This window comes from Rhipicephalus microplus, chromosome 5 (assembly GCF_043290135.1).
Source record: "Rhipicephalus microplus isolate Deutch F79 chromosome 5, USDA_Rmic, whole genome shotgun sequence".
Classification (NCBI taxonomy): domain Eukaryota; kingdom Metazoa; phylum Arthropoda; class Arachnida; order Ixodida; family Ixodidae; genus Rhipicephalus; species Rhipicephalus microplus.
Window position 1 is genome coordinate 150,581 of NC_134704.1, and position 121,896 is coordinate 272,476.

General features: G+C 46.2%; 2 protein-coding genes across 3 annotated transcripts in view; both read left to right on the plus strand.

The window, feature by feature from the left end:
* Positions 1 to 254, plus strand: part of LOC142817633 (uncharacterized) — a 2,228-nt gene extending 1,974 nt beyond the window's left edge. The window contains exon 2 of the mRNA XM_075894687.1: positions 1 to 254. This exon is cut by the window's left edge and continues 936 nt beyond it. The gene's annotated coding sequence lies outside the window, so the exon portion shown is untranslated.
* Positions 255 to 15,792: 15,538 nt separating this feature from the next.
* LOC119175128 (zinc finger protein 277) lies at positions 15,793 to 106,426 on the plus strand. 2 transcript variants are annotated; one of them, XM_075894691.1, is made up of 13 exons: positions 15,793 to 15,936; positions 18,486 to 18,666; positions 18,717 to 18,811; positions 18,882 to 18,964; positions 19,038 to 19,129; positions 19,198 to 19,262; positions 19,464 to 19,509; positions 19,596 to 19,728; positions 44,152 to 44,222; positions 58,923 to 59,019; positions 59,092 to 59,178; positions 71,706 to 71,830; positions 106,249 to 106,426. In XM_075894691.1, the coding sequence occupies exons 1-13, from the start codon at positions 15,921 to 15,923 to the stop codon at positions 106,394 to 106,396; spliced, it is 1,239 nt and encodes a 412-aa protein (XP_075750806.1). In that variant the 5' UTR covers positions 15,793 to 15,920; the 3' UTR covers positions 106,397 to 106,426. The 2 variants fall into 2 exon arrangements, with proteins under 2 accessions (XP_075750806.1, XP_075750807.1); XM_075894692.1 differs by having other exon boundaries at positions 71,783 to 71,830.
* The last annotated feature ends 15,470 nt before the right edge of the window (positions 106,427 to 121,896 follow it).

Below are 121,896 nucleotides of genomic sequence, written 5' to 3' on the forward strand. Positions count from 1 at the left end.
CGCATTTAATCAAGTGCCTAAGAAATTCACTGTTGAAGACGGGATTCAATACCCCAGCTGGCCATGTAAGTTTTAGGGGCGAAGCTCCTTATGGCGTGGCTTGGGCGTCCCTCGTATGTAACCACCAGTGGCACATACCCGAAATAGGTATAACACTTGACCTCCAAGGTGGTGCCAGTGAGAGATTGCTTCTGTGCGTTGTTTAACATTAAAAAATAGTGCTCAATGTACATGCCAATGGCTGCTAATGGGGAATGAGAGACGTGAGCATTCGGCTTTTAGTCAACGCGCACGCTGCGATCCCCATTAGCAGCCATTGGCATGTACATTGAGCACTATCGGACAAGAAAGGGATGCTACATTATACTCGCTGGGTGTAACCTCCTTAGCTTTAGAAAGGTTTAGCGAGCGTTGAGCCGCAGTGCCATGAATACAATGAACTTGTATATACCATGAATGAACTCAAGGTGGTTAAAAATGAGAAGTAGATACGAAGCGCAAGCCGTAAGAAAGTAAAAGCCGAATTCTCCTGTCTCTCATTTTTCATTAGCAGCCATTGGCATGTAAATTGAGCCCTATCTGACAGGGAAAGGTTGCTACGTTATACTCGCTGGGCGTAACCTCCTTGGTTTTCGAAAGGTTTAGCGAGCGTTTGGTCGCAGTGCCATGAATACAGTGAACTAGAATATACCATGAACTCGAGGTGGTTAAAGGTGGGAAGTGGACCCAAAGCGCAGGCCGTAAGAAAGTGTGCGTGTGCCACCTCTCGTTTAGTCCTTGGAATGTCCGCTGGATGGTGGTGGTTGGAGTGTTGAATATGGGGAATATATGATAAAAAAATTACGGCATATTGACGGGGTGAATGATGATGAATGGGCGAAGCTCCGGAGGGATTCATCGGTAAACTGTGAATCTTCCGTGTAATTCGCCCAGTCGATCATCATGTAAAGACGTGAGAAACGCTGTGTGCGTATATACACAAATCAACTTTTATTTGTTCTTAGACGATGGATGGCTTGCGATGTCCCTTCATTATGACGGCTTTATTTTATAAGATCTCGCGTCTTTCATCAACTACAAGTACCGCTTTCTAGTTTATAACATCTTGCATCTTTTCATCATCAGCTACAAGTACCACCATCTAGTAAACACTACAAGAACTAAACGAGAGGTGGCTACATACAGGAGACGGTACCGCCATCTAGTGAACACTGCAAGAACTAAACTAGAAGTGGCTACATACAGGGGACGGTACCGCCATCTAGTGAACACTGCAAGAACTAAACTAGAGGTGGCTACATACAGGCTACAGGGGACGCACAGCCCACGCCCTAAGGAGCTTCGCCCCTAAAAGATGCGAGATGGTGGGACTTGGAGTGTTGAATAGATGAACGAACGGACACACAAACAGATGCATGGATGGACGCATAAACGGACACAGGGGCGGATGCATGAAAGAACGCAGGGACGGGCGCACAAACAGACGCATGGACGGTCACACAGACGGACGCGTGGACGGACGAATGCTTCGCCCCACTCTCCATCATTCACTCCGTGGATATGCTGCCATTTTTTCTGTTGTCATTCTCAGCCGGCACACACTGATGCCACCGCTTTGTTTGGGTCCGCGGAGCCGGAGTTTTGAGCGTCAAATATGCAGGCAGGTTGGGCAAGATCGTCGGGACTGCATCAGGGGCAAGTGTCGGCGTTCCCCTAGGAATTCGGACTTGAACACCATTGATAACATGTACGTAGTCTCTCACAATGAAATGCGGTTTGAAATGTAACTCGCACACAGCACAATCGGCATCAAGTGGCTTGTCAAGCCGATGGAGGTTCCGCTCCCAAAGAAGTCGTCGTTCTTCGTCTTTCGGGGCCTTAAAAAGCGATAACTTCCGACTTTGTTGCACACGCGGATATCCAGTTGTGCAACCTGGCGCGTAACAATGGTTGAGACGCTGCTTCTTCGTCATTTCGCGACTAAAACCGAGATGCCGGCCATGCCGCCGAGCCTGCCGAGTAAACCAAGTGGGTAGATTGGGCGATGGCAGCGCCGCCGCTACTTTCGCCACAAGTTGGGGATGGAGAAAGCAAGAAGAAAGCGTTTCGGTCGCGCCACTCAAAAGTTCTAGTACACTCTAATCTAGGGACCTTACCTGCTCGAAGACTGCCGCGCCACCGAGCTGTATGTTTTCGGACCCTCCGTGCTGTGGCTACACTGCGGCTTCCTGACTTCACTTGTCGCCTGTTTCTTCCCGCCTGTCGCCTTCTCCGCTGCCCACGCCTTCCGTCTCACACCGCTCGAGGCGCCATTAGCACCTTTTTTATTTCTCTATGCCATTAGCGCTTTGCCCCGGCCCTAAAACTAGCTCAAGTCTAACATAATCGGACGAGAAATGCACCGCATAAAAATAGTAGCTGGGCATTGTGTGGATATTGTTGATGGGGCGGTGGCGCGTGACTTACATGCGTGCACTTGCGGATATATATTATTTTCTTCTTATAAGTTCGATAGATCTCTAAGTGCGGGCTTACTAATCATGTCAATTCTCCACATGTCAGTCTCCGTTTCCTTCACCTTGTTAACTGATAGCTCTTTTTGGTTTGGCCCCCTGCTGTTTTGTAAGTATTTACCCATCAATTTCCTGGTTCGCTTCCTCCATTTTGTATCGACATTCTTCATGTACAAGTAGCTGAAAACCTTCCTAGCCCAACGCTCCTCCCCCAGTTTTCTCAATTGCTTCTCAAATTTTATCTTGCTGCTAGCTTCCCTGCCCTGAAATGATGTCCATCCAATATCACCTTGTACTCCCTGATTTTGTGTATTCCCGTGAGCTCCTAAAGCAAGCCTACCTATTCCACGTTGCTTAATTTCTAATCTTGCTTGAACGTCTGACCTCATGCACAAGACCGCATTGACAAACGTCAGCCCAGGAACCATGACCTCTTATTTTTCATCACTGCCGCATTCCTGTTACCTTTAGTCGTCACGTATATTTCGTGTTCCCTTAGGTACTCGGTCCTATTGCTTATCCATACACCCAGATATTTGTATTTATCTGTTATTTCTAGCGTGACTTCCTGTATTCTAAGCTCACTACCTTCGTTATCATTAAACATCATGACTGCTGATTTTTCCTGCGCGAAAACACGTGCATGCGCCATCTGGTAGTTTCCTCCCAAAGCGTGAAGGCCGGCGCGTTCATCACACCAACGTCCCCTCTAAAAGATGCCTGCCGCATGAGAAGAAAAACGGCTGCCACACCCTTTTCCTTTTTTTATTTTAGAATGTTCTCAGTCGCTAGCGTCACCTGTGGCGAACGGTGCAACAACGCAACACTTTGCATAGCCTCCGAAATAGCAGTGTACAGTTGCAGGTCTCAAACAACTCTCGACTGACGCGCCCCTATGGGCCGCAGATGAAAAACGCTTAGCTAGTACCGCCCGCTGCCATAATAATGGATGAATGGATGAATGGATATGGCTGTACCCTTTAGATCGGGCGGTGGCTAGCGCCACCAAGCCGTAATACCTAATGAACCAAAAACTATATTTATTTTTTCCCTTAAAAAGTGAGTTTGAGGATTCGTACTTTGCAGTGAAGAGTTTAATTTTCATTCGTGCCTTGACTTTAGCCACCAATCAGATAACCTCCTTCTAGTTAAGTCTACCCGCTTAAAGTTTATTTTGCCCTCCCGGTCCCTAAACCCCAGTGCTTTGAGAAACTCTGCGCCATCATCCGGAACTATAAGGTGAAGCCCTTTACAGAACATTATCAAGTGTTCGGCAGTTTCTTCTTCCTCTCCACACGCACTGCATACTGTGTCTACCCCTTCGTATTTGGCCCGATATGTCTTGGTTCGCAGTACTCCCGTCCTGGCCTCAAACATAGAAGTGTGGCAGCTTGGGCTAGTTGGTATGGCATGACGATAGTTATAGCGCGAGAACAAAACGACGACGCAGAGACAAGAAGGACACGAAAGACACGAGCGCTAACTTCCAACTGAGTTTATTGCGCAGAGCACGAAAATATATAGAGAAGACAGTGACCATGTGATAAAAACCATATGGCACAAAGAGAAGAACATGAGTAAGAAAAACAAAAACAAAACACAAAAACATAGGCACTGAAAAACAGCAAAGAAAAAACCTAGAAGAAAACGAAACAGAAAGGTAAAGATAAAATAACTACCTGCCCGCACCGAAACCTTCGAGGAACCTGCGTTCCTTCTCGGACAAAGCCACGGAGGGCTTGCTAATACAAGGCACCTGTTCGCGTGCCATCTGCGCGGCCTCGACAATGACCAGGGTGCTTTCATCTCTGTGTTTGTACAGCGTCGCTGTGTCCTTGAAGAGGGGAACACAATTGCACTCAGTGCAGTGCTGGGCAAGAAAACCATCTTTCCCGTTTCTAACATTGTTCGCGTGCTCTCTCAGCCGATCGTTCAGACACCTTCCGGTCATTCCGACATAACAAGCACCACATGAAAGGGGGGTCCTATAGACGACTTCCCGGGAGCAGGCCGCATACCTGTTTCGATGTTGAACTCTGCATTCTGTTGATGATTTCGTTTTCAGGGGGTTGGTAGATTTGGTGAGGCTGATTAATTTGAGCGGTGCCGAGAACAGGACACGAACTCCAACACGTTTTCCGATTTTTTTGAGCCTGTGTGATATCTGGTGTATGTATGGAATCACGGCTATCCTTTCACGTTCTGTATCCGTGTTGCTCAGATTCTGTCGCTTCCTCTGCCTTATTAATAATAAGGCAGAGCAGAGGACTAATAAGGCAGAGCAGAGGAAGCGACAGAAGGAAGCGACAGAGGAGCTCGCTACCTTCGTTGTCATTGAAAATCATGACTGCTGATTTTTCCTTACTGAATCTAAAATCTAACCTATCTCCCTCATTACCGCAGATGTCCATCAATCTCTACAAATCTTCCTTGTTGTTGGCCATTAGCACTATATCATCTGCGTACATTAATGCTGGTAGTGCCTGATCAATAAGTTTTCCTTGTTTGACTAAAGAGAGGTTGAAGCCCAGTCCACTTCCCTCTAATTTTGCCTCTAATTCTTGTAGGTACATCGTGAATAATAAGGGTGACAGGGGGCACCCCTGCCTAAGCCCCCGTTTTACCTCTGCAGGCTTGGATACCTGTTTTTCCCACTTTATAACTACCTTGTTACCTTTATAGATACCCTTTAAAAGATTAGTGACTACATGTTCCACGCCTAGTGTGTCCATTATTCCCCACAATTCCTCTTGAACAACGCTATCGTACGGTCCCTTGATATCCAAAAATGCTAGCCACAGGGGCCTGTGTTCCTTTTCTGCTATTTCGATACACTGCGTCAGTGAGAACAGATTGTCTTCCAACCTCCTGTGTTTCCGAAACCCATTCTGCAGTTCCCCAAGCACCCCCTCATCCTCTATCCACGCCTGCAGTCTTTCCTTTATAATCTGCATCGCCAACCTGTAGATCACTGATGTCACTGTTATAGGACGGTAGTTGTTTATGTCAGCTTTATCCCCCTTTCCTTTATAGATCATGCTCATCCTGCTAAGTTTCCATCCATCGGGAACTTCACCATCGATTATTATTGTGCTCACTGCCTCTCTCAAAGCCTGCTTAGACTTCGGACCTAATGTCTTTATCAGCCTGATTGGAATGCCATCTGGGCCTGTTGATGTACTACTAGGAACCCTTTTCTCAGCCCTTTCCCACTCTTGTTGTGAAAATGGAGCCATTGCACCACTTGATTCGTCCTTGTCTAGTGTGGTGCATAAAGTACTTCTTTGTTGAAATTTTTCTGTCACCCTTGTTCTTATATATTCAATAGCTTCGTCCCCTTCTAGCCTAGCACCTTGGGCTGTAGTTATAAAACTCTGCTCTAGGCTCGTCTTATTTCTTAGGGAGTTTAGATGGTTCCAAAATTTCGCAGCTGCCTTTCTATCTTTTTTATGTACTTCTGCCAGCCACTGAGCTCCCTTCCTTCTAATCTTTTCATTGATCAGAAGGGATGCATCCCTTCTACAGCTTAGAAAGGTTGCCCATTTTCTTTCAACATCATCTGTCGGTTCACCCCGCTGCTTAGCATGTCTGTGTTCCCTAGAGGCTTCCTGACGTTTTGCTATGGCTCTCTTAACTTCCTCATCCCACCAACTTTTGGGTTTGTGTCTTCTGTTCCGGGGTGACTTATCATGCGTCTTAGCAAGCTCTAGCTCAAAGAGTTTTATTAGATTCGTGTATGTCCACACTGTCTTATTATCCTCCGTAATTACTTTCTCAATTTGTTTAGTGGCAATTTCAATTTGCCTTTCTGGATAAAAATTTTCCTGTAGTTGCTCATCTTGTCTCCTTCCCACTTTCACTGCTCTTCCAAACCTTAGCTTGATACGTTTGTGATCGCAACCCAGACTTCTGGAGCCACCTTCATCTAGGTGCATTCCCCTGAGCTTGTCATACATCCTATGTGACATCAGTGCATGATCTATCGTCGACTGAAGCCTTCCTACCTCCCATGTTATTTGCCCTTCACACTTCTCGGTACTGTTGCAAATGATCAAATCAAGCCTTTCACACATATCCATGATCATTTTGCCTGTCGGGTCGTTATACCCATCTATATCTCCTAGGTGCGCATTCATGTCTCCTAGTATAATTATCTCGCACTCTCTTCCTAACTCCTGAATGTCCTTTGATATACACTCTACCATTGCCTGGTTTTCCTCTCTGGCCTTTGCTCCCGTCCACAAGTACACGAAACCAAGGAGTGTCATTTGACCTGCCAATTTCCCTTTTAGCCATAAATGTTCCTTGCACTCCTGCTTGACCCTTTGTCAGTCTGTACTTTTATGAATGAATGCCCCAATACCACCCCCCTTTCTGCTGCCTTCTGTTCTATTACAATATTCCCACGCGTAGTCCGGATTGTTCGGAGGTTGTTCCATGCCCCTGAGATGTGTTTCTACAAAACCGTATACCATCGGCCTCTCTTCCCTTAGCTGTTCTTCTATCTCTTCCCACTTCAGCCTGTTCCTACCACCCTGCATGTTAATATACCCTATGTCTGAATTGGCTTGGCGCTCGTGGCTACGTCTATTTATGCCCCGGACTCTACCTATCTTAGATATTGGTGCCACTTTGGAATCGTATCTGTCCATACCACCTGTCGAAGAGTCTCCCTAATTGTTTTCCTCGTTACTAGCTATCCTGCACCCCGAAGGGCTCACTTGCTCCCCAAAAAAGCTACTGCGCGTCCTGCAAGTCGCCAACCCACCTCATGACCTAGCCGCCCATCGAAGTGAATTCTGTCTTGTTGAAAACCCCCCAACCTATGCACCTCTCTGTTTATTTCCACCACCTCAAAGCCTTTCTCTCGACTCATCCGCCATATCTCTTGGTTTGCGTTGACCACCGCTCTTTGCAGGTTGCTATCACGCACCGGTACCTCCGGTATCGTGCATATCACTACCTGTACCTTAGGAGAAGTGGCGCGCATGTCATCGACGCCTTTCGCCAGTGTGGCTGCTAGTCCTGCTGCATCTTCATTTAGGACATCGTTTAAACCACCTGAAATTATCACGAGGTTTCGTCTATCAGCTGTCGTTTTGAGCTTTGCGCTCGCTTGCCTCATGACTGCTTCCAGCTTGCGTCCTGGGAACGCCCCTACTGCAACCCTCTTGTCACCTCTTACCCTCTCTTTGATGGCTTCTGTGCATCGATTTAAATTCGAGTCCCCGGTGATTATCACATGCTGTGACTTTTCAGCTGGAGCGTTCTGCACCTGGGGACGACTTGCACCTGTGACGCCGGCTGCTTTGTTCCCTCCCTGCCCCACCACTACCTCGCTGAAGCTGGGCCTTGCGACAGTTAAACCTGTTTAAACCGGCTAAACCTGTTTTTTCCAAACTTGCTTGCTTTTCCTTCTCCACCGTTCTGGTTGCCGGTTCCCTACTGTTCTCTCGGTAGGTCGCTTCTTTGTTCAGCTTCGCTAGCGCTTCCTCGGCGGACTTCAGTCTTTCTCCTATTGCCCTCGTTTTCTCTTGCTCTGTCGCCAACGCAGTCTCGAGCTCAGCGATTCTTATCAGCAGTTCACTCTGGGCAACCACCATTTTCTCCATTTTTTCCTCGACCTCACATTGCCTACACTTCGCGTCAGCCTCTTCTCCATCCGATTCTACGCTTGGGTTCACTTTCAAACCCACTCCACATCCTGAACACTTTACAGTCTTTTTAACCATGCCTTTCTGACACCAATTGTCCCTATACTCGATAATTACTAAACTCGATCCCTGCACTACGAAATAATAATGGATGGATGGATATGGCTGTACCCTTTAGATCGGGCGGTGGCTAGCGCCACTAAGCCGTAATACCTAATGAACCAAAAACTATATTTATTTTTTTTCCTTAAAAAGTGAGTTTGAGGATTCGTACTTTGCAGTGAAAAGTTTAATTTTCACTCGTGCCTTGACTTTAGCCACCAATCAGATAACCTCCTTCTAGTTAAGTCTACCCGCTTAAAGTTTATTTTGCCCTCCCGGTCCCTAAGCCCCAGTGCTTTGAGAAACTCTGCGCCATCATCCTGAACTATAGGGTGAAGCCCTTTACAGAACATTATCAAGTGTTCGGCAGTTTCTTCTTCCTCTCCACACGCACTGCATACTGTGTCTACCCCTTCGTATTTGGCCCGATATGTCTTGGTTCGCAGTACTCATGTCCTGGCCTCAAACAGTAGAGAACTACCCCGAGTATTATCATAGATTCTTTCATTGGCAATTTCCTGCTTAAAAGTTCGATAGATCTCTAGTGCGGACTTCTTAATCATGCCCATTCTCCACATGTCAGTCTCCGTTTCCTTCACTTTCTTCTTAACCGATAGTTCTTTTTGGTTTGGCCACCTGCTGTTTTCTAAGTATTTACCAGTCAACTTCCTGGTTCGCTTCCTTCATTTTGTATCGACATTCTTCATGTACAAGTAGCTGAAAACCTTCCTAGCCCAACGCTCTTCCCCCATTTCTCTCAATCGTTTCTCAAACTTTATCTTGCTGCTAGCTTCCCTGCCCTCAAATGATGTCCATCCCATATCACCTTGTACTCCCTGATTTGGTGTATTCCCGTGAGCTCCTAAAGCAAGCCTACCTATTCCACGTTGCTTAATTTCTAATCTTGCTTGAACTTCTGATCTCATGCACAAGACCGCAATGCCGAACGTCAGCCCAGGAACCATCACCCCTTTCCATATTCCTCTCACAACATCATACCTATTGTAATTCCACAGTGCCCTATTTTTCATGACTGCTGCATTCCTGTTACCTTTAGTCGTCACGTATATTTCGTGTTCCCTCAGATACTCGGTCCCATTGCTTATCCATACGCCCAGATATTTGTATTTATCTGTTATCTCTAGCGTGAGCTCCAGTATTCTAAGCTCACTACCTTCGTTGTCATTGAAAATCAAGACTGCTGATTTTTCCTTACTGAATCTAAAATCTAACCTATCTCCCTCATTACCGCAGATGTCCATCAATCTCTGCAAATCTTCCTTGTTGTTGGCCATTAGCACTATATCATCTGCGTACATTAATGCTGGTAGTGCCTGATCAATAAGTTTTCCTTGTTTGACTAAAGAGAGGTTGAAGCCCAGTCCACTTCCCTCTAATTTTGCCTCTAATTCTTGTAGGTACATCATGAATAATAAGGGTGACAGGGGGCACCCCTGCCTAAGCCCCCGTTTTACCTCTGCAGGCTTGAATACCTGTTTTTCCCACTTTATAACTACCTTGTTACCTTTATAGATACCCTTTAAAAGATTAGTGACTACATGTTCCACGCCTAGTGTGTCCAGTATTCCCCACAATTCCTCTTGAACCACGCTATCGTACGCTCCCTTGATGTCCAAAAATGCTAGCCACAGGGGCCTGTGTTCCTTTTCTGCTATTTCGATGCACTGCGTCAGTGAGAACAGATAGTCTTCCAACCTCCTGTGTTTCCGAAACCCATTCTGCAGTTCCCCCAGCACCCCCTCATCCTCTATCCACGCCTGCAGTCTTTCCTTTATAATCTGCATCGCCAGCCTGTAGACCACTGATGTCACTGTTATAGGACGGCAGTTGTTTATGTCAGCTTTGTCCCCCTTTCCTTTATAGATCATGCTCATCCTGCTAAGTTTCCATCCTTCGGGAACTTCACCATCGATTATTATTGTGCTCACTGCACAATAATGGATGGATGGATGGATGCTATGAGCGTCCCCTTTATAACGGGGTGGTGACAAGTATGCCACCAGGCTCGACAAAAAAAAAATAAAAAAAATATAAAAAAAAGCTTTTTTCTTTATGTTGGCCTAATGCCTCTACTTCGATAAATTCTATCTTAATGGAAAAAAGGTAAATTTTCAGCTTAAGTTCTCTGCCATTTACGGCACACTGTCCATATTTTATTTTTCCAATATTTATTTTTGTCCTTTCTCTCTAATTTTCTGCCACCAATACTCTAACCGTCTCTTACTTATTTCAATCGCGGGTGTGTTCAGCTTTCCATTGTTGTCCCTAAAACCCAAGGCTTCCTGTAGGCTCGTGCCCAAACGTACACCTGGGTGGATATCTCCACATTCAATCAGAACATGCTCCGCCGTTTCCTTATCTTTCCCGCAGCATGTGCATTGTTCTTCTTCTTTACTGAATCTTGCTTTATAACTACGCGTTCTAAGGCAACCCGATCTCGCTTCAAACAGTAAAGCGCTTCCCCTTGAATTATCGTAAAATGCCTCCCTCCTTATTTCATTTTTGCCCTTTCGGTAGTTACTCAAAGCCGGTTTTTTCTCCATAGCTGCCATCCAGTAAATCCTCTCCGCCTCCCTGACTTTTCTCGGTCGCGAGCGCCACCTCGGTCGCGATGGATGGATGGATGGATGCTATGAGCGTCCCCTTTATAACGGGGTGGTGACAAGTATGCCACCAGGCTCGACAAAAAAAAAAACCTTTTTTTTCTTTTTATGTTGGCCTAATGCCTCTACTTCGATAAATTCTATCTTAATGGAAAAAAAGGTAAATTTTCAGCTTAAGTTCTCTGCCATTTACGGCACACTGTCCATATTTTATTTTTCCAATATTTATTTTTGTCCTTTCTCTCTAATTTTCTGCCACCAATACTCTAACCGTCTCTTACTTATTTCAATCGCGGGTGTGTTCAGCTTTCCATTGTTGTCCCTAAAACCCAAGGCTTCCTGTAGGCTCGTGCCCAAACGTACACCTGGGTGGATATCTCCACATTCAATCAGAACATGCTCCGCCGTTTCCTTATCTTTCCCGCAGCATGTGCATTGTTCTTCTTCTTTACTGAATCTTGCTTTATAACTACGCGTTCTAAGGCAACCCGATCTCGCTTCAAACAGTAAAGCGTTTCCCCTTGAATTATCGTAAAATGCCTCCCTCCTTATTTCATTTTTGCCCTTTCGGTAGTTACTCAAAGCCGGTTTTTTCTCCATAGCTGCCATCCAGTAAATCCTCTCCGCCTCCCTGACTTTTCCCTTAACGCTCTTTGTTGACATATGGCTTACAATACCAGCCGTATACTTACTAGTGAGTCTTCTAGTTCTTTTTCTCCACTGTGTGTCCACGCTCTTCCTATACAAATAACGGAACACCTTCTCTGCCCATCTACTCTCCTTCATATTTCTTAGCCTTTCTTCGAACCTTATTTTGCTCTGCGCTTCCCTCGCCTCAAAACCTGCCCACCCCATATCGCCCTTTACAGCCTCGTTTGTCGTCTTCCCGTGAGCACCCAACGCGAGGCGTCCCACAGTCCTTTGATTTACATCCATTCCCGCTTGCACCTCTGCCCTCATGCACACCACTGAGTTCCCAAAAGTAAGCCCTGGAACCATTACACCCTTCCACAGACCTCGAAGCACCTCATACCTATTGTATCCCCACAACGCTCTGTGCTTCATTATTGCCGCATTCCTCTTTCCTTTTGCTGCCGAGGCTTTTTCCTGTACCTCCATGTATCTATCACTCTCATTTACCCATACTCCAAGGTACTTGTATTCACTTACCCTCGGTATTTCTTGGCCTTGTATGGACACCGTCTGATCACAGGGATCATTGAATACCATCAATCCACACTTCGTTACACTGAATCCTAGTCCAAGAGCTTCACCTTCCCTTCCGCATATATTCGCCAGCTGCTGTATATCATCTCGACTGTCCGCAAATAAGACGATATCGTCCGCATAAAATAAACCTGGAAGCTTCTGCTCAATCATCATGCCGCCCTGTTTGTGTGACAGATTAAAACCAATGTTGCTACCTTCTAGCGCTTTTTCCATACTCACCATGTACAGCATGAATAACAGCGGGGACAAAGGACATCCCTGTCTCAGACCCCTGCTAACCTCAACGTTCTCTTTGCTACGCATTCCTTCCCACTCTATGCAAACTGTATTTTCTCGGTATATCTCCCTCAAAAGCTGTATACAGTCGTCGCCCATGCCCATTCCTTTCAATATATCCCACAAAATTTCCTGATTAACGTTGTCGTATGCCCCAGTGATGTCTAGAAAAGCCACGTACAAGGGCCTATTCTCTATTTTGGATATTTCTATACACTGAGTGAGAACAAACAGGTTATCGTCTAACCGCCTGTCGACTCGAAATCCGTTCTGAAGTTCTCCCAAAATATCGTTATGTTCGGCCCATGTTTCTATTTTCATTTTTACTGCTTGCATCGCCATCCTGTATAGTACCGATGTAATGGTTAGTGGTCTATACGAGCGAATCTTGTCCTTTTCTCCCTTGCCTTTATAGATTAAGTTCATTCTACTTTGTCGCCAACTGTCCGGTATTTGTCCGTCCTTTAAGCTTTTTTCTACTGCTTTTAACAATGCTTCTTTAGTGTTATGTCCTAGTTCGTTAATGAGGCTAACGGGAATCCCATCTAAACCCGCGGCAGTGCGCTTTGGAATTTTTCCTTCGGCCTTTTTCCAGTTGAAATTATCAAGTACTAGCTCTTCCTCTGTTGCTTTCTCCGCCACACTTTTACTCACCGGGGAGATCCCCTGGACGCTCTTTTGAAACGAATCGGCTGTTACCTTTTGGATGTGACCTAGCGCTTCGTACCCTTCCAATTGATTTCCTCCTTCATCTAGAATATGTTGTTGCGTTGAGACAGACTTCCTACCTAGCGCCTTTATGTGGCTCCAAAAAATCCTAGGCGCGGCCTCCTTTTTTTCGTGTATCTCTGTCATCCAGCGTTCACTTTCACCTTTAATTTTTGCCTCTACCAATTTCTGTACAAGGGATTTTTTCTCTAAATATATTTCCCATATTTTTTTGACTTCGTCCTGCGGCCGCTTCTCCTTTTTTGCCTTTCTATGCTCCCGTGAGGCTTCGCGTCGGTTCTCGATCGCCTCCCGGATTTCCTTGTTCCACCAACTTTTTGGCTTCCTTTTTCCTTTCCAGCAAACAGTTTTCTTCTCTTTCCCTATCTCCTTCGTCATTAGACGTAACAGCTCACTATACTCCCAGTCCTTGCCTGGTATTTCGCCTACTTCTTCCTCGACTCTTGCGGCTATATTTATTATTTGTTTGTCATTTAAATACGAGCTGCCAGACTTTGATTCCATGCTCATATTTTCAGTTTCGTATCCCATTTGTAATGTTATTCGTTTATGATCACTACCCAAGCTGTTAATGCCTTCCTCGTCTATCCTCATTTCTGTCAGTTTGTGGTAAATTCCTTCAGTCATGAGACAATAATCAATACTTGATTGCTTGTTTCCGACTTCCCATGTGATCTGGCCGTCACATTTAGGCCCCGTGTTAACTATCTCCAGACTATGTTGCTCGCAAAGAGCTAGTAATAACTTCCCATTGGTGTCTGAATATCCGTCAAGGTCATGTATGTGGGCATTCATGTCCCCTAGAAGGATGATTTCGGCCCCATTACCAAATTCCTTAATATCCGCACTCATGCAATCCACTATCTCCTGATTCTTTTCTCTGCAGTTATTCCCCGTCCACAAGTAGGCTACCCCTAGCCACGTTTCCTTTCCACCTACTGTGCCCCGAACCCAGAGGTGCTCTGAACACGTCTGTTTCACTCTAACCCATTTGGCTCCGCGGTGAATTAGCATTCCTACACCCCCACCTTTCCTTTCCGATATGGTCCTGTTACACCCTTCCCAAACATAATTTTTAATATGTGGTGGCTCTTCCAAGTCTCTAAGGTGTGTTTCTGTAACCGCATACACGCCTATCTGTTCTTTGTTTAACTGCTCCTCAATCTCTAACCATTTTGCCTTCTTTCTGCCACCCTGCATGTTTATGTAACTAATTGCAACACGCGCCTTTTTCCTTTTTCTTTTACCTTTTTTCTGGTTTTTCGCAATTCTACCTGTCAAAGCGTCCTCCTGGTTGCTTTCCCTGTTACGCGCTACCCCGGACTCCGAAGGGCCCGTGAGCCCCCCAAAAAAGCTACTGCGCGTCCTGCCAGTCGCCAGCCCACCTCGTGTCCAAGCCTCTTATCGAAATGAATCCTGTCTCTTTGGAATCCACCCCACCTGTGCACTTCCCTGTTTAAATCCGCTACCTCGAAACCCTTCTCTCGACTAATCCGCCATATCTCCTTGTTTGCGTCGACAACCGCTCTTCGCAGGTTGACGTTGCGCACCGGTACTTCCGGTACTGTGCATACTACAATTTGCACCTGGGGGGACACGGTGCGCATGTCATCCACCCCTCTCGCCAAGGCCGTCGCTAGTCCTGACGATTCTTTTTTCAGGACGTCATTTAACCCTCCCGCAATTACAACGAGGTTACGATTGCCAGCCTTAGCTGCGAGTTGTTCACCCGCTTGACTCATTACTGTCCCCAGCGTTTGTCCTGGGAACGTCCCTATCGCAACTCTCTTGTCGCCTTTCACCCTTTCTTTGATTGCCGCTGCGCATCGGACCAAATTTGAGTCACCGGCGATGATGACCTGTTCAGACATTCCTTCTGAAACCTGCACCTGGCTGCTGACTAGGTGACTAGCGTGAGTCACGGCTGCTGGTTTGCTCCCTCCCTCCCTCAAAACTACTTCCCGGTAGCTGGGCCCTGTGGCCAATGTATCTGCCTTTGTCACGCCTGTTTCCTTCATCTCTCCCGCACGGGGGGTCGTCGCCATAATGCTTCCGCCGTCACCTGCGTCTTCGTTCCCTTTCACAACCTTCGATAGGCCCTTCTCGGCTGCCCGGAGCCTTTCTTCCATGGCTGACGTTTTCTCTCGCTCCTTCGCCAATGCATTCTCCAGCGCTGCGATTTTCTCCATGAGCCCACTCTGGACCGCCATCATATTTTTCATTTTCTCCTCGAACTCGCACTGTCTACACTTGGCGTCATCTTCTGCTTTCTCCTCCGCACTAATTTCCACCTTCCGCCCTACCCCGCACTCGGAACACTTTACGGTCTTTTTGACCATGGCTAGCTCAGTTTACCGATGCCCACGTGTTAGAAAACTGTACTAAAATACACTGGTCTAAGCCAAAAAGAACCACAATAATAAATAAATACGCTACACTTCACAGCCCCTGCGCATGCACGTGGTCGGTCTACGCGCAGGCTTCAGCCACGTGGTGGCTGGAGAAAAAAAGACACAGTACAAAATACTAATAAAAAAAAAACCGTACACCATACTAGACCTAATCAAGCCTTACGCTAGCGCCTTACGTTCTCATAACGCTACATATAGAGCTCGGTCGCGAGCGCCACAGCGCGGCGCTTGCTCAAAGCTGAAGGCAGGCCAACTCCGCTGGGAGAGCGAGCCTTCCCAAGGCATTGTTTGGAGGAAGCGTTGATCACAATTTCCTATTGCACCACTAGCCACTGTAGCAGGTGTTCTGTGCTGTAGCTTGACGCACATGTAGGTGGTGGGATGGCTGCTTCAATTGGTGAGGAAGAAACACGTTGCTTTAAAAGAGTTGCTCAATTTGGTGTGCTCATGCCGACTTAGAGAGCCGAATACAGCTTGCCCGAAAAAGACGACAATACGCGGTACTAGTAACACTAGACATAGCTAAAGCTTATGATAGCGTTGAGCACTCAATTTTATTGAATTCTTTACACGAATGTGACTTTCCGCGATATATTGTTGATTGGGTAGCAGAGTTTCTAAAATCGAGAGAATTTTATTGTGCAAAGGATGGATGTCACTCATCTAAATTCAAACAGCAACGTGGAGTACCTCAAGGGGCGGTCCTATCTCCGCTGTTATTCAATGTGTTGATGAGCTCAATTCCCATTGAACGAGATATCACTGTCTACATTTATGCAGACGACATTGCATTTTTCGTTGCAGATAGTGACATTTATTCTTTGCATCAAAAATTGCAAAAGTACATGTATTCTCTTGAAATTTGGCTGCATTCAATTTCATTGTCTCTAAACATCAGTAAAAGTGCGCTCCTGGTGTTCCCTATAGCAGATTCTATTCAAATTTCAGTACTTTATAATCAGGAACCGATTCCACAAGTAGAGTCTATCAAATATTTGGGCATTATTTATAACGAGAAACTTAACTGGAGCCCTCACATAGACTATAACGTGGCAAAGGCACAACGAGCTTCAGGCTTATTGCGAAGGTTGAGCAACAGAAAATATGGGTTACGTAGACACACCTTATTAATGATATATAAAATGTACATGCGCCCAATACTCGAATTTGGGTGTATATTATTTTCGGGTGGCCCTACGTACAAAATTAAACCGTTAGTTCTATTAGAGCGAGAAGCGTTACGGTTGTGTTTGCGACTCCCCAGGTATGTCGCTATTAATGTACTATATCAGGAAGCTCGCATACCAACTATTCTTTGCCGATTCCGTATCTTAACAGTACAAACATACTTGAAATTTTACGGCTTATCAGCGAGACGGTCTGCATATGCCTTTATTAGTGACCCCGACGCCTTCTTCCTCGCTCACTGGCCACGCTTTCGTACTCCCCAGATTATTTTTGTACAAAAGAAACTTGAAAGCATAAAGGTGGATATCAGATCGGTAATTGGAACCAAAGCATTAAATCACAATATTACGATAGAATGTGATGTAATTTTTCCCCCACTATCTAAGTTTCAATCTTCGAGTTACTTAAATGACAGGTTAGAAGACTACATAGCTCATGCGGAAATAAAGAACATAATAGCCACAGACGCTTCTGTGAATAAAGAAAAGGCAGCAGTAGGAATCGTCTCAGATTACCTCGGTTGGTCATTCTCGGTAAGACTACCAGACTTCACTCCGGTTTTCGAAGCTGAGCTCCTGGCTATTATTTTAGCGCTACGAAAACTTCCTTCAAACGAAGAGAGTGCAATGATAATTACTGATTCTCTTTCGCTGTGTACTACTCTCACAGCTTCAGAACAATCAAGAGCTCTAGCGACATTACAAACATTAGTTCCACCTCATGTGAAGTTCCTGAAGTTAGTCTGGGTCCCGGGACACTGTGGCATACGGTTGAATGAAATAGCCGATTCACTATCTCGAGCCACACTTGATGGCCCTGTGATCTCGGTACTACCAGAATCGGAACACATAGTGTCGATCAGATATAGAAAATGGGCTATTTATACGGATATTATGAAAAATATTACTAAATATACGGACTATCAGCACCTAACATACCCCTGGAAACCTCAGTGGAGTCAATCTAAAAAGTTAGAAGTTATTTTAACCAAATTTCGATGTCGTGTCCCTCCATTAAACTTTTACTTGCACAGAGCTGGTCTGGCGATATCCCCCCTGTGTCCATTCTGTGAAGAAACGGAAACAATAGAGCATTACTTTATAACATGTAAAAACTATTCATTAATTAGGAAAAGACTTTTAATTGTTCCGTTTCAAGCAGTAGGTTTAAATTTAACTGCAGATAATGTTCTAAGTTTCGGTGCCTTTAGCTTGGGACATTGCCACAGGAGCGTATTCGATGCTGTATGCAATTTCATTCGAGAATCAAAGCGCATGTCATAATAATGCCTGCTTAAATATATTTCTGAAGACACTTGTCTAATTTTGAATGAAATTTGCATATTCATTTGATTGTGACCGGGTGAGATAAGCTCGATTGTCTGGTCTACTCAAAATTTCTGTCTTCCACTGTAGTATTACCTCACCTTTTCTCTTCTTGATTCAATCTTCAATTATTTGTTTAGTTTAATATTCCTTTTTAGTTAATTATTATTTTCTATTACATCATTAGTTTTTTCATTAAGGATAAACCTTTTAATATATCTCATATAGGATACTTCTAGATTTCATGGCCAATCCCCCATAGTGGGTATGTGCCAGTGCGAAGGGGCAACAACAACAACAATAAAAGAGTGTTACTTTGCAGTGTTATTAGTGTGTGCCTGCGATCGTTTGTTTCTTTCTGTGTCCTGTTTAGTTGCGCTACTCACGATGGTTTCTATGTCTGCAGTGGAGCTATTATTTTGTTCATTTTTAGAGCCGCTGTTCTTACCTTCGAGAAACCAGGACAAAAAGGACACGAATACGTCTGAGGTGGTTTGCGTTTTCTGCGACATCTCGTTTCTTGTCGACAAAAGCTTCCAAGGTTTGTTGTCGCACCTGCTGACAGAGCACAAGCTTGTCGTCAGCAACTTTACCGGTGTTGCTGATCCTCCAAGGTAAGTCGACTTGTCAAGTTATGCATGCGCTTATATTGGCGTATTTCTAGATATTTTGCGTACTGGAAGAAGCGATTTCGGGAGGTGTCTGATATCGCAGACGTATGCGTGACGATGAAGACCAACAGTGGTGACGATGATGTCGGTGAGCGTAGTACAGCAGCGTTAAACACTTTACAGAGGCCTTGATAGTATGTGCACTCTTGTGCCTACAGGACCAAGGGAAACATTCTTATTGCTTTCTGAAAAACTGCCTGAAGACGATGCCATTCGCTGGAAACTGCGCAAGTCCAAACTGGTACGTTAGTCTGCTTTATAGTAAAGGCCGCGCTCTTGTCTGATGAATACGGGCCAACTTTTCTCCCGTTTAGGACGATGTGCTGGCAAGTCAAGAACTTGAAAGGACTGACACATCCTTCAGAAGGACGTGCTTGTTTTGCAAGCAAGTTTTCACTGGAAACAGGTGCAATATTTTCCGCCTGGTGCACTTACATCACGATTAGTATTTCTAATCAGTATTTTCTTTTGCAGGGCCACGCTACTCAATCACATGGCTCGCGACCACAACTTTAGTGTGGGAAGACCTGATAATTTAGGTATAATGTTCATCTCTGCTTGCTGCATTGACTCATGCTACCGAGGTCATTACGAAAAAATGCATGGCCATGTAGATGTGGTGTGGGATTGGCTGGTGATTCAATGACCTGGGAATCCAAACGCACCAGCCAATACACTTATGTTACTGTATGTGCCTGTAGGTACCTTTAAATTTTAATAAATTGTACTTTCTTTTCTAGTGTATGTCGAAGAGCTTCTGGACATCTTGCAGGACAAGTTGAGCAAGTGCGTGAAACATTACAAACCCTATTCACGGTGTCATTTAGTGTGGATTTTGTGTTAACAATACTGTCATATTTTTCTTCTCAAAGCATGCAATGTTTGTACTGTGAGAAGACATTCAAAGACTGGCAGATATTGAAAGAGCACATGCGAAAAAAACAGCACAAGAAGATAAACCCCCGGAACAAAGCCTATGATAAATACTATGTCATCAATTATACCGTGAGTACTGTGTGTTTTAAGTCACTTGACTTCAGTTGAGTAACTGCTTAGAGCATATGCAGAAACAAATACCAACTGTGTTTCTGCATATGTTTCAATATCAAGAGGGTGGTTGCTTTCTTTGAAATTCAGTTGCCATTTATTTTTAAATAGTTATCATAATCATTCTCAGTGTGTCTTAGATCTAATATAGTAAGACAAAGGTCTTCAAAAATAATTACCAATTCACCCAATCTCGTGGGAGTAGACCCTGTTTTATGCCCTTAAATATTGTAACTTCAGGATGCCATTTAACTTGCTGTCTTGGCTATTTCCCATCCTTTGATAATTATTTCGTTGCTCCTAGGGACCACTGGGACTTTGCCTTATAAATCGGTGGTCAGCCAAAGTCCACTTTTTGTTGTTTAATGCCAAGGAAGCTTTTGGTTACCCTGTTTGTTCTTTAGTCTGTTTTGTTGTAACCTCAGCAGACATGGCACAACACCTAGGCTTGCACAATAACAAAAACTATTACTAACAGAAATAGCTCTTAAGACACTGAACATACGTTGGCTGTCTATTATAAGGGCAGCAGTTTCAATGACATGACATCAGTAGTTATGACAGTTAGTTATGACATCAGTAGTTATGATGTCAGTCCAGTCACACACGCATGCTGTAACCCATACTGCACCGCACTGATACACACTGACGCATGTGCACTGACACAACACTTCTTCCCCTTTATGTGTGAGTTCACAGGACTCTACATAGCAATCTGGGAGTAGACTCTCTCTATTACTGTGCCGCAACGGAGGTGGGGACTGGTCCTATGAAAGGCTGTTCTGGCTTATAGTTGTGACTGGATGGTCAAAGAATGCCCATGTTGGCCGGAGTTTCTGTCGACCATATCTGGTGCTGGCACTCATAGGAGGTCCTTAGCATCGGTGTCCACCACTTCTGGCACCCATGCAAACATCTCTAAAGGTGTTGTCTGGTTCGTCGCAAGGTTCCATAGTGCGAATGTCGGGCGTCAACTTCTTCGATAAACGTCGAGGTCGTAAGTTCTCTGCGTGAACATACTGCTCATTGCTTGTATAGACAAAATAGGTGGATATACTCACGTGCTTGAGCACGATTACTGCCAGCGATTTTTCCTCACCTGGTCTTGAACCATTGACAAAAACAGGCTGTCCTTCCACCAATTCTTGCCATTTTTCTCAGGTTTGGTTTGCCGTATCATTCCTCATGTCTAACTTTTCTTGCATTCATTGTTCAAGATTAGGGTTAGAAACAACTGGGCAGGTGTTTCCCCTGTTGTTCCAGTAGGCCTATTCCTGTACGTGAAGAGGAATTCATCAATACGATGCTGGAGTGCGTGGTTCGTAATTTTGTTTTTCCCGTAAGACTTGTTTCAAAAGGTGTCGCTGTGATTTTCGCACGCAACACTCAGCAGTGACAGATTTCATTATGTTTCAAATAGGTCTCAAAGCTGGCTGAAGTCAACTTGGCACTGTTGTTACTGGGGGAATTTGTCGAGACTTGGAGCCATCCAAGGGTCAGGGCGAAAACGAACCGAGGTGCCGGAGCTGAGAACTGCACAGTCTATCTACCGATATTTTCATTATTTAGGTAGTGTAGTACTAAGTTTAAAAAAGGAAAAACTCCCTCAAGCGTCCCTGCGTTCATGTTTTATATCCTCGGTCTTCCCAAGATTTCCTGCAAGGGAAAACAACAAAGTCCAGAACCCTCTAATGGGATCGTCGTCTACTCCACCCACGAAAAGGCAATTGCTTCCCGCTAAACCTAGGAAAGGGGGAAAGGCATGCACAGCCAACGCCTCCTATACTTTGAGATGCCTGGCACGTCGGCCGCTATCCTATTGTTCACCCGCGGCCACCGTGTTTTACCGGACTGCCGCAAGGCGGCGCCAGCTTCTGACACTACGCTCCGCCACAGAAAGTCGCTATGCTAGTCGCTCTGTGGAGCTTCGCAGTGCTCATCTTTGTGAAAATTTGGTCCTTCAAGGTTTGTAGGGCTTAGCAGAGTGAAAATAAAGTCAAGAACGAAAATAAAAAGTAAATCAAGTGGAACTACAATAGCACAATATTTATTCACTGCAGCAAAAGGCCAGCCTAAGCATTCTCTGCCAAGAGCTGGGGTGTGCTGCAGATAACGCAATATCACAGTACGGTAATAATACGAATAGATATTGCTTCAACATAAAAAAAGAAATAACATCGATGTAAAGCAAGCTCAACTGCAGGTTCATGCACATAATGGCCAGAAAATTGTAAACAAAAAAAAAAAGGGAACATGTATATATTTTATCACAGGAGTAAGTGTCACAGCTATACAAAATAGCAGCAACCTCGGCTATGAAGAAAAAAATGCAAAATATTGGTAGTCAAAGAAAGTGTAAAGCAGAAAATGACTTTGTTGTCGCAGACAATGGTAAAAAACGAGGGGCATCATCATGCATATGTAGCGAAACTAACAATTTAAAGCGAATGGGGTGGAAGAAGAGTTCCCCAATCCATGACACTGCTATTGCAGTTGATGTCTGCAGTCTAAAGAAATTACTGAAAAAAATCAAAGAACAGAACCAATATATGCCGTTTCTAAGCATCAGTACTTTGCGTGACAGCGGCTTGTTGTGATACATCTTAGCCACTGCATTTCTGTCACTTATGTCTAATGCATGGTTTGAAAATAGGGGCTTCATAAATTTTTTGCATATTACTTTAACAAAAGCCTCTCTCTGGTCATCATTGCAGCTTTTACATTTCAACACTGGCAAGCCTGTGATTGCACTGGCACTGTGCTGCAAACACTGCTCCATTGGTTTAAGGAGAGCTTTTCTGTCTGACAGCATTATGTCCACGTATTTCTTCAGTCCATAAAGAACAGTAATGAGTTCTTGTGTTGGGTAGTAGAGGCCACTGCTGTCTTGGTGGGAAAACAACCCATCCACAGCAGAGTTTCCTTTTGCTTTCCTAACTAAAGACACACAGTTCTCACACGCACTTCTTTCGCTCACTACGCGAGCTATGTAGCCCCCAACAAGTGATATGGCAAGTGCTGCGACAAGTTTGCTTGTCATCGAAGCCTTTTTTGCCGACTCCCGATATGGCTGCCATATCGGGAGTCGGCAAAAAAGGCTTCGATGACAAGCAAACTTGTCGCAGCACTTGTTGCGCCCTTTTGGCGTTCGCACAGACAGCTGCTGTGCTGCCCCTCACTTCACTTCCACTAACAGCCCGGGAAGAGCAGAAGGAAGTAGAGCTGTTGACGTTGCTTCTGTCGGATGATGCGACTATTCCTGTCTTCAAAATTTTTTCTAGTCCAGAAACAGCACTTCTCACATCCAGCATTAGCGCTCACTCCGGCATTAGCGCTCACTCCGAACAGCATTAGCGCTCACTCCGAACGGGCTACCGCAAAGACTGCGCGGGGGCTCGCCTGCCGGCAAGGCGCACGATAGTGTCAGAACACAGCGCCGCGGCGCGGCGGTGGCGTGCGTAAACGGGAGAGGGTCGCGCGGTGAGAGATTTCTTCTGTGCGTTGTTGAACAATAAAAGATAGTGCTCAATGTACATGCCAATGGTTGCTAAGGGGGAATGAGAGACGGGAGAATTCGGCTTTTAGTTAACGCGCACGCTACGAATTTTTTGTTGTTCAACAATGCACAGAAGACAAGAAAGGGTTGCTACGTTGTACTCGCTGGGCGTAAGCTCCTAGGTTTTAGAAAGGTTTAGCGAGCGTTGGGCCGCAGTGCCATGAATACAGTGAACTAGTATATAACATGAACTAGAGGTGGTTAAAGGAGGGAAGTAGACACGAAGTGCAAGCCATAAGAAAGTGTGCGTGTGCCTGCTCTCGTTCAGTCCTTGGAATTTCCGCTAGATGGCGATGCTTCTATATGAGGAATATATGATGAAAAGATGCGAGATGGTGGTACTTAGTGTTGAATAGGTAGACGAATGGACACACAGACAGATGCATGGACTGACGCACGGATGGCTGCACGGACGGATGGACGCATGGACGGAGCTGGAGCAAATGCATGGACCAAAGCAGGGACGGACGCAGAGATGAGCGTGCGGAAACACGAACAGACGCATGCACGGATGGCCGTAGGGATGCACAGGCGGCCACACAGACGCACGCATGGATGGACGGAAACAAGAACGAATGGACAAACGGATGCTTCGCCCCACTATCCATCATTTGCTCTGTGGATATGCTGCCATTTTCTTTCAGGCAACCAATAGGCAGAAAACGGACTGCACAGCTTTTCTAGTCTTTTCAGTGCTTGTTGAATTCATAGGAAAAACTTCCAGCTACTTCAAATGAGCATCCACAAACACAAGAAACTACTGTTGATGACAAAATGCAGACCCGTGATGTACTCCCTGCCACTTGTGTGCGGGCCAACCACAATCCACAGTGGACATCCACAGTGGAACTCTGGAGGCTAAATTTCAGGTAAGCTGACACGTTACACAGGCCGTCACTGTTTGTACTCAATGTCTTGAGGGAAGCTGGGCCACCATACATGGCTGCGTGATTACATTTTCATTCGTGTCATGCTTGCGTGGCCTTAATGCAGCATATACAGAGCTTTTTGTCGTAAGGACACTGGCACAACCATGGGGTTTCCCCGTGTTACACACTTCTGTTCCTCCGAAAATTCACTGCATTGCCTACAATGTGCTGTCAACGCTTCATCTGTCACATTTGATGGCCACCCGTTTGTTGTGAATAACAAGACCTTAGAGAGCACTTTGTTTCGCCGGGTTCCAGTCCTGATCTGTCTCGCGGATAGTGAAATGTCTTTTGGTTCCTACCTCTGCTCTGGAAGTGGTAATCTTGACAGTGTGTCCACATTTGCTGTATCACTTGTTTTTGTAATGTACTCACTAGTAGTTGCGTGCTGCCAGTAATAGGGCCCAATGTTGCACACATTCTGCCGATATTTCAGGAACCAGACATTTTGTCCAAATATGCCTGGCAACATTTGAGGTCTGTTTATATAGAGAAGTTCCTGCTGAACAATTTTTTGTGGAACGTTCCCTGAACATCACTGCCAGTACCTTTTTTTTTTTCAGCGTGGGTATAGGCATGTCTTGCCTTGGACAGCATTTTAGATTCAAACGCTATGGGGCTCTGTTATGAGCTTATCTTATAGAAAAGTATCGCACGAACATTGTAAGCCGATGCATCGCATACAAGACCAAGTTCCTCTTTAAGTCGTAGAAAGACAGTATGACATTCTGCGTCATACATTGCTTTCGTCATATGAAAACATTGCTTTCGTCATTTGAAAACGGCGTGCCATTCAGGAGGACATACATGCAAAGCGACGCGTCGTTTGGAGCAGATTTGAGACGGTCAATAGGTTGTCACAGGGAGGCATCACGACGTTGTTCATCACCAGTATGAAGTAACTGGGACATTGACATGACGCTGAGGCTAGGCTCGATGTCTGATTCGTCGGGCTGATCAACAGGGTAGCAGGATAAGCAATTGACATTCAAATGGAGACATCCAGACTTGTAAGCAACCGAGTAGGAATACTCCTGCAGGCGTAATGCCCAGCGGCCAAGTTGTTCAGTGGGGTCCTTCAAAGAAGAAAGCCCACACAGTGCGTGATGATCTGTGATGACTCGGAAAGGGTGGCCATACAAGTAAGGACAGAATTTCGAAACCGCCCAGACGAGGGCAAGACATTCCCGTTCTGCTGTAATTGCGTTGAGTCTTTGAAAACAGACGACTTGGATACACAATTACACGTTTGTGCTCCGCTGAATTAGCGCCCAAACTGCACCAATTTCGTGACCACTCGCGTCAGTTCGCACTTCTATAGGAGCATCGAGGCCGAAATGTGCAAGAATAGGATATGTCGTTCGAGCGGTGATTAGCTGAGAGAAGGCATCAGTTTGAAGAGGGCCCCAACAAAAGGGGCATCTTGTTTGAGAAGGTCGGTGGTTGGCCGTGCGAGTGCCGCAAAGTTTTTCACGAACCGGCGAAAGTAGGAGAAGAGGCCCACGAAACTGCGAACATCATCGACACGGCGCGGGACTGGGAAGTTTGTTACAGTGCGTACTTTCGCCGGGTCTGGTCGTACGCCTGCAGCATCAACAAGGTGACCCAACAGGGTAATATGACGAAGATCGAAGAGGCACTTGGAGGAATTGAGCTGCAGGCTGGCCCGTTGAAATATGGATAGAGTGGTCGAAAGGCGTTCAAGGTGGGTTGTGAAGGTAGGTGAGAAAATGATTGTGTCATCCAGGTAACACAAACATGTCGACCATTTAAATCCTTGTAGGAGCGTGTCCATCATTCTCTCGAAGGTCGCTGGAACGTTGCAGAGACCGAAGGGCATGACCTTGAATTGGTAAAGACCGTCGGGGGTCACGAAGGTGGTCTTTTCTTGGTCCATGTCATCTCCAGCAATTTGCCAGTAGCCAGATCGGAAGTCGAGACATGAAAAGAAGGTAGCGCTATGTAGGCAATCGAGGGCATCGTCAATGTGTGGTAGAGGGCACGCATCTTTTTTGGTAATTTTGTTGAGGTGGCGATAATCAATACAGAAACGCCATGAGCCGTCTTTCTTTTTTACTAATACCACGGGAGATGCCCAAAGGCTCGATGATGGTTCGATTATGTTTTTCGTAAGCATTTTGGCCACTTCTTTTTGAAACACTTCTCGCTCGGACGTTGACACGCGGTACGGCCGATAGTGAATGGGCGATGTTGCGACTCCGGGTCCCGGGGGTCTAAGTTTGGTAGTAGGTCCCCGTTCTAGGACCCATCGTCGAACAAGTCAGATGAGGTGCTCGTAAGAACGACAACAATTTATTTACATGGTTAGTAACTGAGAATTAGAAAGGAGCTGATCAAGTGATCAGAACTGTACAGGAGAACTGTTGAACTGTAGAACTTAAAATATACAAAAGTCTTCCGCTTATATAGTGCCACGTTGCCAACCCTGGGCGCATTGTCCGCGCTTAAGCCAGTACGGCGCCCGATGGTCTAGGTGCTCCACCCACGAAGGCGGGGAAAGACACCACACAATGCATGTGGAGAAGGCACAGTCTACACAATGCCCAAATATGGTCACAAACGCACTGCACCGACATTTCGCACACGTCATCAAGATTTCCTGCCCGTCCGATGACCTTGGATGACCTTGGTTTCCAAGAACTCTTCTGGCAGTTGGGTGAGGTTCGAAAAACTGGCAGAGGCTTAAAAGCACTTTCTGTCGATATAAAGGATTTGTATTACTATTTGCCGCATGAGAAGTTGTTACAGTGTGTTGACAATGCCATTGACTCATTTGGTGCTGTAGCCTTCCAGAATCTCACGGGTGTCCATAACAGTAACCTCTTAGAGCTTCTGTCTTTTTATATCAAGTCGACTTTTGTATCTTTTAATCATCGTAAATACATACAGAATAGTGGTGTCTGCATCGGGTCATGCCTCGCCCCGATCCTTAGTGACATATATCTTGCATATCATGACCGTTTGCTGATGAGCATGCTTGACCAAAATATTGTCACCAAAATATGTCGTTACGTAGACGACTTTTTAATTTGCATCAACTGCAGCAACGCTGCCTGCCAGCACCTAACCGACGGTATTGTAAGGACTTTTAAAGAATGTTTTAAACCGCTTTTATTGACTCATGAGATGCCAGTTGACAACAGCTTACGCTATTTAGGTTTGAATTTAATTCTTTCACCTGACCATGTGTGCTGGCTATTTGAACCTAGAACTGGAAAACCTCTTTTACCCTATGACTTCCCATTCTAAGTTAGTTAAGCGAAGCATCACAAATCTTTGTCTCATCAATCCTCTTAGGAAATCATGTCATCATGTCATGCAGCGCAGCTTTGCAGCTCAAGCTGAAAGGCTTTTGAGTGCTGGGTACCCAGCTATCCTACTGGCATCTGTAGCTGAAAAGCTATTAAAACAGATAAAGAAAGGCTGCAACTCCGAGGCTCAGCCGGAATCTAACGACCGAAAAAGACCCGTAGTTTTACCCTACGTGCATGACATTTTCCACCGGCTAAAAAAGATAGGGGAGAAATGCAGCGTCAAAGTGGTGTTTTCAGCGCCGGATAAGTTAGACCGGCTTTGCAAAGCAGTCAATCCTCTCAAATCACGTACCACTGGTTGCTCAACCAAGCACGAAATTCGGTTTGTGGCGTGTGTAGCGGGGGTTGTTTACGCGATTCCACTCTCATGTGGTAAGTGGTATTTCGGCCAAACGGGGCACTGCCTTAATGAAAGGCTAAAAGAGCACCATTATAATGTTCACAAAGCAAGCCAGGGCCACATTGGAATTCACTGCCACGATTGTGGATGTTCCCCCATGTTTGATCAATGTGAAGTGGTTAAAAAGCGCCCGTCACGATTAACTCAGGGAATTATAGAAGCGCATTGTATAGCAAGAGCTGGCGTCACGTGTATTAGCGCCCCTTCTTTGGTTTTATCTGAACATGAAGTGGCCTTCCTTAATTAGGATAACCGCCTATGAATCTGTGATATGTGATGGTGCGATGTTGTGTGTAATCTTGTCGTTGCGTTAGGGTGGTTTTGTATGCTTGCGCCGGTCTACATATTTGATGCAGTTTGACAATAAAGCTCAGTTGGAAGTTAGCGCTCTGTCCTCTTGTGTCGGTCTGCTCGGCCGTTTCTTCTTCCCCGTAATGCGCTATACCAGTTCAAATCCCACTTCTGACACCATGTAGTGACGTGCCCGGGTAGCGCGGACGCCGCTAGCTGAGCCAAAAGTGGGCGTAAAGCCGGCGAAGAATGACCCAACAACGCGTAGTTCACAAACAGCAAAAAGCCCCGTTTAATGCCCACCGATGCCTTTTATACAGAGGGGGGGCGCCACCTCCCAGTTACTAGAAGCAACAGGTGGCGTCCTCTACAAATACGATGGGCAAAATGCTAAGAAATATGTTTACATGCATATACAGGAACGCCAATCTATGCTGAGTGAGGTGGCTAATGGAAAGAGGTTACGCTAGACAAAATAGCGAAATTCATTGGACATCTGGTTTACAGAAGTAATATTCAGATCACGAGTATCCATCTATATTTGAACATCTGTAGGCTTTAATCACACACAAAAAAATAAATTTTCTAAGAAAAGTGTAAGATTCCGCTTGTTTCTCAAGAAAAACCAGGTAATGCTTCACAGCATAGCACGAGCAACCGAAGCAGCACCTCGGTTCCGATTTTCTTTGTCTCTGTGAATAGAAACATTTTGTACAACATTTATTATTTTTATCCTGTTCCTGGATTATTTGTTTTTAAAATATATATTCTGAATTTTCTTTGTTTTGAATATTTTTGTATTTATACAATTTTTATTACACTGTTTACCAGCTGGCAACTATAAATTATACACTTTTCACGTTTTTATTCTAAAATATTTTCGGTGCTCTACACGATATTGTCACAGGTAATGGGCATGAGCCATCAACTGTAGGTGGAATCCTTTGGAAGTGAAGAAAGAAGAGGGCTTTTGCGTCTTGGTCTGAGGGCAAGCAAGAGGTCGTTTCGTCGCTGTCTGTAATTACGTTCGTGGCACTGGTGGAGGTGCTGGGTAAATGGGCCTCGGCTGCAGATTTTCAGCCGACACACCGAGCTACTTGGAGACAGCTACAGCTCCCACAGCAAGAAGCAGTCGTCGCCTGTGAGGACTATCTCCCGAGTACGGTCCCCTCTCTCAAGACGAGATGGCAACTTCAACTAACAACCAGGCGAGTCAAACCAACGACGCCTATTCTTTTCTCCCGCATGTTTTTCATGCGCCGCAAACACCACGCTCATTTCATGGAGACATTTATGAAGATGTTGACGACTGGCTTGACCACTTCAATCGAGTTGTCAACATCAACGAATGGAATGAAGCTCGCAAGCTGCGGAGAGTTTACTTTGCGTTAGAAGACTCTGCCAAAACGTGGTACGAGAATCACGAGGGTTCCTTTGCGACGTGGCATGAGTTCAGCCGACAGTTTCGTGATGCGTACCGCAGCACTGAAAGGAAAGAGAGAGTAGAGCAGGCGATCTCGTCTCGGAACCAACAACCCAACGAGAGAGTTTCGATGTTTGTCGAGGACATGCTTCGACTCTTCAAGCATGCTGACCCTGCAATGTCCGAGGAAAAGAAGGTGCGGCATTTAATGCGTGGGGTAAAAGAGCAGCTCTTCGCCGGACTCGTGCGCAATCCACCGACGACTGTGGCAGAGTTCATAAATGAGGCAACCACAATGGAGCGTACTCTCCAGTATAGGTCGTCACTGTATGAACGCCAGGACGTGACCCCTGCTGGTTGCTTTATCGGGGCTGACAGCGAGAGGCATGCCCTCGCTGAGTTCATAAGAAGCGTCGTGCGGGACGAGCTGCGCCAACTCCAAGCAGTGGGACCCCAACCACCCGTAAGTGATCTCACAGACTTAATTCGAAATGAGATCCGACAGGTGGTCACCCCACTCGCGCCAACAAGGCCTGAGGCCCCTGTGCTGACTTATGCGGCGGCTCTGCGATTTCCTGCACCACATGGCCCTGATCCCGCTATGGGGAGAATGGATCAGGCTAGCCATCGATTCCAAGGCACCTCTTCGACTCCGCCACCTGCCTCAAGGTTTCCGAGAGCACCAACTTATCGTCCGTCTGGATCGCGGCAGAACGCCACAAAGGCCAGCGTGCGGCGTACGTCCGATAATCGTCCACTCTGCTACCACTGTGGCGAAGCGGGTCACGTCTACCGTAACTGCCAGTACCGCCAACTTGGTCTCTGTGGCTTTCACCCTGATGCTCGGTGCCCGCGTTACGGTGAGCGTCCTCGCGACATCGAAGCGTACCTTACGGGCCAGCAAGCTCCTTGCCTTGGTCAACGCCCCCAATCACGATCACCATCACCTCGCCGCCCCACGTCACCTAGCATTCCCTCGTCATCTTATGCTCCTTTCAGAGGCCGGTCACCGAGTCCCCACAGGGGAAACTAGAAACCGCGGCTCCTGGGGGTGAAGCCGCGTTCCAACGAACTGTCAAAGAGCCTCCTTCGACGCAAAGACCCGACGAAGACCGTTCTGACTTTCCAGTCGTTTCCGAAAGTCATAAGACTGTTTCCGCCGACATCACCGTACACATCGATAATCACGTCGTCACTGCCCTCGTCGACACCGGCGCCGATTATTCGGTTATGAGCAGCGCCCTAGCATCCCAACCGAGGAAGGTAACTACCCCTTGGCAAGGACCGCCGTTGCACACGTCAGGGGGCCACCTCGTCACGCCGACTGGAATGTGCACAGCCCGTGTTCGAGTCCGTGCTTCGGCGTTCATAGGGTCTTTCCTCGTATTACCTGTGTGCTCCCGTCCACTCATTCTGGGGCTGGACTTTCTTCCCGAACACGGCGCAATTATTGACCTACGAGACTTGCAGGTGTCGTTCGAGGACCCGTTTCATCCTGAACCGGAAAACGCCCGCTCATCGAAGGCTGTCCTACGTGTATCCTCCGAATCTGTTACTCTGCCTCCCCGCAGCATCCTTTTTATCAACGTTGAATGTGACCAAGACGTCCCCGATGCTGTAATTGCAGAAGGAAATTTGTCCCTACTTTTTGCACAACAAATCTGCGTTGCCCGAGGTATTGTTCAGCCCAGTAGAAAGCAGGCTTGCCTATTAGTCACGAATTTCAGCGAGGAGTATCGCCATCTTACCAAACACACTGCAATCGCATACCTTGAGGATATTGCCGACGTCCCTGGTCCCTTAACATTATCTGCTCTTTCGTCGTGCGACGATTCCGCCATGACATTTGCAAGCACTCTCGACGTAAACCAGGGTCTACCGTCTGCACAACGGGAATGTCTTTTGAAGCTACCCGGCTCATTTCGGGACTGCTTCGCTACGACTTCGAAAGTTAACCAAGCACCGCTTGCCAAGCATCGTATCATCACCGAGCCTACCGAGAGACCCATTCGACAGCATGCCTACAGAGTCTCACAAAAAGAACAAGACGTTATACGCCAACAGGTCCAGCAGATGCTCAAGGACGGCGTCATCCAGCCATCGACCAGTCTCTGGGCGTCCCCTGTTGTGTTAGTAAAGAAAAAAGATGGTACTCTGCGATTTTGCGTCGACTACCGAAAGTTGAATAAGATCACGAAGAAAGACGTGTATCCTTTACCACAAATAGACGACTCGCTGGACCGCATTCGCAATGCTCGTTACTTTTCTTCCATGGGTCTACGCAGCGGCTATTGGCAAATATCTGTTGATGAGCGCGACCGCGAAAAGACCGCCTTCATTACTCCTGACGGACTCTACGAGTTCAAGGTCCTTCCCTTCGGCTTATGCTCGGCACCAGCCACTTTTCAAAGAATGATGGACACGGTTCTTTCTGGGCTAAAATGGCAATCGTGTCTTGTCTACCTTCACGATGTGGTCGTCTTCTCGGACACGTTTGAGCAGCACGTCCAGCTCTTACAGGCAGTTCTTCAGGCGATTCGAACAGCTGAACTTTCTCTCAAACCTGAGAAATGCCACTTTGCATTCGAGGAACTGAAATTTCTTGGTCACGTCGTCAGCCACGCCGGTATACATCCAGACCTTGAGAAAACGAAAGCTGTTGCCGCATTTCCTGTCCCAACGAACAAGCGCGACCTCCGCCGATTTCTGGGACTCTGCGCATATTACAGACGCTTCGTCAAAGGCTTTTCTAAAATCGCTGAACCGCTAAATGAACTTACGAAAGACGGCGTACCGTTTGTTTGGGGTCATGATCAGCATCACACCTTTGACACGCTACGAAACCATCTCCAAGACCCACCTGTACTCGGTCACTTTGACGATAACGCTGCCACAGAGCTACACACGGATGCCAGCAACGTCGGACTTGGAGCTGTACTGGTTCAATGGCAAAATGGCGTAGAGCGCGTGATTGCCTATGCAAGTCAAACACTATCACCTGCAGAGAAAAACTACTCCGCAACAGAAAAGGAATGCTTAGCCGTTGTTTGGGTTATAACAAAGTTTCGCCCTTATTTATACGGTCGACCATTCAGGGTACTTAGCGACCACCATTCTTTATGCTGGCTCGCCAACCTCAAAGACCCTTCCGGTCGTCTAGCACGCTGGAGCCTTCGGCTGCAAGAATTTGACGTTACAGTCATTCACAAGTCAGGACACTGATGCTGACTGTCTCTCACGTGCACCAATTGGAAGTACGAACGCGGACGTTGAAGAGGACGATACATTCCTTTCCTCTGTGTCAGCAACCGACTTGGCTCAACAACAACGCGACGACATGGAGCTAAGCCCGCTGATTGTCTACCTCGAAGGCCGAAAATGCAGCCTTCCTCGAAACTTCGCACGTTCGCTGGCCTCGTTCTGCATCAGGGATGGAGTCCTCTATAAGAAAAATTTCGACCATACCCCAGGCTACTTACCTACTGGTTGCGCCGACCTCGCTTCGGGACGATATTTTACATGCTTGTCACGACGAACCATCATCCGGACACCTTGGCTACACGCGCACATTGGAAAGAATTCGCCGCTCATACTACTGGCCCCGCCTCGCGAAGACAGTCAAGCAGTACGTCCGCACATGCCGCGACTGTCAACGCCGTAAGACTCCACCTGTCCGACCAGCAGGACTACTACAGCCTATCGCCACGCCGAAGACACCATTCCATCAAATTGGCATTGACTTGCTCGGCTCATTTCCCAACTCTTCATCTGGAAACCGGTGGATTGTGGTTGCCACCGATTATTTAACGCGTTACAGTGAAACAAAGGCCCTGCCCAAAGCTACCGCAGCCGAAATCGCACAGTTTTTTGTCACCAGCATCGTACTTCGTCACGGAGCGCCAGCTGTAATAATTACTGATCGTGGTACAGCTTTCACCGCAGAGATGCTTCAAGAAGTGCTGAGACTAAGTGGTACAGAACATCGGAAAACCACGGGTTATCACCCCCAAACAAATGGACTCGCTGAACGGTTGAACAAGACCATTGCAGATATGCTATCAATGTATGTGGCCGTTGATCACAAGAACTGGGATGATATACTCCCTTACGTAACTTTTGCTTACAATACAGCAGTTCAAGAGAGTACAGGTTTCACCCCATTTCGCTTAGTTCATGGTCGAGAGGTCACTACAATGCTCGACGCAATGCTCCTTCCCAACAACTTGAGCATGTTCAACACGGACGCTGCATTGTTCGCTCAACGCGCCGAGGAGGCCCGTCAACTCACCCGGTGCCGTATTCAGGCTCGCCAAACTGCCAACGCACACCGCTACAACCTTACACACCGAGAGGCTACCTTCCAACCAGGCGATGAAGTTTGGGTGTGGACTCCAATCCGACAGCGTGGTCACTCTGAGAAGTTGCTTCGGTGCTACTTCGGCCCTTACAAAGTTCTGCGCCGACTCAGTGACGTTACGTATGAAGTTCTCCCTGAGGGCGCCTCAAGACGTTCTTGTCGGTTTCCACAAAGTGATGTGGTGCACGTGTCAAGACTCAAGCCATATTTCTCCCGTCATACATCGAACGTGGACTAACTTACCATGCAATGACTATTTTTTTGTCACTTTGGTTTTTTTATTGTCTTGTGTACTTACTCCTTTCTTTATTGAGTACTTCTATGACGCCAGCCCATTTTTTTCCCCTTACGACGGAGTAGTTGGGTTCCATGGTAGCATCTTTTCTTTCTAGTTTTTTTTTTAACCGCTCATTACCAGCATCGAGCCGATGCTTTTCGAGGAGAGGGAGTAATGTCACAGGTAATGGGTATGAGCCATCAACTGTAGGTGGAATCCTTTGAAAGTGAAGAAAGAAGAGGGCTTTTGCGTCCTGGTCTGAGGGCAAGCAAGACGTCGTTTCGTCGCTGTCTGTAATTACGTTCGCGGCAATATGTTCACATAGAAAGGGCAGCGCAAAAACTCAGGAAAAAAGAAGGACAGTAGAGACAGAGCGCTGTCTCTACTGTCCTTCTTTTTTCCCTAAGTTTTTGCGCTGCCCTTTTTATGTGAGCACTATGAACCAACTAGCCCAAACCAAAGTACTTCTCTACACGATATATTTTTTTGAAAGAGCATTACATTTCACTGAATTTGGTATGCTGCAATGCATCCTGGAGTAGTTTTCAAACTGGCAAAAATAATATTTTCGAGGCATACGTTAAATAGCCATTCTCGCACGGTAACGAAAGTGTTAAGGGAAGATGTGATTTGGAAAAAAAAATGGGTTAATTTGTAGCCTAGGTCAATGAAATTTTCACTATGTGTAGGCTTTTGTGCTGACTTCAAATATGTGATTAGTTTTGTTGTAAGTTGCACAGCTCTCGTTTTGCGCTATGACATTGTGTACAGCATAGCTAATCTTGTACAATTTTCATTCCACGAAACTTTTATGGTTGTGAGCAATTAATGGCTAATATGGCACCACATTAACAGTATAATGCAAATAATTATCAAGAAAGTGTTGTAAACATTTTGATTGTCAGGAAAAATTGTGATTTGAGAATTCTCAGAATACTCGGCCCATTCTAATTTCTTGCTCTGAAGGGCCAGTCAATAGGCTCAGTCAATTTTTTTACACCCCCCGTACAAGCTCTGCAGTTCGCAAAGTATACCGCAGCGATCACGTTTTCTCAACATTACAGAGCTGCGCGCCGCACAGAGCTTCCATTTCGAAAAACAATACCCGCTCCTTTCCTACGCCTGACCAATGCTCCTTCCACGTTCAGTGACGCCAACTCTGCAATCGGTGACTTGACGCAGCAGGCAGCTCATCAATTGATCTAAAACAAGCCTTAACAAACAGTAGTGAAGTCAATGACTGTTCCTGTTCCCACCCACAGCAGCCCACAGCTATGACAGATCTATTCAATCATACAAATCGCAAAACTTCCCATAGGCTCCATGTATCGCAATCCAGACACGTCATTTGCCCAGTTTTAGGGGCGATGCTCCTTAATGAGGCACCCGTTCGTCCCTCGTAGTCGTAGTAGTAGTGTGTAACCAGTCTTACATTTTGACCTCCAAGGTGGTGCCGGTGCGAGATTTCTTCTGTGCGTTGTTGAACAATAAAAAATTCGCTGCGTGCGCGTTAACTAAAAGCCGAATTCTCCTGTCTCTTATTCCCCCTTAGCAGCCATTGGCATGTACATTGAGCACTATCTGACAAGAAAGGGTTGCTACGTTATACTCGCTGGGCGTAACCTCCTTGGTTTTAGAAAGCTTTAGCGAGCGTTGGGCCGCAGTGCCATGAATACAGTGAACTAGTATATACCATGAACTCGAGGTGGTTAAAGGTGGGCAGTAGGCACAAAGCGCAAGCCGTAAGAAACTGTGCGTGTGCCTCCGCTCTTTCAGTCCTTGGAATGTCCGCTGGATGGCGGTGCTTCTATATGAGGAATATATGATGAAAAGATGCGAGATGGTGGTACATGGAGTGTTGAATAGGTGGACGAATTGACACAGACAGATGCATGGACGGACGCACGGATGGCTGCACGGACGGATGGACGCATGGACGGACGCAGGAGCGGATGCATGGACGAACGCAGGGACGGACGTACAGATGGGTGTGCTGATGCACGAACAGACGCTCGCAGGACAGGTGGATGGACGCACGAGCAGCCTCACAGACGCACGCATGGACGGACGGAAGCAAAAACGAATGGACGGTCGGATGCTCTCCATCATTCACTCCAAGGATATGCTGTCATTTTTTTTGGGAGTGAGCAGATTGTCGCGCCATCTGTTGATCACCACACCCACTATGAAACGCATTATTTGTGTTTTGTATTGCTGCACCCAGTTGGTGCGACAGTCTGCTCTATAAATATTGAACTCCTGAAAAATCGGGCCAACTTCATGTTGGCTTTTGGAACGCAGTTTAGCTGCCAATAGTTGTCAGCTGCAAATTGGACTGGGCTGCAAAGAAACATCGGCACCGTGCAAACAGTAAACAACAAGGCATCGTAGAAAGTGGAAGTGCGTTGCAACTGATCGAATTCGCCAATGACGTCCATTGTTGACCTCTTGTCGCGTTGCCAAAGTGGGCGGAGTCACGACATCGGGCTATGCCTTTCCCTCACTCTGAAGGTGAATAGTGGTGAGGCGGTGCGAAAATTTGAAACCAGCTGAAAGCTGTGTTCTAGCCCCTGTAACTTCTTTAATATAGCACGTGTTCACAAAATTCTTGTGGCAGGGTGTTCACGAAGTAAAAGAGCACTAATTTTTCTACATTGGGCTTGTTTACTGGCCCTTTAAGTGTGTAATTACTACACAGTTGATATCAAGTCCTAAAGGAGATACTTGCATCCTTCACATGGTGAAGAGTATGTGGGCATAATTTTATCCTGATATGGCTATCGGCTATGTGAAAAATATGCTTTTAATATGATTTCTTCGATCATGACAGCTTGGCAGTTTGGTTTTTCTGAGCAGGTGGCTTTAGTAAACCACTCGTACAATGACAAGCAGCCAGGTGGCAATTTTTAGGGGACTCTAGACAATGAGCACTCTAGTTTTTTCGGTAGCCATTTTGTGCTCTTTAAGAAAGATTTTAACCTAGTTAGGCTTTAATTAGGATCTTCAGTTTTGTTGGCGTGAAAGAGAGTAAATTTGCACAAGCGAATGAAGAAAATATGTAATCTTGGTAAAGAAACTTTCATTTCACGACTTGCCTCTTCTCATAATGGGTCAGTCAATAGTAGACCTATGCGCCGCCGCGTGATTTTCTCGCGCAGCTGGGTGCCGCCGCCAATGTTTTCAGAGGGGGCACGCCGTTGCCGCGCCATAATTAGTTTTTTTTTTACCACGACGCCACGGCAAATGCGCAAACCCCGCATGGTAAAGTCGCACACCGTCGTACAATTTTAAAAGCTCTGGCCACACCGGTCGTCCCCGCTTTTGCCAAACTGACCAAAGCCAGCGAGTGTTTTCATATCACAGTGTCCTCGGTGATTAGCAAGCGCAATGCTGAGGCCGATCGAGAAGGCCACAGGTTCAGCGTAAAAAATCGTACCACAATACCTAGAGTGAAACCTGGCTTGAGTGTCAACGTGAGTAGAACTAGTTGTTGGGCTAGTTGATAGATCATCGCAAAAAATCAATTTGAGTGCAAACACACAACACATTCACACACACACACACAAACACAGCTTTGTGCATGTTTGATGCCTGGTTGTGTGTGTGCGTGAACGTGTCGTGTGTTTGCGCTCAAAATTAATTTCTTGAAATGCCTACGTGGGGCAGGCGAGCTGACTGAACAGCGCTTCGGCCACCATGGCTTGGAATTGAAGAACTCAGCCTCAAAAAAACACATGGTGACCACAACCCCCAGCCTGTGTGGTTGTCTTATTTGTCTTCGATGTATGTGTTTTATGAATGCTGTGTTCCTAGATTCCAAGCTATGTACCAACAGACTAGGCACGAGACTCTCCAACCACAATGGGATTGATAGAAAGTTGAAGCTTCATATGCTTCGGGTGAATTTCGTTTTTGGCAATCGCGGTGCTCGTTCACCGAGAATAAAACAGTGACATGAACTTATTCTCAATAGAGACTTGCTTCATTCTTCCAAATATAAAGTTGATTGGAGAAACTCTGCGTGACCTCGATATTGACCCAAAACCGGGACCAATTCAACCGAACTGAGGCATTATACACTGCTAAGAATTCTTCTCGAGATGAGGCGCTAGCAAATAATGAAGAATTTTTTTAATGGTGAAATTAAATGAACATTTTGCACTCAAAATATACATCAATTTATGGAAATAAAAATATTGTATAAAACAGTAAACACATTTTTTTTACCAACAGCAGGCACGTGTGCTCATGCGCAGAAAGATCGTGAAAGCTATGGTTCGTATACAACAGACCTCTCTTTCCGCTGTAGATACCATTCAGCGTAGAGCAGAAAAGATATTTTTACCGCCGGGAGGTTCATTGAGGGGCGTTCACGTAGCTTCGTCGTCGTTTTCCAGCCACATTAAGTTTTTCATACCATCTTTTATTTGCTTTGTCACTACGGTAACCATTGCTTTGGGGTCACTGTGGCGTAAAGCAATTGGATGTGCTTAGACATGAGCCTTGTTGACATGAGCCACTTTCTTGCTGAAAGTCGGATAAATACAAGAGAAGGGACATGAGAACGTTACACTCATTTGAGTGGAGCACTTCACACGATTTTTGCGCTATTGTTCATCCATCACCGGGCATCTGTATGCGACGTTACCAGTCCTTTAGACAAAATTCGTTCGGTTATAGTGCCCAGCCTCATGTTGTGCTTCATGCCGACGCTCTTTCCCTGCACCTTATTTTTCAGTACTGACAATGTGCGTGCTAGTCATGTCAAAATGTATTCACAACTGCTCGTAACGCCGCTAGGATGATATTCACGTCATAAGAAACTGAGGCACAAACATTGGTGTGTCCAATCCGCCCCTTCCCGGTGCGGCAGCGCATGCTCGCTTTCCCAGCGGAAAGCTCGCAAGGCGCTTCTTTATATTGGATTCTTTCATCCTGGCGATTGCAGTTTTCCTAGCCTTTATCCGATTTCTGCCAAAACGGGCCAGGGGCCGCAGAGGAAAATGAAGTTAGCTTCCACCGCTATACTCTGGACCCACGGAACACCATTGCCGCGCTGTGCAGAACTGGAGAGGAATCTAGCAATACAGAGCTTTGCTCAAGGAGGCAGTCCATATTTCCATGGTAGTGGCAATTTTTTTTTCCATTTTTCTCTATTCAAATGACTCTTTGCTCTCTTCTCCTCACTCTTTAGTATAACCCCCCTTCTGCCGCCGCTGATACGATCAGCCCTGCGCCGGTCACGCGCCGCCGCCAGATGTGAAAACACCGGCGTGCCGCCGCCGGCAATTTTGGTACCGGAGGACAGGTCTTGTCAACAGGCTCAGACTTTTTTTTACCCCCTCTTCTACCCCAAAGAAGCTCAGCAATTCGTAGAGTAGACAACGGCAATCATGTTTTCTGAATAATACAGCGCTGCATGCTGCGCAGAGCCTCCATTTTTAAAAACAATTCTCTCGTTCCTTTCCCATGCTTGACCAATCCTCCTTTCATGCGTAGGGATGCAAAGTCGCTGAGTCGTGGAAATTGGGGGGTTGCTCGTCCTGTGGGGTGGCTGTTGCAAGAGAGCGTCTCTTCGCCGGCCCGCTCGTTTTCTCCAGCCTCCCGGTTTCCCTCTCCCAAACGAGGGTTTATTTCCTCGCCGAGGGAGGGTAACCCGTTTCGTGAGCTGGGAAAAAGGAATAGTGCGCGCCGGTAAAGGGCCCCCTCGAAAGAGACTTCATTGTCTCTGTCAGGAAGGGACCAACATGTCCTCACATCTAGGCTGCCATGTAAGAGAAAGGAAGCGTGGGTGTGCAGGCTTCCCCACAAAGCACAGACTTTTCAAGCAGTAAGAACATAAAGCACAGGTGTAAACTACCCTTTCAAAAGTGGCTTCGAATACACTGAATCCTGATCATCCAAGCTATGGCCTTGAGACCACCAGCTGTGTTCTTCCCTGCCTTATGGAACTTTGTTGTTATGATGTTCTATACAAGATTTGCAAGGTCATGATGCAGCGTTCTCTTGGTAGCGCCGGCCATAAAAGTAGTGAATAAAACGTCACAAGTCGAAAATGATGGCGAGAGCTTCTTTCTTTTTTTCTTGTGCATAGTTGCGTTCAATTCTTGTCAATGTCCTGGAGGCAAATACAACTAATCTCTTGCTGCTATCCGGCATTCTGTGAAAAGGTACTGCTTTGAGACCGTAGGCTGAAAAGTCAAAGCTGAGTCCCAATGGCTTACTGACGTCATGAAATGGGAGGATTTCATTGTCACAGATCATAATCTTAATGGCTTCAGATGCCTGCTTGAATTCCTTTATCCAGCACCACTTCTGTTCCTTCTTCAACAGCTCGTATAAAGGCGCAGCCGCCATGAATAAGTATGCCAAAAACTTCTCGTATAAATTGAGAAGTCCTAAATATGCCTTATATTCTGTAAGGTTCGTAAGCTGTGGGGCATCTTGTATTGCCTTGATCTTGGCTGGTGTCTGCTGAGAGACCTTGCGTCCCTAAATAAATGACCAATTTTAGAAAACATGACATAAGGCTTCTTTAAGGGTGAGGTTGAAGTGACTCAGTCGCTCTAGAACGTTGGCCGCTGTGGTGTAGCAATTATCTGTGCTGCTTTCAGCGACAATGACATCGTCTCTGTAGCAGCCCACTTGAGGGGTGCCTCCTAGCACCTTATCTATCAATGCTTGAAATATAGCCCATGCACTTGCAATTCCAAATAATAGTCGTTGGAACTCTAACAATCCAAGATGTGTGTTCAGTCAGCTGCGGTTTCACATCCTTGCTAAGTGGCACTTATTGGTAAGGAATGAGGTCTTACACACAGAACGCTTTGTCATGCGCAAGCATCAATTACGATTTTTCTGGAAAAGGATGTGGGTAGAAATCTGTTTTCAGCACTTGATTTATGGCTGCCATATAGCCTTATCCCACGTACCTGCTTAGGAACTACCACAATAGATGTGGCCCAATCGCTATGCATTACTCGCTTTGATTCCGTATTTTTCCAACCTTCGAGTTAGTGGTGACTTCTTCCTTGAAAGCAAATGGAATTGGTCGTGCTGCTTGCTTTTATGGCAATTCTCGCTTCGAAGTTCCTTACTACTATCAGCACACTATGGAATACCTCTGGGAATCTCTGTTGAAGCAAACTCATTTTTCTCTTTTCTACAACTGCATGCGCTGTTTTCTAGTCAAGCTGCAATTTTTCTATCCAATTGCAGCCAAGAAACGTTGGCAAACCATTTTAATCCTTTACGACGGAGAGTGGCATTGTTCTGATGCATCCCTTAAATTCTACCCTGACATCTGCCTTTCCTTTTATTCAATCTTAATGGTTCTCCTGTATATGTCCTCGGGAAAAGCTGTTGAATGGTTCCATTTTATATGCATGAAAACTTCCTTCAATACGCTTCCAGGCGTAAGATTAATTACTGCACCAGTGTCCAAGAGCATTGTTATTGGTTTCGATATTGGTGTTGCTTTCGAGCATTAGTATTGTCCAAAAGCAATGTTCCTTCAGTATTTACTTGTACTTCGTACTCCATTTGCCCCCCGATGCGCATAATATGACATGATTAATCTGTGACTCCTCGAACTCTTCGTCATAATCTTCAATACAGTTTACCAAGCCTTTTTTATTCGCTCGACAAATTTCTTGCAAATGCTCTGTTCTTTCGCTTGCTTGGTATTTTGCATTTTGGTACCTGCATCGAGCTGGATTTTGCCGTATTCTGCAACGTTGACAGACTCTCTTTTTTTTTGCTGAGAAATTTGTCTCATCACTAGACACATGGTATTTTCCTTTGAAACTTCGACGCGCCACATCAGCTTCCATCAGTCTCGCTTCTTCAATGCGTAGTGCCTTCATTTGGCAGTTAGCCGATTCTTTCATTAGTGTGATTTTGCGTGTGCCTTCAAATGTTAAGCATACTGTTGCTAACAAAACCCTTTGCACCTCTAGGTCTTGTAACCTTGCTACCAGGTGAATGGATTTCTCAGAGCATCAAAGAAATCTTTAGTTGCAGTTCTTGGCCACTTGCTTGAGTTCCTTCAAGAAATATGATGCCTTCACCTTCAATTTATTTTTATTGATTTCATATACCCTCAGGGTACAAGTAGTAGATTGAAGAGGGGAGGGGCAGAAGTTAATATACATTAACTACTTGGTTATAGGTACAAAATATGGATAGTAAATATCATGGTGACACTTAACAATTGTGAGTTACAAAACAAAGGCAAAAGTAGGCATAACTAATAATGCAGTAATCAAAACACTTAATATACCAGAAGTGTTATAATATGAGCTCGTTGAATATACCTACAATCAATACACAGCCAATAGGTAAAGAAACAATGGGAAAAATGGTAAAGTTGTGATAATGGTAAAGACGTAATGCACAAAAGTAATAATTTTTAAAACGAAATTTCTAGGAGCATACAAATTTCTTGATTCTTGTAGAATTCGCCTGTTAAACTTGCAGTGTTGGTATTCACTAAGTATTGTGGACTGTAGTGGTCTTTTAACAACATCCGCTTTTGGTTGAAAGTTTGTTGGTGGATTTGTTGGGAACCAAAGTTTTCTTGAATTCCTCGTACGTTTAAGCGCCCACCACATTGAGGAACAACTTCCGTTTTTTTCGCTGCTGGCACTTCGTTGATGTCAATATTCGAAATACGATTTCATATTATCTTTCTTTGGATCAAACTCTAATAAGCTCCCTAAATGACTAGAGACACGGGCCGTATCCATTATAAAGAGCAGTTCACTTATTTTTTCGGGCAACTACTCCATCCTTAGCGTCATTCCTGCCTCTGCTATAGTCCGTGTTCACACAGTCATAAGCCATGTTCAACTGGCCGTCGCGCCGAGATGCTGCTGCGGCGAACCACCCATTGTTTGTTGCCAGTTAGTCTGTGCAGCCAGGGCATGCATTCAAGCCGATATATGGTTAGAGAGCCAGCCAGATAAAGGCATCCGAGATTGATGCCAACGCAGTAAAGACAGGAGTGTCTGAACAAGTGAAAGGTGCCAGGAAGAACGAATCTTTATTCACATTTAACGTGTGCCTCTTAGCTCGGGCTAGTTATGCCAAAGTGATTCGCCCAGCACTTTATTTTGATAGAACACATTCAAAGGTTATTAGTTCCTATACACAATAAGACTACTAAATTATACATTTAGTCTAGAGAAAAATTTTATATGCTTTAAAACGTATGAATGTTCTCTCATCTTCCCAATAATTACATTACGGATGGCAATAACTTTGATAAAAATAGAAAGCTACATTGATGGTTTAGTTATAATCCTTGATTGTTCTAAAATATCTCCATATAAAGGTTTGTAGGATATTCAATGATTAAATTGCTGAACGATTGGGTAATCTGACTATTGATTATTTATTAAACATCTCAAACTACTTTAGATAAAAGAAAATAGATTGCATATCTGCTTATAGTAGGTTAAAATGTACATTGCCTGAAAATATCGTGTAAATGTGATAGTAGGTTAAAATGTACATTGCCTGAAAATATCGTGTAAATGTGATAATAAATCATTTGTTTTAGAACACCAATTTACCCTTTAAGAAAATAATGATTTTCTTTTATGGTTGGATGAACAATCAGTCTGAAGTGGTTCAGTTTAACTACAGTGTAATGTTGACCTTTGTCCTTAGATGATAACTGGTGGCACTTTTTTTATAGCCTAGTATAAAATGTATGTCCACTAGACGGAAGAGTGTGAAATAATGTCTAAGCAATTAAAGATGCTTTTATTACAGTATGCATTCATTGCATTTAAATGTAATGCGTTACAGGGACATGGAGGCCAGGAATCTTTTGAGCAGGATGAAGATGTTGAACCAGTCACTGATAAACCTGACGATATGTATGTGGGTGTTCTGAATGCATGCTTGCATGCATATGAGTCTGCATGTGCCACTGTCTATGAGTGATATTGAATTGCGACATTGGTGGTTTATTGAAAAAGAAAGGTATACGAGTTCTTTGCTGATGTCTGTCGAGAGAGCACATTTTTCAGTGATTGCAGTATTGATCTACCTATGTCTCTAAGTACAAGACACCATGAGATCAAGAGAATTACATGGCATGTGCTGTGTCGGACAGGAACATGGTTAATCCGGAGGCAGGTTTGTGAAGAGGCCGATGATGGGAGGGCGCGTAGAGTGACGCGCCCTCCCATCGTGACCTAGACCAAACTTTGGCGAGACTGACAGGAGACCAAGCACCCGCGTTTATTGCAGGTGGTTTTATGGAAGGGGAAGACAGGAAAATGGTCTGTGGGACCCAGACCACACTACTGGCATGGCCACGCTGGATTGTTGGCAGCAATCAAGCATGGAGGAGGACTAGCTCCACTGTTTTGAATCCGAACCTGCATTACTTTACAAAACTCTGGTGAAAAGGAATGTTACTACTGCACGGAGTGAAGCAGTTTTAGGAGCTTTTTCCTCGCGCTTGCGGCTTGTTCATCATCGTAGCCACTCCCTTGGTAACGATGACGCTGATGACGATGAAGAACAAGCACGTTCCAGAGCACGTATTCTCTTTCTGTCATCACGGCACAGCACATGCAGGGTACCTACATCATCTAGAAATATCAAGCCATACCGCCTGAAATGGACGACGTTTGCTTTGCAGACTTTGCTAGCAAGTACCGGTGCAGCGTCGACGGCACTTGTGAAGTGAGAGCAAAACAATGCTCTTCAAAAGTGAAAACACCGCGAAATTGTAGTGAAAAACAATGCATCAAACCGCCTGCGCCCAATCACAAAATGGTATCAAAAAAATTGGCCCGGTATCTGCATGTTTCACTACAAATGTTGTTGAAAGATGATAGTCTTGCGTCTGGAGAGAGTGAACGAAACGTTTATTTGATGTATTGCACGAGAAAATCGGTGCATTGTATTTTGGATGTGCTGCATTAGAGTACCTCGATCCATGCAGCGAAGGCAAACGAGCGTATCGAGAGAGAGAGAGAAAAACGTTTATTAGGTGGTGAAAGAGTGAATGGGAGAAAGTCTCTTATTTCAGGAACCCTCTGGGTTGAACTGCCTGCCGGCCCCACGCGACGAGTTGGCGTTGGTCGATGAGGTCCGGCTCGGAGATCGCAGCTTCCCAGGCTTCACTGAGGAAGTTTGGGTCTGCATTTACTACTTGTGCTTGAGTGGCTGGGTTGCTGCCTTTGTATTGCAGTAGCAGGTGGGCTAGGGTGTCTGCCACATTACAGTGCGGGCAGAAGTAGTCATATGACGCTAATTTGAGGTGATGCATTAGAATGCCATGCGTAAATGTATTGCTTTGAAGGCGCCCGTAGTCCGTGCTTTCATCTCGTCAATGTTTGGCATGCGGGGGATGTTAGAACCTGCGTTGTAACCGATAGTGTTGCAGCAGTTTGGGATAGACTAAAGGCAATCGCTTCGGTTTCTTCTGTTGGTGTTCTGGTGTGAGAGGTGTCGTGAATTTTGTGTGGGGAAGCCCGGTTGATGCATTTGCGGGCCGTGGCATGTGCTGCTTCATTCCCCTCGAGGCCCCTCGAAGTTGAAAAAGAGTGTCGACGCGTTTCAGAAATTTTATCGGTCTTGTGGAAATCCTTCCTTTCAGATACTAGTTGCGTGCAGCGGTTGGGGGTCAGTGAAGACCACTATGGGATCCTTGCTCGTTTGGTTGGCCAGTGCTATGGTGACCTCCTCAGCTGTATCCGAGCATTTGGCCCGGATAGTCACTGTCGCTGGTGCCGCCCCCTTGTGGTCTGTGACCCAAACCACGAAGGCGCTACATCCCGGGTACTTCACAGTGTCCACGTATCATGCCTGGGGGTCATTGCAGTAGTTGTTCCGGACATTGTTTACCCTGGCAAGTCGCCTTCCTCGATGATGTTCGGGATGCATGTTGCGAGGGATGCGCTGAACTTCCAGGCATTCGCAGATCTGCGAGGGTATCTTGTACTTCTGTTCGTCGTTGGGTTCTAAGATGGTTGTGTATCCTGTGCGTCAGAGGACTGCTCGTCCAGTGCGTTAGAGCTTGAGCCTCTCGACCTGGCTTATGAGGTGCGCTTTGGCGAGCTCTTCCCATATGTTGTGAACACCCATTTGAAGCAATCGATTTGTTGAAGCATTTGGTGGCAGTCCTAGGGCAAGCTTCGTGGCTTTCCATATTAGTAAATTCAGTTTTTGTTTCTCCGCCGTCTTTAGATTCAAGTAAGGAGTTCCGTATGTTATACGACTATATATAAGAGCTTGCACCATTCGCAAAGTGCCATGTTCTTTGAAGCCACTTGGGCAGTTGGCCACCCCTCGGATGAGGTGAGTGGGCTGTGCAACTGTGTTCTCAAGCCGAGGTAGGGTAGCAGAGCCGGACCCGTCGTTATTTATATGGAGCCCAAGCACTCGAAGCGAGTCAGCTTGTGGTATTTGGATGCCTTGGAGAAAGATTTGTGGGTCGGATGCATCGTAACATGGTGGTCTGCCTCGTGTGCATGCGTCAAGGACTTGCAGTTAGGATTTTTCCGGAGCACATTGAAGACCGCATGTCTTGAGGTATCGTTAAATGATGTTAACCGCCTCCTGAAGGCGGTCCTTCTGTTCACTCGTGCTTGCGCCTCTCGTCCACAGACTGATATGATCACTGATAAAGCATGATGTACCCTGGGATAGTATCCAAGAGGCGGGGAAGCTTGAGGAGCGCCACGTTTAAAAGGGGTGGTGAGGCCACTGAACCCTGTGGCGTACCTTTGTTAGGTAAGTGAAAAGGCTTGCTCCGAATGTTGGCTATCCCCACCGTGGCCGTACGGTTGGTGAGGAAAGCGAGCATATGGGCGTATGTTTTGGCACCGCAGCCGATGTCTTCTAAATCACAGAGGATGGCTTCATGACTCACGTTTTCAAAGGCACCCTTTAGGTCCAGAGCTAGAATTGAGGACTTACTGTGTTTGCTCAAATGGAGAAGAATTTCTTTTTCTGATTGGAATAGGGCGTCTTGTGAAGAGCATTTGACGGAAGCCGAACATGGTGTTACGAAAGTAACAACTTTCTACGAGGTGTGGGGTAAGCTACTCTAAAAGAACTTGTTGTTGGGCTAGTTGGTAGAGCATTTCGAAAAGTTAATTTGAGCGCGAAAACTTGACACGATCACTCACACACGCACACACCCATGCATCAAACCGCTGTGTGTGTTTGACACATGGGTGTGTGCGTGTGTAAGTGATCGTGTCAAGTTTTCGCGCTCGAATTAACTTTCCGGTAAGCCACTCATTGACCATGTGTTCAAACAGTTTTCCGGCACAGGCTGTAAGGGAAACGGGGTGGAGATTAGCGATGGAAATCGACTTGTTAAGCTTGGGTACCATGGTCACCTCTGAGTGCTTCCAGGCTGTTGGTAGCTCGCCTTTAATCCAGCATTCATTATAGTATTGAAGGAGTGCCGTCAATGCCAGGGGTGGAAGCTGTCTTAGGTGCTTACTGGTGACTTTGTCTTTGTCCGGGTTAGTATTGCATGTCAGCTTAGTGAGGGCCGCATGTAACTCGGCCTGCGTAAATGGTTGATCTAGCCCTTTGTTTAGTGCTCTTTGGTACTCCCCGGAGGTTGGATGGCCGTTGGAGGTAGCTTGCAGGTTATCAGAGTCACGTAACTTGGTCTCAAGTTCTTGCAGTAGCTGCTCCTCTGTGCCGTCATAGTTGAACTGTATGCCTTTGTTGGGTTTTCGTGTGGGCGTCGTCGATCAGGGCTCAAAGAATGTGTGAAGTTTTCTTTGTGCTCAGTGTCCCTTGTAGTTTATTGCAAAAGGACTGCCAGTTGTGGCTAGCTAGCTGTTCGGCGTACTCCTGTGCCTGAATTGTAAGCATGGCAATCTTACTTTAGAGCTTTCGATTGAGCCTTTGTTGTCGCCATAATTTCAGTAGTGATCGTCGAGCCTCCCATAGGTGAAGATTATCAAAGGCCGGGTTGTCATTGTCGAGCTGAATCACCTTGGTATGGCTGGCAGCAACACTAATTATCTCGTTCAGCCAGGCTTCAATGTTATTAATGGTCCAGTCGTCGTAAAGTTCTTTCCTGTACTCCTGTGCGCGTTCCAGTCCGTAAATTGTGCCTTTCCTGTGTTGGGAGAATGGTGAGCCTGTTCGACATCGAATTGAATGATGTGGTGATCGCTGCCTAAGGTGTCGGAGAGTCTTGTCCACGTTGCCCTTTGCACCTCTCGAGTGAACGTGAGATCAGGATTAGTATCCCTGGACAGGCTGTTGCCCACTCGTGTTGGTAGGAGCAAGTCATTCCACAGCGCCAAACCGTATTGCTGTGCTGCTCGTGAACCCGTGCCCCTTTGTTAGTGGTGTTGTGGTAGCCCCAGGCAGTGTGTGGGACTTTGAAGTCTTCCACTATGACCAGCCGATTGCCATTTACCTTCTTGCGAAGTTCTCGCACGAAGAGGTCATAGTGGTGGAGCTGCTCCCGTGGCGGGCTGTAGAGGTTAGCCAGGTACAGACTGTTGATTTTTTTGAGTCAGTAGTATCGCGACCATGGTGTGTTTGATATCAGAGTCCTCAATCTTGTGAATCTGAGCGATTATTGTCTTCTTCACCAGAATCACCATGCGGGGTGTGTTTTGAAGAGTACTGTAGCCAGGAATGTTTATTTTTTCTGTGTGGGTTTCCTGCAATGCGATCATGTCAGGATTGCTTGTTTTGATATATTCTTGCAGGTTTACTGACCGGGTCTATAAGATCTGCAAATCCAGTGCCATATGAGGAGGGTAGGGAGTGGTTTACGCTGTTTACTTTGAGGAGCCGCCATGATGGCAATTGGCTACTGCCTGTTGTTGGTCGTTTGGTGCTGTCTATTGAAGGTGCACTGCAGAATCCTCGCTCACGGTCTTGCGTTCTTTGCATTTGGTTTCTGATTGTTCTGCCAACTGCTCATGAGTTACAAAATTCTTGTAAGCATATGTCATGAGCGCATCGAAGCACGTGAGACACGAGGGCTATCTGGCAGTTATCTTCAAAAAGGAAGGCGTAAGCACCTGTATCGGAGGCAATTAGGTATGGAACGCAAAGCAACAGGCAGGTTCCACCACCGTGTCATCTTAGCAAAGCATTTGAAACACTTGCCTTTTTGTGCATAGCGTTGCATTGTCAGCACAGTGTGATAAACACTACTGTCCTCATAATTACTTATGCATGCCTTCTCTAGTATAAGAACACACATACAGAATATCAACGTGTTGTTATTGTGCCTCAGATATGTGCAATAATTGCTTTTAAATTGACAATTGCACAAGTATGAACGCTGAAACCTGAGCAATATTGGTGTGCGTTGCGGATGGCGTTGGATTTTGGCCGTTCGGGGTATCATTTAGGCGGACAAACAGACAGACCAAAACTTTTGCGTCGATGTACCCCAAGAAAGACCATCGTCTTTAAAAACGGGTGCAGCGCGTCGCCAGCGACAACACGCGGTTAGTGGTGGCCTGTAACTTTCCAATGTTGCTACGTGGGAGGAAAATAAGTGTCTGGCCGGAGGGGGGGGGGGGGGATATGGCCGAATGCTGCTTTATGGGGAGGCACTGACAATTGTCTCCAGACTGGTGTAATTTAGCGTGACCCCCAGAAAATACACCTTGGACAAATACACCGTCTTGCCGCAATCCGGTGTCTAAATTTCCGAGCTAATCATGTAGAAAATACACCTTGGACAAATACACCGTCTTGCCGCAATCCGGTGTCTAAATTTCGGAGCTAATCATGTTTGGCAGGCGGATAGAAGACAGCAGTGCGGAACACCTGAGAACTAGAAGGGCAGTGAACTAGCAAACCAGTTTAAAACTTCTTTGTAACTCATTATCAAAGGTCAACTCAGACTTAGCACAAATATTAAGGTGAGACACGGTTTCGTATCGTGAAAAATGGCAAAAAAAATCGATTTTCTTATTATCAATCTTTCAGTTTCTAGAACCCTTTCTCTATCTGATTCTAAAATGTCTACCCTGAAAACCGCGCAGAAGTGCTTCGGAAGATTCGTCTCACCCTCCTAGGTAGTGGAAATATTTCTGGGAATCACGAAAAAACAGCAATTTTCAAAAAATTATGGCTTCGTGATGGCGCAGCTAGGAGCCGGCTTTTAGTGCTTATCGGAGGGTATTTCTCCGTGTTCAAACTTCTCACCTCAGCTGGCTCTCCCTTTGAAAACAAGTGCACAAAAAGCAAATGTTGAAAGGTCGTTTCGAGGCTCCTGATTAGCTGTGTTGCCCCAGCTCGCCTCACTATTGACTCGATGCTTGTTTTGGGAGATTGTCATCTGCTGCTTGTGCATCACAAGGGCATGGCTACACTTCTAGTACACTCTAACATGACTGTCGGAAATCGCAACTTTGTCACGTGTTCACAGCTCAAGATCATTTTGGATATAATTACGCTTTAGTAGTTAGGAACTGTAAGCGGATGCATGATCAAATTACTACAAGCGGGCGCGCGGTGTACGAGCGCGGCGCGTCACCGTAGTGGTCTTTAAGCCTAGCTTCACTGACGGCAAAACAAACTTTGAGGGCAAGAACGACGCGCTAGCGCACTGTGAAAACGTGCTTCTTTACAGGCATCGAAGCACATCAATCGCTAGCTGCTCGGAATCGCGAACGGGCATTTTACGCACCAACAGCGGGCCCCACAGTCAAACTTGTCAATCGACCCCTCCACTGCCAAGATTGCTTAAAACATCGGCTAGCAGTTTCGCGCGTCAGCACTCAAAAATGCGATACCAAGCGCAGTGCATGCTGGTTTCTTTGTCATCATAGCTACACATTTCGCGCATCGTGATCGAATGCCGCTGCCAAGTGCACCACGCGCCGGCTGCACTGTCTACGCGGCCGCGCAGTTCACGGTCATAGGGAGTGCTGTCAATAAGCTTTCGTGATGCGATTTAGACGTGCTTGGAGCCATGCTTGGTATCACCGCGATGGTCTATGAATGTTCTGACACAATAAAAGCCTCGTAGACTAGTGTTTCCGCTACCCCTGAAAAGTAAAGCTTTTCGGGCAACCGCTGTGCTCACACCACGTTCTGGATCGAGACTCAAGCGCATCTCAGTAGTGCGAGTCCTTGCTTGGTGAACCAAAAACACGACTCTGGACAGACATGCAACCCGGAAAACATGCAACCCTTGAAAAGATGTCGGGCAAGAAGACAACCAACTAGACAACTCTTTTGCAATTAAAAAAAAAAAAGAAACTGTGTTGCTAGTCTTCAATAAAAACTTTATAGTGATTTATTTTGTCTTCAATAATAACGGCTCTCCTACATTATTTTGGCGGCCAGAATGCTGCACCAATTCGTAGTTGGTTGCATCCCATATTAAAAAATGCACTGGAATGCTTAAAGTTAGTTTGGGTTTAGTATTATGTGATCTTATACAAACATCTCCAAACATCCATTATTGCACCAAGTTCCTAATTAAAAAGCATTCCTCCTTAGTTCACTGCTGTGCTTCACACGGTCAGTGTCCTACTTTGCAGTGAGCCTTAAGCTGCTTCGAAATGCGTTTTTGGCTGCTCCAAAATCATCTTTTTCTGCTCCGAAACGCCCTTTTTGCTGCTCCAAAAATCTGCTCGAAAACAGCTCAAGTCAATCACATCACTGTGACAACATACAAAATGCTGTTGATGAATCAGGGCTGCGGCGGCTGCATTTCCGATGGAGGCGGAAATGTTGGCCCGTTTGCTCAGATTTGGGTGCACGTTAAAGAACCCCAGGTGGTCGAAATTTCTGAAGCCCTCTACTACGACGTCTCTCATAATCATATGGTGGTTTTGGCACGTTAAACCCCACATATCAATCAATCAAAATGCTCTTGGTGAAGCCAGTGAAGTAAGGGAAGGTATATAAATAATATTGCAAATTGTTTGTCATTGACGGGACTGAGATGGCTTAATGATGCAATATTGTCATAGCCTTTTTGGTAGAGGGTTTTTGTCTCAGTGATTAACTATCATGCATGAGAGAAAACTATCATGCACGAGAGGTGCTGGTCTGATTCATCAATTTTAGAGCCTAACACATGTGAGCATCTAAAAATACTGATATCACATGTCCCTTTTGGGTATTTAGATGAAAGATCTTGGGTTTATGCTTGTCTGGTTTTAGACTAGCTCAACCTTTTTTTCTTGAAGTTGGCCAGTTGCTGGTCTGCTCCTAATACTAGTCATTATTGGCCGGTTTATTTCCATTAGATACAATTACGTTATTTTACATTTCAAAGCATCTATTCAAAAGCTATGGCAGTAAACGTTTGTTATTGTAACAGACACTAGTCCTGAGTCACGTTATGAGAACGGATGCCCCCGGACTCGAAAGACCACATGATGCTGCGGCACCTGTAGCGTCTCAGGAGCAAGTGCCGGTTTATTGTTAGACCACTAGTAAGGGACGCAGCCCAAGGTTGCTGGACTACTATATAATGTCCGCTGCACCTCCCTTTCTTGGCGAAGATGCGTTTGTCAACACTGCATCTCGAAGATCTCCTTGAAGTGCTTGTCGTAGGTGAGAAACTTTGGTGGACGATGTGTTTTCAGAGATTTTCGAACAGGCTGTGTGTCGGAAGTGCTGTCTGCGGAAGTGCTGTCTACGGTGTGGTGAAGTGCTGTCTGCTGAGCGGTGAAGTGCTGCCTGCAGGTCAGTCACAGGAGTAAACGACCCAGCACTGTCATCGTAATCCTGGATAGTCGTTTGAGGCACTTCCGAATCGCGGGTTGGCTGCACATCTTTTGTCATCCCATCATCGGATAGGTTCCTACAACTAAAGGCTTCCGACGTGGGTCGTAGATGCTGTCTATTTCTCCTGTACTGCTCACCGTCCTCAGAGAGTACTCTGTAGGAACGAGGTGCAACCTGCTCAAGCACCGTCGCCTTTCTCGACCATCCCCTCTCATCTTTCAGGCGAACGATGTCTCCTGGCTGAAGTCTTGCAAGCGTTTCCTTCAGTGCACCGTGTTGAGGCCGCTTTGTGATTTTTCGGCTGTTTGGTAGACTAAAGTCAAGAGGACCAGCCCTGAGGCGGCGATTCATTAGCAGTTCACCAGGGCAACTATCGCACAAAGGGGAACTACCGCACTGCAGAGGGCTTGTGCGATAATTCAGAAGGCCTTCGTAAAAGTCACCTCCTGAATAGTGGGTCTTCTTCAGAATATGTTTCACCACTTGCATGCCTTTTTCCGAGAGTCCATTTGAACATGAAAAGCCAGGACACGACTTGATATGCTTGAAGTCATACGATGCCGCGAAGCGGGCAAACTCTTTTTATGCAAATTGTGGCTTGTTGTCGCAGAGAACTTCAAATGATACTTCGTGCCTAGCAAAAATGGACGACATTTTGCGTATCGCTTCTTGCGCTGAAGTACCCAGTAGCTCTTCAACCTTTGGATAATTGAGTACGTGTCGTAGAAGTACCCTGTAGCTCATTAACCTTCGGATAATTGAGTACGCGTCGTAGAGCACCAGGTACATTTTACGTGCATATTAACATAGATCTGCTCTAATACGAATCCATGGAGAATGCGGGATTTCTCTCATCAAAAGTGATTCTCCAGGTTGGGCATATGCATCGATCTTGCAAGTTTCACATCTGCTGATTATGTTCCTAATGTCTTGAGTCATTCTTGGCCAGAACTTCAAAAGCCTTGCCTTCGCGAGTGATTTGTTTATACCTAAGTGGCCTTCATGCAGCCGACTCAGCATTTCTGATCGTAATGACCATGGTATGACCACTTTGGCTCCTTTGAATAACAGCTTTCTAATGACCGACAATTCTGAGCCATAAGTGGTTGCTCCTGCTCAGATTGAATTACTTTGATCACATCTGAGAGAATTAAATCTTTTGCTGTCTCTTCGACCACTCTCGCGCTGGTTTTCTCACTGACCAGACTGGGCCGGACTGATACTGCATGTACCTCCACATCGCTATCTTCATCTTCTGTCACGCAGTGGGGATTTGCAGCCCTAGATAGCATGTCTGGCAGGACTGGAAGTTTACCCGGAACATAGGCAAACTGGTATTCATATCTCATCAGTCGGAGGAACAGGCGTTGTAGTCGGGGAGGCATGTCACCAATACATTTTTTGACATCGAAATCAACGGCTGATGATCTGTTTCTATGAGCACCCTTCGGCCATTTATAAAGTCGTAAAACTTTTCACAGTCATAGACAGCGCCTAAAGACTCCTTTTCAATTTGCGAGTATCGTTTTTCACATTCTGTGAGGCACCTTGAGCTATGTGCCACAGGTTGCCAATCTGAACAATGCTTTTGGAAGAATGCTGCACCAAGCCCGAATCCTAAGGCGGCAGTAGACACTTCACATTCTCTTTTGGGATCATAGACAGCAAGCACAGGTGAGCTTGTTATGGCCTCTTGAATGGCTTATAACTCTTTTGTATGCTCGGGTCCCCATGTGAAGTCTCAATCGTGCTTTAACAGTTCACGAAGAAGAGTAGTTCTGTGTGAAAGATGAGGCACGTATTTTGCGAAATACGTAACCATGCCTAAGATGCACTGAAGCTCTTGCTTTGTGCTTGGTTTGCAACACGCTGCTGATGAGTTCGGGCGATGGTTGTATGCGTTTTTCACTGATCTTTTTCACTGAGTGATCGTTTTTCACTGAGATGAACCAATACAATAAGATGAAAAAGATGCAAAAGATGAACCACTACTAGCCCAATTATCCGTGCTACAGCAATCACAGTCTTGCCATGGTACGTAACTGGGATTACAACTGTTCCGAGATGATTGATGGCTTGACTGCTGTAACTATGTAGTGTCGCCTTGCTCTTTTGAAGCTCGTACTCCTAGCATTTGAAATTCTTGAGCCAATGCAGAGGCATCAAGTTCACCTGTGATCCTGTGTCAACTTTGAGCTACTGTTTGCTGTTTTTCATGGTTGCGTTTATCATTTATTCCAAACGCTCGTGGAAATAAACTTGAAACACTTAATACTGAGTGTTTGACAAGTGGCTGCACGTCTCTTCGACATCGTCTACCGCTTTCTTTGTTCTGCAGGCTACTGCAATATGATTTTTCCGGCCAAATTTTTTGCATCGTTCACCGTACACTGGGCATTTTTTTCAGTTCATGCCACCTCTTGCACTTGTTGCAGGCTCTTTGGTTCGGCGTCTTGTCCTTGCTTGACACTTTTTTTTGCTGATGTTTTTGACAGCTTTTCTTTCCAGAGCTTGCCTCTCTCTTTTCTGATTCGCTGCTATTTCTGCGGATTGTGCTGCTTTAATGGCATGTTCCAGGGATAGCGAGTCATCTCTGAGTAGGCGCTCTCGGAGCTGGTCGTCAGCAGTTCTGAACACAATTTGATCCTGTATCATGGATTTCCGCAAAATTTCGAAATTGTAACACTCTGATTTTAACTGCAGGTCTCTCAAGCAGCTTTCAAAAGATTCGCTATCCGCCTGGATGCGCTTTTGAAACAAGTACCGTTTGAAAGTTTCATTCGTGCGAGGCTGGCAATAGCTTTCAAACTTTCGAAGAACCGTGTCATAGCTCTCCTTCTCTGTCGCCGTGCAACCGAAGTGTCAAATACTTTGATAGCATCTGGCCCTGCGACATGGCGTAGCAATGCCACTTTCTGCTTCTGACTGCATTCCCACTCCCTTTCTGTGGCTTTGAGGTAGAATTCAAAACGCTGACGAAACTTACGCCAGTTCTTGGTGATATTCTCAGAAAATACGGGATGGTCCGGCGGGCGTAGTCCTTCCATGGCTTGAAAAAGCGGTGACACCGTTCACTTCTGACACCATGTAACCGACGCTAGTCCTGAGTCACGCTATTGGAACAGACGCACCTGGACTGAGACCACACGACGCTGCGGCACCCGTAGCGTCTCATAAGCAAGTGCCAGTTTATTGTTAGAGCACTAGTAAGGGACGCATCCCAAGGTTGCTGGACAACTATATAAGGTTCGCTGCAGTTATAAATTTTTGAAACTTTTACGCTATTTGTCAGCATCACTTCATCTTGTGACCATAAAAGCTCAGGACAAGATCCCTTTAGGTATATTGCATAAGGAAGCAAGAGCGGTGCTAGCGGCTGGCAGGATGCACAGAGCGCTGAGGTCGATAGAGTATTGGCTTCGGACATTGTCGACGACAAAGCCTTTGTGATCAGAGTGTGAACAGCGGGTGTGATGATGTCTGTTGTGGGAGACTTAGGGCGTGCGACAATGTAGCCGTCGCAGAGCCTGACAAGTCTGAGAGGGTCGTCGGCCGGTGATGTTGGAGAAGATGTGTGGGTGACAAGCGTGCCTGAAGGATCGCCGGCAGATTACTTTGCAGAAACGCATTTTGGCAGACTGGTTGGTGGCAGCAGGCTTGTCCTATATCTCGGGTGAGTGGTCAGGTGCAAAAATTGCAGTGATAATCGCTGGACAGAGGGAGAAAGAGATGTAGCCAGGAGAGTGAAGTCTTGTTCAAGTGAAGCTTAGGTCGAGTGGTACCGGTTGCTGTGACGCAGGGGAAACTGGAATGTTGCGTGTCCCCGGAAGTGGCCAGTAGATGTGGCCATAGCATACCTGCCAAATCTTCCAGTTTTCCGTAAAATGTACGAATTTCGACCACGCTTATGACCTTACGAATCTTGCCCGAAATTTTTGGAAATATATTTAATTTATTTCTGATAAAAAAATAATGTTAGTAAAATAGCGTGGCTTCCGCAATTGGCTACGGCGCATTGGCATAGCTAGTCGCGGACGCCACAAAAACAGCGTTGTGATATATTGAACGACCAGAAGAGAACAACATGTATTGGTGTTATTATCACATACCTTCCAAGTGTCCCGCATTGTCTGGGAGACTCCCAGATATCGACCGTTTCTTCTGTTTGTACGGTTGCCATGAAAATCTTCCAGAAATTCAAATTCGTGTGCGAGATCGGGCCACATTGACAAAAATGCAGGTCATTCCATTCCAGGCTTTTTGCGAGCCCACCTCATTCTATTATAAACGAATTTTAGAGGTGTTCACCTGAACGTATAGAAGAGTCTCAGTGATGTGAAACTATGGCAAATATGAATTCATGAAATTTCCCAGCCAAATTCATGTGTCTGGTGGGGCAAAATTCGAATGTTTTGAACATTTTTCCTTACGCGGCCTGTGATATAAAGTTTAGTACTGAAACCGTCGAACAAAGGCCGATCAAGAGCAGCATGCTCGAAGCTCTGGAAGTACGCGTGCGACCACCGCATGCACTGTCTTCTACAGAGTGTGTGGTAGTCGTTGCCACAACCGCTGAGGACGAAATTGTGGTCCTTCTACATGATCATGTATCGCGGCAATATTACTGACAGAACTCTGAAAGTGCACAGCCAATGCTTGAGCAGTCAAAACAACGATGCTTTCTGCCAACTCTGTTGACAAAATTGCGGCAGTTTCAATTATAGATAGCATAAAACTTAGTTTTGAAGGTACGGGGATTAAAAGCAAGACCCGTTTGCCACAAACACCGCACGTGAAACCGTGGTCGCGGCGATGCGATAGCTATGTACGAGCTCTGAGGGCACGTGGCTGATGCAGCGGTAGATTAAAAGCCCTCAAGATAGTCTTAAAGATGTAAAGATAGTCTCAAGATGTAAAGAAGGCTAAAAGTGTTTTGGGGTTCCTGTCTAAAGAATCTAGTGAGCAAGGCCAGCTGTGGCGTCCCGTCCGTTCACGTGTGAAGACATACGCGTGTTGTTTTGATGGAAATCATTTTTTTTTGCTGGTAGTATTGATGACGTGAAATTTTAGAAGCATTTGCGCTCACCCTTTAAGACTATCACCTTAGTGGGAAACCCTACCCTCATGTGTTCGGCCACTCCAAACCATTATGAGGCTGCAACACCAATGTTTGCGCTTGCGCTTGAGACCCTTCTCCTTCTTCTTTTTTGTGATGACTTTTTAATTTATTTTTATTTTGGTGCCAGAAATGGAGGAAATAATTCAGCGCATTGATTGGACTTATGGCAGCAAAACATGATTATGCTTGTTGCTAAAGGCAAATCTATCACAGCAAAAAACTAGAAAAGAAGACGATACCCCCCTCTCCCCCCTCGGGGGTTTTACGAATTTCTCTCTTGCCAGGTGCCAGGTTGGCAGGTATTCTATAGCACGCGAGCATTGCAGCACAGAGAGTATCGTATGGCTGCGGGCTGGATGTAGATGCGACAGCAAGATGGCCTAGCTCTGCCAGTAGTGCGTTGAGAAAGTGCATCAACAGCTGTGCTGTGACGCCATTCAGTGCGAGAGACGTCGAAGCTGCATAAACCATCTTCGCGGTTAGGCCGAGTTGAATGGTTTCACTGGTTGGCAGGGTCGTGGTAGCATGGCAGCGGCCTCTCTGTGAAGGACTCATTCTTTCAACAACATTTTCAACATAAATTCAGTTGCGTGAATGCACCCCCCCCCCCCCCCCCCGCCTCCGAAGGGCCAGTTCTTCTTTCATTGAGAAGTGGCAATCCTTAAAGGTTGTGACCTTCTAACTCACCTTTCTTAGTGAATTTGTTTCATACAGAAAATATGACATGTTTGTGCGCCTTCATGATTTCCAGTGAGGACTGGGAGGATGAAGCTGAAGAAACAAGGTTCATATGTCTGATTTGCAGTGAAGCTTATGCCAGCATTCAGTCCATCACAGGGCACATGAAGGTTTGGAGATTTGTCTTTAACTAAACTCCAGCTACTCATATTGAACTTGTGACACTATTTTGTGCATTTCAGGACATTCATAAATTTGATTTTATGAAGATACGAGAAAGACTTGGCTTTTACCAGCAAGTAAAGGTTATAAACTATATACGAAAGCAGGTAAGTAATCTTCAGTTAGGCAAGTTACATGTTTGTTAGTGATCCTGTAATATGCCGTGGTCAATTTTTGTGCTGTCTGAGCCATGCTGTGTCATGATTTCATCACTCTTTTGTTAGTGGGAAAATTGAGAAGAGAGAATGCTAGTTGCTTAAGAGTGCAGCTCTTAGGCACCTGTTCTTGTGTATAGCGTCGTCATCGTTGAAGTTAATGTTGCTGTTGCTTAGTTGAAGTGATATGATCGAGTAGGATTTGAACCAGGACCTGCTGCATGGCAGTCGAATATTCTACCACAGAGCCATGCTGGTGCTTGGAAATGATTTGCAAAAATATACTATACAGGTGTCATGTTGGGCTCGGTCACCCGACTCTGTCGAATGCTCCTCATTGTCTGTCTTTCTTCCCCGCACGCGGCTCTCCCTTTTTCTTCTTCTACACTTCTCTCCCCGTGCTCATGCAGTTTCACACAAGCACCACACACCTCGTCATCCAACGCGCAACACACACACCGGCCTTATGAGTACTTTACGCCCACATCACAGTAACATTATGACAGCCACAATTTTTTTTCCATGGTAACCTGGAAGATGTGGATGATCGACCCACATGCATTAAAGCCATGTCATTACATGAATGCGTGTGTGTGTTGTAATCGTTTTCAAGAAACAAGCTGCAACAATGTCGGCAAAAGCGGATGTGCTTTTGGAGTATCGCTAGTGGTGGCTGCAGGTGCTGAAATGCCATGTTGTGCTTCCAGATAGCAACAGGCTTCTTTCATTTTGTCACGTTTTCTTCTATGCCCAAGCTTGAGCTCAATCGGTGTACATCTGTTTATTAACCTACGCAATGATTAGAAGCCACAAGCTGTGGTGACATGAATCAATACAGGGGGCAAGGTGTTCGGACTTCTTTTGTTTCACGAACATTTGCCTTTTTCTATCTCTCTACCCTACGACTTTGTCTTTCTTCATCTCTCACTTTTACTCTGTCCTGTTTACTTCTCTCTTCTGCTCACTTCCGATTCTTCCTGGCGGCGAGGGTTAACCTTGTGTGTTCACCCCACCTTGGAATGCCTCACATCATGTTATAGTGGCGGTGTACAGCTGGCGTATGCAAGCAATTTCTTCATGTCTTGCAGTGTCCCCTCGTTGGGCTCAGTGGTAGGTGCCTGCCACCGCCACTGAATACACTCCATATTTTACGGCCAAAAACTTCCAACCCTTTATTGATCGCTCCCTGAAGAGGGCGCGCACCAAAGCAAGCTTTCAGCTATTGCAACTAAACGAAAACAACTTTCCACGCTACCACGTTATTCACAGTGACACACCAGCAAAACCTGTCAGAAAACTTTCACCGTTCCAAGTTTCAAAGTGCTTAATAGACACACTTGGAACAGGGTACAAAGCAACAAAAATGGCCTGTGGTAACCTCCTCATTGAAGTTCGAGACAAGGAACAATATGATAAACTATCCAGTTTGAAGACTTTTGGTAATGTCCCCATCACTGTTTCAGCACATCGTTCAATGAACACGGTTTGAGGAGTCTTGTCGGAGGATGACCTACTTGACTTGACAGATGCTGAACTTCCCGATGGCTGGAAAAAAGAGGCTGTAATTAGTGTACAAAGAATCAAGATGAAGTGTAATGGCAAAGAGACTCCAACAAAAGATGTAATCGTTACCTTTGGCTCCAGCATCCTTCCCGAAACACTCATAACTGAGTACACAAAGCTTCGTGTTCGACCATACATACTTAACCCGCGACGATGCTTTCAATGTCAGCGATATGGCCATAGCTCGCAAAGCTGTCGTGGCCGGCAAACTTGTGCACAATCAGGAATTTCGGATCACACATCCGTTTCCTGCACAGAACCAGCACACTGCGTCAACTGTGATGGAAATCATGCCTCTTACTCACGGTCATGTCTATTCTGGAAGAAAGAAAAAGAAATCATAATGTTGAAGGTGAAGGAAAACATCTCATTTAAAAAAGCTAGAAGAAGGGTCTCGCCATTCTATGGCCCAAAATGATATGCTGATGCGGCGCCTGCCCCCAAGGCGGCAGTAGTTGAGTCTACTCTGCCTACATATGAACAGAGATCAGAGACCCCAGGGTCTTCAGGTCTCAAGGCCTCCCCTCATCAGGCGAGGCGTAAACTTCAAACAACCGGCTCGCACGTGTGGGCATCCAGTGCCTCCAAGGAGGCAATGGATACGTCGGTACCCTTGGTGCCGAGGGAGCGGCGTGGCTCCACGGAGCACCCCAGGAAAACAAAATCAGATAACAGGGCCTGGTGATGGCCCTGTTACTTAAATTCAAACTGCCCGCCTGAATAGCCACTCGCTCTTTGTACACACAACACTACTTTACTTTCACCATGAACACTCAAATTATACAATGGAACATCAGGGGCCTTCTAAGGAACTTTGACGATGTCCAAGAACTCTTATACAAACACTCATCAAAAGTGTTGTGTGTACAAGAAACGCACCTAAAACCAAGACACACCAACTTTCTACGCGACTACACTATTTTTTTAAAGGACCGTGATGATGCCATTATAGTCAATCAAGGGATCGCATGCACACACAACTTCAAACGTTCCTTGAGGCAGTGCCTGTTCGAGCTGTTCTTTTTGATAAACTGGTCACAATTTGCACTATTTACATTCCTCCAAGCTATTAGCTGCAAAAACACGATTTGCAATCTTTAATTGATGAACTTCCAGAACCTTACGTTCTCCTTGGAGACTTGAATGCACATAGCAAGCTATGGGGTGACTCTCGTTGCGATGCACGAGGTCGACTGATTAAACAGTTCCTCCTCTCGTCAAGCGCGTGTCTTCTGAATCAAAAAGAACCAACCTATTATTATCCCGCTAACAGAACCTATTCTTCCATAGACCTAAGCATAGTATCTTTGTCCCTTGTGCCTCTACTCCACGGGAAAGTCATCAGTAATCCTTACGGAAGTGACCACTTTCCCGTAGTTTTGAGCACAATTACAGCAACTGAGTGTCCACCACGGGTTCCCAACTGGCTCACAAACAGAGCTGAATGGAAGCAGTTTTATACCATCGCTCGTTTAGGTTGGAATGATACATGTACTTTGAGCATCGATGCTGCTGTCAACTACTTCACAGCATTTTCGATTTATGCTGCAACAAAATACATCCCACAAATGAATGAACGACGTGTGCCATGGCGGCACACTGAGTGCCTAAACGCGCACAAACAGCAAAACAAAGCATGGAGGTTGCTTCGGAACTCACCGACAACCGAAAATCTTGACAGCTTTAGGAAAATGAAGTCTCAAGGCAGGAGATTGTGTTGGCAGGCCAGAAGAGAAAGCTGGCAGAAGTTTTTATCAGAAATCAATTCATATACGCAAGAGGCTAAAGTCTGGAGCATGGTTAGTAGGGTAGGAGGAAAACAAGTGCACTCACTCCCACTCGTATACACACAGGGCGACACCTTGGAAGATCAGGCAAACTTCCTTGGTGCACACTTCGAACGGGTGTCCAGCTCGTCACACTCTACAGATTCTTTTCAAAAATACAGAACAAGAATAGAAATGCAGAAACCCAAAAACAAATGTACTAGATACGAGGCATATAACCAAGCTTTCAGCTTAGCTGAGCTCCAAACATCACTAAACTCCTTCAGTAATTCCGCCCCAGGTTCTGACCAAGCGGTGTATGAAATCTTAAAAAATCTACCAATTGAAACACAAAAACCTTACTTTGCTTCTACAATGCTATCTCGTTCTCTGGCGCTATCCCTGCTTCCTGGAAAGAGGCTTTTGTTATTCCCATTTTGAAACAGGGCAAGGTCTCTTCTTCAGTTTTGAGTTGTAGGCCTATTGCACTTACAAGCTGCTTGTGCAAACTTTTCGAAAAAATGATAAACTGGCGACTTGTACATTTTCTTGAAACAAACAATTTGCTCGACCAAATCTAGTACGGGTTTCGAGAGGGTAGGTCCACCACCAACCACCTTATTCGTATCGAAGCACAGATCAGAGATGCTTTCGTTCACAAGCAATACCTCCTTTCTGTGTTCCTCGACATCAAAAAGGCATATGATACAACATGGCGCTTCGGAATATTAAGAGACCTGTCCCACCTTGGTGTGCGTGGCAGAATGTTTATTATAATCGAAAGTTACTTGTCGAATCCGACGCTCTGCGTTCGAGTGGGCATGGTTCTTTCTCAAACATTTGTCCAAGAAACAGGCGTGCTGCAAGGTGGTGTACTTAGTTGCACGCTTTTATTATCAAAATGAATTCTTTTCGCTTGTCCATTCCTCGCAATATGTTTTATAGTATATATGTCGATGACGTCCAGCTTGGTTTCAAGTCTTGTAATCTGGCCATGTGGGAGCGACAGGTTCAGCTTGGTTTGATCAAAGTTTCGGATTGGGCAGAGGAAAATGGGTTCCGACTGAATGCACAGAGAAGCACGTGTATCTTGTTCTCCACGAAGAGAGGCATTCATTCCGAACCCGATATTCAACTGCATGGGCAACATCTTTCTGTTAATACCGAACACAAATTCTTAGGCCTAATCTTGGACACGAAGATAACCTTCATAACACACATCAAATATTTAAAAAACAAGTGCATAAAAGCTATGAACGTTCTAAAAGTGTTGTCACGCATTTCGTGGGGAAGTGACAAGAAGTGTTTAATAAATTTGTATAAAAGCCTCATACGCACCCGCCTAAATTATGGGGCAATAGCATATCAGTCTGCGACACCTACTGTCCTTAAAATGCTTGACCCTGTTCATCATCATCTAGGCATCTGTCTCTCTACGGGTGCTTTTCGCACTAGCCCCGTGGAAAGCCTGTACGTGGAATTGAATGAATGGTCGCTCCACCTACAGAGATGTTTCATGTCTTTTAAATATTATCTTGACATAAATGCAAAGATCACCCATCGCATTCCAAAATTAATGACATGTCAAGCCTTGCTTTGTTTGAGAAACAGCATTCTATGACAGCCCTACTCACTTCGTGTGAGTGGCCTAGCGAAGGAAACCAATGTGCCACTTGAACACCATTTGATGGCTCCTACAGTATGCCTGCCACCGTGGCAAGGCAGGTGATTTATTGCGACGTGTGTAAAGAAAAACTACCGATCGGCGAAGAAACCAGACCGAACGCCGTTTCTCGTTTTTCAATTTCTTCTTCTTCTTTCTTGCAGTACTAGTCTGCACACGTTTGTTCCTTTTCTTTTTCAACATACTCCCTCCCCCCAGTAGCGTCGTTCAATTCCAGTCTGTACAATTTCTGTACTGGTTTTCTGAAAATCTTCCCGTCTTGAGCTTTCACTCCGCAAGCTCGTGTTATTCCATCTTGTCCAGGGTAAACGTCTGTGATACGCCCAAGGGGCCAAACTTCTCTGGAAATACCAGACTCTTCTATTATCACCACGTCATTTACTCGGAGGCAGTTGCTGGGATGAGCTGGGTATAGGTGAAGTGCCCGTAGTTCTAATAAATACTCTTTTTTTCCATCGCATCCACATATGATCCATCATGTTCTGTCGGTATCTCAACTTTTTGCTGATGTCTCTTCGACCAGCTTGAGCACTGATGGCATCGTAGTCATTGTTGCTCTGATCCGGAGGCGCTAACAATGAACGTCTAACAAGAAAATGCGCTGGACATATCAGAGAGGGCTCTTTGGCGTCCGTATACGTGTAGGTCAGCGGTCTTGAATTAACAACTGCTTCTACCTCTTGTAGCATTGTTTCAGCTTGTTCGCTGCTGAGCTTGCTTTTTCCTATCACCTTGCGCAACGATGACTTGACAGTCCGAACAAGCCTCTCCCAACAATCCCCCCCACCCCCCCTCTAAGGTGCACCTGGCACGATAAACTTCCACTCTATGCGGTAGTTCAGCAGAAAAGAGGCGAATGGAGAGCTCTTCATGACACTCCAGATGTTCCTGAGGTCCCATGACGCTCTCTCGAAGGCGAGAGCGTTATCCGAGTACATTGTTGCGGGTACTCCTCTGCGATCAAGAAACCTCCGGAACGCTAGCAAGAAGGCGCTGGTCGAGATCGCACTCGTCAGTTCAAGGTGCACTGCTCTAGTCGTCGCACATGTGAACAGCAGGATATAAGCTTTTGATGTGTCACCATGTAGCTCACGTTGCTTCATATATAGTGGACCTGCAAAGTCCAATCCTACTACATCAAATGGCCGTGACGATGGAAGACGGTCTCCAGGCATCGGCGCATATTGCACGTTCCCAGGTTTCACATTGTACCTTTGGCAGAGAAAGCATTTGTTGATGATTTGCTTGACTTCTTGTCGAGCGCGGATGATCCAATACCGCTGTCGTATTTGCATCATAGTGTTTGCCACACCACCACGCAAAGCTCTGCAGTGAGCCTCAATCACCACCAGAGACGTGAAAGGATGTCTCTGTGGCAGTATGACCGGATGTTTCTCGTCATATGTGGCGTCCATTCTCTCGAGTCGTCCGCCAAGCCGAAGCTGTCTGTTTCGGTCCAAGAAAAGGTGAAGATCGATCAGCCTAGACTGTTTGGGGAGTGGGTGTCCAAGCTGCAGTTGTTCGAGGTCGTTCGCGAATACTTCCAGTATATCGGACCCAAAACATTTCAGACTTGCTTAGCTCCCGTGCCGAAATCGCTTCGCTGAGTGAAGTTTGAAGTCCACGGCATCGATCCACAAAGCGAAAGACCCAGGCGGTGACGCGCAAGAGCTTCTGCAGGTCGCTATCCTTCCTTATATTGATCACCGGGTGTAAGTTCCTGGATGACGCTTGAAGAAAAACATGTTGCGTCTCAATCTCTGCCTCTTCGTTTATCGGTTTGTACTGGTTAGGTTCTGAAGGCCAGCTTGATTTTGGCTGGGACAACCATTCAGGTCATTGCCACCAATAGCGACATGCACGTAGAGTCCTTATCGGTATGCCTCTAGTCAGTACATCCGCCGGGTTGTCTTCGTCCGGGCAGTAGCGCCATAACGCTTTTTCAGTAATTTGCGTTATTTCAAACACTCTGTGCTTTACAAATTGACTCAACTTGCTATAGTTTCCGCGGATCCAGCTCAGTGTGATCATGGAGTCAGTCCACATGACGCAATTGAAATGCTTGAAATTCCACGAGGAGCAAATGTATTTTAGCAATCTGGCTCCCATTACCGCGGCCATAAGCTCGAGCTTTGGAAGCGTTAAGGTCTTAATAGGTGCCTCTCTTGACTTCGCTACTATGAGAGAGGTAGCGGAGTTTCCACCTTCATCAAATGCTCTCAAATAGGCACATGCTCCATAAGCCTTCAGGCTGGCGTCAACGAATATATGCAGTTCAGCTTCTTTAAGTGCTCCATGCAGTCCGTCTCTCACGCAACGCGGAATCCTTATGTGGCCGAGCTGTATTACATCGGCACACCAGGCTGCCCACTGTGTCTTGATCTCTGCGGGCAATTCTTTATCCCAGGAATGGCCTAAAACCCAAAGGCGTTGAAATAAAAGCTTCGCAGTGATGGTGAATGGCGATAGAATGCCAAGCGGGTCATAAATTCGAGAAGCAACCTTCAGTAGGGTACGTTTCGTGTCGAGCTGGCCAGCCACTAAATACTGGGCCACAGACTTGGATGAAAATTTGAAGTAATCATTTCCTATATCCCATTGCATTCCCAAGACCGCAGCTGCTTCTCCGGATGCTCCTTCTACTTGCTCCTCCTGGTTGTCAAAAATGTTCTGCAACTGATGGTCATTGGTCTTCCACTTTCTGAGCCTCATGCCAGCGTCTTTCATAATAGCTTTCGACTGCTCATAGATGCGCCGACCTTCATGGAATGTCTCCGCACCCACTAATAAATCGTCGACATAAAATGCCTTCTTTAATGTAGAAGCGAGCTCTTTGTCTTCACATGCGTTATCTAAGTGGTAGTGAATAGTTGCCATGAGCAAGAAAGGGCTTGACGTTGATCCAAACGGTGCCCGTGTCATGCGCCATTCGACGAGCTTACGATGTTGGCTTACGGAAATAGAGTCAAACCAGAAAAACCGGAATGCATCTCGGTCAGTCTCCTGTATCTCAATTTGTAAGAATGCCTTTTCGATGTCGGAATCAATGGCGACAGGGTACCACCGAAAACGAAGGACTTGCAGCAATTCTGGATTGAGATTCACTCCTTTATCCAAGCAGTCGTTAAGGGATGGTACACTTTGGGTGTGTGACGATGCGTCGAACACTACATGCAGTTTGGTAGTTAACGATTCCTCTCTTATTACTTCACGATGTGGCATATAATATATGGTGTGATCTCGATCCCGAGGAGTATCCTTAGGCACCACTTCCGCGTGACCCATCGCCAGATATTGCCCGATTACTCTGTCATATCGCTGCAACATTCCTTCCATCGTTGATAGCCTCCGTGTTAATCTTTGTAGACGTAATAGCGTTATTTCCCGGTTGTTACTTAGGAGCGGTTTCCTATCTTCCTTCCAAGGCAACGTCACTGTGTATCTGTCGCTCTTCTTGCTAATGGTTTCATGTAATCGTGCAACGGACTCATGGGAGGAAGGTGCCGTTGAATCTGCGATGCCCATTGTTTCTAGTTGCCAAAAAGATTGCAAGATCTGCTAGGTTGATTCGTCATCAACAATTGCTTGTACTTTCAGAATGCAGACCATTAGGCTAGAGCTGCAGTCAAGAAAGGCTTTTTGGTGACTGGGTCCTTGTAGCGTCCATCCGAAAGCTGTATCTATTGCTACCAGTCCTGGAACTTCTGCACTTTTGACGATGTGTCCCGACATGATTTGCCAGAGATGTTCAGCACCGATCAACAAGCTGAGGCTATTTTCCGTTTCCGCATCAAACTTTTCGTCCGCAATGACCTTGCCTTCAAGACGCAGGTTCTGAACGAAATGGCTGTCGGCTTTCGGGGAAGCAATATTGTGGCAGATAACTGGAAGAACGATTGCGCGCACCAAGCAGGTGTCAGAATCGTGTTGGCTACGCAGAGGAACTTCCACCACTTGAAGTCTTTCCACAGTACTTGGTGATGAACAGCCAAACGTATTCAGTGCAATTTGAGTTTCTCCCAGCACCTGTGAGTGTAATGTCTTGGCGAGAATCTTCCGTGACGAAGGATTGCTGGCTCCCTCCGTCGAGAATCCCTTGGACATACCTCATTTTGCCGTTTTTGATGACAAAGGCGCGAAACGTTTGTAGATATACTTCACTGTGATTTGTTGTGCCCCCGCTCAGTGAATCCTTCTCACACAGCATAACTGATTGTGACGACACCATTCCTACTGTGCTGCCGGAGGAGTCAACTGGACGAGAAGGTGTCGCTGTTTGGTTCGATGTATAGTGCGGGTCGCACATACTTGATGCGTGCCTCCCGTGGCAAATCGAGCAAGTGAGTTTGACGCAGCAAGAACGTGCCTGATGTCCTCGGGACGTGCATCGATAGCAGCGGTTGTCTTTCGCAAGCATTCCTTTCTTCGAATCGATGGCAAGGTTCGCGTCACAAGCGCGGGTGCCATGTTTCTTTGACTTGCAGAAAAAACACTCACCTCAGCTGTTTGATGTGCTGTGTAGTACGGAAGCCATGCTGGTGCTGCCGCTTTGAGTCCTCTGTGCACGGTCATCCAGCAGTCGGTCATTTAAGGGCTTGCACTGCTCCCGACTTTCTAGCTCTATACGTGTATAGGTGAGCAGCTCCTTTAACTCCGCATCAGATGTAGCAGCTGCCAAGCTTGGCTCAAAGACATTGGCAGCATCACCATTGTAGACGGAAGCATCATGTTACTTTCTTTCATGACTGCTTCGTCGTCTCAATGCAATTATCTCCACCTAATTAAAAGTTCTTTCATATACTGGTCTTCTGCTTCGTCAGACTCTTTGGAGTTTGTGGGTGCCCAGTTTCTGTGTCATGGTCGACAATGTTAACGTGGTACTATCGGATTCAAGGGTAGAGCCTTTACAGTTGCACTTTTACAAAGGCTTCGACATTCTGTCTGCGAGACCTTCGAGCATCATAATGCAAGCAAACCTGGTCTAGCAGTGAACAATCGGCAGCTTCGAGGGCTAAGCCTGCAGCACAGGTGTCATCGCAGCAAAAGTTTATCGTCCAGGCCTCGGGAACATTCTAGTTGTCTCTGAAGTTAAATTTCAGTGGATGTGCAGAAAATACTGTTCAGTGTTTCAAGGGCTAGGCTGACAGGATGTGGCTTTCCTTTCTCCATAAACATTTTAGCCTTACGAACCTTGGTCTTGACGGACACGGGCAGACCAGAAACGAAGAAAACGTAATGGGCTCCTGCCTTGTGAACTTTCAGGCGACGAACGCTGTGTCATCAATCTGTCACTCGTTGTGTCTACCTCAGTTCCAGTCGAAGATGTTGTCTAAGGTTTCACGTCACCAAATGTAAATAACATAGACTGACGGCATGCTTGCTTTTACACCTTTAATCCACACTCTTCGTATGGATTGTAGGCGCTTGGTTTGCAGAACGTTTTCGTCTTCCATTTTCATCAGCCTATCATGATTAGTAATGCTAGGCTTGGTTATTCTGTACATACAGAACTGGTTTAAGCGTGTGTGTGTTTTTGTTTTTCTTGCATGTGTGGGTTTTTTTGTTTTTTCTTTTTAGACACTCGTGCAGCACCACAAAAAACTCATTATGAAGATCGGTATTCACATAGCGTTGGAATCATCTGACATCAAATCTTCTTGAGAAATGACCTATATATGAAATGAGAATGGCCTGGCCTCTTTTTTGGTACAGTTACCTCGCCCCCCCCCCCCCCCTTTCTTGCTTTGAACTTCTTTGCTGTCTCAACCCTTGCTGGATTAAATTTTTTGACTGCAGCGGTCACCTGATGCGAGTTTGAGACCCCTGTTCTGAAGACAGCTGAAGCTCTTCTAATGTTTAAAAAGGTTGATAAGCCATCTGTTTTCTTTTATTGCCCTATCAGTATTCTTTTTTTTCTTAGTAAAGTCATTGACAAGTTAGTTTTAGTTTGGCTGAACAAAAATGACTTAATATATTTATATAGTAAGCAAATTTAATATATTGGAAGTCTCGCCAATTTGGTTTTCACGCTGAAAGTTCTACTTCCTCTGAGTACATCAAACTGAAAAAGCTGAAGTTCTGTGGGGATTAATTAGTCGTGACGCTTTCAACAGTAAGCCTGCTCTGCAGTGGCTAAAGCATAGGTTGGCTTCAGATCACTGCACTCAAAGATCTCTGAAAACTTTTAAATACCTACATGGTGTTGATATAAATATAAAGTTTCAATGGATTACATCACATGTGGGCATAGCGGGCAGTGAGGCGGCTGACAGACTTTCTCAGAGTGCTTTGGGACTTACCAAAGAAGAAGGCTTCAAAGACAATCAACATATTTTACGAGAAGCTGTCAGCAAGTATTTCCATGTGTTATGGCTTATGTCTCACCAGCCACGCGTGACGAAAAAAGCTATCAAAGGAAGAGGCCTGTTTGCTTCAATGCATCTGAATGGGGTCAGCGCTTGCACCAACATGGCTCCACAAAATCAGACTTTTCGCAATGCCATTGTGCCCAACTTGCAAGGCATGAGGTGGTGTAGAACACTATTCGCTAAAGTGTCATGAGCTTATAACAAAGTACAGCAATGTTTATTTGAGGAACTAACACGATTAGGCTCGCTCTGTGACAGTGTATCTGATATTGTGTTTCCACGAGGTCACTGAATCCTCGGTAAGCAGGTGTTGCGACTCCTGTTTAACTTTTTGCTACAGATCTGGCATGTGACTGGTGATGAATGACAATTATGTCGGGGTGTGATGTAGTGAGATGGGGGTCCGGAACAACACTGCATGTGGAATAGCACACTGGCCACCTGCTCATGCAGGATTGCGTGGCGCTACACGACTTTCTAAGAGCATGTTGGCGCTTAGGTGAAAAAACAATAAAGAAGGACATTAGTTCAATACGATTAGCGAAGAGGAAACTGGGCAGGGCGAATGCCTGCAAATTTCACAAGGCTAGATCTGCCGGCTACCTACAACATCCTAATCCTAACGCTCCTTTGATTCAGGATACAAACACTTTAAGTGGGGCACTTCTATGTGTGTCCTATAGAGTATAGTGTTTGAGGCTTGTAGATGCTTGTCTTACAACCTTTTTATTCTCTTCCTGCTCACTAATAGTGTTGTAAATGTATAAACCATTTCTGCATATTGAAATGGCATATAAGGCTATACCACAATTTGAGTACATGAAAATTTAGTATTATATAAGCAATGATAAATTTATCCTGGTGATATTTATTGCAAAGGTCACACTCATTTGTGTACTTTAGATTTGTGGTACTTAATGCTTTTTTTAGTTAATAAGTACATGTAAGTCAGGTGTGGCACCAAAACTGCTGATTATTGTGCACAATCTGCTTTTTGGCTACACCAACATCTGTGCTAAATGGGGAAATGTTTTTTCACCACTGTCTTTGTAACCTCTAGCATGAATTTATGTGCTTTTTCAACATTTTCTTCAACAGGTTTATCTGAATGTTTGTTTTGTGTGCTTGGGAAAGTTCCACAATCATCATGAACTCCTGTCTCACATTTCCTGCAGTGTGCATGACAATAATGCCATCAACAAGTCGTTCTGGGACCAACCACAGTAAGTGTGATTATATAAGCAGAAGAAAAATTCAACCCAGTGGTGGTTGAACTAGGCATTTTGCATCATTTTGCTAAAATTCTACCTCTCTTTGCCTTACTGCTCTTATTCATGTGCATCTTGATAAAACTGTGCCAAAGTTCTCTATTCCACCTGCTTAAATGGCAGTTAAGTGTTTCTGGCCCAAAATATTCTTGGTTTGGCACCTAATATGCAGAGCTTACTGTCATAGAACCTACTCCCCTTTCTTCCATCGATGCACTTTCTCTATGAGAATTAGCCTAACTATGCGAAATGGCCATGTTATTTAGGCTATTGACAATGTAACACTTTTGTCTATAAATCTGGAAACTCATCGCTCATTCAGAAACTATCGATTATCCTTAGACAAATGACAAGCAGATCATGCAGCTATACTGTTCTAGGTACCGCTCTCTGTAAACAGAATCATCACACATACACAGTGGTGTAACAGCTGCGCCGAGCTTCGCCAAAATCATGAAATTGGCTAAAATTGCGCCATGCTGTGCCAAAATGCCCCACTAGCCTCAATATTCTCTCAGTTGCGCAAATTTTATTGAGAAATGGAGGCTACGTCGGCTACCTGCAGTTTGCGTCATCAATCAATTCATGTGCACAAACCCTAACACTAAACCACAGCCTAAGATATATACTATTGTAAATATATAAAGCAAACATGTTGCGCTCCCATGCTCCACTAACCACAATGGCTACCTATTGGTGGGACTTTGCAACTGCAAGACAAAAATAGGTTGCCATAGTGAACAATCCTTCGCATGAAATATTAATTTTCTATTCAGCAAACGCCGCTATGGCATGCTAGCAACTGAACCTGGAGGCGCACGCTGGCGTTGCTGGCGACCACGTTGATTGCTATAGCTACGGCACATAAGTTGTGTCGTCTCGGCAATAAATACGCAGTGCTGTCGCAGGGCCAACGACCACGCATCGTTGTTAATTTGTCTGGTCAAACGCGCCTTACAGGCAAGCCGAGAATTTGTGCCCTAAGCCTAACACCATCGTGAAAGAAAAGTAGCAGTTGTTCTGTTTACGAGTACGACCAATGAGTGAAGCTCCTTAGAAACGGGACGGAAACGACTATGCGCCTGGTCTCGCTACTGGCTTTCATGGATGCTGTAGGGCGGGGAGAGCGTCTACTGTGCTCGGTGGCTGGAAGGACTAAGCGAGTGAGTGTGCAGCGGGCGAGTCATCTGCCATCGCTCGCGCCTGCGCCCCTGCTTCGCACCTGTTGTTTTTCCCGGGACAGGAATTTCGGGTTTAAGAAGCTTTGCTCCTGGTGTCGGAAAGCCTTTTGGCCTTGTTCTAACCCGTGCAGAAGGCTGCTTGATGCACTTACGCTACGGTACACTGGTGCCCTGTAGAAAAGCATAATGAGATTTGGAAGGCGCTGTCAGCACCATTCACAGTACACATGGCATTTTGTTCAATTACTTATGCACGTATACATCACATAATTGTAAATACTAGTATAATCACTGACGTCTGAAAAACTTGGAGCAATTATTTGGCAATCATTCGTAGCAGTGTATTTGTTTTTAATTTTTCGCCACCCCTACTCAGTTTTACGAATCCCCGGCATTTCATTGTTGCCAGCTTGGCAGGTCCACATTTCAATTCGCGAAGTCAGTAAATAGACCGATCTCTCTTCAGGCTCCCCGCATGGGCAAGTTTCTGAAAGCCGCACTGCCGCCATTTTAGTTGTAGTTTTCTGAGCATTGCTGGTGTGGCTACTTGCTGCCGTGCTTCAAGTATATATTGGTGTTTCCCACCAATTTTCTGCACAAAGGAGGATTCAACACCATGAAAAACTGTATTCGTACCTTTAATGTGTTATCTTATTACAGGTTAAACTGCATTCTAGCTCTAAGAAAAAGGAAAAAAAGAGAGTAGATTGTGCTCACTTGTGGCCAGGTCATCTCATCATGTTGATGAGCATCCAATTGGCTTCCCTGAATAAGCATTATTATATGTATATATATTGTGAGCGTGACAAGCTATTGATTTTTTATTCTCTTTACATATGATCACCTGCAAATTTTTGTCATCTAAAGTTCAGCCTCTTCTTTTCCCAAGTACATTTGGCTCATTTGAATAACTTTTTCAGTACACACAGACACACACACATACGTACACAGGCTGTTCTTATTTAAGCAATACATATTTTTCTTTAAAATACTATAATAGGTAAACACTTGTCCTCGCAGCCAATTTCCAGACAAAGGCAGAAAGACTTTGTCACTAATTATATCACCTATGCATGATTAATTGATAAAAATAATTGAATTGTAGTAAAGAAGAGGAGCTTCAGCGGCATTTCTCGGCGCATCAGGGGCATCAACATCAGCATAAGCTCGTGCTTGCTGCGCTTCGCCGGACGCTGCTGACTGCTTCGCTTTCTGCATTCTGCGCTGCAAATAAACCCCGTTACAAGTGGTGGAGGTGCTGGGTTTCAATCACCCTGGAGCTTCGGAATCGCATTTTACCATCCATTATGCCTACCGACGCAAGCGCCGCTCCAACTCCTCCACCGGCACCGCCTACTGTTCTCTGCGCCGGTTCTCTGCGTCTGCGAGATCCCCGTTTTCTCAGGCACAGAAGACAAGGACGTTGACGACTGGATTTCAATGTACGAGCGAGTGAGTACTCACAAAAAATGGGATGACGCCGTCAAGTTGGCCTACATCTCCTTCAACCTGTCGGACGTGGCCAAGCTGTGGTTTATAAACCACGAAGCGGAACTCCCTGCATGGTCGGTCTTCAAAACGAACCTCACACAAGTTTTCGGGCGGCCAGAGGTACGCAAACGCCTTGTCGAACAACGCTTACATACTCGGTCCCAGCAGCTCGGTGAGAATTTCACAAGCTATATTGAGGACGTTCTGGACCTTTGCAAGCGAGTCAACGAGTCCATGTCCGAAGAGCTTAAGATCAAGCATATCATGAAGGGCATTGAGGACGACGCTTTCCAAATGTTGCTTTCTAAGAGTCCTCGCACTGTCCTAGAACTGACCAAGTTATGCCAGAGTTTTGACGAGTTGCGCAGGCAACGTCTTTCCACCCGATGCCCTCGGTGCTCGACGACTCTTCGTCCAGCCTTTCCACCCTTGGCATAGGAGAAGACCATGCCCCTCTTCTCTCCAAGATCCAAGAGTTCATCCGCGCTGAGGTCGCTCGTCAGCTCTCTTTGATGTCCTGTGTACCCAATCAACCACGCAGATTGACATCTACACTCTGCGACTTCATTCAAGACCAGGTCGCACAAGTTCTTCCTCCCGCCCGTGAACCGCCCCCAGTCGCCGCACCTCTCACGTACGCCGAGGCCGTTGCTCGACCTCGACAGCCTGCGTTCCAGCCAGCGCCTGTGTATTCGCCGCCGACCTATTTACCGCCGACCTATTCACCGCCGCCTATGCCGATACCACCTCGGCCGCAGTTTCCTGCCCCCCAGCCGCAAGTCGGAGTCTACTCCGACCAATGGCGGACCTACGACAACCGTCCCATATGTTTTGCTTGTGGTGGTGTTGGCCACGTGGCACGTTATAGTCGTCGTCGCCAGGCTGCTCAGAACATTCGACGAATGCCCTCTTTCGACCGTCAGTTTTCTTCTACGCCTTCAAGCCCTCCTTCCTCTTCCTTTCCTTCTGATCGCCCACACGGCCCGACCCGCCGCTCCCCATCTCCACGTCGACGTTCGCTTTCCCCTATGCGTCGCCGTTCCGGACCCACCAACCAGGAAAACTAATGGCCGCAGTTCCCGAGGCACGAACTGCGTCCCCGTCGCGATGCACAAGTCCTCGCCCCTGTCCAGCTAACGTCATTGAAGTGTCAGTCGATGGTATCGTCGTCATGGCGCTTGTTGACACCGGAGCCGCTCTATCCATCCTTTCCATCAACCTGTGCCGTAAACTCCGCAAAGTTCTGACGCCATTATACGGCCTCTATCTTAGAACGGCTAACGCACAAAGTGTAACACCTCTCGCAGCCTGCACCACACGAGTCGTCATCGAAGGAATTGTGTATATCGTCGAATTCGTAGTGCTGCCCTCGTGTTCCCATGACGATACTCGGCTGGGACTTCCATGCGAGTAATAATGCCGTCATTGACTGCTGTCGCGCTGAACTTGAGCTATCTGCACTTCCTGATGTTGACGTTGTCGAAGCCTGCCTGCCGTGTTATAAACTGTTTGTTTCCGACGACACCACCGTACCACCGCGCTCTTCTCTGCTGGTGACTGTGTCATGTGACGCTATTTCCGACGGCGATGTTTTATTTACGCCCTCTGCCCTGTTCATTCAACGCAAATGTTCTCCACTGCCCATTGCTCTCCTTAATCTCCACCATGGCGTCACGAAGACGCTCGTGTACAATACGCTAGAAGGGCCTTTACCTTTATTCTATGGTGAATGTCTCGGTCACGTGCATCCGATCGACGCCCGTCACATTTTTGACGCTCCATCTAGTTTACTTTCTACGGACCTCAGCGCACTCATTTCTGACTCTGTTGTTGACCAGTCACTCCTTGACGCTTTCCACTGCTCCATCGATGTCGCAACGTCTTCTTCAGAACGAAGCCAGTTAGTGAACCTGCTGCAAAAGTTTCGTACTTCTTTTGATAGCCACGCTTCTGGCCTCAGTCGCACATCGAACATATCTCACAAGATTGACACAGGAAGCCATACGCCTCTACGGCAGCGCCCCTACCGAGTCTCAGCGTCGGAGCGCCGTGTTATTGACGACCAGGTTGCTGACATGCTCCAGCGGGGTATTGTACAGCCTTCTAACAGTCCCTGGGCGTCACCGGTCGTTCTTGTTGAGAAGAAGGACGGCTCCATTCGGTTCTGTGTGGACTATCGACGTTTAAACAAGATCACCCGCAAGGACGTTTACCTGTTACCGCGAATAGACGACGCCCTTGACCGTTTGCAGGGAGCAGAATACTTCTCTTTGCTGGATTTACGGTCTGGATACTGGCAAGTTCCTATGGAAGCATCTGACCGACCGAAAACGGCATTTGTCACACCTGATGGGTTATACGAGTTTACCGTTATGCCTTTCGGCCTTTGTAACGCTCCAGCCACTTTTGAAAGAATGATGGACACTATTTTACGAGGCCTCAAGTGGAACACATGTTTATGCTACCTCGATGACGTAGTTGTCTTTTCTATCGATTTCAACACCCATTTAAATCGTCTCGAGCACGTCCTCACACATCTCACCGACGCCGGCCTTCAACTCAACCTCAAGAAGTGTCGTTTTGGTGCCCGGCAGCTCACCATTCTTGGCCACGTCGTATCGCGGGACGGCATACTTCCCGACCCCGCCAAGCTTCGAGCAGTCGCCGATTTTCCGAAGCCAAAGAACTTGAAGGAACTTAGAAGTTTTGTCGGCTTGTCGTCATACTTCCGACGCTTAATTAGAAATTTTGCTTCCGTATGTGCGCACCTTACGGACCTTCTCAGCGGCGACAAGGACCTTTCCACCTGGTCACCAGCATGCGACGATGCATTCACCAAATTACGCCACCTGCTGACTTCACCACCCATCCTCCGCCACTACGATCCTGCCGCTCCCACGGAGGTTCATACTGATGCCAGCAGTGTTGGACTTGGCACTGTGCTCGCGCAACGAAAGCCAGGGTTTGATGAATATGTCGTCTCCTACACAAGCCGAACTTTGACGAAAGCCGAGGCTAACTACTCCGTGACCGAGAAAGAGTGTTTAGCTATTATTTGGGCCCTTGGAAAATTTCGCCCCTACCTGTATGGTCACGCATTCGACGTCGTCACTGACCACCACGCCCTTTGTTGGCTATCCACACATAAAGACCCTTCCGGACGACTTGCTCGCTGGGCGCTCAAACTTCAGGAATACGACATCCACGTTATTTACAGATCTGGTCGTAAGCACACGGACGCCGACGCCCTTTCTCGCTCACCCATATCGGATGAAGGTGTTTGCCTCTCTTCCCTCGAGCCTGCACTTGCGTCATCCGCCTTGCGTAACATGACGGTGGAACAACGAAAGGATCCCTGGATCAGTGGCCTCATAAGCATTCTTTCTGATTCTCTCCCTCCTTCGCCATCTCGCGCTCTCCGCCGTCAGGCTAGCAACTTTTGCCTAAGGGATGATCTTCTTTATCGACGCAACTACCTTTCTGACGGTCGCAAGTGTCTCCTTGTGATACCCCGCCATCTTCGAGCTGCTATCTGCGAAGCTTTTCACGCGGACCCACAGTGCGCCCACGCAGGCCTCTTCAAGACATACGCTAGGCTTCGACTCAGATTTTATTGGCGTGGCATGTATAACTACGTGCAAAAATTCATTCGCTCGTGTGCTCAGTGCCAACGACAAAAGTTACCTCCCGGGCAAGTCTACCCGTCACAACCTCTTCCTTGTCCTATTCGACCTTTTGATCGCGTCGGCATTGACATTTACGGGCCACTACCATCAACTCTAGCTGGTAATCGCTGGATTATTGTTGCGATAGACCATCTGACATGCTATGCCGAAACAGCCGCGCTGCCGACTGCCACAGCCCGTGACGTTGGAACGTTCCTGTTGCAATGTTTCATTCTGCGTCATGGTGCCCATCGCGAGCTCTTAAGTGACAGAGGCCGTGCCTTCCTTTCTGACGCCTTGAAGGCATTACTCAACGAATGCCGAATCGTGCACCGCACAAGTACAGCGTACCACCCTCAAATGAATGGCATGACGGAGCGCTTCAACCGTACTCTTGGCAGTATGCTGTCGATGTACGTCGCCTCTGATCATTCAAATTGGGACCAAGTTCTCCCGTTCGTCACCTACGCGTATAATACTGCCGTACAAACTACTACTGGGTTTTCGCCATACTTTCTTTTGTACGGACGAGAACCTTCAAATACAGTAGACACTATTCTTCCATATAAACCTTATGAGTCCGAAAGTACAACTCTGTCCGAAGCTGCCCGACATGCTGAAGAATGCCGCCAGCTTGCCCGCTCTTTTTCTACCGAGGACCAGTGGCAGCAGCAATCCCGCCAGACTGGGGACCGTTCGGCTCCAAACTTTCCACCTGGTTCATTAGTATGGCTTCAGGCACCTGCTACCGCGCCTGGCCGCTCCGCAAAACTTCTTCCCAAATACATCGGGCCATACCGCGTTGTAGAGCAAACGTCACTCGTCAACTATATCGTGGAGCCCATCATCCCATCCACAGACCTACGCTACCGCGGCCGCGACACTGTCCACGTCTCTCGTCTCAAGCCATATTACGACCCATTAGTCGTTTCTTCTCCCTAATCCGCCAGGATGGCGTCTTTTTGTGCGGAGGGCGATTGTAGTGAAGAAGAGGAGCTTCAGCGGCATTTCTCGGCGCATCAGGGGCATCAACATCAGCATGAGCTCGTGCTTGCTGCGCTTGGCCGGACGCTGCTGACTGCTTCGCTTTCTGCGTTCTGCGCTGCAAATAAACCCCTTTACAGAATTAACTTTTTTACTATGCATTTTAGGGTGGTAGTTTATATGGCAAAGTTGTTCTACGTCACAAATTAAGTTGAGCCTAGTTTTTAAACATTAAAAATATCACTCGTAGTTTCAGTGATCTATTGTCAAATTTTCAGACCGCGGAGCTGGAGAAACTGAAACTAACGCACTCAGTGCAATAGTTTCGGTTATATATATATATTTATAAATTCTTCAGCATGGTGCTCTGTCTCGCCTGCTCACAGATCGTGGTCGCTGCTTTCTATCTCGCGTGTTTGATGATCTACTTCTATGATGTGCAACCCGTCACAACCTCACAACGTCTTACTATCCTCAGACTAATGGCGTTACAGAGCGCCTCAACCACACACTGACAGATTTGCTTTCTACGAAACGTATCTAGCGACCACACTGATTGTGATGTAGCTCTGCCGTTTGTCACTTTCACCTACAACTCGTCGCGTCATGAAACAGCCGGCTACTCACGGTTTTATCTACTCTTCTGCCGTCATCATTTACTGCCCTTCGACACCCTGCTTTCGTCTGACCAATCATCCTCGACTTCATACGTTCAAGATGCCGTTACCCGTGCTCTCATAGCACGCACAGTAACCCATGCTCGGTTATCGTCCCTCGCAGAGTGCTCAGAAGTTTCTTTGCGATCATCAACATAGGGATGCCGTTTTTATGCGGGCTCTCTTGTTCTACTATGGCTTCCGTCTCCATGTGTTGGCCTCTGCGAGAAATTATCGTGCTACGTTGAGCCCTACCGAATCATTTGTCAGGTCACACCTGTCACTTATGAGATTTCCTCGACAACCAACTCATCAGCTGCTACACCCTGCACTCAACTAGTTCACGTTTCTCGTCTTCAGCCCTACAATGGTGACTCGCCGATTTAACAGACACCGAGACGATGCCTTACCGGCTGAATAAAGACACGTTTATAGAACTGCGACTCTGGCACAAGCACTAAAATGACATCCAAAAGGAGGAAGACGACAACGTTATTGTGGGTTGAATTCTCAAGCTGCACACTAGGTCTGCAATACTGTGCTCTCTGTGTAATGTTAGGTAGTCCCGCTGTTAATGAATAAATATTTCGCGAAAAAAAGAACATATATATATAATGTATGCGTTGTAGTTCTATTTCAGAAGGGAGTTCCTTAACTCGCACAAGAAATTCACTGCAGAGGAAAGCAGTCCGATCATTTCTATGGGAACTCCAGTGGATGAGGCTGGATGTGGGTATGGGAAGGTCACTCGATGGTGTTGTCATGATGCTAGTCACGGTGGAGAGTGGGGATGCACTTCTGTGGTCCATGTTCGGTCACTGCGTCTTGCTGAGGTGTTCGATGATGATGGCCGGTTGATGAAGTGGCGGCCAGATCTTCATCCTGCTGACTTGTGTGACGCTATGATGACTGGGAGATGTGGCCTGGCTCATAGGCCATGTTTTTCCATTGTGACTTCTTTCTCATCTGCATCTACTATCAGTCACGGCCTTCCTACGTAACACACACATACACACACACACACACACACACACACACACATATATATATATATGTATATATATATATATATATATATATATATATATATATATATATATATATATATATATATATAGTACACATTGAGCGTTGAGTCCGTGACGCGTTTATTGAAAAACGAACATAGATCAAGCACTCAGCGATCCGAATCGGAGCTCTCACGAGCACGAACCACGGTCCTCTTTCTCGTCTTTTGCAGGCACTGCTAATTGCACCTTATCCATTCTACAAATCACTCCCCCGCGGAAAAGGAGCCATCCTGGCAACCTAAGGCACAGGTACGACTGGTGGGTCATAGTGCGGCTTCAGTCCGTCGACGTGAACAGTCTCACGGCCGCGACGGCTGCGGTCTGTGGATGACTGTACGGGCTCGACAATATAGTTTACCGGGGATGCTTGACGCAGGATGCGGTAGGGGCCTTCATACTTAAGCAGCAGCTTTGAAGAAAGGCCTGGAGCTGAGGAGGCAAGCGAAGCCACACCGATGTTCCAGGCGAATATGACTGGTGATGCAGGTTGGCGTCATGGTGGTCCTTTTGGTGTGCTTGGTCTTGTGTAGTTAACGAACGTGCTAGCTGCCTGCAGTCTTCCGCATAGGTGGCGACTTCTGAGAGAGTTGCAGACTCTGAAGTATCCGGGCGATACAACAGAATGGTATCCGTAAATGAGGGTTCACGGCCATATAGAAGAAAGAAGGGAGAAAACCCAGTCATGGACTGAGTGGCGCTGTTGTACGCATAGGTGACAAATGGTAGTATGCGGTCCCAGTTGGTGTGGTCAGCAGATACATACATGGACAGCATGTCGCCTAATGTGCGATTGAAGCGTTCAGTCATGCCATTGGTTTGGGGATGGTACGCACTGGTCGTTCGATGAACAACATTGCATTCACACAAGAGGCCTTGTACGGCTTCTGAGAGGAACGTGCGTCTGCGGTCGCTAAGTAACTCGCGAGAAGCGCCGTGGCGAAGAACAAGTTTGTGAAGAATAAATAAGCCGACTTCACGTGATGTAGCCTCTGGCAGCGTGGCAGTCTCAGCATACCATGTCAAATGATCAATAGCGGCAACCACCCAGCGATTCCCATCAGGTGTGTATGGAAGTGGGCGGAATAAGTCAATTCCGATGCGATCGAAAGGTCGGGATAGGCAGAGCAACGGCTGGAGCGGTCCAGTGACGGCATGCGGTGAACTCTTCCGGCGTTGACATTTTGAGCATGAACGCACGTATTTGCGGACAAATCGGTACATTCCACGCCAGTAGTACCGCAGCCGGAGGCGTGCGTACGTCTTTATTACACCAGCGTGGCCGCATTGGGGGTCCGCATGGAACGAGGCGCAAATATCAGCACGTAGATGGCGAAGAATCACCAACAACTACTTGTGACCTTCGCTGAGGTAATTGCGACGGTAAAGCAGCCCATCGCGCATGGTGAAATGGCAAGCTGTGCGCTGCAGCGAGCGACTGGCGGTACTCGGTGATGGCTTTGATAGGGTCTCCATTAAAGGCACTATCCAAGGGTCTTGACGCTGCCTGGATGGCATGTCAGCGTGTGTGAGGGAGGCAGAATTGTAGGTAGAAACAGGCGCATTTGCAGGGTCATGGGGAAGTGGAGATCGAGAGAGAGCGTCGGTGTCTGAATGTCTGCGCCCCAACCTGTAGACGACGCGGATGTCGTAGTCTTGGAGTCGTAATGCCCAACGGGCTAGGCGACCAGATGGGTTTTTCAGAGACGACAACCAGCAAGGGCGTGTGCGGTCACCGACACTAGTAGACAGAATGGAAGCAGCAAAAGCCACAGCAACAACGACGGCCATTGGTCCATTTCCAGTCATTGGCTCCGAGATTGCAAACGTGTTTTCGCTCAACAGGGGCCCGCTAAATAGCATGACATGTCCACTGTAACCACATGAAAATTGAATGGGTTTTTTAGAGATGACAACCAGCAAGGGCGTGATGGTCAGTCACGACATCAAATGTCCGACCATATATGTAAGGTCTAAATTTAGCGATTGCCCAAACGATGGCTAGACATTCTTTCTCCATGACCGAATAATTTTCTTTGCTCTGGTCAGGGTGCGACTCACGTAAAAAACGACGTACTCATTGAAGCCATACTTTCGCTGCGCAAGGATAGCGCCAAGGTCGACTCCACTAGCGTCCGTGTGGATTTCGGTAAGGGCATCTGGGTCGAAGTGACGGAGAATTGGCGGTGATGTCAGAAGATGACGTAATTTCGCAAATGCATCGCCACAGGTGGATGACCATGCCGAGATACCTTGGCTGTCAGCAAGTACAAGTGTTAAAGGGATCATTATAGATGCGAAATTACGCATAAATTGGCGAAAATACGAGCATAGCCCTATAAAGCTCCGGAGTTGTTTGAGTGTCGACGGCTTAGGAAACTCGGTGACGGCGCGGAGCTTGTCTGGGTCTGGTAGAACGCGGTCCTTGCTGACAACGTGCCTTAAGATTGCGAGCTTCCGTGCGGAGAAGTGACATTTCTTCAAATTTAGTTGTAGCCCAGCCTGTGTGAGGCATTCCAGGACACTTGCGAGGCGCTGGGGATGGGTATCGAAGTCTTTTGAAAAAACCGCGACGTCGTCCAGATAGCAAAGGCACGTATGCCACTTGAGACCTCGAAGTATGTTGTCCATAAGACACTCGAATGTGGCTTGGGCATTGCAAAGGCCGAACAGCATCACGTTGAACTCGTACAAGCCGTCAGGAGTTACGAACGCAGTTTTGGGGCGGTCGGCTTCATCCATAGGTACCTGCCAGTACCCCGACCGAAGATCCAGCGAAGAGAACTCCGCTCCTTGTTAACACTCGAGCGCGTCATCAAGTCTGGGGAGCGGATGGACATCTTTGCGCGTGGTCTTTTTAAGATGCCTATAATCAACACAGAAGCGGATGCTACCGTCCTTCTTTTTCACGAGAACCACCGGGGATGCCCAGGGACTGTGACTCCCCAACTAAGCATGTCAGTCACCTGGTCTTCAATAACCCGACGTTCAGCTTGAGAGACGTGGTATGGACGCTGGCGCAGGGGTGCATGGCTGCTGGTGTCTATATGATGAGCGATCGAAGTTGTTCTTCCCAAACTGGGTTGCTTGTAATCGAAAGCGGCCGAGAAGCTTCAAGAGTTGCGTCCGCTAAACGCTGGGAAAGTCCGAAGCAATAGATGGAAGGAAGGCATCTGGGGTAGATGTGTTGGCCGTGGTATCGAGATTAACTCTCGCGACATAGAGGCTTGCTGTGCGACCAGGTAATGAGTTAGGGCAGACTGAATCAATGTCCTCAAGTTGCCCTATACATTCTACGCGAAACATAGTGATTGGGACCGAAAGCAGATTCGTGACATAAATGGTTGCGGAGGAGTTTTCGATCGTGATAAGAGCAAATGGGAGAAGAAAATGCTTACGGAAGTGAATTTTGCTGATGATGTAAACAAGGCGGTAGAGAAAGCATAGTCGCAGGAGATTGGCATAATATCAGATGACATAGGTGGGATGTTCGTGTCCTAAGCGATGACGACACGAGAAAAAGATGACTTGGCAGGAGCCATGTTCGAGATTGCTCATAATTCAAGCTCGGCACGGGCACAATCGACAACGGCATGATTCATGGAAAAAAAGTCCCAGCCCAATATGATGTAATGCGAGCAGTGCGGAAAGACGACGAATTCAACCACATACAAATTGTCCTGAATGAGTAGACGAGCTGTGCATGTGACGGAAGGTTGTATGTGATGTGCGGTCGCCGTACTGAGCGAAACACCAGAAAGCGGAGTCGTAATCTTTTTCAACTTGCGGCACATTGCTTCGCTCAACATGGACACAGTAGCTCCAGTATCGACTAAGGCGGACACAGCAATATCTTCAATGAAGATTGGGATTTGGTTTGCAGGTTGGGAACGAGGCCTTGTAGATTTCGACAGTGGCGCAGTTCTTGCCTCGGGAACTGCGGTGGTCAGTTTTCCGTGTGGACAGGCGCGGTGCGTCGAAGCATTGGCGATAGCGAGCGCCGGCGCGGGGAGGGTGATTGAGACGAGTTGGAGGTGCGGCGGTTCAACGATGAGGTGTTTGAAGGAGCGTGGGAGGGTATTGGCTGTTGCAGCTCTGTATGGTCGTAGCTGTAATTGGCTTCAATGGAAGTTGGACGAGGAATGCAGCGGTGGCAGAAACGCTCGACATGCCCGGGTAGACCACAGTAATAGCATATTGGTCGGTTGTCCAGTGTGCACCAAGGATTATTGGGAAGGGTGCTAGGACGTCGATAAAGTGAACTTGCGGGCTTGTCGGTGCTCGCGGTGAGTAGAAGACATGAGGGCGTTGAGGAGGGCCTGTGCTGTATGGCACTGCATGTGAAGGCCTTCTCGCGACGTCGGCATAGGTCAACGGCGCTGATACAGGGGGTGGCTGGTGCGTAGGCGGAAGAGCTTCGGATACTTGCTCCTCAATGGTTTGGCACAGTGACGAGGGGAGTCCATGACTATTACTAGGGAGAAAGGGAGCAATAGACAATTGGCGAGCAACCTCCTCGCGGATGAACTGTTGTACTTGGTGCGTCAATACTACCGGATCTGGAGAGATCACACCAACGGTCAGTGCTGACGTGCTGGTCGTGTCGAAACTGTGACGTCGTGTGGAAATGCGCTGCTTTCGCAACTCTTCGTAGCTCGGGCAGTGTTGAATGATGTCTGTGACGGTTTGAGGAGTTTTCACCACAAGCATGTGGAATGCATCGTCCTCGATGCCCTTCATGATATGCTTGACTTTGTCGGCTTCGGACATGGCCGGATTGAAGCGCCGGCAGAGGCCTACGACGTCCTCAATGTAAGACGTGAAACTTTCTCCTGCCAACTCGGCACGATCACGCAATTGCTGCTCCGCGCGGAGCTTGCGCACTGCCGGTCGGCTGAATATGTCTGCGAAGGTCATTTTGAAAGAGGCCCAGGTGGTAATCTCTGCCTCATGGTTGTTGAACCAAAGCTCTGCGACACCCCTCAGGTAGAAGTGGACGCGACCGAGTTTGTCGTTATCGTTCCACCAGTTGTTGACACTCACTTTTTCAAACGAAGCGAGCCAGTCCTCGACGTCCTGTTCATCAGTGCGATTGAATAGAACTGGGTCGCGCTTCCTCGGAATACCGGGGCAGCGGAGAGCGGGGGGTGTGGCAGCATTCGGCTGTGCTGCAACGTCGTCGGGCATGATGGACGGCGGAGGTAGAGTCCGGCTACGGAGTTCCAGGGGGAAAAAGAGAACCAGCACTCTCCACCACTTGGTAGTGCGCGTTGAGCGTTGAGTCCGCGACCCGTTCATTAAAAAACGAACACAGGTCAAGCGCTCAGCGATCCAAATCGGAGCTCTCACGAGCACGAACCACGGTCCTCTTCCTCGTCTTTTGCAGGCATTGCTGATTGCAGCCTATCCATTCTACAATATATATATATATATATATATATATATATATATATGTGTGTGTGTGTGACACTTCAAGCTATGGTAAGAGAAGCCAAAAAAGAAGAAGTCAGAATGAAATAAATTCATGGTGCTATGAGCCAGGCCGCGTCTCTCACATCTAGCGCAGTGGTGGGAAACCTGCGCCAACCAGTGCCAACTGGAAATTACTGCGCCATACTGCTTCGAGAGGGTCTCTTTTGTCTAACTTGCGCCATTGCTGTGCCACAAGGTGGTTTTGTGACCAAAAGTAAAGTTGACAGCATGCAACGTGAGTCGATATGACTTGGAGGTTGCTATCTTGTACATGTGTGCTGGTGCATTTGCGCACAGTTACGACGCTGTCCAAATCACGGAATCGGCTGATCAGTTATTCCGACTTCCACGCCATTCCAACAGTCTTTTCTGATAAACATTGGCAAAGAACGAAGGCGATGTGGCGAGTACCAAAAAATCATGCCAGTATGACTTATCGCCGACGAAAACCCTACGTGTGTGGCGTTGCGCCGCTTTAAGCCTACTGCATGCTTTTAATAGCTGGCGACTACCTGAGAATGCTTGGGTGCCAATCACTGCCACCTCAATTGTGGTGCAAGACTGTGTTCAGCGTGCACCGCCTTGCAAAAACGAAATAAGCTCATTGTTTCGGGGTTAAGCTTTCTGGATCACGAGCTCCGAGACAGCAAGCGTAGCACAAGCTTTCATGAGGCGACAGCCCAAATGCCCCCCTGTCTGCTTCCAGGACCGCTAGAGCATCGCTTGCAGAAAGCTCGCTATCATCGCATTAGCGCAACAGGCTTCTCACCGCATTTGTGCACGATCTGAAGCGGAGTGGGCGCAAGCGGCTCAGTACGGGATGTATGCCGTGTAGGCAAAAGACTGCTCGCAATTAGCCAGTAGACGATCGGCTCCCTGCAATCATACAGCTTCTTATTGAGAAAACTGTCAGTTTTTGCTGAGTAGCAGATCGCGGTACACATCTATCGCGGACAGCTGATTATGTGCGTTTCATCGCTATGCTAGCCGCTGCATTGGATGTGTATCCTGTACCCCGCAGTAGTTTCCAAACGCTCTTTGGTGCCACCACCACGTACCATTGGACTCTCGCACGTGAGCGTCGATCATTACTGAACATTGGCAAAAATAAATAAATGGTGGGTACTTTAGACAATATTTGCTGCGGTACTATGTTCGTTCCTTCTCTAGCGGCGATGGCGTGGCGCATGTAAAGAAACTCAAAATGGTACTTTGTCAGAGGTGTGCGCGAGGGGTGAAGGGGAGGCAGAGCGGGTGCAAAGCCAGACCCATACATTGACATATTGTAACGCGGACTGAAAGAATGCAAAAGAAGAGGAAGAAGGACGGTCTCGAGCAATGGCTATTGGGCAGTGTCAGTTAAACAAATGGGGGTGCTGACATCCCTGTGAAGTTGTTCGCGCCGCGTGGTGCATGTGTCTCGCACAAAAGCCCCATTTCGGGGGTGACAATCGCCAAGTGATGGCGTTGTGTTCGCTTTCATACCACTATTGATAGAGTGGTAGCGCCAGTGGTGACCCCTGGAGAAAGCGAGCCTTGGTGGCAAGCGAGAGTTAAGCGAGGCTCTTCTGCACGTGGCGGTTGTCGCGAACGGTTGTCTCTAGCGTGGGTCCTCGGCGCGTGGTACCGCGGCCCGCGCGTCGGGAGCCCTCATGGTAAGTCAAGCGTTGGCGACTCTGCCTTAGGTGTGTTATTGTGTTTGTCGTGTTATGGTGTATGTTGTGTCTTAGAGTGTATGTCTAATGTTGTGCATGGATGTCCTGGCATGTTTGATAACGATTGATGTATCGATTCGGCGGACGAAATCGTCGTTATAAATTAAGTTAAATAAATGTATGTTGTTTGGTCCGTACCGACCGCGTCTACTGTGTCCTTTCACTCCAAGAGCGTGGTGCTCGCTCACCAATTCGAGACCCCCACAAGCGCTGGCCTTTCTCTGTAAATAAACCTATTATATTCGTAACAGCCTTGGTGGAGCGATACTCGGCAATTCGCCGTCTTGGACCTCACAGCATAATACTTTCGAAGAAGCAGATGCTTAGCTGGGCTACCCCCAGACAACATCAGCATGAGCGACGTTACAGCAAGCCCGTTGACGAGCTACGCTGCTGCATCCACCAGTGCCACCGACATGGCACAAGGTGGCCATCGACCTCGACAACCTAACTACTGGGTGCCTGAACCACCGATATTCTCACATAAAACTGATGAAGACGTGGGTGTTTGGCTAAAACACTACGACATAGTGAGCCGCTACTACGAATGAGGCGCGCCGACGAAGCTCGTGAACGTGGTATTCTTCCCTGCCGAGACCGCTCTGCTTCAGTTTGAGAACCATGAACATGTGCTCACCGCTTGGGATATATTTGTTGAGGAACTGAAGGCCTGCTTTGGGGACACGAATTCCATGAAAAAGAAAGCTGAGCAAATGCTCTCATGTAGGGCTGAGTTGCCCGACGAAACCTGCACGACTGCTTTATTTAGAAGGTACAGAAACAATGCATCCGATGCCTTGACATCATCATCTTTATTCTCTGATCCCTCGCGCTCATCCTCATCTACTTTCCTGTATAGATCATTTCTCTGGCTGATTGAAAAAAAAACTATCACTTGCATTGCAGCCCCTGAGCTTCGATGGAGTTTTTTTCACTTGTCGTCTCTTCCGTGATGGCTGGCCGGACATTTCGTTCTGCAGTGAAGATGGTTCCGACTGCAGTGAATATGGTTCGTTGTTTTGGGTTTCTTGCCCTAGCGTAGGCGGACAGTCGTCGTGTTGTTCACCTGCAGGTGCGCTACCTTGAAAAGGTTCGTCCGATGAGGGCAGATTCCAATTTAGAATTCCAGGCCGACTGCTATCAGCTTCCCCCTGGCTTCTGGGTGTACTACTTGAAATTTGGAAGAGTTCCAAACGCAACCGTCTTCCAAAAGAAATGAAGCTGGCCCTCTTTGCTTAACGACTTTTGTCGATTCTGAAATGTGCGAAGATATTTTCCCGTGAACAGATGGCTTTCTCACACGGACGTAATGGCCGTTGACAAAATTTCTGGTCCGAGCTCCACGACAGCAGTCAGTGTAAAGCTTAGAAGAAGCTTGTTTTTGTTGGACACGCTGACACAACGGTTTAATTGACTGTGCTGGATTTCTGTGAAATGAAGAATTCGGTAATCCAACAATCCTTGAGCGAGTTCGTGGTAGTTGTTCGTGCAGGGAAACGGCGGGTGCCACTCCTGTTGTGGCATGAGGTGTGCAGCGGTAGACGCCCAAATAGTCCGTCATGGCGACACGAATATCATGCCACTCGTATACTGCCAATCAGCACAATAGACTTGAAAACTTTGTTGAAACTTTCTACAAGACTGTTTGCTTGCGGGTGGTAGACAGAAGAAAAGCAATGGCGTATGCCGCGTTCCCGAATGAACTCCTCAAATTCAGCTGAGCTGAATTGTGGCTCATAATCCGTAACTATTTCATTTGGGTTGGCATAATGAGCAAACACTTGTAACAAGAAGTTCTTGACCGTCGCCGTAGAAATTTGTCACGAAAAAAAAAAAAAAAAACTTCTGGTCATTTGCTGTGATAATCAATAAGCGTCACCACATATTGGCAATTGATGGGAGCATGCTCAAAGTGGCCAATAATATCAATGGCAATTTTCTCCCAAGGCTTGTCAGGGAAAGTTACTGGCTACATAGGGGCTCCAATAGGCCGTGCAGATTTGTCATATGACTGGCAACCAAGACATGTTTTAACCAGTTCTTCTACGTGGTCATTCATTCAAGGCCACCAGTACATCTCTCACAGTCTACTTTTCGTACGACTGATCCCCGGATGCGATTCATGTGCGACTTCCATCAAACGACGAGTAAGGCTACTTGGAGCTACGATTCTTTCACCACATTAAAGCAAGTTGTGCACAATGGATAGTTCGGCACGCACATGGAAATATGGCATTAGCACCGTTTCTAGAGATTTTTAGGGGCAAAGCTCCTTATGGCGTGGCTTGGGCGTCCCTCGTATGTAACCACCAGTGGCACATACCCGAAATAGGTATAACACTTGACCTCCAAGGTGGTGCCAGTGAGAGATTTCTTCTGTGCGTTGTTTAACAATAAAAAATAGTGCTCAATGTACATGCCAATGGCTGCTAATGGGGAATGAGAGACATGAGCATTCGGCTTTTAGTCAACGCGCACGCTGCGATCCCCGTTAGCAGCCATTGGCATGTACATTGAGCACTATCGGACAAGAAAGGGATGCTACATTATACTCGCTGGGTGTAACCTCCTTAGCTTTAGAAAGGTTTAGCGAGCGTTGAGCCGCAGTGCCATGAATACAATGAACTTGTATATACCATGAACGAACTCAAGGTGGTTAAAAATGAGAAGTAAGGTGGTTAAAAATGAGAAGTAGATACGAAGCGCAAGCCGTAAGAAAGTAAAAGTCGAATTCTTCTGTCTCTCATTTCTCATTAGCAGCCATTGGCATGTAAATTGAGCCCTATCTGACAGGGAAAGGTTGCTACGTTATACTCGCTGGGCGTAACCTCCTTGGTTTTCGAAAGGTTTAGCGAGCGTTTGGTCGCAGTGCCATGAATACAGTGAACTAGAATATACCATGAACTCGAGGTGGTTAAAGATGGGAAGTGGACCCAAAGCGCAGGCCGTAAGAAAGTGTGCGTGTGCCACCTCTCGTTTAGTCCTTGGAATGTCCGCTGGATGGCGGTGCTTCTATATGGGGAATATATGATAAAAAGATGCGAGATGGTGGGACTTGGAGTGTTGAATAGATGAACGAACGGACACACAAACAGATGCATGGATGGACGCATGAACGGACGCAGGGGCGGATGCATGAAAGAACGCAGGGACGGCGGGCGCACAAACAGACGCATGGACGGTCACACAGACGGACGCATGGACGGACGAATGCTGCGCCCCACTCTCCATCATTCACTCCGTGGATATGCTGCCATATTTTTTTTTTTCAGGCCAAGACACTGCGGCGTCTCTCATAATCATATGGTTGTTTTGGGACGTTAAACCCCACATATCAATCAATCAAGCCAAGATGACGAAACGAAGTCCATGAATTTTTGTGATTATGGTTTTGAGACATTAAACCCCAGATATCAATCAATGAGGCCAAGATGATGAAACGAAGTCTATGACTTTTGTGATTATCTTGTCAGATGCACTCGCTGCTTGTAATCCTGCCAGGGTTAACATTGGAGAAAGCAGGCAAACAAATTGATCGTCGGTGACCTGACCGGTTTCTCCGGGTAAAGGCAGTCGAGAGAGTGCATCAGCCACCACATTATCACTGCCCTTGTACTCTACAGTGTATTTGTAGCACAGCAGTTGCGCTGACCAACGTGAAATGCACAATGGCCAATGTCCAACATCCTTAGTGGACAACAAGGTAACAAGGGCACTATGGTCAGTTCGCAGAACGAAGGGGTGACCCCAAAGGTACACGTGCCGGTGTTAGAAGCCCGAACACATGCTAAGGCTCCGTGTTCACCTGCAGAGTATTTCCGTTCTTGTGGGCTCAAGGACCATGGGGCAAAGGCAAACGCCTGTAGAATTTTCTTGCTCTCTTGTTGTAGCACAGCGCCTAGCTCATATCCAGAAACATGGGTTTGACGATGACTGGAAGGTTCAAATCAAGAAAACGTAGAACCTTGCAAGTTGTCAGCAGCAATTTTAAACGGACGAAACTCTCTTTGGCAGCTGACGTCCAAGCAAATAGTTTGTTGCCTCGAAGCAATACCCGTAGACGCTCCACAACATCCGAAAAATGGGGAATGAATTTGGCCTAAAATCCTGCCTGGCCAAGGAGGGAATGAAGTTCATTTGTATTTGAAGGTGCTAGAGCTTTTTTCATCGCTTAGATAGATGACGCTAGCAGAAAGAGTCCTTTGCCATTCACAACATGTCCCAGGAACGTGAGTTCCCTAGCGTGGAAAACACGTTTCTGATTTAGTTTCAGGCCTGCTTTAGAAAGTCGCTGCAAAACCTTGCGAAGGTTTGCAAGATGGTCTTCTCGAGAACGGCTATAGACTCCGTGCACTGAGACTGGCGCGCTGCTGCGCGGCCGTTAGAGAAGACAAACATTGAGAGCCCGAGCAGAACGAAACACTCCTCCAACGTTCGCTAGCACGTAGTTTATCTTAATCATGAACTGCTGCGTAGTCTATTGTACCAACAGGTACACGCCTTGTCCTGCAGGAACGAAGTTTCATAGTTTCTCGACTTGTTCCTGCTTCATTAGGCAGCAAAATAAGTGGGTCACGGCTGTGGGACGTAAAAAGTGTTTAGTTCCCATTTCCTCTGCCATCTCGCATTCTGCCGATGCGTGCTTGAATTGGTCTGAGACACCCTCTGCAGGTGCGATGATCTTGCGTGATGTTCTTGCTGCCATAGAGCTGGTGAGAAAAGAAACGCATGCAAAAAAATTAATTTCAGATCAAGGCTGATAGAACGTTTTAATGGACTTTAATAATTACTACCTCGCCTTGTACCGTTCGCAGTTTTGAGGAATGCAATGCGAGGTCAATCAGTGCTTTGCTAAGTTAAAGGGTCCATCAGTGAAGGGGCGAACTGAGTTACGTAGCATTTTACCGTACTCATAAGTAGCCACCTAGCAGCGTATGCGCACTCGATAGGATCAAGATAGTTCGTCAGTTGATTGGTTGGTCCTTACTAAGCTGGCGCAAGGCACCATGGGGGATCGGCCATGAAATGGGCGGTGCCTTGTTATATAAATGATTTTTTTTATAACTCTCAAAACCTTTAGCAATAGATCATTTTCTAAATAACTACTTAGCTTACTTCACGAAAAAATAGCGTAATGTCATTGAAGAACAAGTTTCCCTTACATAACCTGACAATTCAATTCGTTTCGTCTCACGTAGCAATTAAATTGCATATATGGCATACCAAATGCTCCTGTGTCTAAGACCAAGTGCTGTAGCTCCAAAAGAAATAACCGCCAGAAGTAATGAATTGGATACCATCTTTCGGATTAGTTCATTCAAAAGCATTTTTCTTTGACTGTTAACCAATCTGCATGTTAGGAAGCAATGATGCAGGGCGTAGAGTATAGCAGAACTATACGTGATAAAAAACGATCCTTTGTGAATGCTGCAGCGACGGGTGTGCATGTCGATGTTTGTTTCGGAAATCAGCATAAAAACGCAAGAGGTTATAATGAATGAGAGACACGTGACGGTGGCCGAAGTGACCGTGCCATCGTCGTCAGCACTCTATAATGTGAAGCAAAAGATGGAACGGGGCATGCGCCGTCCCCTCTCGACTAAATCTCCTCGCGTTCTCTTTCTCGCCCGTGCCTCAAGCTCTTAGCATGAGCTGCGCAAGCGGCGAGGTAACGACTATGATCATGGTGAACGACGATGATGCCGCGACAGTTTCAAGCAAAGCACTTCGTGAGACTCTGTGGTTGAAAATCGCCGTGGCACGACGCTGCAACAAACGAGCACGCCAGTTTCCACAGCGAGTGGCTGTGGAGCCTTCGATATTTCTAAACGCTCTGAGTATTTTGCAAGTACGCGGGTAGTGGTATGGAGCCATCAATATTTCTAAATGCTCTGAATATTTTGCAAGTACGCGGGTAGTGCACGAGCACTGATAATAACCTAAGTTCGAAAAAATGACAACTTCTCACGATAGTTATGCAGCAAGCCTCATGCATTACACACACCTGACACACGCGCTTAGCCGTCACTCCTGGCGAGGGGCAGCAAAGCGCTCACTAACGCAAAAAATGCGGCCGCTTTCTTGAAAGTTTTTCTATTTATTCATGGTGGCATCGCGGAAGATTGTCCCTCTGCGATATATCTTTAAATTCTGCTCAAAGCACGCACTAACCCACCGGCCACGGGCGCTTGTGCCACCATAGCTATCAAAGCAATCAGGCGCTGCTGTTTGCTACGACTCTCAACGTTGGACGCCCGCTTGTTGAGCCTGTTGCTCCAACTGTTCCTTTCAATCTCTGCATCCGCGCTGCAACGCATGCTTGGTTGATTTCGGAAGTTTAGGTTTTGCCATCCGTCCTTTGCATTTTTTTGTTATCTTGCAGTGGGCTAAAGAAGTATATATACAACAAAATTCAAGCTCACTGTTGTGAAGTTTGCCAAAGAAAACGGGAATCGTGCCACCGCCAAGCAATTTTGTGTGAAGTTCTCCAACATTTGACGATTGGTGCGATCCGTATGAAAGAAAGAGTGCGCGCTTGCTGATAATAGTTTTCTGCCGTTAAAGAAGGACTTTTCAATTATGTGTGAACGCATAGGTCTTCCGGTATCGCCGTGTCGTGGGACCTAGTTTCTCCCAGCATAATGAAAGTGGTCAGGTCAAGACTTTCAGGATTTAGTTCAAGTTAATGGTAAACAGACGCCAAATCCAGCTTCGGGAATCGCTTGGCGCCAGCTAAGCAGTGCAACAGCTCATCTGTTTGTGGTAGTGGAAAGCTATCAACAATTATACCTTTATTAGGCTCTCACAGATTAACACGCATTCGTACTGAGCCATCCTTTTTTCCAAACGTTTTCTATAGGAGAAACCCGCTTAGAGGCATCCACGCGCTCGACTATGTGTCTTGAGCTTCAAGTTTCTGCAGCTCTGCCGACGCCTGCTCATGCAGGGTAAACGGCAGCGGTCATAATTTGCTGGCAATGGTGGAATAGACTCGCGAACTTTAACTTTGTGTTTGAAACCTTTGGCGAGTCCGAGCTGTTGGTCAAAGAGATGTGCATACTCGAAACGTAACTTAGTTGGCAATGTAGGAGTGCTGGAGGACAATGCAAGGCACCGAAGTGATTTGCCTTCAATGTTCATCTGTAGTGCCGCAATAGTGTCTAAGCCCAATACAGTGGTGCCTTCAGATACAACATACATAATATTTCAAGCAGTTCTGTCTTGAAATGCAGCTGAAGGGAGAAAACTTCCTCTGTTACTCTGTTTTATCTTTGACTTGGAGTAGTCGAACAGTTGCCCTGAGGTCGACTTCAAAGCGCAAGTGCTCACAAAAAACTGACGATAGAGGTCGGACAGCAGTGTTTGTTCCCATATGCTCTTCTCACATCCGCCCAGGACACTGCATTGGACTTGGCGAGCCCGATCATACAAACGCCATCAAAAAGAATGTGCTGTCCCGCGGTCTGTTCTTGCAGCTACCGACAGACATGCTTGTTTGTGGGTGCTTGATGCAACCTCTGGGCCTGTTGTTTTACCAGCCGGTTTCAAACTGGGAACGTTTGAGGAGCAGGCTACAGTTGACGTCAGGATGGTCTCAGTCTCTAGCCATCAGTCAGACTGCGCCCGACTACTCAGCTGGGATGAAACGCATGATCAACAAGTCATTGCCTTCTTCCGAGCAGCGTGTTCTCGAGGATGTGCTTACACGCTACGCGGGAGTCTTTGATTTCACTCAAAACAAGCGTTGTTCTATGTTGCCCGAATCCCGTATGCACTACCGCATCAACACGAGAGACGCTACATGGATATGCCAGGAACCCTATCGCGTATTCCTGTCAGAAAGGAAACTGATCGCCGACCAGGTCAACAACTTGCTGCAGAAAGGCTCTATTCAGGAGTCAAGCAGTCCCTGGGCAGCTCCTGTCATATTGGTAAAAAAAAAAAAACACTCTTGGCGATTTTGTGTCGACTACCGCCATCTCAACGCCACCACAAAGAAAGACGTGTATCCACTACCATGCATCGATGATGCTGTTGATTGTCTATGCTCGGCCGCACACTTTTCGTCTGTCGACCTAAGGTCTGGATACTGGCAGATACCAATGCATCCTTCTAACAGAGTGAAGACTGCTTTTTTTACAGCTGATAGGTTATTTGAATTTAACGTTATGCCGTTTGGCTTATGTAATGCTTGAGCTACCTTCGAACGATTCATGGACTCTATTCTTCGCGGTCTCAAACGGGAGATATGTATGTGTTACCTCGACAACGTAATTATTTTCGGCAAGACATTTCACGAGCACAACCATAGGCTTAGCATTATTCTAGATTGCGTCAAACAAGCTGGTCTCATTTTGAACGCAAAAAAGTGTCATTTTGGTGAGCATCAAGTCCTCGGGCTCGGATATCTAGTTGTCAGAGACAGTATGCGACGAGACCCGCAAAAGATCAATGCTGTCCGCAACTTCAAGCAATCAACGACTGTGAAGGATCTTTTTAGCTTCGTGGGCCTGTGTTCTTATTTTCGCTGGTTTATCAAAGACTTAGCCCAGCTTGCTCATCCGCTGACAAACTTGCTTCGCAAGAACACGCCATTCCGATGGACTGTTAAGTGTGAGGCTGCTTCCGAGCAGCTGAAGTATTTGCTTACTTCCGGACCCCTCTTGCCCCATTTCAACCTGGAGGCACTCACGGAACTGCATACAGATACTAGTGGTGTTGGTGCCGTGCTAGTTCAGTATCACGATGTTCATCAGCATGTCGAGGTGTATGCAAGTCGTACTTTGACTAAGGCTGAGAGGAATTATACAGTCACAGAACTTCAATGTCTTGCGGTTGTTTTTGCTGTACAAAAGTTCAGACCTTATTTGTACGGCCGGCAATTCAAGATCGCCACAGATCATCATTCTATTTATTGGCTCGTTGGACTACGTGACCCAGTTGGCCAGTAGGCTCGTTGGGCCTTGCGGCTTCAAGAATATAATTTTTCTGTGACTTACAAGAAGGTTCGATGCCACGCAGATGCCAACTGCTCATCTCGTCTTCCATCTCCGACTGTGGGTACTGATGACGACAATTTCGATAACTACTTGGCTGCAATCTCCTCCAACTTCTCAAATTTGTACGTCTTCCATCACGAACAACAGTGTGACCCGTCGTTGAAACCGATGATTGATGTGGTTCATAGCTCTAAACGTGCCACGTCGTTCGTGATTCATAACGCCCTACTATATCGCAAGAATTACTCTAGCCATGGTGCCACACTACTCCTCGTTGTGTCAGAATGCCTGCGTCTTGCGATATTCCAAGCCATGTACAATGACATTACGTCTGGGCACCTTGGGTTTGCCCGGACGTTTCACCGTATTCGACAACGTTTCTACTGGCCTCGAATTTGGAAGACCACCAAGCACTACGTCGTGAGTTGTGATGTCTGCCAACCCCACAAACAACCTACCACGTCATTGCTCAGCCCACTGCAACAGGTTAAGCCACCGACATCACCATTCGAGAAAGTCGGCATAGATTTACCGGGGGCCATTTCCCAAGTATACCACCAGCCGCCGCTGGATTATTGCGTGCATAGATTACTTGACGCAATATCCTGAAATGATGGCGGTTGCATCAGCCACATCATCTGATGTGTCATGGTTTTTTCTGTGCTCGATTATACTTCGTCATGGGGCCCCTCGTGTGGTAATAAGTGATCGCGGCCAGCAATTTACCACTGACGTTGTCGAATAGTTGCAACGGCTTTGTGAGTGCCAGTATCGGCATTTCACACCACACCACCCTCAGGCCAACGGCCTCACTGAGCACATCAATTAAACCATCATCAACATGCTTTCAGTGTTCGTCGCAGCGGATCACAAGAACTGGAATGCCGTATTACCTTTTGTTACATATGCCTTTAATACCATAAAACACGAGGTCACAAGTTATACACCTTTCTTTCTTCTCTATGCTCGTCATCCCCATAGTTTCCTCGACATCATACTTCCTTTCTCGACGAACGAAAACGCCAATGTCGCGCCAAGGAAGCTCGTCGACTTGCTCAGCTTCAAATTCTTTATCGGCATGTATGTACGTATTAATGAGGTTTTACTGTAATGAGCTTTCAACGTGTTCACGCTGCTATGAACTTCATGCTGCAGCCTTGTTGTTGTTGCAATATCCTTTACTATTTTATGTCACTGCTTCTGTACATAATCCTACTTGCGTTTACTTGTTTATTTTGTGCTTATTTTGTGGGCTTGCTGCTTAACTGAGCGAAGGACAGTGCAAATTTAAGGCTTGTTTTCTTTGTTAGGTCCAATTAGTGATAATTAACCTCAGAAGAACTTGTTTTTGGGCAAGTTGGTGCTTTAGTTTGCTGAACAATTTATAAATGGCGCAAAACTAGGAACTTGAAAATGATGGGAGGAAAAAAACAGAAAAAAACCAAATTTTTATTGCCGGTTGCAGGCTGAAACACGGGTAAACTTCAACACATGCGCAGAAGCGAGGAAAAGTCGCCTAAGACATGTCATCTCGTTCGGCGCCCATCTCTCTCTTTCCTCCCCTCATTTTCATGTTCCCACTTTTGCACCAGCTACGAAAAGTTCAGAAGAAAACTAATATACAATAATGCCAGGGAAACCACAGGGGTTGTTATTAGAAGTAATTGTAATGCAAATGTGGATGAAAAGATAACTTGCCAGCAGCAGGATCTGCACCTGAGACCTTCAAATAGTGCATTCGATGCCACTGAGCTTCATTAAGCTAAATAAAAGCTAAATGTTCTTCCTCTGTGCGTGTCATGGAAAGCCTGTGCTTGTTCCAAACACAGAGGTAGCTGCTGTAAAATTAGATTTTGCCTACTCCAAAAGATGCTACAAAATGCTGGAATGCATTCCCACAACTGCTAGCGTCACACAAGTCGACAGGATGAAGACCTGGCGGCCGCTCATCAGCCTCACATCATTCACGAAGTCACCAGCAAAGCGCATCAACTGAATATTGACCACAGAAGAGGGGATCTCAGGAGTGTTCAGTTACCGGCATTATGACAGAACTATCGACTGACCTTACAATACACCGGATCAGCGGATGATAGACCCGTGTAGGACTGGTTCCACCTGTTCGAGCTTTAGGCTACCGCTGCATCGTGTTCGGAACTGGAAATGGTCACTAACTTCAGCGACTACATCGCTGGCTGAGGCATTCAAATTTTACCTCACCCACATATTCGAGAACTGTTAATCATGGTGAAAAATCAAAGAGGAAATGATTATCTGTTTTCAAGATTACGATGAAGACTCTATTATAACATGCCATCTGAAGGCAATCGAACTCTGTTGCCACAACCCTCAGCAGTCTTCATGCATTGGAACGCCCAGAATGACAATAGTTATAGCGCGAGAACAGAACGATGACAAAGTGTCGTCTTTCTGTTCTTGAGCTATAACTATCGTCATGTCATACCAACTAGCCCAAACTGCCCCACCCAATTGAGTCGACCATTCCCATTCCGGCTAGACAAATGAAAGCATCTGCTCTGTGAAAGGCATCGATATCTGTTTGCAGGAAGAGTCACCCTTCCATGTTTCACTGTTGCACGAAAATCAACCTTTAAAGCAAGAACATATGCAGCATTTTTGCCATCGTCTTTCTGGCACCACTTCCCTCGGCGTCATCGCTTCAACGCCGCCAGAGAGGGTGACAGATCATATGAGGAGCGCCAAGGCCAGCGTTAGCTCGGCGTCGCACAGTGTATTAAAGAGAATAAACCCGAGACCTTGCAAAGCAGTGTGCAGTGTACGTCATGGCAGCAACAACAAATAATCCTGAAAATCGGTTTCATGTCTTATTTGCAGTTTTGAGGTGAGAAAAACAAATCACAGTACCACGGAAAGTTTTTTTTTTCCTCTTAGCACCAGCTGTTAAAAAAGTAAAAACCAGAAACTTGATATATACGGCCCCTGAGCTTGGAAGTTGTTTTACATCTTTGAGGCTACGTATTCAGCCAATACACGCAGGCCTGCTAACCCTACCGATGACTTAAATATGGCGCTCGAAAACGGTTAGAATAAATTCCAACCGCTTTCTGTCAAAGCTTCTGAGGGACAAGCTAAGTCATATACAAGCATCAGTTGAAAATTTTCAGGTCACACAGAGCACGGCAGCGACTTAATTATGGTAGCTAGATGGGGAGGTGTACAAAGCAGCGCGTCATGAAGGCAACAGACCTTCAGGATGCTGCGGTGGCACTGCTGTTGGCATTGACATGCGATAGAGATGCCAAATACGCTCGGCTGGTTGCCTCTGCTGCGAAATATTGGACTCCGGCCGCTCTTTAATCAAGTTATCTGCCAGAAGTTTGCCAGAAATGCTGTTTCAATGCACTAGGGCTGTTTCTTGAATATATTATGATAGAAGAGCGAGAATGCCTGTGAGCTAATAAAGTAGTGAGTACAAGAAGTTTTGATGGAATTGATTTTTGGAACATATTGCCTGCTTTACCTTTCAAAGTATACAACAAGCAATTTGTTTACATGGAAGAGCTTGGGGCAGCACCATGCTGAAAACGAACATTTATTCAAAAAATCATGTAACATTTAACAAAGTACAAGTACACAACATGAAAAAAAATGTTTACAAATTCACATAATTCACAAAATCTTGATCGGTACAGCTGGGCGGATGTACCAAAACATCACATATGTATGAGGTGGGACGTCTTACATTTAGTGCGGAATGTTGAATGCTTCTGAGTAGCAAGAATGGCTAATTATCAACTCATCCAGTTCACTTAAAATAAGACAAAATGGAACTTGATATTTACACACTTTGAAAAGTTCACAAGATAAATGAATGGCGATTATGTCGGTCGTCTCATTTTAAGGTGCTTCATCTTGTCTCTTTTAGCCTGTCTTGATGCATTCTCACCTGGCAATATAAAATGAAGTTTAGTAATCACTCAAAATCTGATCACTTGTGACCTGTACATTGTACCACGTGTAGCCAATCATGGTTAGCTTGTTAAGGGAGAGGCAGGAGATGAAATCCCTTATACTATTGCTCTTCGTCTTCTTAAAGCTAAATCAGTGCGTAATAGCTTCTTCTATTTTCAATACCAGTTTTTTTCAGTGCTTTTTGACGGGTACATCAGTTCTCCTCTATCCGTGTGACTTGCTAAACATGACTCCTTTGGACGCGGGCCTTCACTGTCTTCTTGCAGCAGCAACTCAGCGCTCTCGCCACACTTCGTTTTCTTTAGCATTCTTCGCGCTGCATACCCACAAACATGGTATGTTACACGAGAGTCACTTTTTTCCCCAATCAAATCACGGTAGTCTGGAACGGCATCACGTGCATTTAACATCTGAAGGGCCTCATTGGGTTGTCCCACATCTAAAAGGTCACCGAGCTTGTTTTGCACATCTTTTAGGTGACAGCTGTTGCTCGGATCCAGAAGGCTATTTAACAGGCTCTCTGAGACATTGCCACATGATGGAGACTGTGCCAAGCTCTGAAAAGTGAGGCAGCTACTGGAAATGAGGAATTGTATTCGTATGGGATGGCCATTACATCCAGACATCTGTCTCAAAACGCCGAACAAGTTTTCAATTGGATCTTGGCTCAAGTGCGCTGTCAGTATGTACTTGAAGCCCAAAGTACCTGTAACATATTCTAGAAATGACAGCGTGCTATTTAGAGTTACGCTTAAGTCCCGAGCTGTGGAAGCACTCAGGGATCCCGATTTGACTCCAGAGAATGAAATATCCAAATAAAACTCCAAATGAAAGATCCTTAAAAGCATCTGAGCTACTCACAGTCACAGGTTTTATCAATGATAAAATGCGGAAATGTATGACAATGCAGAGATGCGGAGATGTATGAGGGAAATGTATCTATCTATAAATCAATGAAGATGTATAAATCAATGAAGATGTATAAATCGATGTGGAGATGTTTGACAACATCTAAAACGACAATATTATCAACAACGGTGCCCTACTTACCGAGAAATTAAGGTAAATGCACAAGACAAAAGCACCACAGTAGGACATTTTCAAAATGATTCTGATGACATCAAATGGACCGCCTACAATTAATCACTAGTAATCGACCTAACTGCACTAAGCGAAGCTAAAGGCCAGGCTGAATGGCCTTTAGTTTCGCTTCATGTTTCTGTATCTTTCCAGAAATAAAATCTGTTCAAATCAAATCAAATTTAAAAAATGAAGAACCTTCTGTGCATCAAGAGACGCAATAAAATGCTGCTTGTTTGTTTGTGTTTGATTCATGGAAAAAAGAATCACCGGACATTATTATGGGGAATGGTGCGAGTGGTTCAAAAATTCAACTTTTGCGTGGTTACATGGGACAGGTGTTGTCATCTAGCGGAGTGCAGTTGAAACAAAAAAAAAGTTGGCAATCTCGAAGCCAATGGCGGGAAATTGATCAACGACCGTTGTTGCTCCTGTGACTCCCGCTGCTTTCGGTCTGTGGCTACTAGCACAGTAAAGCTATTCAACGTTGTTCACGGCAACAGGGACGTGAGTCGGTCCAGGCGGTCCGCTTCTTGAGGCGGGTAATTTGAAGTGTGCTAACCCGATGCAAACCACTAAAACGTGATTTTATTCCAAAATAGGCCCTTCCTTGGCACAAAAGTAACATTATGATGTTTGTGGACCGCCATTTCAACAATCAACGTCGAGTTAATGGCTGCCTTTTAGTGTCCCTTTAAGGCCTGACTACCCATGCATGTTGAAGCCCATCAGCGTGTAACTTTCTGACATGGCATCATCCCCGCTCCCTATGGAGAGTGTGGGAGAGAGTGCGAGAAGTTATTAAGACTATGCTCTTCTTTTTTTATAATTGTGATATCCATATATTTATTAAAAGTGCAATGAAATTGGTAATTTTTGAAATTTTAGAGTGAAAAATTTTAACTTAGCATGTCGCTTTGAGTCCTTAAAAAGCTTGCAACAGGTCCTGGAAAGTCCTTGAATATCCTTGAATTTCCTCTTTGGAAACCTGTACAAACCCTGATGTGGATACCAAACTTCAGCAGCATGTTCTTATTTAGATCTTATTGCATGAAGGCGCATGAAATGAAAGTGACATCTATTACACTGCACAGAAAAAAATGTGTGATTGCAAAATAATATCAATAGTAATAAATAACCTATTTATATAATGTTTGCATTGACTGCCATTTTAAATTATATTTGTGACCACAACTTTATTTGAATGTACTCAAAAAGATAGTGTATATGTATTAGTGTCCATTTTGTTGTGCACTGTATTGGTTTATTTTTTTCTTCATTTTTTTAGTTTTTTCATCTCTGTGCTATTTCTGCACTGTGTATACATCTCTACTGATACTGTAAGGGGGGAGGGAGCTTCATCAAGTGGCAATTGAGCGGCTTTTTTTCTTCTCCATGTCGGAAAGAAAGATTCAAGCCAATATCACAGCACGTGTATTCAGGCACGTCCTGTTTTATATTTATCTTCTTCTTTCCCTATTTGAACACAGTGTAGACAAGAGAACCTGTGGCAAAAACACGTGTACACGGATATCAGTATGCAGCATCGAAACCGGGCACTCTACACCATGGTGGCATGCTCTCAACGCAGCTAATATACCACTTGCACTTTAACACACCATTATTGTAGTACTGTCAAGGATTATAGAGAAAGTGAAGGTATCGTTAACAGAACTGCAATATATGTGCCAAACGATCCATGCGCAGGTTTATAGTGCAGTTCCGAGCACATGTCACCACTGCTGCAAAGTGTGGCACTTGTGCGGCTTTTTTTTTCTCGCAGTAGCACACTGACTTATTGCACACTGCTTGTCCGCTGCTAAGAGCGCTGCTGACTGCGTCAACAATGCTGCACTCTGAGCAGTGAAATCCACAAACAGCTGAAGTTTATGCACGATGCCCACATGCAGCGCGGACTGTGCCAATCGCGACTAAAAAAGACTGCATATGCTGCTGTTCCTTATCTCAATTAAAGGAACACTAAAAGCAGCTATATAGTCAACTTTGATTGTTGAAATAGCAGTTCAGAAACCTCATTGCATTACTTTTGTGCCAAGGAAGGGCTTATTTTAAAATAAAATCGCGTTTTAGTGGCCCGCATCGAGTTGTAGCACTTCAGATTACCTGTCTCAAGAAGCGGTTCTACTAGCGTGACTGTTGTTGCACACAACGTTGCCTGGGTTTACTGCACGGTCGCCGACACTTGTAGACATAACGAAAGCAGCGGGAGCCACGGCAGCAACGGCCATTGATCGATTTTCTGTCATTGGCTCCGATATGGCAGACGTGTTTTTGGTTCAACTGGGCCCTGCTAGATGGCACAACCTGTCCAGTGTAACTACACAAAAATTTAATTTTTGAACCACTCGCGGCATTCTTCATAGTAATGTCCAACGGTTATTTCCCTCACGAATGAAACAAAAATGAACGAGTAGCATTTTATTGCATCTTTCGATGCACGGAAGGTTCTTTTTCTAGTGCTACCAGATCAATTACTAGTGATTAATTGTAGGTGATTCGTCTGTCGTGATCGATATCATTGTGAGATTGTCCTACTGCTGTGCATGTACTCTTGTGCATTTACTTTAAATTCTCAGTAAGTAGGGCACTGTTGTTAATAATATTGTCGTTTAAGATGTTGTCATACATTGAGCTTTCTTTCTGATGTAAATTGTTATTTGACTTTAGTGTCGCTTTAACTACGGTGAAGTCAACCACGGACACGCATCTTATGTCTATGTTTCCGACCAGTCTATGTTTCCAACGCGAGTGAACGTCGCTTTTCGCATTTTTTCCTGTGTCGCATTATCGGCACCGATACCGTCTTCCGTCGTCGCTCTAGCAGTGGCGACGGGCTCTAACATGTACAGCTGCACAGTGAACTCATACTGCTTTCCACAGTTTGACACACTAACAGCTCTACCCGATTTCAACAGATAAATCCGGTATCGCCTGCCAGCAAGCGCAGTAAGGTGTTCTCACCGACCCGCGTGTGATGTTAGGGAGCTATGACCAATCACAGCGGTGGCGAGACACGGGATGGCCGCCGCGATGCCTGTTCCTTGTTTTTGTAAAATAGTTATCACATGCGAAGCAGCTCTTTGACTAGCCTGGGTAGCGCTGTTGGTATGAACGCGCCACAGCGCGCTCCCCTCGTCGCTAGTGTTGGAGCAGTGCCAAGTAGGTCATTCTGCATCTGTGCATTGGTGTCACGCTTCCTTCGCAGTTCGTGCTGACGTCACACTCTCCCTCGCCTCCTGCGAGCAACGCAGCGCCCACAGCTGCCGCCTCGTCCGTTCGCCCACACCAGCCGCTACCGCTGCTCGCTACACCGTCGACTTGTCGGTTTACGCACAATAAACCTGACGTGCCAGCCATCCTGAGACCTATCCCAGCCATCACTTCAAACGAATCTTCCAGTGCTGCACACAGCACTCGCACTAGCGCCGTTCAACCCGTGACATCACCTGTGCACAACGCTGCTGTTTCACATCCCGTCAGGATACCCTTTGGGAAGATGCTGTGAATTTTTTTGCATTGTTTTACGAAAATTTTTTACTTGATATTCGAGTTTGCAGCATGATCATGACATCATAACCTTGTACTTTAATTGTTTCGGTGTTCCTTTAGGACCAGTGCACAAACTAGAAAAAAGGATTCTTCAATGCATCGGTTCAAATACTGTCTCCCATTATTCTCCATGTATACTCTACAATAGCTAGCAGTGAGACAGCAAAAAATAAACATTAACATTGGGTTCATTTCTATGCCAACAATTTCTTAACCAGTGGGTCATCTTTTCAAGCTCGTCACGGTGCTTGTACCTATGTCACTATTATCCAATTGAAGAACATGTCTGCCATCTATGACAGCAATAGATGCTCAACCATTTTACAATTATTTTGAAGAGTGTGGGTTCTTAATGATATTGTGATTCTTCTGCATTAATGACATATCCTAAAGCATTTCTACAATTATTTGTGATGCTGTCAGTTCTGTTTGCTCAAGTTCATGAGAAAAATGATGCTGTCCTGGATTGTTTCTGGGGCCCATATGAAGTTACCTCACTAAGTATGGCATTGTAAATTTTAAAAGCTATATTTTTGCAGATTCTACTTTCCAACCTACGAGAATGACCAACTGCTCTGTGCTCTGGAAGACAAAAGCCTACTGGAGGACCCTGCAGATGAAGTGGTTGTGTCAGAGGACTGGTTGCCACCAAGTAGTGTATTTGAGGCAGTTGAGAGTAGTGAATGATGCTGTAGATATATTTGCTTGCATACAAAACCTGGTTATCGGTCTTCTTTTTTGGCATACACTACTTTCTACACAATGAGGTGCATAGATAAGCACTCAAACATTTACCAAAAGACAGAAAAAAATTGCAACCTGCCAGTAGCGTACCCAGAAGTTTTGGGGGGGAGGCTCTCAATTATACTGGATGCATGTTCGTGAATGCATTTCTGTCGGTGTGTAAATACATCTGCGTACATGCAAAACTGAAAAACTTGGGGTTCGAACCCCCATCATTACCTGGGCTAACTCAGTGCAACTTGCATTGGCTTCTCACAATAGCTCATAAATTAGGAAGAAGGAAGACAGCTTGTGCGACATTGTATTCATCTGCGACGAAGAGACGTCCAGTATGCATTGGGCAACAGAATCTGGGTGTAGATTCCCATACAAGTATGTGGCGTCGGAAAGCTGCTACACCGCTATTTTGGTCCCTACAAAGTTGTTTGACGCATGGTTCACTGAACTATGAAGTTGTTTCGAAAGCCAAGAAACCTCATACGCTACTCATGCTGAAGAGGTGGTCATAGCTCTAGCTATATCACACGACAGTTCTAACATTATAATATCAGACTCCAAAGGAGCTTGCAAAATTTTCAACTGAGATGGATCTCGCCCCTAGCTGCCAAAATTTTTTGATCTTGTCCACGGGTAGGTGACCCCTCTCCCCGCACACTAATCTAGGCACCCGGCCAGCAGAGCCTCGCAGGCGATGAGGCGACGCAAGCTGCCGCCTGCGCACTTATTCCCCGGGGCAATGCCTTGCTCACCAATGACCTCTGCGATCCAGAAGCAAATCTTCCTCTTCTAACTTATAGAGAGATAATTACCCATTACCGGGACTCCCACCGCTGCTTTCCTCCGCCCTGCAAAGGACTCGGGAAGGCGGACGAGAGAATTCTTCTCCGTCTATTCACTAATACGCTACTGTGCCCAGTAGTGCTTGCCCAGTAGTGCCTAAGCACTACTTTGCAAGGTGCTAGGCTAGAAGGGGAAGCTATTGAACATATAAGAACAAGGGTTACAGAAAAATTTCAACAAAGGAGTGCCTTATGCACCACAATAGACAAGGATGAATCGAGTGGCACAATGGCTCCATTTTCAAAAGAGTGGGAAATGGCTGAGAAGAGGGTTCCTAGTAGTACATCAACAGGCCCAGATGGCATTCCAATTATTCTGGTAAAGACATTGGGTCCGAAGTCTAAACAGACTTTGAGAGAGGGAGTGAGCAAAATAATAATCGATGGTGAAGTCCCTGATGAATGGAAACTTAGCAGGATGAGCATGATCTATAAAGAAAAGGGGGACGAAGCTGACATAAACAACTACCGTCCTGTAACAGTGACATCGGTGGTCTACAGGCTGGCGATGCAGATTATAAAGGAAAGACTGCAGACATGGATAGAGGAGGAGGGGGTGCTGTGAAAACTGCAGAAGGGGTTTCGGAAACACAGAAGGTTGGAAGACAATCTGTTCTCACTGACACAGTGCATCGAAATAGCAGGAAAAGAACTCAGGCTCCTGTGGCTAACATTTTTGGATATCAAGGGAGCATACGATAGCGTGGTTCAAGAGGACTTGTGGGTAATACTAGACACACTGGGTTTGGAAGATGGAGTCACTAATCTTTTAAAGGAAATCTATGAAGGTAACAAGACAATTATAAAGTGGGAAAAACAGGTATACAAGCCTGCTTAGGTAAAACGGAGCTTAGGCAAGGGTGTGTTCTGTCATCCTTGTTATTCAGAATGTACCTACAAGGATTAGATGCAAGTGGATGCCAAATTAGATGCAAGTTGACTGGGCTTAATCCTCTCTTTCGTCAAACAAGGAAAACTCATTGATCAGGCACTACCAGCATTAATGTACGCAGATGATATAGTGCTAATGGCGGACAACAAGGAAGATTTGCAGAGATTGATGGAAATCTGCGGTAATGAGGGAGGTAGGTTAGATTTTAGATTCAGTAAGAAAAAATCAGCAGTCATGATTTTTAATGATAATGAAGGTAGTGAGCTTAGAATACAGGAAGTCAGGCTAGAGATAACAGATAAATACAAATATCTGGGCGTATGGATAAGCAATGGGACCGAGTACTTAAGGGAACACGAAATATACGTGACGACTAAAGGTAACAGAAATGCAGCAGTGATGAAAAATAGGGCACTGTGGAATTACAATAGGTATGATGTTGTGAGAGTAATATGGAAAGGGGTCATGGTTCCTGGGCTGACGTTCGGCAATGTGGTCTTGCGCATGAGGTCAGAAGTTCAGGCAAGATTAGAAATTTAGGGCCAAATCTCATAAGCGCGAAAATGCACGCGACAGCGGCGAGCGACACTATGAGCGACGAAACAGGGCGTTCGCGCGACGTGTCGCGTTCTCGTTTTCGCGCGATCGCTCGGTTCTCCAGATTTGGAAACCGTCGCTCATCGCCCGGAAGTGCTGGGCTCAAGCAGCCAATAGCGAAAAACCGGAACAGACAAAGACTACATAGGTGACGTGACGCGCACTGCTTGAAACATGAACCGATTGCGAGATGTCAATCGTAGAGGGTTTTCCTTTTCTTGATCACGTCGTTCCAGTGCCCACTTGCGTCATGAACGAGCCGGCTTTCGGTTGCGAGAGGCGACAGGCGGGCGCACATGATTTCTTCGCGAGTATCCAACTCAACTCGCCGCAGGTCCAAAAGCCTTGAGGGGTTTCCTTTGCGAGCAAGGCGGCCCCCCCGCTAGCTGCAGCAGCAGCCTCCGGCAACACTATACGAAAAGGCGGGGAACGACAGCGCGATGACACAGTTAGGCCGGCGGAAATGCATAGCCTCCAAGAGCGCTGGCTCGCGGTGCATTGTGGGTGGCTCTATCCGCTCGCCTTTGTAATCTCGCGACCCGCGAAATGCATAGCCTCCAAGAGCGCTGGCCCGCGGTGCATTGTAGGTGGCTCTATCCGCTCGCCTTTGTAATCTCGCGACCCTGCCCTAGTCACGTATGCGCAACAAGAAATAACGCAATGTTTACGCATGTGCATATAAAAAAAGTGTTGCAAGGCACTAATAAACACTTTCCGTTTCATTACACAACAATATATCTTATTTTCAAATTGCATATCGCTCGCTACGCGGTTTTCTTGGTGGGAGTAGACGGCCTCATGCCAGCAACAGTGGAATTCGCTCGCCGAAGCCGTCGTGTGAATGAGGTTTGCCTGCGTTAGCGACTGATCGCGCGAAGCCGATCTACGTCGCGTCGCTTGTCGCTGTCGCGTGCATTTTCGCACTTATGAGGTTTGGCCTTAAGCAACGTGGAATAGGTAGGCTTGCTTTAGGAGCTCACGGGAATACACCAAATCAGGGAGTACAAGGTGATATGGGGTAGACATCATTCGAGGGCAGGGAAGCTAGCAGCAAGATAAAATTTGAGAAGCAATTGAGAGAAATAGGGGAGAAGCGTTGGGCTAGGAAGGTTTTCAGCTACTTGTACATAAAGAATGTCGATACAAAATGGAGGAAGCGAACCAGGAAATGGACTGGTAAATACTTGGAAAACAGCAGGTGGCCAAACCAAAAAGACCCATCGGTTAAGAAGAAAGTGAAGGAAACGGAGACTGACATGTGGAGAATTGGCATCATTAAGAAGTCCGCACTAGAGATCTATCGAACTTTTAAGCAGGAAATTGCCAAAGAAAGGATCTATGATAATACTCGGGGTAGTTCTCTACTGTTTAAGGCCAGGACGGGAGTATTGTGAACCAAGACATATCGGGCCAAATACGAAGGGGTAGACGCAGTATGCATTGCGTGTGGAGAGGAACAAGAAACTGCCGAACACTTGATAATGTTCTGTAAAGGGCTTCATCCTATAGTTCAGGATGATGGCGCAGAGTTTTTCAAAGCACTGGGGTTTAGGGACAGGGAAGGCAAAATAGACCTTAAGCGGGTAGACTTAACTAGAAGGAGGTTGTCTGATTTGTGGCCAAAGTCAAGGCGCGAGTGAAAATTAAGCCCTTCTCTGCAAAGTACCCGTCCAACTCTACTATTTAAAAGAAAGAAAAAAGATAAATCTAGTGGTTAGTTCACTAAGTATTACGGCTAGGTGGCATTAGCCGCCGCCCGATCTAAAGGGTAATGTCACGTACGTCCATCCATCCATCCATCCATCCATCTGGGTAACATTGCGGAGGAGACTAACGAGACACCACGCGCCGCTCTCCACAAAAAATTGCTCCCACGCTGTGTGGTGGTGACCCGTTTTCGGTAAAATCATTTTGATCGAGCAAGTGTGGGGCAGTACATGGAACCTAAGCTCTTTAAAGTCTGATCTCTGAAAACCATTCTTGAAAAGACAGTGATATGGTTAGTTTAACGTCCCAAAACCACCATATGATCATGAGAGAGGCCGTACTGGAGGGCTCCAGAAATTTAGACCACCTGGGGTTCTTTATCGATTATACTCCTAGATCAGAAGTTTGAATCAATGCACCCTCGCTGCGGGAGCCAGAATATCATTTTAATAAACCTCGTATTTATAATTGACATGTCATAAAGCATTAGTTAAACATGGTTGTAGTATCATAATTTATCTTGCCAAGATAAACGCAAACCCAAGTGTTTGTCTCACTAGGCACGAAGAAATAAATGTGGATTTTACCTATTCCTAGAAGCGTTTAGGAAGAACATTGTCCTACAGGCTACCTCACCTATTAACCACCTTAAATAACGAAGACATTGACACTTTGTTCTTTCTTCCGCCATTGAGAACTTCCTATGAATCTATTTAAATATTGCAAGAAACGTCGCTACTATTGGCTGTCTTGTGCATTTTTAAAATAATTCTTATTACTGTATTATATCTTTTTTAGGGGCGAAGCTCCTTAGGGCGTGGGCTGTGCGTCCCCTGTAGCCTGTATGTAGCCACCTCTAGTTTAGTTCTTGCAGTGTTCACTAGATGGCGGTACCGTCCCCTGTATGTAGCCACCTCTAGTTTAGTTCTTGCAGTGTTCACTAGATGACGGTACCGTCTCCTGTATGTAGCCACCTCTCGTTTAGTTCTTGTAGTGTTTACTAGATGGTGGTACTTGTAGCTGATGATGAAAAGATGCAAGATGTTATAAACTAGAAAGCGGTACTTGTAGTTGATGAAAGACGCGAGATCTTATACAGGAACCGCTCTCCCTTCATTTCACAGACCATAAAGCCGTCATAATGAAGGGACAGCGCAAGCCATCCATCGTCTAAGAACAAATAAAAGTTGATTTGTGTATATACACACACAGCGTTTCTCACGTCTTTACATGATGATCGACTGGGCGAATTACACGGAAGATTCACAGTTTACCGATGAATCCCTCCGGAGCTTCGCCCATTCATCATCATTCACCCCGTGAATATGCCGTAATTTTTTTGTTATGTCTCATTGTATCAGTGTATAGTTTTGATCCTGAGGATTTCTGACACTTCATTATAATATTATGTGTAATTATTTCTCACGATTAATTCCAAACTATAGCGCTGTAGATAAATGTAAGTTTAAATAATCAAAATCGGCACATTAGATGCTTCGCCCAGCTAATTCACTTTTCCGAATAGTAGATCTCCCGGAATTTCGCTCACTCTACTTTTTGATTTTTGCTTTTAATGTTCATGCCAAGTTATGATACGTATGTATTCCCTTGCTCTCTATTTGTGGAGCTTTGTTTCATAACTTTTGTATTCGTACTTGGTGCCATTTTATACTTGTAATGTTTATGTTTCATCCTACATGTATTAATGTCTGTCGTGTATTGCTGCTTTGCAAACTTGTGACTGGGTCGGTACTTTGTCAATCCCTCGAGCTTTTGGTCCCGTGTTCCTCGTTTTGTTGAAATAAAAAAAAATGAAGTCTCTGACGAAAACAACCATAGTTAATTTAGGTGAATTAAATTAGCAAATTTTGCACAAGATGCTGGACATAGAACACAGTGGCCTAATGTGCACCGGAGAGTTGCATGCGATGGCTTATAACAATGTGGCGCATGTTAAATACAGTTCTCATTGTTACAGAAAGCCGAAATATTTCACCATCAACCCTCTCCGCAAAGATATGATCACTGACCTAAAAAATTACAGTAATTCGGGCACCTTGCATCTGCTAGCAGACCATAATCGCAGGTATTTGCAGTGTAAATAATTTTTGCCCCTTTTACTTACACAGGGCCCACTAAAATTGAAACTGTTTATGGAAACGTGAGCCTTGCTTTTCCAGGTACCGCAAACTTAATGCTCCGCGACCTGTACTATCAGCATTAGCAAATTTTATTTTGGAAACATAACTGATAAATAGCGCTACCGTGTTGCAGGAACCGCTTGCTGACTACTACAACTCACACAATTTAAGCAGCAGCTTCATTTCTACATCTATAACGAGTGCGTCGAATACTAATTGCCGAAGTATCGTGCTATACCAGCAATGTTGTTACTTATAACGCGTAACCACCAACACTGCGAAACAAGGCGGGCGTTTTTGCACTCATCACGATTATTACGAAGTACCAGATTTCTCACATCGTAGCTTGCCACATAATATACAGGGCGACCATCCGCCGCTCAGCGGTGTATGATTCATGGGCGACAGACACTGCTAGTGCATCAGATGAAAGTCTTTCATAGTCTTCCTCATTTTATTTCATATCATGCAGCATTTTTTTCTTCAGACAGAGCGACTCTTCCACTAAGTGATCCACGTTGCCACCCTTGGGACTCTTCAAAAGGCTGAACTGAAGCATTAAGCTATGCGGACAAGCATAATGCAGCAATGCTGCATCTACCCTTTTTTTTTTTTTTACCGCCTTCAGGCATTTCAGAGTAACCCAGCGCAATCACCGATTGATGAAGCACTTGTAAAGCAGCTACTGCCTCTGAATAAAGTAAAAAAAAAAGCGCTTCCGAGGAAAACTCTGCGAAGTGCGCTTCTCACTACCCACGCCGCTGCCATCAGCGCCCCTAGCGGCATCGGTGCGCCGAAGGACCTTCTCCAGCACGTGTTCTCCGGCAAGCAAAAAGTGCCGTGCTCATCACACCTCCCCATTTTAGCCACCCTAGTAAAGGCGCGTCCAGTCAACGCCTCCTTTAGAAAGATGCGCAAGGAATCGCTCGCGCTCCCAGCGGAGTTGGCCTTCCTTCAGTTTTGAGCAAGCGCCGTGCAGTGGCGCTCGCGACCGACACTATCACGCAAGGTTCAAGGTCGTGCAAGGTTGTGCAAGGTCGGTTGGTGAAGAAGCAGCGCGCAACGAGAGATAAGTTTTTTTTATTTCTTTGTGTTTGTGAACACCATTATTATTATTTTTCTCTCTTAATCAATACTTAACGTTGTGAGTATTGCAGGTGTGGGACGCGGGCAACGTTGTAGTGACGTTGACCACGCGAACGGGGTAGGCGGCTGTTTTGAAGAAGTTCGGGGCGCCCGGTTAGTTGTTAAACAGCTAGAGCCGAACACGAAGGGGACCTAGTGAGAGGCTACTAGCGAAATTGAACACGTATGTGTGCGGTGTAGGCGGCAGTTTCAAACAGTTTTTGAGGTAGGAGAGTTGATGGAGGCGGCTGGATAGCGGGATTAGGGTTAAACCTAGGGCTGTCCAGCGCTCGGTCCGGTGGTCGGGCGGGCGATGGCTAAGGAGGCTAGGAAAACCACAAGCGAGCGTGAGCTGGTGCAGTGCGATGAATGCATGCGCTGGTGCTACTTAGATGAGACAGAATTCTCGAGTTTGGGCGACGCGCAGAAGGCGAGCTTCGTGTGCAGGCTGTTCGAGGCACTGAAGGCGGCTGTGCAGCGCATGGAGGCTAGCATCGAGGTGCTTTAGGGGGAGCTTAGGGCGGAACGGGAGCAGAGGATACACCTCCAAAAGCATCTCTGAGCGTCCCGTGAGCGAGGGGGGGGGGGGGGGGGCTACCGCCAGCCTATTAGAGCAAATGAAGGGCGACCTTCGAAAAGAATGGGAAGGGCGGACCGAGCGCGAGCAGCGGGTAAAGGAGCTGATGGCGCTTTGCCCCGGCCCCGAGCGGTGTGACACGGAAGGCATGGGTAGCGGAGAAGGTCACAGCCGTAAAGGAACAGGTGAGAAGGGCGGTCAGGGGGCCGCGGTGTCTGGCCACAGCACGGAGGCCCCGAGAACATACAGCTCGGTGGCGCGGCAGTCCTCGAGCAGGGAAGGAACACAGGACAAACAGCAGAGAGAGAAACGGGTCAAGCAAACAGGGGCGCCATCACAAGCAGGAAGCCAGCGATTCGAGCGTAGAAGGGTCCTGGTGGTGGGGGACTCTAACATGGCCAGTGTTAGGGATGGCGTCTTCAAGGCAGTGAAGGAAAGATGGGAGAGTGAGGGTGGAGGCCCAGTTAGGGGAGGGCATGATGGATGCACTGGCCAAAGCTCAGGAGGTTGTAGACGACAGCATGAAGGGCGAAAATCTCGTCATTATTCATGCTGGGCTCCATGATGTGTTGAAGGGCAAGGATCAGAACCTTCAAAGACAGTTAAAGGATGTGATGCATAAGCTCCGAGAAGCCTCTGGGGGTGTGCATGTGACCATATGCACAATCCCAGAGGTCTGGGGGCAGTCTCGTGGGATTGAAAGGAGGGTAGTGGAGGCCAACAGTGTGATCAAGGGTATGAGCCGGCAACTCGGATACAGCGTAACGAAAGTTAACCAAGACGTGTACGAGCCCGGCGCTCACCCCTTTGCACAGGATGGCATTCACTATTGTGGTGCGACGGGCAGGAGGGTCGGTAATAAAATGGGTCGTCAAGCCACAGCTTTTTTAGGGGGACCCAGAGCCCTGAGGCCAACAGTGTAGCCAAAGACTGTTCTAAAGGGGCACGAATATGCAAGACACACGGAGTCCGTGGGAGAAGAAATCGACGTAAGCACAAGGGCCAAGCTAAGTCAGACATAGGTTATATTAACATGCAGGGTGGCAGGAATTGGTTAAAGTGGGAATAGATAGAAGAGCATTTGAGTTAGGAGGAACTGATGGTATATGGGGTTGTGGAGACGCATCTTCGAGACATGGAGCAACCACCTTGCAATCCGGACTACATATGGGAATATTGTAATAGAACAGAAGGCAGCAGAAAGGGGGGTGGTATTGAGGCATTCATATATAAAAGTACAGACTGGCAAAGGGTCAAGCAGGAGTGCAAGGAATATTTATGGCTAAAAGGGAAAGTGGCAGGATAAATGACACTCCTTGGTTTGGTGTACTTGTGGACGGGAGCAAAGGCCAAAGAGGAAAACCAGGTAATAGTCGAGTGTATATCAAAGGACGTTGAAGAATTAGGAGGAGAGTGCGAGATAATTATACTAGGAGATATGAATGCGCACATAGAAGATATAGATGGGTATACTGACTCAACAGGCAAAATGATCATAGATATGTGTAAAAGGCATGATTTAATTATTTGCAACAGTACCGAGAAGTGTGAAGGGCAAATAACATCGGAGGTAGGAAGGCTACAGTCGACGATAGATTACGCACTGATGTCACATAGGATGTACGATAAGATCAGTGGAATGCACATAGATGAAGGTGGCTCCAGAAGTCTGGGTAGTGATCACAAACGTATCAAGCTAAGTTTTGGAAGAGCAGCGAAAGTGGGAAGGAGACAAGATGAGCAACTACAGGAAAATTTTCATTCAGAAAGACAAATAGAAATGGCTACTAAACAAATTGAAAAAGTAATCACTGAGGATAATAAAAATGCGTGGACATACACAAATCTAATTAGACTGTTTGGGCTAGAGCTTGTTAAGGCACGTGACAAGTCACCCCGGAAAAGAAGACACAAGCCCAAGAGTTGGTGGGATGAGGAAGTTAAGAGAGCCATAGCAAAACGCCAGGAAGCCTCTAGGGAACACAAACATGCTAAGCAGCGGGGTGAACCGAGAGATTATTTTGAAAGAAAATGGGACATCTTTCTAATCTCTCGAAGGGAAGCATCCCTCCTGATCAATGAAAAGATTAGAAGAAATGGTGCTCAGTGGCTGGGAGAAGTACATAAAAAGGACAGAAAGGCAGCTGCGAAATTTTGGTACCATCTAAACTCCCTAAGAAATGAAACAAGCCTAGAGCAGAGGGTTCCTAGTAGTACATCAACAGGCCCAGATGGCATTCCAATTATTCTGGTAAAGACATTGGGTCCGAAGTCTAAACAGACTTTGAGAGAGGCAGTGAGCAAAATAATAATCGATGGTGAAGTCCCCGATGAATGGAAACTTAGCAGGATGAGCATCATCTATAAAGGAAAGGGGGACGAAACTGACATGATCAACTACCGTCCTATAACAGTGACATCGGTGGTCTACAGGCTGGCGATGCAGATTATAAAGGAAAGACTGCAGACATGGATAGAGGATGAGGGGGTGCTGGGGGAACTGCAGAAGGGGTTTCGAAAAAACAGTAGGTTGGAAGAAAATCTGTTCTCACTGACGCAGTGCATCGGAATAGGAAAAAAGGAACTCAGGTCCCTGTTGCTAGCATTTTTGGATATCAAGGGAGCGTACGATAGTGTAGTTCAAGAGGGCTTGTGAAGAATACTGTACACACTAGGTGGGGAAGATGGAGTCACTAATATTTTAAAGGAAATTTATAAAAGTAACAAGGTAGTTATAAAGTGGGAAAAACAGGTATCCAAGCCCACAGAGGTGAAACGGGGGCTTAGGCAAGGGTGTGTTCCGTCATCCTTGTTATTCATTATGTACCTAGAAGGATTTGAGGCCAAATTAGAGGGAAGTGGACTTAGCTTCAACCTCTCTTTCGTCAAACAAGGAAAACTCATTGATCAGTCACTACCAGCATTAATGTACGCAGATGATATAGTGCTAATAACCGACAACAAGGAAGATTTGCAGAGATTGATGGACATCTGCGGTACTGAGAGAGATAAATTAGATTTCTGAATCAGTAAGGAAAAATCAGCAGTCATGATTTTAATGATAATGAAGGTAGTGAGCTTAGAATACAGGAAGTCAGGCTAGAGGTAACAGATAAATACAAATATCTGGGCGTATGGATAAGCAATGGGACCGAGTACCTAAGGGAACACGAAATATACGTGACGACTTAAGGTATCAAGAATGCAGCAGTCATAAAAAATAGGGCACTGTGGAATTACAATAGGTATGATGTTGTAAGAGGAATATGGAAAGTTGTCATGGTTCCTGGTCTGACGTTTGGCAATGTGGTCTTGTGTATGAGATCAGAAGTTCAAGCAAGATTAGAAATGAAGCAACGTGGAATAGGTAGGCTTGCTTTAGAAGCTCACGGGAATACACCAAATCAAGAAGTACAAGGTGATATGGGAGGGACATCATTTGAGGGCAGGGAAGCTAGCAGCAAGATAAAATTTGAGAAGCGATTGAGAGAAATGGTGGAGGAGCGTTGGGCTAGGAAGGTATTCAGCTACTTGTACATGAAGAATGTCGATACAAAATGGATGAAGCGAACCAGAAAATTGACTGATAAATACTTAGAAAACAGCGGGGGGTCAAACCAAAAAGAATTATCGGTTAAGAAGAGGGTGAAGGAAGCTGAGACTGACATGTGGAAAATTGGCATGTTTAATAAGCTTCCGCACTAGAGATCTATCGAACTTTTAAGCAGAACATTGCCAATTAAAGGATCTATGATAATACTCGGTGTAGTTCGCTACTGTTTGAGGCCAGGGCGGGAGTATTGCGAACCAAGACATGTCAGGCCAAATACGAAGGCGTAGACACGGTATGCAGTGCGTGTGGAGCGCAGGAGAAAACTGCCGAACACCTCATAATGTTCTGTAAAGGACTTCACCCTATAGTTCAGGATGATGGCGCAGAGTTTTTCAAAGCACTGGGGTTTAGAGACAGGGAGGGCAGAATAGACTTCAAGTGGGTAGAATTAACTAGAAGGAGGTTGTCTGATTGATGGCTGAAGTAAAGGCACGAGTGAAAATTAAACCCTTCACTGAAAAGTACCAGTCCTCAACTTTACTATTTAAAGGGAAAAAAAGGTAAATCTAGTAGTTAGTTCACTAAATAATATGGCTTGGCGGAGCTATAGCCGCCGCCCGATCTAAAGGGTACAGCCACATCCATCCATCCATCGCTTAGCAGGTTGAGCATGATCTATAAAGGAAAAAGGGACAAAGCTGATATAAGCAACTACCGTCCTATAACAGTGACATCAGTGGTCTACAGGCTGGCGATGCAGATTATAAAGGAAAGACTGCAGACATGGATAGAGGATGAGGGAGTGCTGGGGGAACTGCAGAAGTGGTTTCGAAAAAACAGTAGGGTATAAGAAAATCTGTTCTCACTGACGCAGTGCATCGAAATAACAGAAAAGGAACTCAGGCCCCTGTGGCTAGCATTTTTGGATATCAAGGGAGCGTACGATAGCGTGGTTCAAGAGGACTTGTGTGGAATACTAGACACACTGGGTGTGGAAGATGGAGTCTCTAATCTTTTAAAGGAAATCTATAAAATTAACAAGGTAGTTATAAAGTGGGAAAAACAGATATCCAAGCCCCCAGAGGTGAAACGGGGACTTAGGCAGGGGTGTCCACTGTCAACCTTGTTATTCGTGATGTGCCTACAAGGATTAGAGGCCAAATTAGAGGGAAGTGGACTTGGCTTCAACCTCTCTTTCGTCAAACAAGGAAAACTCATTGATCAGGCACTACCATCATTAATGTACGCAGATGATATTGCCGCGACAGGTTGGTCACGTTCAAGTAGCCCGCCGCAATCGTCGTGGCAAGAGCACAAGCAAGACCCGGCTGGCATGCGCCACGCGTTCGTGCGCTCCGGCAACGAGGAAGAGGAAGATAGTTGTATCTGTGCCACTCGGCTACTCGACTTGAACACCCCAGTCTTTAGAATCGTGGGCACAAGTTCGCCCTAATAAATACGCTTGTTTTTTTAACCTGTCTGCCTCAGCATCGCTACATTTCTGGTGGAGTTGCTGTGTTATGAATCGAAGCCCCACGATCTCAAGACAGCCTAGCCCCGACGACCAGCGTGTCAACCCCGTGGAAGTGACTCCTGTACACCAGAGGGCAAGTCGCCGTCTTCTAGGTGACTCACCTGAGTTCGGTCCTCTTCACTTTACACCAAGGGGAATTCAAACGATGGATGCCACCACTATGACTACCTAGCCCAAGTAACCACGGATATCCGTCGGCTGTCCGCTATGAATCCAAAGGTCGAAAAATTCGGATATCCAGAGCGGACACAGCACGGACATTCGCTGGACGTACAAGGAAGGTCCATTGACGGGATGTAATAGGTGGCTTTCTGGTGGATATCCGAACAGGATTTCAGTCGGACAGCCAGTTGCGAATGTCCACTGGCTATCCATCAAAGGGCCCCAGAGAACACATGAGAATTGAAATTAGTTTTGGAGTACTGCAGTGCATGAGCATATCCTATGCTCGCAGTCATCAGAAATTTTCTAAATCTTGTGATAATAGTGGGGCTTTAATTGCGTATGGTGATCCACAAGTGATCTGCTTTCAGATCTAGAGCTCATATCTCCTTGTATAGCGGCCGGAGTAGTGGCGAATGTGTGTATCTGTGAGCAGACAGTTTCCGTGGATGGCGTGAGCTGACTCGCATGCCGATTCCCAGGCCAACACACACGCTGGGGAAACCAAAAAGCCCTTCAAGGATGAGGTATTGTTTTTTTAATTTTCACGGCATTCTGAACTGAATGCGACGGTTATTTGAAACGTAAAGGTCGCGGGATCAAATCCCGGCGGCGGCGACTGCATTTCCGATGGAGGCAGAAATGTCGGCCCGTGTGCTCAGATTTGGGTCACGTTAAAGAACCCCAGGTGGTAGAAATTTGCGGAACCCACCACTACTTAGGCGTCTCTCATAATCATATGGTGGTTTTGGGACGTTAACCCCACATATCAATCCTATTTTGAAACGTAAAAAAAATATAGCATCTAGTTCAGGGTTTTTTAAGGCATGTGCACTTTTTGTCAGGGTTAAAAATATATGTGCTCGTATAATTTATGTTGTATACTGTGCACTGCTTGTAGTATATCGTGCACTTATCTTACTAGTTTTTGTCAGTCGAAAGTGACCTACAGTTTTAAAAATAATTGTTCCATGAAATCAATTAAAATTTTTTATCCCGTTGACCACTATAGCAAAAGATATACAATGAAACCATACACTCAATCTATCACTGAATAGACTAACTTTTCACTGCTGAACGTTTATTACAAATCACGTGTAAGAATACTTTAGGTAAATAAATGCCACGGAGCGAGCGCAACCCGACAACCCGACAAATGTAATAGTTACATGCGGTACACCACGGAGGAAGGTGATACACACGGTGCTAGCGATGACACTGCTGCCGCGTCGCAAATGTCTCTCTCAAAAACTGAAACAAGTCACAAAAATGGCGTTTCCAATTTAGGTTATTTGATAATAATTATCATCAAAAACGGTTGTAATATACCGCCTAATTGTTAAATATTATAAAGCTACTTTAACGACGTTGTTTATATTGACGGTGATCTATCCAAACAGCGAAGAAAAAAAAAAGTTTCGTTTGGCGAGCCATCGCCCAGTCAAGCCAAGCCACTGGATTTGTTCTGTTAGTCCTGTGGATAATGGCGGCGTGCTTGTAGTGCCAGTGCAGATACGATTCTATTTTCTTCCCCAGCTACGGAGGTAAGACAGCTACATTTATTTATTTATTAAGAATACAGTCAAAGACTTCAGAACTTCGTATGAGTACTACAATGTGTTTCCGTCGCAGGTGTCAGCATGCCTAAAGCGAAGGAAAAGTCTTACACGCGCAAGAAAGCGTCATTGCAAACAAAGGCAATATTTCGGGATTTCGGATTTCAAGCCGGCAGCCAGCCGTCAACGTCTGAAGGAATCGGGAACTTCGAACAATGCAGTAGTGAGTGTGGTACACTACGCGCATGCAGTAACACATGCTGTGCCAGTGAGTGTCCGAGCATTTGCGTGCCTGGGGCTGACGAAAACTAATTATGAAATGGAAGCGCACAACGTAGAAGCAAACGGAAAGACAGGGACAAGCGCTTGTCCCTGTCTTTCCGTTTGCTTCTACGTTGTGCGCTTCCATTTCATAATTAGTCATGTATCACCAACTCGCCCAATCAACCGTTCTGACGAAAACACTGCGGCTACATCAGCAGCTACTCAGGCGGATTGCTGCAGCTCGGCGCCCCCTGAGGGCAGTTCGCCTTGCGTCACCGAAAGTGACTCAACGGACACATCGCCTACAAAATGTTCACCATGTTCGTCCACCGGAGCATCGCACACTGAACCCGAAGGCTCGCCAATGCAACTCAGCGATGTGCCTTCTCCTGTAAGCGGAGTCCCGGAGGTACCTGTTTGTTCATCTTCCACTGATGCATTGTCAAAGCACAAAGATTTTGTTGTGTCACTGCGCAGTTGGGTCATCAAAGAAAAT

Coding starts and splice junctions, on each gene's coding strand:
- LOC119175128 (XM_075894691.1), top strand. Junction 18,812..18,881: donor CAGTGGTGACGATGATGTCG/GTGAGCGTAGTA, acceptor TTGTGCCTACAG/GACCAAGGGAAACATTCTTA. Junction 18,965..19,037: donor AACTGCGCAAGTCCAAACTG/GTACGTTAGTCT, acceptor TCTCCCGTTTAG/GACGATGTGCTGGCAAGTCA.